The sequence below is a fragment of the Solanum dulcamara genome, chromosome 2, assembly GCF_947179165.1.
Source record: "Solanum dulcamara chromosome 2, daSolDulc1.2, whole genome shotgun sequence".
Classification (NCBI taxonomy): domain Eukaryota; kingdom Viridiplantae; phylum Streptophyta; class Magnoliopsida; order Solanales; family Solanaceae; genus Solanum; species Solanum dulcamara.
The window spans coordinates 530,373-674,551 of record NC_077238.1 but is presented as its reverse complement, the minus strand read 5'-3'; the positions used below and the strand labels follow the sequence as shown (position 1 = coordinate 674,551).

The 144,179-nt window shown below is 33.2% G+C and overlaps 11 protein-coding genes, 1 long non-coding RNA gene, 1 other non-coding gene and 2 pseudogenes across 16 annotated transcripts; 5 read left to right on the top strand and 10 right to left on the bottom strand.

The window, feature by feature from the left end:
* Window positions 1-16,400: 16,400 nt before the first annotated feature.
* Window positions 16,401-22,132, bottom strand: LOC129879865 (quinolinate phosphoribosyltransferase [decarboxylating] 1b). 2 transcript variants are annotated; one of them, XM_055953593.1, is made up of 10 exons: window positions 21,896-22,132; window positions 21,494-21,642; window positions 20,805-20,938; window positions 20,636-20,699; window positions 20,478-20,560; window positions 19,914-19,997; window positions 19,671-19,823; window positions 18,233-18,409; window positions 17,519-17,586; window positions 16,401-16,862 (listed from the first exon to the last, which is right to left on the bottom strand). In XM_055953593.1, exons 1-10 carry the CDS (start codon window positions 21,952-21,954, stop codon window positions 16,766-16,768), a joined length of 1,068 nt encoding a protein of 355 aa, XP_055809568.1. In that variant the 5' UTR covers window positions 21,955-22,132; the 3' UTR covers window positions 16,401-16,765. The 2 variants fall into 2 exon arrangements, with proteins under 2 accessions (XP_055809568.1, XP_055809569.1); XM_055953594.1 differs by having other exon boundaries at window positions 21,494-21,636.
* Window positions 22,133-37,697: 15,565 nt separating this feature from the next.
* LOC129873966 (uncharacterized) lies at window positions 37,698-38,237 on the top strand. The gene is made up of 2 exons (XR_008762815.1): window positions 37,698-37,776; window positions 38,095-38,237. It is a non-coding gene; the product is annotated as an uncharacterized LOC129873966 (long non-coding RNA).
* A 5,134-nt stretch (window positions 38,238-43,371) lies between these two features.
* LOC129873956 (uncharacterized) lies at window positions 43,372-44,240 on the top strand. The gene is made up of 2 exons (XM_055949159.1): window positions 43,372-43,500; window positions 43,793-44,240. The coding sequence occupies exons 1-2, from the start codon at window positions 43,437-43,439 to the stop codon at window positions 44,041-44,043; spliced, it is 315 nt and encodes a 104-aa protein (XP_055805134.1). The 5' UTR covers window positions 43,372-43,436; the 3' UTR covers window positions 44,044-44,240.
* Window positions 44,241-45,433: 1,193 nt separating this feature from the next.
* Window positions 45,434-48,576, top strand: LOC129879864 (uncharacterized). Its single transcript, XM_055953592.1, has 2 exons — window positions 45,434-45,702; window positions 47,977-48,576. The coding sequence occupies exons 1-2, from the start codon at window positions 45,571-45,573 to the stop codon at window positions 48,412-48,414; spliced, it is 570 nt and encodes a 189-aa protein (XP_055809567.1). The 5' UTR covers window positions 45,434-45,570; the 3' UTR covers window positions 48,415-48,576.
* A 414-nt stretch (window positions 48,577-48,990) lies between these two features.
* Window positions 48,991-50,348, bottom strand: LOC129873948 (uncharacterized). Its single transcript, XM_055949148.1, has one exon. The coding sequence runs from the start codon at window positions 50,213-50,215 to the stop codon at window positions 49,073-49,075; it is 1,143 nt and encodes a 380-aa protein (XP_055805123.1). The 5' UTR covers window positions 50,216-50,348; the 3' UTR covers window positions 48,991-49,072.
* A 1,654-nt stretch (window positions 50,349-52,002) lies between these two features.
* On the top strand, window positions 52,003-54,193 carry LOC129873937 (uncharacterized). The gene is made up of 5 exons (XM_055949137.1): window positions 52,003-52,469; window positions 52,558-52,645; window positions 52,741-52,811; window positions 52,911-52,967; window positions 53,657-54,193. The coding sequence occupies exons 1-5, from the start codon at window positions 52,362-52,364 to the stop codon at window positions 53,879-53,881; spliced, it is 549 nt and encodes a 182-aa protein (XP_055805112.1). The 5' UTR covers window positions 52,003-52,361; the 3' UTR covers window positions 53,882-54,193.
* Window positions 54,194-59,211: 5,018 nt separating this feature from the next.
* LOC129873929 (uncharacterized) lies at window positions 59,212-60,023 on the top strand. The gene has a single exon (XM_055949125.1). It carries the CDS (start codon window positions 59,417-59,419, stop codon window positions 59,846-59,848), a length of 432 nt encoding a protein of 143 aa, XP_055805100.1. The 5' UTR covers window positions 59,212-59,416; the 3' UTR covers window positions 59,849-60,023.
* A 9,302-nt stretch (window positions 60,024-69,325) lies between these two features.
* LOC129879863 (protein WVD2-like 7) lies at window positions 69,326-74,765 on the bottom strand. The gene is made up of 10 exons (XM_055953591.1): window positions 74,556-74,765; window positions 74,323-74,430; window positions 72,410-73,324; window positions 72,021-72,242; window positions 71,803-71,846; window positions 71,610-71,702; window positions 71,431-71,527; window positions 71,217-71,288; window positions 70,848-70,955; window positions 69,326-70,100 (listed from the first exon to the last, which is right to left on the bottom strand). The coding sequence occupies exons 2-10, from the start codon at window positions 74,362-74,364 to the stop codon at window positions 69,615-69,617; spliced, it is 2,079 nt and encodes a 692-aa protein (XP_055809566.1). The 5' UTR covers window positions 74,365-74,430; window positions 74,556-74,765; the 3' UTR covers window positions 69,326-69,614.
* A 6,157-nt stretch (window positions 74,766-80,922) lies between these two features.
* Window positions 80,923-82,808, bottom strand: LOC129879862 (probable aquaporin NIP-type). The gene is made up of 3 exons (XM_055953590.1): window positions 82,383-82,808; window positions 82,233-82,294; window positions 80,923-81,394 (listed from the first exon to the last, which is right to left on the bottom strand). The coding sequence occupies exons 1-3, from the start codon at window positions 82,563-82,565 to the stop codon at window positions 81,178-81,180; spliced, it is 462 nt and encodes a 153-aa protein (XP_055809565.1). The 5' UTR covers window positions 82,566-82,808; the 3' UTR covers window positions 80,923-81,177.
* A 25-nt stretch (window positions 82,809-82,833) lies between these two features.
* On the bottom strand, window positions 82,834-86,235 carry LOC129879860 (putative late blight resistance protein homolog R1B-8; annotated as a pseudogene).
* Window positions 86,236-86,539: 304 nt separating this feature from the next.
* Window positions 86,540-89,370, bottom strand: LOC129879861 (putative late blight resistance protein homolog R1A-4; annotated as a pseudogene).
* A 5,884-nt stretch (window positions 89,371-95,254) lies between these two features.
* LOC129881331 (U6 spliceosomal RNA) lies at window positions 95,255-95,356 on the bottom strand. Its single transcript, XR_008765556.1, has one exon. It is a non-coding gene; the product is annotated as a U6 spliceosomal RNA (small nuclear RNA).
* A 7,942-nt stretch (window positions 95,357-103,298) lies between these two features.
* LOC129879859 (auxin efflux carrier component 3-like) lies at window positions 103,299-107,084 on the bottom strand. 2 transcript variants are annotated; one of them, XM_055953587.1, is made up of 6 exons: window positions 105,633-107,084; window positions 105,181-105,490; window positions 104,983-105,068; window positions 104,330-104,487; window positions 104,060-104,136; window positions 103,299-103,937 (listed from the first exon to the last, which is right to left on the bottom strand). In XM_055953587.1, exons 1-6 carry the CDS (start codon window positions 106,894-106,896, stop codon window positions 103,871-103,873), a joined length of 1,962 nt encoding a protein of 653 aa, XP_055809562.1. In that variant the 5' UTR covers window positions 106,897-107,084; the 3' UTR covers window positions 103,299-103,870. The 2 variants fall into 2 exon arrangements, with proteins under 2 accessions (XP_055809562.1, XP_055809563.1); XM_055953588.1 differs by having other exon boundaries at window positions 105,181-105,475.
* A 7,321-nt stretch (window positions 107,085-114,405) lies between these two features.
* On the bottom strand, window positions 114,406-116,979 carry LOC129879858 (homeobox-leucine zipper protein HOX3). Its single transcript, XM_055953586.1, has 4 exons — window positions 116,889-116,979; window positions 116,232-116,464; window positions 116,007-116,086; window positions 114,406-114,667 (listed from the first exon to the last, which is right to left on the bottom strand). Exons 1-4 carry the CDS (start codon window positions 116,977-116,979, stop codon window positions 114,430-114,432), a joined length of 642 nt encoding a protein of 213 aa, XP_055809561.1. The 3' UTR covers window positions 114,406-114,429.
* A 4,756-nt stretch (window positions 116,980-121,735) lies between these two features.
* LOC129879857 (ATP-dependent DNA helicase homolog RECG, chloroplastic) lies at window positions 121,736-138,678 on the bottom strand. 2 transcript variants are annotated; one of them, XM_055953584.1, is made up of 17 exons: window positions 138,527-138,676; window positions 137,779-137,861; window positions 137,627-137,684; window positions 135,299-135,826; window positions 135,108-135,220; window positions 133,856-134,111; window positions 133,121-133,284; window positions 132,025-132,106; window positions 130,779-130,868; window positions 128,844-129,077; window positions 128,073-128,144; window positions 127,637-127,789; window positions 126,823-126,966; window positions 125,886-126,044; window positions 125,330-125,413; window positions 124,350-124,922; window positions 121,736-122,217 (listed from the first exon to the last, which is right to left on the bottom strand). In XM_055953584.1, exons 1-17 carry the CDS (start codon window positions 138,566-138,568, stop codon window positions 122,125-122,127), a joined length of 2,928 nt encoding a protein of 975 aa, XP_055809559.1. In that variant the 5' UTR covers window positions 138,569-138,676; the 3' UTR covers window positions 121,736-122,124. The 2 variants fall into 2 exon arrangements, with proteins under 2 accessions (XP_055809559.1, XP_055809560.1); XM_055953585.1 differs by lacking the exon at window positions 125,330-125,413 and having other exon boundaries at window positions 138,527-138,678.
* Between the last annotated feature and the right edge of the window lie 5,501 nt (window positions 138,679-144,179).

Sequence of the window (144,179 nt, the reverse complement as noted above, 5' to 3'; positions counted from 1 at the left end):
ACCCCCGGCACCTAAAATATCTGTGGGCTAACACACACGAAAAACTGACAAAATTGCCTAATTTCTATTGCATCGCCAATAAAATTCTCCTAAACCTTCTAAAGCACCGTAAGGGTTACTGTAGTCATTCCCTAGGTCGTTACAGATGCTACTATGGAAGAATCCAAAAACATTCGACCCGGACCCCCGACACCTATAAAATCTGCTGGCTAACACACATGAAAAACTGGCAAAATCGCCTAATTTCTATTGCGTCGCCAACAAAATGCTCCTAAACCCCTCTAAAGCGTCGCCGGTGCTACTAGAGTTGTTCCCTATGTCGTTAAGGATGCTACTATGGAAAAGGCCAAGAAATTTATACCCGGACCCCCGGCACCTAAAAAATCGGTGGCATAACACACACGAAAACTAGAAAAAATCACCTAATTCTTCTTGCGTCGCCAATAAAATGCTCCTAAATCTTCTAAAGCACCGTGGGGGTTACTGTAGTCATTCTCTAGTTCGTTACAGACGCTACTATGGAAGAATCCAAAAAAAATTCGACCCAGACCCTCGACACCTAAAAAATCTGCGGGCTAACACACACGAAAAACTGGCAAAATCGCCTAATTCCTATTGCGTCGCCAATAAAATGCTCCTAAACCCCTCTAAAGCGTTGTCGGGGCTACTGGAGTCATTCTCTAGGTCGTTACGGATTCTAGAATGGAAGAATCCAAGAAAATTCAACACGAACCCCCGGCACCTAAAAATTTTGTGGGCTAACACACACGAAAAACTGACAAAATTGCCTAATTTCTATTGCGTCGCCAATAAAATTTTCCTAAACCCTGCTAAAGCACCGTCAGGGCTACTAGAGTCGTTCCCTAGGTCGTTACGGATGCTACAATGGAAGAATCCAAAAAAATTTGACCCGGACCCCCGGCACCTAAAAAATCAGTAGGCTAACACACACGAAAAACTGGCAAAATTGCCTAATTCCTATTCGTCGCCAATAAAATGCTCCTAAACCCTTCTAAAGTGCCACCGAGGCTACTGGAGCCGTTCCCTAGGTCGTTACGGATGCTACTATGTAGGAATCTAAGAAATTTCGACCCGGACCCCCGGCACCTAAAAAATCCGTAGGCGAACACATATGAAAAACTGGCAAAATTCCCTAATTCAAATTTCATTGCCAATAAAATACAACTAGACCCTCTAAAGTGCCTCCGGGGCTACTAGAGTCGTTCCCCAGATCGTTACGGATCCTACTATGGAAGAAGCCAAGAAAATTCTACCCGAACCCTCGGCACCTAAAAAATCTGTGGGCTAACACACACGAAAAACTAGCAAAATCGCCTAATTCTTATTGCGTCGCCAATAAAATGCTCCTAAACCCTTCTAAAGAACCGTGGGGCTACTAGAGTCGTTCCCCAGGTCGTTACGGATGTTACTATGGAACAATCCAAAAAAATTCGATCCGGACCCCCGGCATCTAAAATATTTGCGGGCTAACACACACGAAAAACTGGCAAAATCACCTAATTCCTATTGCGTCGCCAGTAAAATGCTCCTAAACCCCTCTAAAGTGTCACCGGGGCTATTGGAGTCATTCCCTAGGTCATTACGGATGCTACAATGGAAGAATCCAAGAAAGTTCAACCCGGACCCCAGGATCCTAAAAAATCTGTTGGCTAAGACACACGAAAAACTGACAAAATTGCCTAATTCCTATTGCGTCGCCAATAAAATTCTCCTAAACCCTGCTAAAGCACCGCTGGGGCTACTGAAGTCGTTCCCTAGGTCGTTACGGATGCTAAAATGGAAGAATCCAAGAAAAGTAGACCCAGACCCCCAATATCTGAAAAATCTGTGGGCTAACACACACGAAAAACTGGCAAAATCGCCTAATTCCTATTTCATTGACAATAAAATGCTCCTTAACCCCTCTAAAGCGCCTCCGGGGCTACTAGAGTCATTCCCAGGTCATTACGTATGCTAATATAGAAGAATCCAAGAAAATTTGACCCGGACCCCCGGCACCTTAAAAATCAGTGGGCTAACACACACGAAAAACTCATAAAATTGCCTAATTCATATTCGCCGCCGATAAAATACTCCTAAACCCTTCTAAAGTACCACCGAGGCTACTGGAGTCGTTCCCTAGGTCGTTACGATGCTACTATGTAGGAACCTAAGAAAATTTGACCCGGACCCCCGTCACCTAAAAAATCCATAGGCTAACACACACGAAAAACTGGCAAAATTGCCTAATTCAAATTTCATTGCCAATAAAATACTCCTAGGCCCCTCTAAAGTGCCTCCGGGGCTATTAGAGTCGTTCCCCAGGTCATTACGGACGCTACTATGGAAGAATCAAAGAAAATTCGACTCAGACCCCCGGCACCTAAAAAATCTGCGGGCTAACACACACAAAAAACTGACAAAATCGCCTAATTCTTATTGCGTCGCCAATAAAATGCTCCTAAACCCCTCTAAAGCGACACCGGGGCTACTGGAGTCGTTCCCTAGTTCGTTACAGATGCTACAATGGAAGAATCCAAGAAAATTCAACCCTGACCCCCGGCAACTAAAATATTCGTGAACTAACACACGAAAAACTGGCAAAATTTCCTAATTCCTATTGCATCGCCAGTAAAATGCTCCTAAACCCTTCTAAAGCACCGTCGGGGCTACTGGAGTCGTTCCCTAGGTCTTTACGGATGCTAAAATGGAAGAATCCAAGAAAATTCTACCCTAACCCCCGACACCTAAAAAATTTGTGGGCTAACATACACGAAAAACTAGCAAAATCGCCTAATTCTTATTGCGTTGCCAATAAAATGCTCCTAAACCCTTCTAAAGCACCGCCGGAGCAACTAGAGTCGTTCCCCAGGTCGTTACGGATGCTTCCATAGAAGAATCCAATAAAATTTGACCCGTACCCCCGACACCTAAAAAATTTGTGAGTTAACACACACGAAAAACAGGCAAAGTCGCATAATCCTCTTGCGTTGCCAATAAAATGCTCTTAAACCTCTCTAAAGCACCGCCGGGGCTACTGAAGTCATTTCCTAGGTTGTTACAGATGCTACTATGGAAAAATCCAAGAACATTCAACCCGGACCCCCTGCACCTAAAAATTTTGTGTGCTAACACACACGAAAAACTAGCAAAATCGCCAAATACCTATTGCGTCGTCAATAAAATGCTCCTAAACCCTTCTAAAGCACCGTCGGGCCTACTGGAGTCGTTCCCTAGGTCGTTACGGACTCTCTTACGGAATAATCCTAAAAAATTCAATCCAAACCCCCGACACCTAAAAACTGTGTGGGCTAACACATACGAAAAACTGGCAAAATCGGTTAATTCCTATTGCGTCGCCAATAAAATGGTCCTAAACCCTTCTAAAGCCTCGATGGGGCTACTAAAGTCGTTCCATAGGTCGTTACGGATGCTACAATGGAACAATCAAAGAAAATTTAACCCAGACCCCTGGCACCTAAAACATCTGTGGGTTAACACACACGAAAAACTGGCAAAATCGCCTAATTCCTATTGCGTTGCCAATAAAATGCTTCTAAACCACTCTAAAGCGCCTCCGGGGCTACTGAAATCGTTCCCTAGGTCATTATGGATGCTACCATGGAAGAATCCAAGAAATTTAAACCCGAAGCCCCGACATCTAAAATATTTATGGGCTAACAAACATGAAAAACTGGCAAAATTGCCTAATATCTATTGCATCACCAATAAAATGTTCTTAACCCCTCTAAAGTGCCGCCAGGGCTACTGAAGTCGTTACCTAGGTCGTTACAAATGCTAATATGGAAGAATCTAAGAACATTTCGACCCGAACCCCCGGCACCTAAAAAATCTGTGGGTTACCACACACGAAAAACTAGCAAAATTGCCTAATTTTTATTGCGTCCCCAATAAAATGCTCTTAAGCCCCTCTAAAGTGCCGCCGGGGCTACTGGAGTTGTTTCCTAGGTTGTTACGGATGATACTATAGAAGAATCCAAGAAAATTCAACCCGGACCCTCGAAACCTAAAAATTCTGTGGGGTAACATACACAAAAACGTGACAAAATTGCCTAATTCTTATTGCGTCACCAATAAAATGCTCCTAAACCCTTCTAAAGAGCCATCGGGGCTACTGGAGTCATTCCCTAAGTCATTACGGACACTACTACGGAAGAATCTAAGAAAATTCGACTTGGACCCCTGGCACCGAAAAAGTCTGTGGGCTAACACACATGAAAAACTGGCAAAATCGCCTAATTCCTATTTCATTGCCAATAAAATGCTCTTAGACCTCTCTATAGTGCCTCCGGGGCTACTAAAGTCATTCCTCGGGTCGTTATTAATGCTATTATGGAAGAATACAAGAAAATTCGACCCGGTCCCCAGCACCTAAAAAATCTGTGGGCTAACACACATGAAAAACTGGCAAAATTGCCTAATTTGTATTGCGTCGCCAATAAAATGCTCCTAAACCCTTCTAAGGCACCACCGGGGCTACTAAGGTCGTTTCCTAGGTCATTACGGATGCTACTATGGAAGAATCCAAGAAAATTCAATCCGCACCCCCGGCACCTTAAAAATCTTTGGGCTAACACACACAAAAAACTGGCAAAATTGTCTAATTCCTATTGCGTCGCAAATAAAATGCTTATAAACCCCTCTAAAGCGCCGCTAGGGCTACTGAAGTCATTTCCTAGGTCGTTACGGATGTTAGTATGGAAGAATCCAAGAAAATTCGATCTAGACCCCCCGGCACCTAAAACATCCATGGGTTAACACATATGAAAAATTGGCAAAATCGACTTATTTCTATTGCTTCGCCAATAAAATGCTCGTAAACCCTTCTAAAGCACTGCCAGGGCTACTAAAGTCGTTCCCTAGGTCGTTACAGACGCTACTATGGAAGAATCCAAGAAACATCGACCCGTACCCCCAGCACCTAAAAAATCTATGGGCTAACACACACAAAAAACTAGCAAAATCGCCTAATTCCAATTTTATTGCCAATAAAATGCTCCTAAACTCCTCTAAAGCTTCTCCGGGGCTACTAGATTCGTTCTATAGGTCGTTACGGATGCTACTAAGGAAGAATTCAAGAAAATTCGGCTCGTACCCCCCGCACCTAAAAAATTCAGTGGGCTAATACATACGAAAAATTTTCAAAATCGCCTAATTCCTATTGCGTCGCCAATAAAATGCTCCTAAGCCATTCTAAAGCGCCACCGGGGCTACTAGAGTCATTTCCTAGGTCGTTACAGATGCTACTATGGAAGAATACAAGAAGATTTGAACCGTACCCCCAGCACCAAAAAAATTCGTGGGCGAACACACACAAAACCCTAGCAAAATTGCCTATTTCCTATTGCGTCGCCAATAAAATGCTCTAAACTCCTTTAAAGCACCGCTGGGGCTACTGAAGTCGTTCCCTAGGTCATTACAGACGTTACTATGGAAGAATCCAAGAAAATTCAACCCGGACCTCCGAGACCTAAAAAATCTGAGGGTTAACACACACGAAAAACTAAAAAACCCCGCCTAATTCCTATTGCATTACCAATAAATCCCTCTAAACCACCGCCGGGGCTACTGGAGTTGTTCCCTAGGTAGTTATGGATGCTACTATGAAAGAATCCAAGAAACTTCAACCTGGACCCCCAGCACCTAAAAATTCTGTGGGCTAAAACACATGAAAAACTGGCAAAATCGCCTAATTCCTTTTGCGTTGCTAATAAAATGCTCCCAAACCCTTCTAAAGTGCCGTTGGGGATACTTTAGTCATTTCCTAGGTTGTTATGGATGCTACTATGGAAGAATCCAAGAAAATTCGACCCGGACCTCCGGCACCTAAAAAATATGTGGGCTAACACCCACGAAAAACTGGCAAAATCATATAATTCCTATTTTATTGCCAATAAAATGCTCCTAAACCCGTCTAAAGCGCCTCCAGGGCTACTAGATTCATTCTCTAGGTCATTACGGATGCTACTAAGGAAGAATCCAAGAAAATTCGGCTCGAACCCCCCGCACCTAAAAAATTAGTGGGCTAATACACACGAAAAATTTGCAAAATTGCCTAATTTCTATTGCATCGCCAATAAAATGCTCCTAAGCCCTTCTAAAGCGCTGTCGGGGCTACTGGAGTCGTTTCTCTAGGTCGTTACGGATGCTACTATAGAAGAATACAAGAAAATTCGAACCGTACCCCCGGCACCAAAAATATTCGTGGGCTAACACACATAAAACCCTGGCAAAATTGCCTATTTCTTATTGCGTCGCCAATAAAATACTCTAAACTCCTCTAAAGCACCGCTGGTACTATTGAAGTCGTTCCCTAGGTCATTACGGACGTTACTATGGAAGAATCCAAGAAAATTCAACCCGGACCTCTGGGACCTAAAAAATCTATGGGTTAACACACACGAAAAACTAAAAAAAACCACTTAATTCCTATTGCGTTGCCAATAAAATACTCCTAAACCTCTCTAAAGCACCGTCAGGGCTACTGGAGTTGTTCCCTAGGTCGTTACGGATGCTACTATGGAATAATCCAAGAAAATTCAACCCGGACCCCCGGCACCTAAAAAATATGTGGGCTAAAACACACGAAAAACTGGCAAAATCGCCTAATTCCTATTGCGTTGCTAACAAAATGCTCCCAAACCCTTCTAAAGTACCGTCGGGGCTACTGTAGTCGTTTCCTAGGATGTTATGGATGATACTATAGAAGAATCTAAAAAAATTCAACCCGAACCTCCGGCACCTAAAAATCAGAGGGCTAATACCCACGAAAAACTTGCAAAATCGTATAATTCCTATTTTATTGCCAATAAAATGCTCCTAAACCCGTCTAAAGCACCTCCGGGGCTACTAGATTCGTTCTCCAGGTCGTTACAGATGCTACTATGGAATAATCCAAGAAACTTTGGCCCGGACCCCCGGCACCCAAAAAATTTGTGGGCTAACAGACACCAAAAACTGGCAAAATCACCTAATTCCTATTGCGTCGCCAATAAAATGTTTCTAAACCCTTCTAAAGCGCTTCCGCGGCTACTGGAGTCGTTCCCTAGGTCGTTACGGATGCTACTATGGAAGAATCTAAGAAAATTCGACCCGGACCCCCAGCACCTTAAAAATCTTTGGGCTAACACACACAAAAAACTGGCAAAATTGCCTAATTCCTATTGCGTCGCCAATAAAAAGCTCCTAAACCTCTCTAAAGCGCCGCTGGGGCTATTGAAGTCATTTCCTAGGTCATTACGGATGTTACTAAAGAAGAATCTAAGAACGTTCGACCCAGACCCCCGACACCTAAAAAATCCATGGGTTAATACACATGAAAAACTGGCAAAATCGACTAATTTCTATTGCTTCACCAATAAAATGCTCGTAAACCCTTCTAAAGCACCACCGGGGTTACTGGAGTCATTCCCTAGGTCGTTACAGATGCTACTATGGAAGAATCCAAGAAAAATCGACCCAGACCCTCGGCACCTAAAATATCTATGGGCTAACACACACAAAAAACTAGGATAATCGCCTAATTCTAATTTTATTGCCAATAAAATGCTCCTAAACTCCTCTAAAGCGCCTCTGGGGCTACTAGATTCGTTCTATAGATCGTTACGGATGCTACTATGGAAGAATCTAAGAAAATTCGGCTTGGACCCCCAGCACCTAAAAAATCAGTGGGCTAATACACACGAAAAATTGGCAAAATTGCCTAATTCCTATTGCGTCGCCAATAAAATGCTCCTAAGCCCTTCTAAAGCATCGTCGGGGCTACTGGAGTCATTCCCTAAGTCGTTACGGATGCTACTATGGAAGAATCTAAGAAAATTCAAACCTTACCCCTGGCACCAAAAAAATTCGTGGGCTAACACACACGAAACCCTAGCAAAATTGCCTATTTCCTATTGCGTCGCCAATAAAATGCTCTAAACTCCTCTAAAGCGTCGTCGGGGCTACTAAAGTCGTTCCCTAGGTCGTTATGGACGTTAATATTGAAGAATCCAAGAAACTTCAACCCGTACCTCCGGGACCTAAAATATCTGTGGGTTAACACACACGAAAAACTAAAAATAATTGCCTAATTCCTATTGCGTTGCCAATAAAATGCTCTTAAACCCCTTTAAAACACCGCAGGGGCTACTGGAGTCATTCCCTAGGTCATTACGGATGCTACTATGGAAGAATCCAAGAAAATTCAACCCGGACCCCCGGCACCTAAACAATCCGTGGGATAAACACACAAAAAACTAGCAAAATCGCCTAATTTCTATTGCGTCGCTAATAAAATGCTCCCAAACCCTTCTAAAGTGTCGTCGGGGCTACTGTAGTCGTTTCCTAGGTTGTTATGGACACTACTATGAAAGTATCCAAGAAACTTCGACCCGGACCCCCGGCACCTAAAACATCCGGGGGCTAACACACACGAAAAACTGGCAAAATCGTATAATTCCTATTTTATTGCCAATAAAATGCTCATAAACCCTTCTAAAGCGCCACTGGGGCTACTAAGGTCGTTCTCTAGGTCGTTACGAATGCTACTATGGAAGAATCCAAGAAAATTTGACCTGGACCCCCGGAACCTAAAACATCAGGTGGGCTAACACACACGAAAAACTGGCAAAATTGCCTAATTCTTATTGCGTCGCCAATTAAATCCTCTTAAACCCATCTAAAGCACCGTCGGGGCTACTGAAGTCGTTCCCTAGGTCATTACGGATGTTACTATGGAAGAATCCAAGAAACTTTGACCCGGACCTCCGACACCTAAAACATCTGTGGGCTAACACACACGAAAAACTCGCAAAATCGCCTAATTTCTATTGCGTCGCAAATAAAATGCTCTTAAACCCTTCTAAATCATTGCCGGTGCTGCTGGAGTCGTTCCCTAGATCGTTACGGATGCTACTATGGAAGAATCCAAGAAAATTTGACCCGGACCCCCGGCACCTAAAAAATCTGTGGGCTAACACACACGAAAAATCGGAAAAATTGCATAATTCCTATTGCATCGCTAATAAAATGCTCCTAAACCCCTCTAAAGCACCACCGAGGCTACTAAAGTCATTCCCTAGGTCGTTACGGACGTTAGTACGAAAGAATCTAACAAAGTTCGACCCAGACCCCCGGCACCTAAAAATTCTGTGGGCTAACACACACGAAAAATCGGAAAAATTGCCTAATTCCTATTGCATTGCTAATAAAATGCTCCTAAACCCCTCTAAAGCACCACCGGGGCTACTAAAGTCATTCCCTATTGCGTCGCCAATGAAATGCTCCTAAACCCTTCTAAAGTGCTGCCAAGGCTACTTTAGTCGTTCTCTAGGTTGTTACGGATGCTACCATGGAAGAATCCAAGAAAGTTTGACCCGAACCCCCGACACCTAAAACATCTGTGGGCTAACACATATGAAAAACTGGCAAAATCGCCTAATTCATATTTCATTGCCAATAAAATGCCTCTAGACCCCTCTAAAGCGCCTTCGAGGCTAATAGTGTCGTTCCCCACGTCGTTACGGATGCTACTATGGAAGAATCCAAGAAATTCAACCCAGATCCCCGGCACCAAAAAAATCTGTGGGTTAACACACACGAAAAATTGGCAAAATCGCCTAATTTCTATTGCGTCGCCAATAAAATGCTCCTAAACCCCTCTAAAGCGTCATCGGGGCTACTAGAGTCGTTCCCTAGGTCATTACGGAGGCTACTATGGAAGAATCCAAGAAAATTTGACCCGGACCTCCGGCACATAAAACATCTGTGGGCGTACACACAAAAAACTGGCAAAATCGCCTAATTCATATTTCGTTGCCAATAAAATGCCCCTAGACCCCTCTAAAATGCCTCGGGTGCTAATTGTGTCGTTTCCCAGGTCGTTACGGATGCTACTATGGAAGAATCTAAGAAATTCGACCCGGACCCCCGGCACCTAAAAAAATTGTAGGTTAACACATGAAAAACTGGCAAAATCGCCTAATTTCTATTGCATCGCTAATAAAATACTCCTAAACCCCTCTAAAGCGCCGGCGGTGCTACTAGAGTGGTTCCCTAGGTCGTTACAGATTCTACTATAGAAGAAGCCAAAAGAATTCTATCCGGACCCCCGGCACCTAAAATATCTGTGGGCTAACACACACGAAAAACTGGCAAAATCGCCTATTTCTTATTGCGTCGCCAATAAAATGCTCCTAAACCCTTCTAAAGCACCATGGGGGCTACTGTAGTAATTTCCTAGGTCGTTACAGACGCTACTAAGGAATAATCCAAGAAACTTTGGCCTGGACCCCCACACCTAAAAAATTTGTGGGCTAACAGACACAAAAACTGGAAAAATTGCCTAATTCCTATTGCGTCAACAATAAAATATTTCTAAACCCTTCTAAAGCACTGTCGGGGCTACTCGAGTCGTTCCCTAGGTCGTTACGGATGCTACTATGGAAAAATCTAAGAAAATTTGATCCGGACCCCCGGAACCTAAAAAATATGTGGGCTAACACACGAAAAACTGGCAAAATTGTCTAATTCCTAATGCGTTGCCAACAAAATGCTCCTAAACCCCTCTAAAGCGCCACCGGGACTACTGAAGTCATTCCCTAGGTCGTTATGGACGCTACTATGGAAGAATTCAAGAAAATTTTGACCCGGCACCCCGGCACCTAAAACATCTATGGGTTACCACATACTAAAAATTGGAAAAATCGCCTAATTTCTATTGCATCGCCTATAAAATGCTCTTAAGTCCCTCTAAAGCACCGTCGGGGATACTAGAGTTGTTCCCTAGGTTGTTACGGATGTTACTATGGAAGAATCTAATAAAATTCAACCCAGACCCCCGGCACCTAAAAGATTTGTGGGCTAACATACATGAAAAACTGACAAAATCGCTTAATTCTTATTGCGTCGCCAATAAAATGCACCTAAACCCTTCTAAAGCGCTGTCGGGGCTAGTGGAGTCATTCCCTAAGTCGTTAAAGACGCTACTATGGAAGAATCCAAGAAAATTTGACCCGGACCCCCGGCACCTAAAAACTCTAAGGGCTAACACAAATGAAAAACTGGTAAAATCGCCTAATTCCTATTTCATTACCAATAAAATGCTCTTAGACCCCTCTAAAGTGCCTTTGGGGCTACTAGAGTCATTCCCTAGGTCGTTACGGATGCTACTATGGAATAATATAAGAAAATTTGACCCGAACCCCCGGCACCTAAAAAATCTAAGGGCTAACATAAATGAAAAACTGGTAAAATCGCTTAATTCCGATTTCATTACCAATAAAATGCTCTTAGACCCCTCTAAAGTGCCTCTGGAGCTACTAGAGTCGTTCCCTAGGTCGTTACGGATGCTACTATGGAAGAATACAAGAAACTTTGACTCGAACCCCTGGCACCTAAAAAATAAGTGGGCTAACACACATGAAAAACTGGCAAAATTACCTAGTTCCTATTGCGTCGCCATAAAATGCTCCTAAACCCTTCTAAAGCGCCGCCGGGGCTATTGAGGTCGTTCCCTAGGTCATTACGGATGCTACTATTAAAGAATCCAAGAAAATTCGACCTAGACCCCCAGCACCTAAAAAATCAGGTGGGCTAACACACACGAAAAACTGGCAAAATTGCCTAATTCTTATTGCGTCGCCAATTAAATCCTCCTAAACCCCTCTAAAGTGCTGCTGGGGAAACTAAAGTCATTCCCTAGGTCGTTACGGATGTTACTCTGGAAGAATCTAAGAATTTACGACCCGGACTGCTGGCACCTCAAAAATCCGTGGGCTAACACACATGAAAAACTGGAAAAATTGCCTAATTCCTATTGCGTCGCCAATAAAATGCTCTTACACCTCTCTAAAGCACCGTCGGGGCTACTGAAGTAGTTTCCTAGGTCTTTACGGATGCTACTATGGAATATTCCAAGAAAATTCAACCCGTACCCCCGACACCTAAAAAATCTGTGGGTTAACACTCACGAAAAACTGGCAAAATCGCCTAATTCCTATTGCGTTCCTAATAAAATGCTTCTAAACCCTTCTAAACTGCCGCCGAGGCTACTAGAGTCGTTCCCCAGGTCGTTACGGACGCTTCTATTGAAGAATCCAAGAAACTTTGACCTGGACCCCCGATACCTAAAAAATCTGTGGTCTAACACACACGAAAAACTGGCAAAATCGCCTAATTCCTATTGCATCGCAAACAAAATGCTCCTAAACCCCTCTAAATCATTGTCGGGGCTAGTGGAGTCGTTTTCTAGGTCGTTATGGATGCTACTATGAAAGAATACAAGAAAATTCAACCCGGACCCCCGGCACCTAAAAAATTCGTGGGCTAGCATACACGAAAAACGGATAAAATTGCCTAATTTCTATTGCATCGCCAATAAAATGCTCCTAAACTCCTCTAAAGCACCGCCGGAATTACTGAAGTAATTCCCTAGGTCATTAAGAACTCTACTATAGAAGAATCTAAGAAAATTCGACTCAGACCCCGGCACCTAAAAAATCTGTGGGCTAACACAAATGAAAAACTGGCAAAATCGCCTAATTCCTATTTTATTACCAATAAAAGGCTCTTAGACCCCTCTAAAGTGCCTCCGGGGCTACTAGAGTCATTCCCTAGGTCGTTACGGATGCTACTATGGAATAATCCAAGAAAATTCAACCTGGAACCCTGGCACCTAAAAAATTTGTAGGCTAACACATACGAAAAACTGGAAAATCACCTAATTCCTATTGTGTCACCAATAAAATGCTTCTAAACCCTTCTAAATCACTGTCGGGTCTACTGGAGTCGTTCCCTGGATCGTTACGGATGCTACTATGGAAGAATCCAAGAAAATTCTACCCGAACCCCCGGCACATAAAAAATCTGTGGGCTAACACATACGAAAAATAGGAAAAATTGCCTAATTCCTGTTGCGTCGCCAATAAAATGCTCTTAAACCCCTCTAAAGCACCGTCGGGGCTACTAAATTCAATCCCTAGGTCGTTACGGACGTTAGTATGGAAGAATCTAAGAAAATTCGACCCAGACCCCCGCCACCTAAAATATCTGTGGGCTAACAAACACGAAAAACTGGTAAAATCGCCTAATACCTATTGCGTCGCCAATGAAATGCTCTTAAACCCTTCTAAAGTGACGCCGGGGCTACTGGAGTCGTTTCCTAGGTCGTTACGGATGCTACTATGAAAGAATCCAAGAAAATTTGACCCGGACCCCCGGCACCTTAAAAATCCATTGGCTAACACACACGAAAAACTGGCAAAATTGCCTAATTCATATTTCATTGCCAATAAAATTCCCCTAGACCCCTCTAAAGCGCCTTCGAGGCTAATAGTGTCGTTCCCCACGTCGTTACGGACGCTACTATGGAAGAATCCAAGAAATTCGACTCGGACCCCCGGCACCTAAACTATCTGTGGGTTAACACACACGAAACACTGGCAAAATTGCATAATTTCTATTGCGTCACCAATAAAATGTTCCTAAATCCCTCTAAAGCACCGTCGGGGCTACTAGAGTCGTTCCCTAGGTCGTTACGGATGCTACTATGGAAGAATTCAAGAATATTTGACCCGGACCGCCGGCACCTAAAATATTTGTGGGCGTACACACGAAAAACTAGCAAAATCGCCTAATTCATATTTCATTGCCAATAAAATGTCCGTAGACCCCTCTAAAACGCCTCCGGGGCTAATAGTGTCATTCCCCAGGTCGTTACGGACGATACTATGGAAGAATCCAAGAAATTTAACTGGACCCCCGGCACCTAAAAAATCTGTGGGTTAACACACAAAAACAACTTTCAAAATCGCCTAATTCCTATTTCAATACCAATAAAATGCGCCTAGACCCCTCTAAAGTGTCGTCAGGGCAACTAACGTCGTTCCCTAAGTCGTTACGGATTCTACTATGGAAGATTCCATGAAAATTCGACCCGGACCCCCGGCACCTAAAAAATCTGTGGGCTAACACACACGAAAAACTTGCAAAATCACCTAATTCCTATTGCGTCATTAATAAAATGCTCCTAAACCCTGCTGGAGTCGTTTCCTAGGTTGTTACATACGCTACTATGGAAGAATCCAAGAATATTCGACCCGGACCCCCAACACCTAAAAAATCCATGGGCTAACACACACGAAAAACTAGCAAAATCGTTTAATTCCTATTTCATTGCACATAAAATGGTCCTAGACCCCTCTAAAGCACCGTCGGGGCTACTGGAGTCGTTCCCTAGGTCGTTATGAATGCTACAATGGAAGAATCCAAGAAAATTTGACCCGGACCCCTGGCACCTAAACAATCTGTGGGCTAACACACACTAAAACCTGGCAAAATCACCTAAATCCTATTCCGTCGCTAATAAAATTCTCCTAAACCCTTCTAAAGCGCCGCCGGGGCTACTGAAGTCGTTTTCTAGGTCGTTACGGATGCTACTATGGAAGAATCCAAGAAAATTCGACCCGAACCCCCAGCACCTAAAACATCTGTGGGCTAACACACACGAAAAACTGGAAAAATCGCCAAATTCCTATTTTATTGCCAATAAAATGCTCCTAAACCCCTCTAAAGCGCCTCCGGGGCTACTTGATTCGTTCTCAAGGTCGTTACGGATGCTACTATGAAAGAATACAAGAAAATTCAGCTAGGACCCTCGGCACCTAAAAACTCAGTGGGCTAACACACATGAAAAACTGACAAAATCGCCTAATTCCTATTGCTTCGCCAATAAAATGTTCCTTAACCCTTCTAAAGCACGGCGGAGCTATTGGAGTCGTTTCCTAGGTCGTTGCGGATGCTACTATAGAAGATTCCAAGAAAATTCGACCAGGACCCCCGGTAGCTAAAAAATCTGTGAGCTAACACACACGAAAAACTGGTAAAATTGCCTTATCCTATTGTGTCGGCAATAAAATGCAATTAAACCCCTCTAAAGCACCACCGGGGCTACTGAAGTCGTTCTCTAGGTCGTTACGGATGTTACTATGGAAGAATCCAAGAATATTCGACCTGGACCCCCGGCACCTAAAAAATCTGTGGATTAACACACACGAAAAACTGGTAAAATCGCTTAATTCCTATTTTATTGCCAATAAAATGCTCCTAAATTCTCTAAAACGCCTCCGGGGCTACTAGATTCGTTCTCCAGATCATTGCGGATGCTACTATGGAAGAATCCAAGAAATTCAGCCCGGACCCCCGGCATCTAAAAATTCTGTGGGCTAACACACATAAAAAACTGGCAAAATCTCCTAATTCCTATTGCGTCGCTAATAAAATGCTCCTAAACACTTCTAATGCGCCACTGGGGCTACTGGAGTCGTTTCCTAGGTCGTTACAGATGCTACTATGGAAGAATCCAAGAAAATTTGACCCGAACCCCCGGCACCTAAAAAATCTGTGGGCTAACACATACGAAAAACTGGCAAAATCGCCTAATTCCTACTTTATTAGCAATAAAATGTTCCTAAACCCCTCTAAAGCGCCTCCGGGGCTACTAGATTCGTTCTCCAGGTCATTACGGACTCTATTATAGAAGAATCCAAGAAAATTCGGCCCGAACCCCTGGCACCTAAAAATATTGTGGGCTAATACACACGAAAAACTGGCAAAATCGCATAATTCCTCTTTCATCTCCAATAAAATATTTCTAAACCCTTCTAAAGCGCTGTCGGGGCTACTAGAGTCGTTCCCTAGGTCGTTACTGATGCTACTAAGGAAGATTCCAAAAAATTCGAGTCGGACTGTGGGCTAACACACACGAAAAACTGACAAAATTGCCTAATTCCTATTGCGTTCGTTCAATTTTTTCGCCGTCCATTTCTCCTTCATTTTGAGCTTATAATTTGTCACTTTACTACAGCAACCAAGATCAACCTGTTAGTAAGAGGAAAGCAGAAGAAAGGACCAAAGAGGGTGTACGTAGCTGAATGCAAAACTGGTTTTGTACCTCAATATCTGAGGGTTATTTAGCTTCAAAACATGGTTTCTTCGTAAAGGGATTAAAAATACATATTTTTGGTTAATTGAAGGTTAAGTGTACTTCGTTAGATACTATTTTCTTTTGGAGAAAGGTGCTTAGTTAGACAACACAAGGACCAAAATAAGAATTTATAAATAAGCAATAACATATCCAATGTAGTTCCACATGTAGAGTGACTAGAGTCTGGAAAGGTTAGAGTGTACGCAAACTTTAACCCGGTGCTCTTATTTTACAATGATAGGGACGCCTGCTTCCATTACCGACCAGAAAGACACCAAATTCTCCTTTAGGTGCTTCAAGAGCTTGTTGTTTCCGATAGTTCAAGAAAATCATTTTATAGAACAAGTTTGAGTGAAATGCAAGAGTAAAAAACTATCACAAAAAAATGAAAGGAAAATCCTGACTCTAAAAATAGTAAAGTTAACCAGATAATTTACTAATAACCGAGGGACCAAAAGTATTGGTATCCCAAGCTCTTGTTTCTTCTTGACAAACAGAAGCAAGTTGTAAAAGAACAAGCAACACAACTTTACATACATCAAGCTTTTAAATCAAGTTTCTTCCTTGTATCAAAATCATGAAATATGAAAGTAAGTTGTAATAAGATACCAACTCAGGCAGTTACATTGGACGAAAGCCATCAAGATACTCCAGAAACTTTCATATTTTTGTCTGATTAAACAGTGGTTACTTTGACATGAGTATAATGAATCTTATTTGTACTTTGTGCTATACTGCTGCTTCTACTCTTTTGAGTCTACATCAAAGTATAAATGTTGGTCATGCTCGTTTTGTACGTCGTCCAACTTCAAGGGCGAGCTCTGTGTCGATTTTCAGAGAAATGTCAAGTGCTTTCACAGAATGCGTTAGGGCACCGCTGCAATCATTCAAAAATGAGTTCTCTAAGTGTCATAACAAACCTTCATCTGACTAATATAAATGCAACTAAAACAAAAGACAGATACTTTTATCAAAATATCATTACTGGACGAAACAAATAGTAGACTTTCTCCAGTATGAAATCAAAACAAACTATGCCTCACCCCCGAATGAGTTGAGGTCAGCTATATGAATCCTCATTGCCCATGTTTCCCTTTTTAATACTAGAATGAAATCCACACCTTGAGAAAGATCATAACATCCTAACATTCCAATAGATTTTAGGATTCAATTCGAGGAAATTGTAGTACCTCACGGTGAATCATGTGCTTATAAGTTATAAATGAAGATTTTGTTAATCATATAAATAATTGAGAGGTCCACAACCTAATTCCCTCAAGTATTCTAGTGATCCATGAAAGTTCTCCTGTTATCAATTTTGCCTATCAGGAGAATTACACATATCATATATCTCTACTGATATATTTTTCGTCTGATGTAAGCAAGTAACCTGACCGTCTTATTATATTTTAAAAAGGAAAAGGAAGACTTCCCGGTTGTATAAATAACATACACCGAGAAGTCTCTTTTGTTTTAATTATCTTCCACTCCTTTTTTGAATATCTTCTGAAATAGGAAGAGTGAAATGCATACCTAGAAATGTAGGTAACACCAGTTTGTCCAATTATGTGCACTGTTTCAAGGGTAACATTTCCTGAAGCCTGCCACCATTATAGCCAAAACATCATGTCATCAAAAGATATACTTGACCAAAATAATAAACGGGAAAGCTAAACAGTGCTTTCTCGTGAGTTGTGAATGGAGTTTTCATCGTAAAATCAACCTTCCATGTGACTTCTATGTTTCTTACATGTTAAAATTGATAAAAAGGATCTGGCAAAATGATATGAAGACTTGCACCTCTTTGGTCCATTAAGGAACAATAGGGGCAAATAACAATCTATACTTTCAGAACTAGGATATGTTGGGCTTAAATGTCTTCATTTATAGCAAAGAACTGTAACATGATATGTCTTGCTTCCCTTTCAACTCTCCTTTTGGTAAAAACTTCCCAGCCTTTTAATTTAAAGGTTTGTTTCATCCATGCGTCTACAAAGACATGACAATACTATAGGCCCAAGTGACAATAAGGAAAAAAATACCTCGCAGGGCAAATTCATATGTTTGTCATTACGTTTGACAATTTCAATAATCGTAAAGTGGAACCTGTTAGTATGTGTTGTGAGTCTAGTGACCAATAATGAATATCTTACAACTGAGAAAAGTCAAGGCATTGCATCACGTTAATCTTCTATATGCTGACAATTGTGTGAAGCAGTAAAAAATGAAAATGAAATATGGAGTTACCTCGGTCTCAAACCTCCCATTGATCAAATCTACAGCCTCCTTAAGCATGGATACCTCAACATCCCCATTAGATAATGGAATAACCATATTGTCCAGCATTATCCTAGTCAATGAAGTCTTTGTTTGAGATGCATATTCTAGAACCTCATGTACTTCTGCAAGCGTCCTGGTTTCAACCTGTTGAATAGGAAAACAGGTTTAGACCTCTGCTAAGAATTACCACAAATTGAACATATTTTCAAGGACTGTGGCACTACATCCAATTACTATAATGTGATTTTGTCATAAATCAGACAATTTGCATGATGCAACCTACTTGAGAATCTGGTTTTTGTGGGGAAGGAAAGTGGGGAGGAGCCTCATCCCAAACTAGTTGGAGTCGTCTCTATGAATCCTCTGAATCGATTTCTCTCTAATTCCAGCCAATTTCATTTCAAAAATACAAAAATAATTGTCTCTCTCTCATTTTAATGACTTATTTATAATTGCACAAGTTATTAAAATTAAATGTTTTTCTCAAATATCAATATCTACATAACTAGTCTTCTTAACTATCCAAAGTAAGCACATATTACCAACTTAATGAAAGACAACACTATTGAGAATTATGCAAATACAGATTTACTATACAGTTTCTCTCAGACTTCTTAGGTTATATTAGGGTGGATGATTAGCATTGAGTGATTTCAGAAACCAGAAAATTACCCAGCTTTTTCAGCAATATTACTGATATCTTTTTACTTTTTCCGTTACTTTTGGTACAAAGAGCAGAACAATAACAAGAGTGAATATCCAAGGGGAGTGGAAACCATTTATATTATTGTGTACCTGAATCCAAAAAGTAAGAACTTGAAAACTACTGCAAATTGTAAAAAGGCAAACTATTTTGTCTGCTAGCCGCTTTACTTGGTCAAAATGACATCATTTTCCTCTCTTGTTTCAGCTATCCAAAAGCATGAATTATTCTGGTTCTTTACAAGTCTATCTAGACATAAATATGCAAAATAAAAGTCTTTGAGTTTTAGGGCAAACATCTTTTACTTGGACTAACATTTGATTTCAACATATAGGAGTTCAGTTCTTCAGTGAAAGGATTCCAGAAGTAGCATCTATCATGAAGTCTATATCTTCAAACGTATAAATAGTTATGACTGAATGTCTCTAGAAAGATGTTTATCTGACCATATTCCAGCAGAATAGGTAACTGCTCGTACACTTCAAAAATGTTGCCGGGTGTGTGTTGGATCCTCCAAAAGTAGTGCATTTTTGGAGGATCCAACACAGGTGTGCCGACAATTTTTGGGGAGTCCAAACAACATGGAATTCAACTGTCAGGTCAAAATGAACATATCAAATGTTCAAACGATAAATTTACAAGGTAACGACTCAGATCAAGAAACATATAGAAGAATTTAATCCAGAGGTACGTGGAACCAACCTCAACCCCCATTTGCAGTTTATTTTGTTCCAAATACTGATCCACAGATTCTAGAGCTTTGCCAACACCTCCAGCAGCAGATATGTGATTGTCTTTTATCATTACCATATCAAATAATCCCATTCTGTGATTCTTACCCCCACCGATCAATACCTTTAGTTAAAGCCAGGTAAAAAGTTAGCCAAGATAAAACATACATGTTAGCCTCTGACAAGTGGATGATTTTAGTGAGTAGATCTTTACCGCCCATTTATCCACCAAACGCAATCCTGGAGCCGTCTTTCTAGTCTCCAAGATGTAAGCAGGGTGTGCAGCATCCGCCATTGCCTGCAAATATAAAACAGATAGCCTCTTCTAATCACTACTACAGAGGAAAGAAATTAAACTCCATGACATTTTGGAATAGCATCCTTTAGTTGAACCTCACATGAGTTAGTTTATTTTCGTCTTATAACGAACACATGGGATCTGTTTCCAAGACTTGAAATCTTGACTTTCTGGTGAGGTGGAGAAAGATTACCATAGGCCGAGGCTGATTCTCATAGAAAAATGAAAACAATGAATTTAGCAAGTTGTTTTGCTATGATGGTAGCATATATATCATAGAGGGGAGGAATGTCTTAATATGGATCAACACATGTTCTGTACTGAAACTCAGTAATTTCGGACATAGAGCAATTGATCAGTCTCAGACTTACACTTGGAATACTGATACCAACTCACCAATGACAATAACCATTTCCATTCATGGCAATATATTTCCAGATCTTCATTAATGATGAGCTACTTACACGAGGATAAACACACCTTAGTTAGTGTAGCTATTCCACTCATTCTTTGCATAAAATTGAGAACAACCCTCTCAGCTATAACAATGTTGTGAGCCTTCCCTACAAAAGTCGGGCGATGTTTATTAACATGTCAAAAATTCATTAGCAATTCAGCATTTCTCACATTTCGTTTACCTTGTACTTTGCCAAATTTCAAGCCTCTATGAACTTTACCACCATCCTTTATAAACCACTCCACCTGATAATGAGAACATGAAGAAATTTAAAAAATACCCTTTATAATAAAATTCTTCAAGAGTAGAAGTACCAGTTACAAGAACAACCTAATTGAAAAAATCAATACCTTTAGTGAAGGATCAACTTCCGCGAATATCATCTCAGCAAGTGCAATTCCTGCTACAATCCCATCTTCCTTTGCTAGAAAATGAGCTTCGGATTCCAAGTCAACAGGAATTGTTGCCTTACAAGACACATCTCCTGCATTTCGTACAAGAATACATCTAATAAACACATTTTTAAAAAAATTGGGTACACAAATTCACTAGCGTAGCTGAAAAAAATGCTATTTCCAAGAGCATGAATTTAACAAACTTTCACGCACAGACTTATAAGAGTACATGACAATATCCTCAGGTCTTGATCTTAAAAGAAGAAACCTTTACCACTAAAAGTTGTGGTGCGTTTAGTAAGTACCGGTTCATCCTTAACCAGAGGGACTCGGGTTTAAACCTGAGAATACAATCCCCTTTACCTCTAAAGTGGGACTTCCCAACATGAATTACTTCCCCCCCCCCCCCCCACATGATTAATGCTTACTAAGAACACAAAACCTATAAATTAATTCAGGATACACATAAAGATTGAAACTTGAAATTCACAAAAAAAAAAAAAAACTATAACCAAACTACATAAGCAACTCTCAATTAAATAAAAAGTTCACAATTAGAATATCATTTCCTCAAATATAAAATCTAAGCACAACCCATTTGACAACATAAGATAAAAAAAAAAGATATGGGGCTAAAACCAAACCTAAATCTCCAGCATCTTCAGAGAGGGCTAGTTGAATAACACCCTTTAAATCATAAGTGGGGTGTGCTGGAGGCTTCACTACTAATGAATCCACTACTCTTCCTGCATTCTTGGTGGCTATTGCAGACATTTTCACAACCAACCTACAACTTTCCAACAAAAATTTCAATCAAAACTCATAAAAGAACAAGTTTTATCAGTATTTAACAAAAACAAAAAACATAATTTTCAAGAATCTTATTTCTCATCCTTCTTATGGGAGGAATTGAGTGTTTTTTCCACACAGAATTTGATCAAAACTCATAATAAAGCAATCTTTATCAGTATTTAACAAAAACATGATTTAATTTCAAGAATCTTTTTTTTATTCTTCTAGGTTGAATTGAGTGGTTTCAAAGAAACCTTGGAGCTGTAATTGCATAAGGGTGCACAGTTGTAGTGAAGGGAAGAACTCTAAACATTGAGATTTTGGGGTTTTGTAGGGAATTTTTTGGTAAATCGGTATTTGCTAAACTATTTCTGTGTTGTGTTCTTGCAAGTGCAGAGCCTTTGTTTTTTCCTTTTCTTTTGAGCAAATTGGTCCTCCAACTATAGAAATTTGTTGTTTTTGATCCACATGGTTTAACAGGTGACCACAAAAGGTCCTTTTCACATCCCTTTTCCTGATTTGATGAACATTAGGATATGTCTTTCAGATAAATAAATAACCAAATCATTACATTTGTAACCACTTTAGTTGTGTGTGTATATATATAAGTCGAGTGAGAGTTGCTCTTAATAATATCTGAAATTATAAAATAAGGAATTTGGTATAGAGTAAAAATTAAATACTAAAATTGAATTAGTATCACAAAAGAAAATCAAGAAAGAGGAGAAATAGTAGAGAGAAAAGAGAAAGAAAACTTTGTATTCCTTAATTTTTATGTCTGTTTTTTTCATCTAAATAACAATGCCTTTTATAGGCATAAAAAGAATATAATGGGCATTCATAAAATTGTTTACAACCTTCCCCCTTGAATGTCCATATAAAATAAAAGTTCTAGTGAAAGTACAAATATATATAATTATTCTAATACGCATTGATTACTGCCTTATTAAAAATCTTTCAAGGAAAATCCAGTGGGACAAAACCTCGTAAGGGAAAAAGAGTATAGTGCGTATTAACTCCCCCCTAACGAGAACATCAATCCAAAGACTTGAATCTTCACATTCCACGCTTGTGCACCATCTTTTTGAAAGTTACAGTTGGTAGAGACTTGGTGAATAAATCAACCACATTTTCACTCGAACGAATCTGTTGCACGTTGATATCACCATTTTTCTGGAGCTCATGTGTGTAAAAAAAATTTGGCGAAATGTGCTTCATTCTATCTCTTTTTTATGAATCTTCTTTTTAGTTGTGTTATGCATGCTGCATTATCTTCATATATAATTGTGGCTGCTTTGTCACATTTCAAACTATATTTTTCTCGAATGAGATGTGTCATGGACCTCAACCACACACATTCTCGATTTGCTTCATTAATAGTTATTACCTCAGCATGATGTGATAAAGTGGCCACGATAGACTGCTTTGTAGATCTCCAAGATATGGCAGCACCCCCACATATGAACACGTAGCTTGTTTGAGATCGAACCCTACATCAGCATAACCAACAAGATTGAGACTGCAAATGTAAGGATAAAATAAGCCCATATCGGTAGTCCCTTTTAGATACCGCAATATGTGTTTGATCCTATTCCAATGCCTCCTAGTAGGAGCAGAACTATATCTTGCTAACAAATTAACCGAAAAGGATATATCGGGCCTTGTAGTGTTAGCAAGATGCATTAGTGCACCAATTGCACTAAGATATAGTACTTCAGGATCAAGAATTTTCTTATTCTTTTCTTGAGGTCGAAATGGATCCTTATTCATATCAAGTGATCGAACAACCATTAGAGTGCTTAATGGATGTTCTTTATTCATATAAAAAAATCAACATTTTTTCTATGTAGGCAGATTGATAGACAAAAATATCATTTGTCAAATGCTCAATTTGCAAATCAAGACATAATTTTGTCTTTTCAAGATCTTTCATCTCAAATTCTTTCTTTAAATAAGCAACTGCCTTTTGAAGCTCTATTGGAGTTCTAATGAAATTTATGTCATTAACATAAACAACAAGTATAACAAACTTCGATGTTGTTTTCTTAATAAAAACACATGGGCAAATCGTATCATTTATATAACCTTCCTTATATAAATACTCACTAAGACGATTATACCACATGCGTCCAGATTGCTTTAAGCCATACAATGATCTTTGCAATCTAATTGAATATATTTCCCGAGACTTTGAACTATATGCTTTTGGCATCTTAAAATCCTTCGAGAATTTTCATGTATATCTCATTATCAAGTGATCTATAAAGATAGGCTATAACCACATCTATCAGATGCATATCAAGTGTCTCGTGAATCGTGAAACTAATGAGATAACACAATGTTATTGCATCCATAACTGGTGAGTATGTCTCGTCATAATCTAAACCAGGTCTTTGTGAAACTTTTTGTGCAACAATACGTGCTTTGTATCTTTGTATTTTATTTTTCTCATTTCTTTTTCGTACAAAGACTCATTTATAACCAATAGGTTTAACACCATCAGGTGTTTGAACTATAAGTCTAAAATTCACGCTTGTCAAGTGAATTCAATTCTGATTGAATTGATTCTTGCCATTTTGGTCAATCATTTGTTTGTCGACATTCTACAACAAATAAGTTTCAAGATCCTCACTATCTTACATGATTCTTGTCGCAACATTATATGCAAAAACATAATCGACTATTATTTCTAATCGATTCAGATTTTCTTCAGTATCAATTGAATTTATGGATAGTTTCTTATTTCTTTGAATCTCAAGCTCATTGATCCCTTCAAGGATATCAGAATTATTCACCTCTTGAATTTTCATAGGAGATTCTTTCATAGTGTTATCTTGATTTTTTCTTTTTTCTTTTCTAGGATTTTGATCCTTAGAACCTAATGGTCTACCACGCTTCAAACGTGCTTTTAACTCATTAGTTATGACACTAATAGATGGTCCTACAGGAATATCAATCCGAATTGAGACATTCTCTACATGAATATGTGATTTAGTAATCCTTTTCAAATCTGTAAATACGTCTAGCATTTGATTTGCAATTTTCTGCAAGTGAATAATCTTTTGCACTTCTTTCTCACAAATAGAAATATGTGGATCAAGATGAGACAATGATGGATTTTTCCACAAAATTTCTCTTTTGCTTTCACTATTTTCTCCCCCTAATTTTGAAAAACGTGTCTCATCAAACCGACAATCTGCAAATCGAGCAGTAAACATATCTCCATTTAATGGTTCAAGGTAGCGAATAATGGAGAGCGATTCAAACCCAATATATATTCATAGCCTTCTTTGGGGGCCCATTTTAGTGCAATTTGGTGGTGCTATAGACACATATACACCACTACCAAAAATTCTTAAATGATATATATTAGGTTCTTGACCCAAAATCAATTGCAATGGAGAAAACTTATGATAATTAATCGGCTTGAGACGAATATGTGTTGCAGCATGCAAAATTGCATGACCCTACACAGAAGTGGGCAACCTAGTTTTTATAAGCAATGGTCTTGCTATCAACTGCATCCATTTAATTAATGACTCAGCAAGACCATTTTGAGTGTGAACACGAGCTACAGGATGTTCTACTCTTATTCCAATCGATAAGCAATAATTATTAAATGCTTGGGATGAAAACTCTGTAGCGTTATCAAGACGAATTGTTCTAATCTGATTATCGGGAAAATATGCCCGTAATTGTATAATTTGTGTCAATAATTTTGTAAATGCCAAGTTACGAGATGACAATAAACACACATGAGATCATCTAGAAGAAGCATCTATAGGACCATAAAGTATCTAAGCGACCCACTAGGTGGGTGAATAGGTCCAACTATATCCTCATGTATATGTTCCAAGAACACAAGGGATTCAATCGCAACTTTTGTTGGTGATGGTCTCACAATTAACTTGCCTTGATAACAAGTAGTACAAGAAAATTCACCATTTGAAAGAATCTTTATGTTCTTTAATGGGTGCCTATTAAATTTTCTATAATTCGTCTCATCATCATAGATCCAGGATGTCCCAAACGATCGTGCCAAAGTACAAAAATATTGAAATTAGTAAACTTCTGATTTACTATAAAATGTGTCTAAATTGCACTAATCTTTGTAAAATACAATCCAGAAGATAAGGCCGGGGACTTTTTTATAACACATGTCTGCCCGAAGACATTTTTTATTATACCCAGATATTCAAGATCCATTTCATTAATTGTCTTGATATGATAACCATTTTCACGGATATCTTTAAAAGTCAACAAGTTTCTCCGAGATTGAGGAGAAAACATAACATTGAGTTTAGTTCTCCTGGACAAAATTATAATGACTTTTTCGAAGTCCTTAATCAAATTAGCAATACCAGAAATCGTAGTGATATTTATATTGCCCATATTTAAATGAGAAAAATATTTCTCATTTTTGAATATCGTATGCGTTGTACCAGAATCAATCAAGCAAATGTCTTCACAATTGCTTTGAAAATTATCCATATCTTCAAAAAAAATGAAATAAATCTTTATTAATATTTTATTTATATAATTTATTTCAAAGTAAAAGCTAGATAATATAATTATATATAAAAATGATGATAATTATTTATATGGATATAATTTTTTTAAGTCATCATAACAAACTTAAAGTCTTGATTAATTTTTCATCGCAATAGTATATATAAAATCATTACTCCCTTTTATTGTAATAAAGAGAATTAAATAAATCAAATAATAGACAAATTAGTAGCAACAAATCAATACCACACTTTGCTAAATCATGTATAAAGAAAAGTGAGGGAAGTAAGTCTTACCAAAAAAAATAATAAATAAAGTGGAGGGGAGATAAAATTTATCAATAGAGTGATAAATAAAATGAGTGGACAAATCTTATCAAAAGATTTTAATAAAGTTGAGGGGAAATTTTTTTTATCAAAAAAAAAATTTCATTATAAAAAAAAAATTATTCCATTATTATAAAGAAATTTTCATTATCGTAAAGAAATTTCCATTATCATAAAGAAATTATCATTATCATAAAAAAATATTTCCATTATCATAAAGAAATTTTCATTATCATAAAAAAAATATTTCCATTATCATAAAGAAATTTTCATTATCGAAAAAAATAATATATTATTATTAATGGAAATTTATAGATTGCTATCTTTAGCATTATTTTATGTCTATTAATAAAAGGTAAGTTTGTAGTAATGTATGAGCAAACATTTATTTAATATATATATATATATATATATATATATATATATATATATGTAAATTTTAATATATGTGGACAAGAACAAACATTTATATAATTTCTTTCTCAACAGTATAAATACAACAAACATTAATAATATTATCATTAACAAATATTAAACATGATCATTAAGTTCTTCATATTCACAGAACCATCACCAATCAAATGATCTATCTTTCCTTCAGGGTGGACAAATAAATCTGTCACATCCAAGTGTGTGAATGCATCATGATTTTCTGCCATAAAATTAGCTTCAGGATTTTTATCCTTCTTTGTTAGTGATGTCTAGTAAAGTTCAACTAAATGTTTGGTAGTACGACAATTACGTTCATAGTGACTCCTTCCGCCACATCGAAAGTAGTTTATTCTAACTGCTTCATATTTCTCATCTTTTTCTTTCCCCTTTTTCTATTGATTTTTCTTTGGTGCATGATTAACACTAGGAAAAGAATTTCGTTCTTGATCATAATTACGGCCATGACCACGTCCACGACTAGGACCACGACCTCTTCCACGTCTAGCGTGGTGGGAGTACACCTCATTCACTTCAGGAAGTGGTGTAGATCCAGTAGGTCGATTCTCGTGATTTTTCAATAACAAATCATTATTTTGTTCAGCCATGAGAAGATGAGAAATCAGTTCAGAATACTTTTTGAAACCTTTCTCTCAATACTGCTGCTGTAGGAGCACATTCGAGGCATGAAATGTGGAGAACATTTTTCCATCATATCAATATCACTAACCGTATCTCTACAAAGTTTCAATTGAGAAGTAATTCTGAACATGACAGAATTGTATTCATGAATAGACTTAAAGTCTTGTAGCCTTAAATGCATCCACATATCGTGTCTTTGAATGTATGACCATTTTTTAGTGGTCATATCTTTTTTTCAAGTTATTCCACAGAATGAGTGGATCCTTGACTGTGAGATATTCAATTTTTAAAATTTCGTCAATATGATGACGTAAGAATATCATTGCTTTAGCACAGTCTTGTTTTGATGCTTCATTTTCAAGTTTAATGGTGTCTCCGAAACCCATTGCATTCAAATAGATTTTAGCATTATCTAGTACCCACGGAAGATAGTTCTTGCCCGAGCTATGAAGGACAACGAACTCAAGTTTAGTCAGATTAGCCATAATAAATAGAATGAAAATTATAATACCTTAGCCTTCAATTTTAACCTTTAAACTTTGAGACGATAGAGTCTCGTGCTGATAACGTATTATAAAGTAAAAACTAAATACCAAAATCGAATTAGTATCACAAGAGAAAATCAAAAAAGAGGAGAAATAGTAGAGAGAAAACAGAGAAGAAACTTTGTATTTCTTAGTTTTTGTGTCTGTTTTTTCCATCTAAATAACAATGCTTTTTATAGACATAAAAAAGAATATAATGGGCATTCATAAAATTATTTACAATAGAATTTAAATTATTAAGTGAAGTAAAATGATAGAAATATATTAATCGTGGTTAATCCTCATCGGGATAGTGATGGAGTGGGGGAACTAGACCACAATTGCACATGTTACCTAATAGATAATTGATTTTTTTTTATTTTTTTTTACGGGAAGGGACCCTACACGAGGCTCCCACCTCTCGTGCACAGTCAGGGGTTGAGCAGCACCCCCAAGCCTTATCATACATGAAATATAAAGATACAAGGAGGGGGATATAACCTTACCTCCGAATTAAGGTGGTTCATAAGTCTGCAAACCTACTAAGGTCGGCTAACTCATCCCCGATACTAGAAAGTGCTTCCTAAATACTAGAAAAGCATTAAATCTATGAGAGGACTCCTCTCGATACAATGCAACTAGGAAAAATCATAAATGAGGGAGACTCTCCCCTTCCATGTGAATATAAGAAAGACACCTACACTAGTCCTATTCAAATAAGCTACATTTTATACATAGCTAAATGAAGAAGGTCAAGTATACGAAGCTACATCTTTCTCTTCCCAATTTTGTCATACCGATTTTGTCCGAGTTAGGAACATTAGAGATAAAAAATGTTCAAGGAGGTTGTTTGATCCTTTTTAGTCTTCTTCTTCTGAAGCTTGCCATTCCTATCTTGTCTAGCTTTATGTAGCCCTTGGTTTCTTGTGGAAGTTGTTGAAGGTTGTAGAAGTGTTGTGTATTATCAAGTGTATGGCTGTGCTTAGATAATGTATCAGCTGGAAAATTTGCTTCCCGAAAAACATGTTTGCATTGGAAGAATTCTAGCAGTTGGACCAGTTGTTGGAGTTCATTAACGTAGTTTTGAATGTTCCAGGGTGGTTTGATGTCCAGATTCAGCCACTTGATCACAAGTTCAGAATCTACTTCCAATATTACTCTAGTATAACCATGTTGAATGCACCAATCGATGCCAAAACTGGTTGCCTGCACTTCCGCTTGATTATTGGTTCCTACTCCCAAAGGAGAGGCAAAAGCATATATTAGATTACCCTTATGATCCCTTACTATGCCTCCTGCTCCTATCTTTCCTGGATTGCCTATGGCACTCCCATCAGTGTTAAGTTTAACTATGTTAGGGGGGAGGGGTTTGAGCCATTTAACCTGGATTACTTTTATGTCATGCTTACAGTTTTATATCCAAATAATTAGATCCTTCCAAGCTGGTGGCCAAGGGATATATGGAAAAGCTGTAGTAATAAGCATGTATGTTTCCTTGATTATATTGAATTTCACTCTAGTAGTACTAGATTTCTTTCCTCCATATTTACTTGCACACCTGTTCTTCCAGACATTCCAGCAAATAAATATAGGGAGGGCTTGCAACATGAGTTTATGTACATCATTGTTTGGTTTGTAGGTCCACCATCTCATCAAGATGCCTCTAATGGAGTTTTGGTCCTGCATGATTCCCCCCCAGTTGGAGAAATATGTCCAGATGTGTTTAGCAAAGCTTCCCGAGACAAAAATGTGATCTATGTTGTCCAAACCAGGCCTATAGCAGTATGAGCACTCTGCAGTTTCTCTCCCAAATGAAATCAGTTTATCATTGGTTGGCAGTTTGTGTCTCAATGCTCTCCAAAGCAAGAATGAAGCCTTGAAAGGGATATTAGTATGCCATGTCATCCTATCTGTCAATGTCTTGTTTTTTTTCTTTCTCACATTTTCCCAAGCTGATTTACAAGTGAAATTTCCATGTGATTGCAGCTTCCATTGAGCTTGATCTAATGTGTTTTGTTGGTACATGATTTTAGTATTAAGAATTGTGTGTATCATGTGTTGAGGAGCCTGTTGCCTGATTTTCTCTTCATTCCATTTTCCATTTGTCAAGAACATGGAGACAGTGGAGTTGTTGAATCTTGGAATATATTCATAGTGATTGGCTAGAGGGCCAATACCCAGCCAATCATCCCACCAGAAACTGCAGTTCCCTGAACATAAGGTCCACTTAATGTGAGGTTCTATGTCACCTTTGTTCTTCATCATGTTCTTCCATATGAGAGATTGGCCTGTGTGCCACTTTTTTGTGACAGGGTGAGCTCTTTGACAGTATTTAGCTCTCAAGAAATCCCCCCATAAAGATCTCTTAGTTCTGAACAACCACCAATGTTTATTCATCACTAGTTAAATACAATCAAATGGTAGTAAGCTATAGACCAATTAGTCTAAGAACTATAAATTGAGGATGAATAAATCTTCCCATAAAGTTTCATACCCTTGTTACTTCAAGTCCTCAAGTTCTTGAAACTCATGAACTTCCACTCATGAACTTCCCCTAAAGCTACATGGTAGGTTCAATAAAAGGTTCAACTAAATCTCCTCCTTATGCAGATTATACCATCAAAATGACCCAACTATCCTATGAAACACGAAAAATGAGAATGCATCATGAAGGTAAATAGTTTTGATTGCCATATAATGTTAATTGAAGGAGGGAGTTAAAAAAATTAGTTTATAAAAAAATTGAATTTTGTCAAATCTGTAATCACCGCTAATTTGGCATGTTAAAAGGTGAACTTGCCAGCTAACAAATTCCACTTGATTTGTAATCATATCAAAAAATAACATTTTCCTAATTTTATGACCGACGGGGTTTTGATGCAAATCTAGTTATAATCATATCGAAAGTAAGAATTGTACTTGTTTGTCAAATCCACTGTTGAATTTGTTAGCCAGATACTGTTTAAACTTGGGATTTTCACATTTCATGTCAATTATTAGACACAATATCAATTATGTAACTGTTGACTGCAACCATATATAGATGTTTTAGTCAATTATCCAAAATTATTTTTATTGTTCTAAAATTGACAAAAGAATTATCCACTTAATTCTTTCCACTTTTCCTCATTGCCTTTTGATTAATTGGTTTACTTCTAGAGAAAGGGGTTAATCGGGGGTGGCTGAGGAAGAGTAGTAAAAATATTTCTTTTATTCGATGTTCGATATTTATTTCGGGACTCAGGTTGATTTTGATTTACAAAATTCCACTTGGAGGTTAAGCACGCTCACTACGAAAGACCACTTCATTCCAAATCTCAAATTAAAAATCTTTAATTAAAAATGAAATATTATTTATTATTCCACCACAATCTTTAGTAGTATTTCTACAAGGGTGATAACTATTATATGATATGACTTGATAAATTTTTCCATTTGATACTAAGAGTACTACGGCTGAGTAGATTATGAAGTGGAATGATAATCACGAGGTCACAAGTTTATATTTTAGCTGAAACAAAAAATACAATGTGATTTCTTTTTGTCTTAGTGTTGACAGACAAAATTACCTGATACATATTGTTGGTGCGAGATATCCCATGAAATAATTGAGGTATGCACAAATTAACCTGAAAACTACAATTATAAAAAAGAAATCACATTAAATAATATCGTAATAGCCTAAATAAGAAAATGATCATGATGTTATAACTAATACATCATTTGATTGGTGGTATAAATAAAACCTACAACATTATTTAGTTTTTAGGGAATCTATTGATTATTTCATGCGAATAAAATGCGAAATAAAAAATATTGTATTAACAATGCAAGAATATAATTATGCAAAATCGACTGATCAATTTAAATGGTCAGCCGTTCAGTCAACCAAGGCATTCAAGATTCGGAGGCTACAAATGCCACATTTTTATTTTTTAAACATTCAAACAGTACTTTACAAAAAAAAAAAAATTAATAAAAATGAGAAAAATATAACTATATCAAAGACATTTGTTGGTAAGTGTGAATTCATTTTATATTATATATTATACTTGAAAGAAAATGACATCTCCATTTTCCTCCCTATTTCTAAAATGTCTGCAAACACTTCATCATTCAACTTATGACTTTCTAAAAACCAAATTCAAAGTCTTCCAATAATAATAAAAAGTAGCCCTCTAACTTCTTTTACTACTACTACAACTAATAATAATTATTATCATATTTTAGTCATGGAGAAATTGTATATATTTTCATTCCCACGTTCCTAATCAACTCATTTGATCCATTCTATTCCTCTTTGTTAGCAAACTCTTTCATCTTTTTTTGTCAATTTCCTCAAGTTTTCACTATTTTTTTTATATATCGAATTGTTCATAAGTCTATTAAAAACGACCTCAACAGAAACTCACTTTTTTAGAGTCTCGTCCATCGACGATTTTTTGATAGCCATTTAGAAAAGAAAAATGTCAGTTTGTGATCAAAGGATTAATATTATTCTTATGATGAGGGGTTTGGTAATTTTTCTTCTACTTAGTATTACAAGAATGGATCATCCAATTAGAGTTGTTGAAAGCATAAGAGTTATGAAGGAGAAATTAGATTATGAGAACTTGTTACAAAATCAACTTCCAAGAGGACCAGTGCCACCTTCTGGTCCATCTCCATGTCATAACAGGCTTGATCCTAATTTTAGAAAATTTACTTTTCCTCAAAATTATATTTTATGTCCTTAATTAATTAATGCTATGATTAGTGAATATATAGTACATTTTGTTATTTGTGTTTTCATTTTGATCTCTATATTATAGTTTGGTTATAATAGAATTTAATAGAGAGGCACATCTCCTTTCATTGAATATGATTTGTTTCTTCTATGAGCTTGTGTTTGGTTACTAGTTATGAACCAATAGCTGTTTAATTAATTTCCTCTTGTATTAGGTTGATTTATGCAAATGTTTCTATGCCAATGCTAATGTTATGTTCTAAAAATAACATCATGATCAAAGCGCATTGCTATCATTGAAATTGCAAAAACAATCCCATCTTTCATCTTTACCCTAAAAATTAGTTAGTCTTTAGTTTTTATCCTTCAACAACTGAACTTATGCTAGTGGACATAACTTCTTTAGAAACTGAAGTTATGTGGAACGTAATTCGGAGGATAATATAATATGAAAACATATACTTATGAACCAATAGCTATTTAATTAGTTTCCTCTTGATATTAGGTTGATTTATGCAAATGTTTCTATGCCAATGGTAATATTATGGTTAAAAAATAACATCATGATCAAAGCACGTGGCTATCGTTGAAATTGCATGAATAATTGCCTTTAAAATGATCCAATCTTTCATTTTTGCCCTTAGAATTTAATTTTTACCCTTCAGCAACTGAACTTATGTTACTTATGCTAGTGGAACATAAATTCTTTAGAAACTGAAGTCATGTGTAACATAACCGGGAGGATATTATAATATGAAAACATATACTTATGACCCGTGATTTTTTTAGATAAAGGTGCTTTTTGTATTTAATATTTTGTAAGTGAACTTTTGGGATCTAATTTTAGGACAATGCATTAACACAAGGTCACAATCCTTGACAAAGATAGTATAAGTTTCTCTACATAAGAGGTTTTTGGATCGAGACGTGAGGGTAGAAAACTTCTTGGTGATGAAGTCTTTTTTCTCCATTAATGGCCCTATACTCCGCAAATTTAAATTAGTCTTGTTAGTATTTTTCGATGAAACTCATAATTATAATCATTTTTAAGCTCTTGTAAATAAAAAATAAACACTGTCATGGGCTCATAGAATTTCAAATTTCATATGTGAAACTTCAAAAATTGCCATAAATTTTTACTTGTAAAATATGAAACTTCGTGATAATGATCATTTTTTTAAAGACAGAGCTGAAGCATGACCGGTGCTTATGAAGTTAATTCAGTGAAACTTTCTAAGATCAAATGTCTAAATTAATATAAACATTAACATCTTGATCAAAATTTATAAATACCAAATAAGGGATCTCAGGTTCAAAAGCTCTTGCATATTTTCTTGCTTGGTCAAATTTATCGCACGAAATTTGTATAATGTGATTTATCTTTTTTTATGATTTACGGAATATTATATTAAAATGAAGTTTATTTTGTGCACGTCCGAAAAGTAGCAAGTGCATGTTACTTGTCAACAAAAAGCTATGAATAGCTCTAATTTTTGTACACGGACATTTACACTTGCATACAAATTCATGTTGGTAGGTGGTATATTTGGCTGTGAATTTTCCTTGAATCACCTCAAAAAAAAAGGAAAGTTTTCTAAAATTTGGAAGTGGACCATTAAAATAAAACACACTATAAATAGAATTAAGTGTTTTGATTGAAATCTAAGAAATTCAGTTGATTAACTATTTAATTTTCTTCTATTATGATGAGGGTTTAATTCCCTACTCTATAATCTTTCTCCATTTCCACTTCCCTACACCAATTTGAAGGGGAAAAAAATATTTCGTTTTTCTTCTTTTCACAAAAAATTGTCAGTAGAATATAATGGGATAAGCGTAAAACCATAAGCATTTTATTTTTTATTTGAGATTGATGTATATTTATAATTAAATGATTGAAATGACATAGTTTATATAATTAACTTAACTATCTAATAGATGAATAAAAATACGGACAAAAGTTTTTTCTAAATTTAAACCGGTGTCTAATTGAAATACTTTATTAACAGTTAAGGTGTTTAATAGAAATAAGACTTAATTTCAATATCTAAATAAAATATCTTGATAAATTTAAAAGTTTGACTATGTATTCAGCCAAAAAGAAATTGCATTATGTACTATATAATATGTGGTAGTTCCCATTAGTGGCTCATAGTTGCCCAACTTTCATGAGAAACCAACAAAACATTTTAAAGCTTGTCATTTTATGCTATCTTTCCCATGATATAGAGTATATGATCATACTATGTCTTCTTGTAAAAGTAAATATTGTTTCAAGATGGTTTTAAAGCATACTACTAGAGAATCTTTTTTTTTATTTTGACAAGAAGAGAAAATAAGATTTTATATAAGAAAAGAACAAATAAGTAGGCCACACCTCAACATATAGCCATGAAAAAAGAAAGGTTGTTGGTGAGGGATGTGTAGGAGGAAGATAAAGAAGAATGGATGGGGCCAATGAGGACGGGTCATAAAGAAGAATTAATAGACTTTTAGGTCATGAGTTTCTATAGAAAAGAGTAGACATGATATATATTAAGTGAATATATTTCAGAAATAGATAAAGAAAGTGAAGAGAGTTTAATTATTCACAAATTTACATAAAAGATATGCTTTTTTTAACTCGATGATAACATAGTCCAAAGAAAAAATGTGATTAGGTAGTGAGGATAGTTAAAAATGTAATGCCAAATATTGCCAATTTAAAAGTTATTATATTGACCAATATGTTTGAATGTTATAATATCTTTTTTTTTTGAATTTTATATTCGTATCTAGAGCTTATATTAAAATATTAATTAAATTTAAATTACTCATTACATAATTCATTCGAATATAATGCTTTCAACAAAAAAAATTCAATATCCAAAGCTTGAACCGATTGAAGTTATAAATTATAATATCGAGGGGCAGCTAACTCTACTTAATATCTCTCTCCTCTTGTTTAATTTATTGCTATTCAAAGTTTTTGATTATACAAAGTTTTTTTTTATTATTATTATACAAAGTTTTCACTTACTACCAAAAAAAGGGGTAGGTAGGGATTTTTCTCAAAAGAAGTAAGAAAAACAGTTGGTTGGAATCTTAAACCATATCTTAATACACTCACTACATGTGTAGTTGATAGAATTTGGCTCGAGCTTCGATAATAGTAAATGTCTTGATGAGCAGTATTCCCTCGTTGTAATTTATGAGACTTTTTCGAATTTTGAAATTTAAAATAAATGTATTTTTTTATTGTAATTTTTTTTATATTTTTTAAATATTTTAAATTATTAATTATTATAATTTATAGTATTTTTTATATTAGTTTATGAATATATAAATTTTATTTTAAAAAAATTAAAGATTTCAAACTCAAATTCCTTATCAAATTTCAATAGTTTGACTCTCAAAAAACGAAAACGCCATATAAATTTAAACAAAAAATTACTCATATTTTAAGGAGTTTTTTTTTGTGAATCTTGTTCGACGTGAATTTAAATTAATTTCAAATATCAAACACTTAAAGTAAAAGATGGCCCTCATTAATCTTTTATCTTTTATTATTAGAGTTTAATTAATTATATTCATCAATTTTGTATTAAATAAAATGAATTGACACTATCAAGTTATCTTATTTGTTACAACATAGAATTTATTTTGTGTTGAAGATTACAATCTCCTTTTTTGTGGAAGAATACTTGTAATAATATCTTTAGATTGACGTGATAATGTAATATTTTTTCTCCTAAAATAAATTTTAAGTTGAAGTCTTATAACTATGGAGTTGGTGGTTAATAAGGGTCAGACATGCAGCATTTTATTTTTATTTCGTGGCTTATACTTATATTAATATTCAATTAAATTTTGATTTAAGATCGCCGTGAGTTCTTCGGAACTCTCCCAACCCTGATGAACCCACATCATCTCTCTAGAGACAATATTGTCAATAAACTTTTTTTTATTATTATTTTCAAAAACTCAAATCAAAATCTTTCATTAAAATGAGGAATCTACCATGCATCAGTGGTTCTTAGCATCACGGGGGGCAGCTAATTAACTCTACTTGCCAATTGTCATCTCTCTCCTGTTGTTTATTGCTATTCAAATAAAATAATGGCTACTCTTTCAATCTCCCCATCAAAATTTTGAAATTCAAATTTTTAAAGTTTGATTGTGAATCCGGATATAAAAACGTTAATTTTTTTTAAAAAAAGAAATTATATATTTAAAAACTACATACAATAATTAATAATTTAAAAAGCATATTAAAAATATAGATAAAAAAATAAAATTTGATTAACTTTTAAAATTTTAATTGTGTCACGTAAATTGCGTTTATATTTTTTAAAATTTTATAATCTTAAAGCTTACACTTACTACTACCTAAAAAGGGTGGTAGGTAGGGATATTTTTCCAAATAGGGAAAAAAATGGTTAGTTGGATCTTAACCATATCTCAATTATCAAGTATACAAGTTCATGTGTAGTACAAGACCGAAACACTATTTGTATAGTTTACTTGGTGAGATCTTTCTTTCGTTTTATGGATCTTATTGTAAGTGTGAATACGGATTAATTGGATAAGTACATTTTGAACAATTATTCTTTGTAATAAAATTGATTTCATATTAGGGTTATATTAAGTGTCATAAGCTAATTAAGCACGAATTTTTTATTTTTAAAAAAAAAATTTATAATCTTAAAATTAAATATATGTATAGTATTTTAAATTTGCCTTGAAAAATACGTTTCATCTAATGACATTTTACTATATAATTAAAAAATATATGGTAAAAAACAATGTCGTTATTTACCCGTGAGTCAAGGTTGTTGCAGGGTTCGACGTGTTTAGGTCCAGACACTTGAGACTATATAGGATGGACCTCTACATTTAGTTTTCTCTATAAATAAAGCCCCTCAAGAAGCACTTAAAGAACAACAAGTCCAATGGATCCATTAGTTATTCTTCAAAGTTCAAACACTATTTGAAACAAGGTAACTTTTCTTCTTATTCCTCATTATATTGTTTAGATTAAATATTTTAATTTCAAGTTTTCAAAAATTAGCTCAGATTAATTCTTGATATTTAGAACTTTCATCTCACAAAATCTCCAAAAGAAAATAAAGATCCATGTTCAAATACAACTTTAAGCAAACTCAAATTTTCAGATTTTAAATTTCTGCTTTAAAATCTAAGACCAAACTGGAGCTAAAGGAAAAAAAAGGGAGAGAGGTTTGAATTCTTATTAGTACTACATATTGATGAGTTTCTTGTTTACTGATAAATTTTCTTTGATTGTTTTTGTTTTGAAGAATTGAAGAATATGGAAGTTATGTGGTGAGTGATTTCCATGCTATGCTTGTCAAGTGAGCAGTCCTTTTTGCTGTTAACCTTGGTCTCATTGTCTGTTCGACCTTAAAAAAGAAATAAACACACGAAGAACTTAAATTTACTATATATCTACATAGAAATATGTGATTTTTTTTATATATATACATATATGATAGCTCTACCTTGTATGCAAATCCTAGCTACTAGATAACATAGGTGTAAGTAATAGTGCTAAACCTACTAATTATTTGCTCAAATATTATATGACCAAACATATAAAGAACTAATACATATATTATATGACCAAACATATAAAGAACTAATACATACGCTAATTTACTACCATAAATATTATTAAACTGAATTATTCAGTGATTAAATCTTCAAGTTTGAAGGGAAGAGGGTTGGGAAAAATAAGAAAAATTCAATTTCTTGAGTTATCCCCTTGTCAATGTTCATAGGATGGCTTATTTCATGAACACATATTAATCCTAATAAGTTTAAGTTAAAATTATTGAGTTTTGCTCAACTCGTAATTTTAGTGGCAAATTTATATAGTAAAAAATGGAGTCTGTGAATTCGTGCATGATTTCTCCGTAAAATTAGATATTTTATGTGTATATTTTTTTAATTGATATGATATTATCTGACACACCCATGTTACAAAAAGACTAAATGATGCACTAAATTGGATTATTTGAGTTATTTATTAGAGGACTATGGATTAATTTCCACTTAATACAATTTTTTTCCTTCCACATAACCTGCTTTATTATACAAATTATTAATATTAGTTTTTGTTGATAGTTACCTATAATTATTACCAGTTTAAGTAACTTGATAGTATAAAGTTTTCATTTGCATCGTTAGTATACATTAAAGTTAAAGCCATATTTTTTTTTTAAAAAATTAAACAGAGTAGATTAAAGAGAAAATTGTTGTACTTGATGATTAATTTCTTCTAAGGTCGAATAAACAATGAATCTAAGGTAAATAAGAAGCAAAGAGACTGCTAATTTGTCAAGGTTTGCACTGAAATCAACACCAATGCAAGGACAATTTATCCCTCTCCATCAATATTTTCTTACGCGTTGTAACAGGTAACATATATTAATTAGTTGGATTTTCAAGTTACTAACCTTTTTATTTTTATTTGTTCTTATGAATAATTATTTGTAGTTATATATCTTCTTTTATGTGACATGACAGGTCTAAAAATTCAGTATATATAGTAATTGTTGTCATATCGTGTGAAAAAAGTGGCCTTCAATTATCATTTAGGTCTTGATGATGACGTCTTTGGAATGTGTATTGCGACTTTTTTGATATTATTTTAATAATTGAAAGAAAACGAATGAGTGAATAATTAAGAATTAATCAACTCCAGGACCTATGGATCATATATTCTTCTTTTTATTCTTCCGTATTTTTCCGCATCAAACATTTGGCATTAGTAAATGATCTTCAAATAAGTGAACAATTACCTTTTAATTTAAAATAACAGAGGTAGTTTTCAAAAACAAAAAAACAAAAAAAATTGTGATATATAATATCATTTTTATTATTAAAAGACAAACGTAAATCGTTTCGAGTTAATAATATATTAAAAGATTTGAAATATCGAAAGAAGTTCATATTCAAATTTTGGGATTGCTAAGAGGAGATTTGAGTTGGTAAGGATTGAATTTTTTTTTGACTTGTTGGAGAAGATGAACTGTTGAAATGTATAAATATTGTATAAAAAGTGTTTTTGAATGTAAATATACACCACTGATATATAGTTATACATCATATATTAATAGATTAACAATTAATCGTGACATTGGCGTGTTCCGATCATTCCGAATAGCGAAAGGTTGTTAAACTTCGAGTTAATTAATTGCAAAATTAGAAAAGTACCAAACTAACATGCTTAATTACTTCATAAGCATTTTTGGTAATAGAACTTTTTTTCAAAAGAATGTACTTTAAGGAGGCTTATTCCAAGTTGTTAATATCGGTAGGAATTGGAGTATAACGATCATTTTTTATAATAATATTTTATTATGATAGTCAAGTGTTTTTTATGGAACGTTATTCTATTATATATAATGATCAGCTTAACTCTATTAGCAGTTGAGTTCTCATAAGGAATTGTCCTACGAGGGAAGATGTTAGCATATACAAAAATTCCTTTGAAGAGTTTATACAAATGTTATGGGACATCAAAAAGACTAGAAAGGCTCGTTCGGATGAAATCATAATTTGAAATTAGATATTCTTAACGTATGTACGGTGCTATATTCTTAATGTATGATACGTCAAGCTAGCTAGCTTATTTTTGTTAAAGGAGACAAGAATACAAATACAACACTTAGAGTCTGGTTGATATTGTTGTTGGGAGGCCAAATTTTTTTTTTTCTTTTAAATTTAATATTTTTAACATAAAATATTGTATTTATGCACTTAGAAGCGAGTATAATCACACATTTTTTCAATTCAGCAACATTCATGCTACATAGGTTTGGCCAATGATCGAAGGAGTTTCAAATATTGTGTTCTAATGGATTTAGGGGTTTGATTGACAAAGTGATGAGAGGGTACATAATACAAATTTATATAATTATAAGAATTCATTAGATCATTTCGCTTGCTATTAATATTAACATTAAGAACTTGCAAAGAAGGGGGGGGGGGGAGGGACCTCATGTATTTTATATAGGATGAAGATCATTTTCACCCCTCAACTTTGCTGTAAAAATCAAACTCTTCTCTCAACTTTGAACATTAATCAAACTCCTCTTTTATCCCATGTATTGTCTATTTTATCCTTGTTGTATCACATCTATTTAATATTTATATTATATATAATTTACTTTTTAACATAGATATTTATAACTTTTTCTTTAAGTTCTAAACATTATAACTTCCATTTTTGTGTTTTTTTTTTCCGCCCAATGTTTGGTGCTCCAATCAAATAGCCTTATTAATTATTGTAATTTTAATTTTAATAAATATGTAACCAATTTTAATTTTAATAAATACGTAACCAAATACCCTCCAATCAATTACCTAATTAATTAAGCATAAAAAAACAAGAGTCTGCAGTGTCATGGCGGACCTAAGAAAAGCAGTGTCAAATTGTACACCTAAAATACGTACTATTACTACAAATCAGAATATAAATTATTTTTATAAAAGTAATTGCTAACAATCTGTCGTAACGAAATTTCATTGCATCACCAAAGAATATGATGCAGTAGATGAAGCTGCTCCTTTTCTATCGAGCGTGAATTCAGATTAATTGCGGATATAAAGAAAAAAATTCATGGCCAACAGGATAAAAAACTGACCCATAGATTAATATGGATACAGTTGGCTAAACCTCTTTAAATTATAATAACCTTCATTTAAAATAATATTTTATTATAATAATCGAGTTTTCTTTGAAATCAACTATACATGTAATTTTATATAATCAAATCTCTTTTTAACGATGTTATTTATTTAAATATTCTTTTAGCTACTATGATGAAATGTTCTTATATATAAACAACATATAATATATTACCGAAGAAATTTATGCCGTTAGAATGAAATATTGTTATATAACTAAAATAATAATTGTTATAAAAAGATCTGATTGTATTATATGTTCTCTATAACGATATTTTATTATAGCAATTAAAAATATATATAAATAAATAACATTATTATAAAAAGATTATATTTGAATTTGGTCAAACACATGTTTCATGACCATTTTATTTATATATTACCGAAGAAATTTATGCCGTTAGAATGAAATATTGTTATATAACTAAAATAATAATTGCTATAAAAAGATCTGATTGTATTATATGTTCTCTATAACGATATTTTATTATAGCAATTAAAAATATATATAAATAAATAACATTATTATAAAAAGATTATATTTGAATTTGGTCAAACACATGTTTCATGACCATTTTATTTAAAATTAATTGTTTTCTAATAATCTCTGTTCACTGATCGTAATTAAGAGCCATGAAGCTGCTAGATGGATTGTTGGTATAGAAAGATAATATAAATTAATACTGAAAATAAATGTTCCAGTAAAGAATTGAGTATTTTATATATATACATACACCTAATATCGCTATATCTTACAATTTAGAATTCATAAAAATTTAAATTGTGATTTCACTTCTAATCAAGATCGTGATGGCAAGAGAAAGGCCCGGGATGGCGAGAGAGGGCCATCATACCACAATTATTGCTAGCGGTAGGGGTGTACATGAACCGGGTTGATTCAGATTTTTTACAAACCAAACTAAATTATTTGTGCCGGGTTATTAAATCTATAAACCAAACCAAACCAATAAAAGTTGGGTTTTTCGATATCAATTTTTCTCGGGTTTTTCGAATTTTTTTCGGGTTTCTTGGATTTTTCATAGTATCTAATAAAAAGCACAGAGCAGTGCTTCTTAAAAAGAGTTCAAAATATCAACATATAAGATGAAGGCAGAACACTATTTGAAGTTTTAACTTTATAATATAACTTTATAAGATGAACTTTTTTTTGTATATTATTTAGATGGCTTCTCAAGTCCAAATCTAAATGTAAGAAAGAAAATAAAAATTATGAAATTTTAATAAATATTTTTATGTATAACATAATTTAAAAGTAGTCTATAATCGGGTCGGTTTGAGTTCGGTCTGACTTTTTTTAGTTAAAACCAAACCAACCCTATAATGATTGAGTTTTTTTTCCAAACACCAAATCAAGTCAAACCAAACCACTAGTCGGGTTTTTTTCCGGTTTGGTTCCATTTGTCGATTTGATGCGGTTTATCGATTTGTGCTGTACAGCCCTAGCTAGCGGCCTTGCCTTCGCAATATATAATGGAGTTACCAAGCTCATCGAGCTGGATCCGTAAGGACTAGAATTGGTGAAGGAGATTGATTCAGTTGAAATTATTGAATCGAATAAAATGCTGGAAATTTTTTATTTTGGATCCAAACTCAATAAGCAACCGATTAAAAAGGATGTGCATTTGAACTCATCAATCTCTATAAACAAATAGTGTAGTACTATTGCATGAAGTTGAAATAATTAATGTCGAAGATCAAATAGATCCTACTAGTGAACGTTTATATTTATTTACATAGTAAACAAATAATGGAGAAGGCCCTACATAAATGAATTTTAAATAAAAATAGTGAATTATTTCCTCCTAATGAAGAACTATAAATTGTGAAGAATGGGCACAACATTTTCAATATACTCATTCTATTCACTCTTCATATTATATCTATCCACAACAATTAATATATCCAAAGTTTTTATAAGCAATATAATATGGCTCGTTCTTCAATTTCAGTGTTTACTTTGTTTCTCATTGCTTTCATTGTTACAACTACTGGTGAATTCACGATCTTTCCTCTTCTTAATTAATTTACATTCCAATTGAAAATATTGTTTAATTATATACCATTATGTGTGTACTAGTTGGGTAGCGAAATCAGAAATTTCATTAAAGTTAATTCAAGATATATTTAATTAATAAAAATCATTGATATTTAATCTATATATACAATATATATAGTTTTTTTTACATAAGGATGTTGTGATAGCAACCAATCTTAGTAATTTAGATGTGTATTCAAATTCAGACGTCTTAATTAATCTTTATTACATATGATATTCGTATTCAGTTGAGGTGAAGGCATCGCGAGATTTACCGGTGGAAATGGCAGCCATGGAGCAAAGGTTGGGTCTTGTTGGTGATTTGATGACTTGCCTGAGAACATGCAACGTTCAAAGTGATTGTAATGATGGATGGGTGTGTTCAGATTGTGCACCAAATGCTTTTCCGGGTGGATACCATTGTGATGTGTTCACAGCTAATGGTCAAGGTTATTATGCAACTATCTTACAAGCCCGTTACAACAAGCAAACTGTCTAAGAAAAAAGAGATTGCAAATTCCTATAAGTCATGTTTGTGTGTTGCTTCAAGAGTTTGTGTGTGTCTTGTAATAAGTTAGTGATCCAATTTCTTTCTAAGAAAAAGAGATTTGGTTACATCTCTAAATGGAGCTTGTTATCATGATGTTCTACCACCACTATATATTATATTAAGTGTGATTATTCTAACTACTACTACTTCCTTCGTCTGAATCCTATATTATATTAAGTGTGGTTATTCTAGCTAGGTACTATTTCCTTCGTCTGAATTTATGTTTTTAATATATAAATTAAATGTGTATATGTTCAAATATGTATTTATATTTATCTTCTAATTATATTAGGATGTTAAATTCTGTTTGAAATAAGAACATATTTGGATCAAATTATTAATTGATAAAAATATTTTTTGGACCAAACTATTAATGAGTGATATTCTCATACTTTATAGACATATTCAACCCTATTCCGAACCAATAACATCAAGGAATGATGCGATCAAATAAATTAGCAAAAAAACTGTTAAATTATGTTTAAGACCTAACTTACACTCCACCTCACGCCCAGTGCTTAACATCTAGTACATTGACAATTTTTAATTTCGAGGGCCCAAGTGAGACGGATCCTACTCTAATACTATGTGAGTTAGGCATAAGACTTAATTTAACATAGTATTATTAATCGCGCGTAACAGTGAGAACTTGTAAAGAAGGTATTAACTCATGTATTTTCTATACTTTTGAAGGGGTCTTAATTGGTTATATTTTACATACAAATTACAATATTCAATTACACTACAATAGTACAATCCTTTACATAGCGAGCTAACCAATATTATTAAATACTCCATTCATTTCATATTAAGTGAATTTGTAAGGTAGTGCACACATATTAAGAGAAATATTCAAACACATAATTTGAATCATACTTTTCACTATTGTCCTTTGTAAAATCATAAATATAACTTTGCAAGTAATGTGATTTATCTCCTAGAAAATATAAAACTTCAATAAATGAAAGGGTAAATATGAAAAAATCTTCAAACATTTATCTTGAACTTTGAACAATTCAATTATTTTAAACAATAAAAAATCCCTCAAAAATTCACTTGATAAGTAATGAAGAGAATATAAATTTATATTTTGCATAAAAACAATGAATTAAGTTGAATTCAATAATATTATATTCGTCTTTCATAATTAAATGAATGAATTTTTTTCACCTAAATCAAATGCTGCGAATTAAACCCCCTAGTAAAGATGATTTTTTTGTTAGAAATACTCGATTTCATTAGGCTTTATGTAACGCGAATTTAAATTGATGAAAATGTTTGGAATGTTAGGAAAAACGTTTTATTTTCTATTTCTGCGATAAAATTAAAATATTAAACAAAGGTAGCTACCTACCCATTTGTCTGCAATGATTTAATTTTCATGTTTTCCCCCAATTCTAACTACTCTAAGAACAATTTTTTGTCTACGAAATCGGTGACTGTGATCTCGCCGGAAAAATCTATCGCCGGCTAAATATGTTGTCATCTACATTGAAACCAGTAGTGGGTTCACTTCCCACAGCGCCAGAACAAAATGGGTCTCAACCAAGATCGGCACCTTCACTATCTATGCTGAAGTTGAACAAAACTATTCTTCCTCCTCTTCAGGTTTTGTTTTCTGAACTTTTTATGCCATGAAACTGTTAAAATGTCACATTTTGTTTGATGGGTATTGTTCTTTTTTTTGTTAGTTTAGTAAGTATTTGGCTTATATTGAAGGTGACAGACTCTTCAGGTTTTGTTTTTCTGAATTTTATGCTGTGGAACTGTTAAAAGATCATATTTGTTAGATGGGTATTGTTCTTTTTGTTAGTTTAATACTTTAATATGTATTTGGCTTATTTTGAAGTTGAACAAACTCTTCAGGGGTTGTTTTCGGATTTTTATGCTGTGGAACTCTTTAAAGATCAAAGTGTTGTTCTTAATAGTTAGTTTAGTAAGTATTTGGCTTATATTGAAGTTGAACAAACTCTTCAGGTTTTGTTTTCTGATTTTTATGCTATGAAACTGTTTAAAGATCACATTTTGTAAGATGGGTATTGTTCTTTTTGTTAATTTAGTAAGTATTTGGCTTATATTGAAGGCGAACAAAACTCTTCAAGATTTATTTTTTGTTCTTTTTATGCTATGAAACTGTTTAAAGATCGTAAGATGGGTATCATTCTTTTATTGTTAGTTTAGTATTTGGCTTATTTGAAGTTGAACAAAACTCTGTGTTCCTTTCTTCAGGTTTTGTTTTCTGATCTTTTATGCTATGAAGCTGTTTAAAGTTCACAAATTGTTAGATGGGTGTTGAACTTTGATTGTTGGTTTAATGTGTATATGGTTTATATTGGAGTTGAACAGAACTCTTGTTCCTCCTATTCAGGTTTTGTTTTCTGATCTTTTATGCTATGAAACTGTTTAAAGTTCACATTTTGTTGGATGAATGTTGTACTTTTATCGTTGGTTTATACATATTTGGCTTATTTTGAAGTTTATATTTGGCTGGTAGAAGTAGTATTTGCTAGGGCTAAGTGGAGTTTGACTTTTAGTGTGAAAGAATCTGGCGTCCTACCCAAAACTTTAATGTAATGAGTGGGTTACCCTATTCATGCTACTACTGTTATTAGGTATGATATGCATAACATTTATAACTACGTTATGTTATTCATTGAGCCTAAATAACTTGTGTGTTCGAGCATTTGCTCTTGTTCTATAGCAAGAACAATCCAAGATTCCAAGCTAGTTTTATCCCATCCACAAGGCTTGGACCCCTGATCCTAAAGGATAAACCTTGCTGTAGAGGAGATGTTGTTTAAGGCTAAACTGGATCCTTAGAGCCGAGTGCCGACAGGCATCCTAGCAAATGAAAACACTTGAGCATTTTATGAAGAGATTATATAGAGAGAAGTAAATTTGACCTTTCCTATTATGTGAGCTATTTTATTCATCAAACAAAATCAAGGATGGTATGTACAGTCACAATAATAGAGCTTCTTATTAGTTGTGGAAGGAGCTGAGGAAATCTATAACATCCAAGTCATATAAATTCATCAATTTACACCAAGAAGCCCAAAGTACAAGCATTTGTATGTGTGTTGGTGTATGTACTTGTTAAGCCTTGTCTTCATAGCATCTCTGACTTCTTCCATGCAGAAAACCCCAAAAATACATGCTGGAATATAGTCTTTTTTCTAATCTCTTTACTCATCCTCCTTCCAGACAAAAACTGCTTTCGATCTACACTTTTAACACTTGTGTGTATTTGATGTTATATGAACTGAAGGACATTTAATGAATCTAGTTGAATGTAAAGGAAAAATGTATCTTTCAATTCCTTATTTAAGCCCGGTAGCAAACTTGCACATTCTCTCTAGCAGAGTGGAAATCGTTCTCTCAACAACAGGCTTTTCGTTCGAAGAAAGAGAATCTATTTCCATCACTAAGTCTGTGTTAACTTGGATTTAAATTTGGGCAGCTTGAGGCATTTTCCACTTCTTTAGTCACTTCTATTCCTTGTACAAAATTTTAAATGGGGAGACTATTGAGTTATCCAAAGAACATACTATTTGATTCTGTAGCTAGTAGACACCAAACGTTGGTACCTTCTTTTGAGGCCTTCCCCTGCTCTGTGTTGCAAACAAAATGCAAACAGAATATTTCTACGAAACGTATTTCCTTCCACTGACCTATTGACATGCATACAACCAAAATTAAAGATTATAAGTTCCAGTATGGATATGCTATTTGCAAAGTTTGACCTCTACTTCTCCATTCTTGATGTTATTTGCTGAGCAAGTGCAAGCATAAGTTAGTTTTAAGAAGTAGATGATTGTCGTTGGCTCCGCTAGAGATTTTGGATGCTCTCTTTTGTATCTTAGCATGTTCTTTCCCTTCCAGTTGACAGGCAATGGAAAGGAGTTACCTCGGCAGGAGACAACCGCAACTGCTGTTTCAAGAAGAGAATTGATAGGTTTGGCAGCTACAACATTAGGTGGACTTGCCCTTTTTGCTGCGGAACCTGCAGAGGCACTTGAAGTAGCTGATATCGGGAGTTCAATCAAGGACCTGTTTGAATTTTTCAAGGGCAAACCAAAATCTGGAGCTGACAACGAAAAGAAACCAAATAGCGAAACTGATGATAAGAAGCCAAAAATGGAGAAGTCCAAAGTGGAAAGCCATGGAAATAAACCAAAGGCTGAAGTTGATGAAAAGAAGCCAAAAAATGGAGATGATAAGAAGGCATCAACCCCTCATCAATCAGACAAGGAAAAAGTGCTAGCTTCTTCTGCTGCTGCACCAACCCTTCCCAACATTTTGAATAACACAGTTCCCTAAGTTCTCATTTAGAAATACTGTTGTGCTCAGATACATTTTCTTCAAACTCTTCTAATGCTACAATTCATTGTTGCTAAACTCATGTCTAAATGAAACCTTAGACAAGGTTTGTATGGATCAATGAGTTCAATGTCGAGACTATTGAAGTATTTTCAGTTCAAATATTCTCATTTTTATCTCTTCATTAAATTACAATGGATAGTCTGGTGCACAAAACATCCTGTGTTCATATAGGCTCCAGGGAAGGCATGCACGCCAAGGGGTGTAACACAGGTAGCCTACACTAACACAAGTATCAATGACTGATTTTATAGCTCGAACTCGTGATTAATAGGTCATTATGGAAGAAAAAAGTTCAATCTTGTAAAAGCAGCAACAAATGTACATAAACTTTTTTTTTATATATAATATATAAGTCATATAGCTTGAACGTTATATGACTCATATAACATATAATATGATTGACATCGAGTGACTTGAACGTTAGAATTCATATAGCTTACCTCAACTTTGTCGAGATTGAATTAGAGCATGTTCTAAGATCAAGTATTGTTGTCTAATGTAGAGAAAAGTGCATATAACAAGAAAACAACCATAAGATCTTTATATTATAGTGGAAGACTTAAACAACTATGAAAACCAAAAAAAAAAAATAGAATCAAACTGTTTTTTTGTTCAAGCTTTCCACTAACCTATGCATTTGAAATCTCCAAAAAAAGAATATAGTTAATCCTAATCCAATTAATATATATAACCAAACAGGTTCTTCTTCAGTCTCTTTCTCAGATACTACTTCAGCTATACCAAATTCTTCTCTTTCTGCATTTCCATTTATGCCCTCCATTACATGCCCATATAACACATATACCCTCTTCTGATGTCCTACTGTCACAGCTGTTGCAAACCTCTCCCTCTCAAGGGCAGTTTCGTCAAACACTACTCCTTCTCCCCACCCATCATTGCTATTTAAAAAAAATAGTTTCTCTTGACTCACAACCAAAACAACGCCGTCTTCTCTAACGGCGATTCCGTCAGCTGCCGTTAAGTCTCTGTTTAATGTAACGGTCCTCGCCGTTCCGTCGTCAACATTGACTCTGAACAGTTTCCCTGTATTTGATTGGACGACGAGTAAGTAGCCTCTAGAGCTGTAAGCGATGCCGTTTAAGCCACATTTGTGATAATCCGTCGTCGTATCGACGGGATGGGATTTGTACGCTTTTGATTTAGATATGATCGAAACGCCGCCGTTTACGTCAACTTTCCAGATGAAGTTGCCGCCGGAATTGGTGACGTAAGCATTGCCGTGGTAATCGACGGCGACATCGTTAGCGACATCGTTAGCGACGGGGAGCTGAACGTCGTCTTCAGTGACCATTTCGATGTTTTTATCATCGAGGAGAGGGGCGAGGTAAAGGCGGCGGTTAGATTGGAGGTCGTAAGCAGCTAGGGCGTTGAAAGGTGTGGGAGATTCCGGTGAAGGGACACGGTGGATGCAGGCGAGGAGGCGGTTTTTATAGCGGTCGACGGTGAGGCCGGCGAAGGAGGAGTTTGGAGGAAGAGAGGTGTCGGAGATTAGAGTTTCGACGACGCCTGCATCGGAAACGGCGATGAGTTTCTGGCGACGAGTACTTCCGAGGATGAAGTGTTGGGATTTAGGATCCCAGGTGAATGACTCCGGGAAGAGATTATATGATCGGAAATTGATGATGTGGGGTTTTTTTCTGGCGGCGGAAGGAAGTGATGATGCAATGAAGATGAAAAGGGTAGACAAGAAGAGGATTAAAGAAACATTGAATTTCATCGTTAGTAGTAGGATGAGAGATTGATATGAAGTTTGTTTTCTTGGAAAATTAGTTCTCTCTATTAAAAGCTTCACTATTCCTAATTGTGTCGAATAATTTTTTTAATAAAACTTTTACCATTCCTAATTTGTGTCAAATAAAGTTTCTTATTAAAAGGAAGAATCAGCTCATCCTTTGATTTAGGTAGATTGACAGATGAATCTTATTTTACCCTATTCTCGGCAATTTTTACGCAAAGATAGTTACTATTATACTTTCTCTATTTCATATTAATTAAATTTGAATTAGCTGGGAAGGAAAAATGAATTTATTTCATATTTTTTCGCGTACTATAATCTGAGCAGTGATTTCTGTTTTGGGACATGGGCGTTTACCATTACACTGGTCAATCTTACCACAAAATCACTCCACCACTTTGGGTTTAGTTTATTTTATGCTTTGTCTTTAATTCCTAGCTTTCATTAGATTTTACTAAATTGACAGCAGAGCACTTATCAGAGTTTTTGTGACTTTTTAGCTTCTTTGAGATGAGTGTGTTTTCATTGCTATATTGTTTTGTTGCAATTTTGTATTTTGCAAGTAACATTTTGTTACCTGTCCATTTGATGGGGGTATGATTCATGGCTCAAACTCACTAATCTAATTGAAGGAAAATCAATTATATTTATCTCATTTCACCACATGAGTCATGACCCATTGATGAATCTGGTCATTAGGTCAAAAGTGCACTGTACCATTCAAATATAGGATCTCTCTTATATACTTACTAAATACTAGTAAATAAATTACATATAAACTAAAGTGAAGAGGTAAAACTTAATAAAAAAATTAAAAGAAATAAAAGAGTAAAAGATAAGTACTAGAAAAGATGAGTATAGTGGTAAATTAATTTACTCCTACCTCCTAAGGTAGTTGAGAACTTGAGACTTAGTTCATTAGTTAGACTTTTGAGGATACAACATATTCAATGAAAATCCATGTAGAAATTTTTTAGACGGTAGAATATATGCAAACATTATTATTATTTTGTGAAGGTAGAGAGACTATTTTCGAAAGACTCTGGACTCAAGTAAATCAAACCCAAATAAAAGAAGGAAACAATGAGAAGAGTATAACAGTTAATAAGAAAAATAGTGTAAAGTTTACATAAAAGAACAATAACGATAATAATATAGTATGATTGAAATACAATAAACAACATATTGATATAACTATACGGATACAACTAGTTCTACGAAATGCACTAACAAGTCTAAACTTTTACAAGGCAAGATAACACTCACTAATTACCTTCTATCCTAATACATAATTTTTACTATTTTCTATATAAAGTCATATCCTCAATAATATGAAATCACATTATTTTTTGTCTAATCATCTCTACCTGATACTTTTTCGATTTATCTCTGCTCGCCTGCATACACCCCCTGCCGGAGCTACTAACATCATCACTTTTATGATCAATTCTTATTTGCATCCGTTATTTATATCTCATTATTTTTAACTTATATATACATTGAATGAAAATATACACCATTGATTAGGTGTAATAAATATTATATGCAAATAATTTTTAATCAACTACGGCAAACACATATTATGTACCACACCTACGTCCGTGTACAAAATATCTGGTCCTGCCCAAAACAATCATTTTCCAATTTGGGACCAAAAGAATGATGTTACAAACTCAAGGTCACCAGAATTTTCCAAACAAAATATCTCACCTCACAAAACTAAAATATCTTCTCATATTTATCAAACCACGTGTACCATGTCCATAATTGAATTTTTTTCCTTCCGGAACCTTCTTGAAGCTTTATTCTTTCTTCCGTAGAAACCAATGGAAGCTTTCTCCCTTTTTCCACCTCAGAGATATTTCTATCTATCCATGTGGCTGCTGATTCTTTTGACAAGCAAAGTTCCATCCGACCCCACTTCATCATCGACTTTACAAATTATTCTTTATATAAATGTTTTCCTTTGACACCCTCTTCATGTCACATTTTCTTGATTTTGGGATTTGAAAAAGTGGAAAAAATCTTTTAAAAGGGTTTATTAAAGTTTTGATTTTTTTTTGAAAAAATATTGAAATTCGAGGATACCCTTTTGCTAATTTGTTATTATTTTGGGGGGAATTTGGTGATGGAGATGGAGTTTAAAGAAAGGTTGCCTCCATATTATAGTGTTCTTGGTGTTAATGTAGATTCTTCTGATGAAGAAATTAGACGTGCTTATAGAAAGCTAGCAATGGTATGGTGATGAAGAAAAGTTTATATTTTTGTTATTATTAGAGTAGTTTGATTTGGTAGCTGATGGAAAATGGTGATTTTGGTTGCAGCAATGGCACCCTGATAAATGGACTAGGACACCATCATTGTTAGGTGAAGCTAAGAGGAAGTTTCAGCAAATTCAAGAAGCATATTCAGGTAATAAAGTTGCTATCTTTTTGTGTCTTTTTTCTTATTTTTTCACTAAAACATTGATTACCAATTCTAATGTGTACTTTTTAATGTTTGAATAGTGTTGTCGGATCAAAAGAAGAGAATGATGTATGATGCTGGCATGTATGACCCTGAAGAAGATGAAGATGAGGTGTGTATGCTACTTCTTGTTCTGTTAATTTTTTATGGAACTGTCCATTGGATATGTTTCTGTCTTGGTATTCATTGCTAACTCACTGTTTTATTGTAGGAATTTTCTGATTTTCTACAAGAAATGGTATCTTTAATGGATGATGCAAGGAAAGAGGTATTGTCTTGATATACCTTTCTTCAAGGCACTCTTGTGTTGTTGTGACCTTCATATGATAGTAAATGTATGGTGTTTAACTTGTATGCATTGATAATGTAAATGAATTTTTATACTAGTATCATCATATTATCTGAAAGATAACTAAAAGTGATGGCAACCTGTGCATGCTAATTGAAATTATGTGTTTACTGTATCAAACACTGTATGAGATAGTGCTCAAGATAAACTTGCTCCAGCTCATTGTAACAATAATGTAGATTATTGAGCAATGACACCTATATAGATCACGGTTTTGCGTCGTGGACTTGGTCATTGACACTTCATGTCAGGATTTACTGCTTATATTACACCTTGGGTCATTGACACTTCGTGTCAGGATTTACTGCTTATATTACACCTTTCTGGGGTGCTTAATCCTGCTTCTGCTTGAACGTGGGATGCTTTGTCTACTAGGCCTCTCTGGTAATATATGTAATGAATTGCATTTATCTTGTAGAAGAAACGTATTTTAATTAAAAGCAATAAGTAGTTTGGTGTTTCTTGTGCTTAATTAAAATAAATTATCTTGCTTACTTTTCAGAGTCTTTTTAGTCCCAAGTTTTGGTCTTTTGTGGCTTTCTTGGCCTAAAATGATGTAAGATTTAAAATTTTGATTTGATTTTCTCATTGCAAATTCTTGAAAACAGGAGAAAAGTTACAGTATGGAGGAGTTGCAAAGCATGTTTTGGGAGATGGCTCAAGGCTCCAATACTTGTAATTGGTCTACCTTCTCTCAACAACAAAACTTTGATTCTCCACAATGGTTTTGTACTAGTTCTATGGCTTATGATGACTCTAGAGAACTCCCAAGGACAGCTCAGTTCGCAGACAGAAATCCCCTGTTCGGTTTCACAACCATGGAGATGTACTGAGCTAACCGTTTCTGCTGATAATAAATAAAGCTTCTGCTGATAATAAATAAAGCTTCTTCATGAAAGTACTTCAGCAAAGACAAATTGATGCAAAGGTTGCTGGAACCAGTTGAGTGTAGCAATGTCCAAAGGAGATGCTGGGAATTTCGTAATGACGCCAGAAATGGAAGGCACAAGGCATTTTTTGATTTTATCTTCAACAAGAAAATGTTTTTTCTGTAAATATTAGTGGAATGAAACATTTTGTAGTTACTTGTGGTGTCACTTTGTATTGAGATTGTGGAATGAAATATCTTGATTGTGTTTACATTATACTGTATTTATTCTGTCATTTTGTGATACAGAATAAATTTCGTTCGCTTCTTTATTTCCCTTATTCAAGTTCGTGGTGGGCGTAGGAGCAGTTATTTCCTGAATAAAAAGAAAAGTATAGTATCGGATTTTGAGCCGCTTCTTTCCTAATTTATCTTGTTTGCCTTGCTTGTTTCTTTTTCTATTTCAGTGTATGCTAGTATATATGGTTGTGCTGTATGTTTAATTGTGTAGTTTCTCCCTTATATTAAGATGATGGTGATATTGTTGGGTAGGCTGCTAGTAGAGCAAGGCCCAGTACTATTTTTCTGGTCCCAACACAAAGGAAAAATTCAGTGAAGGTAGGCCTGAACATAAAGCCCATGAAAGATTTTCCTTTCATGTATTATGTTGCCAATAGATTTGGCCCAAATAATCTTCGTGACAACTTCATGTGTTATTATCTTTATCTTTTGTGTATCGATGAGATTTGAATTCAGAATCGTTTTTGCTTAATCTAATACTATTATATAGTGAAAATTGCTTAAAATCGTATGGAAATTTATTAGTGTAACGGAAGTTGTGTAAGTTGGATGCTAGTACAATGCACAAAGCTTTACATATCCAATTCATACTTTTTCTTAGTCAAGACTATATTGTATTTTGGTTGGCTATATTACTTTCAAAGTAGTCTACAAAAGCAACACGTTTCTTCCATACTTGAATTTACTAGACCCAATTGATGGCCCAAACTTTTAACATTTGTCAACTCAACTTTCAAAACATGCATGTTCCTTACCGACTTATAGATTATTACGACGATCACAAGATAATATTATAATGTACTAAATTTTAATATATCTATATTATTTGGACAAAAACTATTATATTTTCATATACAAGTCTCTAGATCTGCCCCTATCAGTGCAATATACAATGAGAGTCTTTACTTTTCTCACCTTTTTTCCATCTTTATAAGAATTATGATTAATTTCTTGATTACAATAATACTTGTAAAAAGAGAAGAATAAATAATATTCCCTTCAAATTTCAAGAACTTCTACTTCTGAGTAGCATTGGAGAGAACGAAAGTCTCACATGCACACCCACGAAAAACTGACAAAATCGCCTAATTTCTATTATTTCGCTTTTAAATGCTCCTAAACGCAGTAGAAACCCCGCCGGGGCTACTGAAGTCGTTTTCCAGGTCGTTATGCTATTAAAGAAAAATCCAAGAAAATTTGACTCGAACCTTCGACACCCAAGAAATTCGTGGGCTAACACACACGAAAAACTAACAAAATCGCCTAATTCCTATTGTGTCGCCCCTAAAATGCTCCTAAACGCCATAGAAGCCCCGTCGGGTTACTGGAGTCGTTCCCCAGGTCGTTATGGACGCTGCTAAATACGAATCCAAGAAAATTCGACTTGAACCCCATACACCTAAAAAATTCGTAGGCTAATACACACGAAAAACTAGCAAAATCGTCTAATTCCTGTTGCGTCGCCCATAAAATACACCTAAATGCCGTAGAAGCTCTGTCGGGGCTACCAAGAAAATTCGATCTAGACCCTCGGCACCTAAAAAAATTATGGGCTAACACACATAAAAATTTGGCAAAATCGCTTAATTCCTGTTGCGTCGCCCCTAAAATGCTCCTAAATGTCATAGAAGCCCCGCTGGGGCTACTGGAGTCTTTACGGACTCTACTAAAGTAGAATTCAAAAAAAATTGACCCGAACTCCCGGCACCTAAAAAATTTGTAGGCTAACATATATGAAAAACTAGAAAAATCGTCTAGTTCATGTTGAGTCGCCCCTAAAATGCTCCTAGACGCCGTAGAAGCCCCGTCGGGGCTACTGGAGTCATTTCCAAGGTCGTACGGATGCTACTACAGAAGAATTAAAAAGTTCGACTCGAACCCTCGGCACCTAAAAATATTGTGGGCTAATATGTACGAAAAACTAGAAAAATCATCTAATTTATGTTGAGTCGCCCCTAATAAATGCCGTAGAATCCCCGCCGAGACTACTGGAGTCTCTCCCCATGTCGTTACGCTCCCATGTCGTTACGGATGCTACTAAAGATGAATCCAAGAAAATTCGACCCGTACCCTGACAAAATCGTCTCATTCCTGCTGCATCGCCACTAAAATGCTCTTAAACACCGTATAAGCCCCATCGGTGCTACTGGAGTCGTTTCCATGATCGTTATGGATGCTACTACAAAAAAATCTAAGAAAAATCGATATGAACCCCCGGCACCTAAAAAATTCGTCGGCTAACACACACGAAAAAAATGGTAGAATCGCCAAATTCCTATTGTGTCGTCCCTAAAATGCTCTAAAACATCATAGAAGCCCCGCCAGGACTACTAGAGTCTTTTGTCAGGTAATAACGGACTCTACTAAAAAAGAATCATTGAAAACTCGACCCGGACCACCAAAATCTAACAAATTCATGGGCTAACACACACGAAAAACTGACAAAAATTGTCTAATTTCTATTGCGTCGCCCCTAAAATGCTCCTAAACGTCGTAGAAGCCCCGTCGAGACATTTCTCAGGTTGTTTCAGATGCTAATAAAGAAGAATACAAGAAAATTCAATTCGGATCCCCAGCACATAAAAAATTCGTGGGCTAACACACACGAAAAACTGGCAAAATAGCCTAATTCCTGTTGTGTTGCCCCAAAAATATTTCTAAACGCTGTAGAAGCCCTGCGGGGGTACTTGAGTCGTTCCCTAGATCATTACGGATGCTACTAAAGAAGAATTTAAGAAAATTTGATCCGGACCTTCGACACCTAAAAAATTTGTGGGCTAACACACACGAAAAATTATCAAAATTGCCTAATTCATATTGCATCGCCCCAAAAATGATCTTAGACACCGTAAAAGCTCCACCGGGACTACTAGAGTCGTTCTCTAGGTCGTTACGAATGCTACTATAGAAAAATCCAAAAAACCTCGACTTGGACCCCCCAACACCTAAAAAATAAAGCTAACACACACGAAAAACGGGCAAAATATTTTAATTTCTGTTGTGTCACCTCTAAAATGCTCCTAAACGCCGTAGAAGCAAAGTCAGGGCTACTAGAGTCGCTTCCTAGGTTGTTACAGACGCTATTAAAGAAGAAACCAAGAAAACTTGACCCGTACCCCTGTATCTAAAAAATTCATCGGCTGACACACACGAAAAACTGGCAAAATCACTTAATTTCTATTGTGTTGCCCCTAAAATGCTCCTAAATGGGCTACTAGAGTCGTTCCTTAGATCGTTATTGATGCTACTAAAGAAGAATCCAAGATAATTCGATCTGAACCCTTGACACCCAAAAATATTTTGGTGTAACACACACGAAAAACTAGCAAAATTGCCCAATTCCTATTGCGTCGTCTCTAAAATGCTCTTAAATGCTGTAGAAGCCCCACCGGGGCTACTAGAGTCGTTTTCCAGGTTGTTATAGACGCTACTAAAGAAAAATATAAAAAGATTCAATCCAGACCCCCGACACCAAAAATATTCGTGAGCTGACACACACGAAAAACTGATAAAATTATCTAATTCTTGTTGTGTTACCCCTAAAATACTCCTAAATGCCGTGGAAGTTCCGCCGGGGCTACCGGAGTCATTCTCCAAGTCGATGGATGCTACTAAAGAAGAATCCAAAAAAAATTAACTCAGACCTCCAACACCTAAAAAATCTGTGGGCCTACATACACGAAAAACTGACAAAATAACATAATTTGCGTCTCCTCTAAAATGCCCCTAAACGCTATAGAAGCCCCGTCGGGGCTTCTGGAGTCGTTCCCCAGGTCGTTATTCGACCCGTACCCCCTGTATCTAAAAAATCCACGGGCTAACACACACAAAAAACTGACAAAATCGCTTAATTCCTATTGTGTTGCCCCTAAAATGCTCCTAAACGGGCTACTAGAGTCGTTCCCTAGGTCCTTACTGATGCTACTAAAGAAGAATCCAAGAAAATTCGATCAGGACCCCCGGCACCTAAAAATTTCGTGGGCTAACACACACAAAAAATGGCAAAATCGTCTAATTTCTGTGCGTCGCCCCTAAAATGCTTCTACACGCTGTAGAAGCTCCGCCGGGGCTATTAGAGTCATTTTCTAGGTCGTTATGGATACTACTTAAGAAGAATTCAAAAAAATCGCTCGGACCATCGACACCTAAAAATTCATTGGCTAACACATACGAAAAACTAGCAAAATCGCCTAAATCATTTTGCGTCGCTCCTAAACACTGTAAAAGCCCCACTGAAGCTACTGAATCTGTTTCCCATATCGTTGCGGACGCTTGAAAGCATACATGCTTCGTAGAGTACAAAGTATGTTGAATTATATAATTAAGCAAAACAAAATAATCGGTATTAAAATTAAATTAACTCCAATAAGATTTAAAAAAATAGAAAAGGAGTCCAATGGTGGGGACACAAATTGCACCACCCACATGCATATGTAATTGGCGTATTGATTAAGCCAATACAATAACAACAATCCAGTGAAATCTCACAACGTGGAGTCTGGGGAGGGTAAAGTATACGCAGACCTTACTCCACCAAGGTAGGACGGCTGTTTCCGAGAGATTCTTAGCTCAATAGATGCATAAAAAGAGGTCAAATAAGGTTAAGAAGTTCAAAGCGATATGGAAAAGCAAATAGATACCAGTAAATAAATAGCATACATAGAAGAAACCTTCATCAAACTCTTCTATTACTCTTAATAATACTTTTGTTTCCTTTATTAGTCATAATTTTCTTTTTAAGAGTTAAACTATAGATGTATTTTTTTATCGTATTACTATTAAAATAATTATAATTTATAATATTTTTTGTATAATTTTTTAATATCTAATTATTATTTTTAAATATCAAATTAACATAATCTAATTTAGTACAATGACAACTAAAAAGGAGAGAAGAAAATAATAATCTAAGACCCCCCACCCCCACCCCCCCAAAAAAAGCTCAAAACCAACAACTTAAATTCCTTTCTCTTAGCTTGCAACTTCCATGCAATATTCTTAAGAAGTGTACCAAAAACAAACACTCTCGTTTTTCCAAAACACTTTCCTTTCCTTTCCTTTCCTTTTCCTTTCTCACTGATTGACATAATATTGTTGTCATATACACTCATGAAAAAACAATTTTTCTTGTAAGGAAGAAGAAGAAATTCACACTTCTATTAAGAATTCAAGGGTTTTCACAGGAAATTTATCTCTAAACATGTCGCGACTTATAGTTTTTCTCTTATTTTTTGTGGTGGCTACACCGATAATCAATGGATTGAATCCACGAAAACTCGATGAGGGTGAGAACAAGTGTGGAGGTTGTCCTTGTGATAAACCTTGTAATCCACCAGCTTCTCTGTCGCCACCACCGCCGCCGCCGCCGCCGCCACCACCACCAACCCCAAAGAAACCACCAAGTGGCTATAAATGCCCTCCTCCTCCTTATTCCGGTGGTGGCGGAGATGGTGGTGGTGGAGGTGGTGAAAATGTTCCTTATCCTCCAAATTCACAATACATATATATGACTGGTCCACCAGGGGATTTGTACCCCGTTGACCATGATGTTGGTGGTGCAAAAAGGAGCTTTTCTAGTGGATTTCCACTTTTGATTGGTGGATTTTTCTTGGGATTGCTTTCTTTTTGGTGAAATTCATGATCAAATCAAATTTCATGAGTAAAGAATAAGAGGAAGAAGCAGCAAATTTCAGAGACCAATTATTTTGTGACTATGAATTTTCTATATATTAGGTTGGTCCTTATTAATTAGCTGTAATCTTTATGTTATTATTCATGTATTTCATAACCTTATAATTCTTCTTCCACTTTTTTTTTTTTTTTACCAATTCTTAATCAAGAGATATGTTATTATCTGTTCATATTTATTTTCCCATGCACTTTTTCTTTGTGAATATCGTCTCCTTATGTGAGAATTAATTAAAATAAAGAAAAAAAATGGATTTCAACTTTCAATTAGTAGTATTAAGTCCTCAAATTCAGTGTCTATGATTAGAAAAGTCTTTGATTGGGGTCCACTAATTGGTTAGGCTGTGATAAGCAATTGTCATGGCGTATGAGCGTGGCAACTGGCAACATTAACTTCATATATATCATATATTTTTGATCAATTTGTACGCATTTAACTATTTCTCTAAATATCAGTAACGTTATTAGCATGGTGACGGGTTGTATTATGTATGTTTACTATAATTTAGGATCGATGACACGTGACTTTTTAGTATTTTTTAATTAAATTATAGTAGCTTATGACTTTCACTTACTTTGTTTGATCGCTCTATTACACCCTTGACTGTTTAGTACTGATTCTTAGTAATTAGTCAAAACAATGTTATACTGAAAAGATTGTGAAAACAAATGTTTAATTAGCACTTTGGAGGTGGGGGTCTAAACCAAACAAAATATAATAATTATTTATTGCGATATGGACAGATCACTAATTCACTATATATTGGGTTTGACACGTTTAATTAATTTGTCGATTTTGATAGAAACTCTATTGGGGATTTTTGTATAAATTATTAATTAAGTGCAACTACAAGTGTATATCTTAATATTAATTTTTTTAAAACAAACAAGAAAATTTTCAGATCTCCCTCAACCCATAGTAAGATAAATTGCATCAAGAAGAAATCAATTTCTTTTGATATGCCTAAATTTTGATGTGGTACAAACTCCACGATAGCCGACTAATTAAATCATTGTGTTCGTTGCTGGACTTAAACCAATGATAATGGATATTTTCTCGTTCGCTGATCAAATATTTGATTGAACGTAATAATATCATCATAACTTATCAATCAAAAGTAATAAACGTCCAATAAAATAATTGTCCAATACTTTTACTGTATAAGAAACTCTTTTGTGGGGATTTTTTATTTTTTTTGGAGATAAAAAAAAGAATACTAAGGTCCTAAAAGTTGTTTTACCATGAAGATTTTATATGTCAGAGTTTGTTGTCAGAAATGAAAAGTATTAAGTGCGGGGAAATGAAATCAACTTTGGTTTCACAAACTCTAGAATCCACTTTATATCCCCATTAAATTCCATGGTCCCAAAAGCTACAATAAACTTTTTTGAAGTTTCAATTTTAGCATAATGTGTCAATTAGGTGGCTATCATTCATTGAATCTTGAGACTTGATAGAGTTGAATTTGTCCACTTGTATGACTATAATTTTCCAGTTTAGTAGCTTACTACCCCATGTGCTGTCTTTTACTTTTATTCTGGTTGGATTAATCAGTTCTTTAAATTTTTTTGAAAAAATGGATATCTTTAGTAATTTTTATTGTCAAATAGGCTTTTTCTTCATATACCTTACTTACAACAAAAAAAAATGAGCTTCTTTTCCTGTATTCAACCAAGAAAAACTTCTTCACCTGGATTCGAATTCCAATACTATTATTAAATAATAATAAAAGAAATATACTAACACAAAATCTTTTAAATTATTTATCTTTGATGTAAGAGGTATTTCCATGGGTTTACCTTGGTATCGTGTTTATGCTGTTGTATTGAATGATCCCGATTGGTTTCTTTCTGTTCATATATATAATGCATACAACTCTGGTTGTTGGTTGGGTCATTTCGATAGCTTTGTATGAATGAAATTGCTTTTCTAGCCATGAAATCATTGAAAAGTTATTTTATTACGATTGATATTTGTTTTGGAGTTCTAATTAATGTGAATACACATTAAAAAGGGTTATTAGAAAAGAAAGTGATTTTTAATTGTACATTTATTATTACTTTCGTTGAAATTAAATTCTTACCCCACGTTTAAATCAAGAAAAACGCAGCAAAAATTGTCCATATTCCAAGACAAATACTTTTCTATAACGGATTGTTTAAATGCTCTTCAAAAGTAAGTAAATAAATTTGCGAACATACATAAAATATGATTAATTCCGTTATGGCTCAAACTATTATTGCCTGGATATCTAATTAAAAATAAAGAAATCATATTATGTGTTTGATTAATATATTGATTATTAACAGCTGAATGGACGACAGAACAACATGGATAACTTTAAGTTTTGATTTGATGTGAAACAAATGGATGTATGTAACATGTTAACTCTCCTATGATGTGTCAATTTGTCCCACTTTAGAAGTTGTTTCAATTCTCTGATTTCTTAGAAAGAAAAAAAGGTCCTTCAAATTTATATTTGTAGATTTAAAATAATTTCTTAAATATATTTTTAAATAGTTATGGTATCTTAAATTTTTTCAAAGGTGAATATACATTCTACCTATTAAATTTAAAGGGGCAATTGTGAAAAAAATAATTAGTAATGAATATAGCAATCTGGCCCCAATATATATATATATATATATATATATATATACACACACTAAAAATAAAGGGAAAAGATACCTAAAGATAAAAGGATAAAAGATAGGGAAAGGGAATAAGTTCTTGAAGTTCCCAGGGAACTAAAAGCTTCTATATTATATATGCCAATCTTTTTCTCTTTTTTTCCATCTAATTTTTGGTTGGAAAGATCCACTTTTTATTCCCTTTTGCTGTTTTTCAAGAAGGAAATTTTTTTATAACTTATATTAATTAATAATATTATACTTTTTAGGAGAAATTTTTCAGCATATGTTGCATAAAGGCTAACACTTTATTATTTTTGAATGAGTTGTTGAAGTTGTTGGTTTGTCTACCACACACAAAACAATTAACCATTACCATGAAAAAGGTGTTATAACTTTCTTTGGAATGGTAATTAATAGTGTTTCCATATTTCTATTTATAATTAATAGCTTCTTTTTTTCCAATCATTTGATATTCGAAATTTATTAAGTTGTTTGATTAATTCTAGATTTATGCTAGTATCTACTAAGGATGAATCGTTTTTTATTTTATTTTTAAGTATTTCATAAGATTGTGTAAATCTCACTTTTTTATATGAAATAATATTTTTTTTTTTATCATTTTAGTATAAATATTAAAATAAAATAATTTCAAAATTAACTAACACCTTAAAAATCAAACATAAAATCACACTAATCCCAAATTTATTATCCTTATCGAACGTACTAACAACTCTTGTATCTATTATATCAACTTGTAATTGGTTAATTGGATAAGACAGATGAATCATCCTAGTGATAAGAGAATAAAAAAAGAAGATGAAAAGTCAAGTCATCAAAATAATATTGAACCTTAGGCTTGTAATGTGCTTTATGCTAATTGGTAGTTAATAAACTGATAAACTTGAAAGTTTTTGGACATATATATATATATTTTGAGTTTATATTCCTTTGAAGAACTTCATGGTGTCTTCCTCTTTCTTTTGGACCACACATCTCCATCATTAGGGCATCTCTCATCTCTCTCAATTTTCAAAATAAAATATATCAACCACTACTAGCACTAGTCTTACAATCAAACGATTCCGATAAAATAAATAAGATTTCTTCTATATTTTCAATTAAAATTTTTAAATTTGAATCTTAAAAAAAAAAAATGATAGATAGTTAACGTGACATGTTTGTGAATTTGTAGAGAATATTTTTTATTGATGAAAGATGAATGATGATTTTTGTCCAATTCTTAGATAGTTTAGGAAGTGATGAAAAAATACGAGTAAAATTCTAAACTTGAAATATTAAAAAGCACAAAATAATAAGAGCACGGAAAACTATAAATAACAAATTAATACTAGATGATTATAGAAGAAAAAACACTTGCCCCACCATTCCAATTTCACTTTGCGTGTGGAATAATTCAACTACTCTATTTAACTAGTCAACAAATATATGCTTCATGAAATAGTTATATATATTTTCTTTTCTTGCATTTATAACAATTGCTAGAAAATTTTCATCTATTATTTTCCCCGTCCACCTTCGTATATTGCTTTTAAAAAGTATGTATTTTAGATGACCTGATAATTAATATAAAAAATAATATTATCACGATTAATGTTTTAAATATTAAGTATAACTTCCAATATAAGGACATGATTTTTTTTCCTTTTTAATCTGCTTTGAATATCAACATGTAAGATAAATTGGAGTCATTTTTAATTGAAAGTTTCTACATTAAAATAAGATTTTCTGATATGAATTTGAATTAAATTAATCGAGTTCCCAAAGGATATCGAACACGCCAAAATTTCATTGAGTCCTCGTCCTCTATAGAAGATATGATGAATTGGGAAAGGGATAAGACTTTTAGGGCCTAACTTGACAATTGTATGGTGATTTTCAAGATATATGATGGAAGCAACCAAAGTAGGAGTACTTTACGATATTCAAAAGTCAAAAATTAAACAAGATCGAAGAAAATTATTTCAAATCTCGAGTACTAACCTTGAATTCTCAATTTGAATTATTGTTATTAGTAATGTAAAATGGAGTACATTATGATTTAGAGAGAATTCCCATTTTTTTAGAAATTTCCAACTTGAGTTGTGACCCCTCCCTACTTCCCTACCTTGTTGCTTTCTATCATTTGCAAAATAGGTTGGCAATTATGCAATGGTTTATTTAGGATAAAGGTGAGACAAAAAATGCCATTAATTTGATACAATAATATAGTTTTACAATATAGGTAGAATCAAAACAATGTCAAGTTTAGACGGTTTGGTAAATGTTGTGAATAATTGAGTAAGACGGGTAAAAATTATTTATTTGGTAAAACTTATAAATAATTTAACAAGATAAGTAGAACAAAAATAGTATTAAGTTTTGTCTTTTCAACAGAAAGTGTGAATAATAATACAAATAAAATTTTATTTATCTAATGAAATGTGTGGCCGATTCAAATTTTAGATGAAGAACTAGACAATCATAATTTTTATTTTTCAATTTTTCTGATTGTATGATGCCAAAATTATTGTTACAATTTTTCTTTAAAATGGGTACAAAATTTAAATAGTAATCTAAAGTAATCCTACTTTTGCACATCCCCATTTTGGAGGTCTTTTCAAGCTAAATTGAAGTGTTAAACTTATAGCGTGTGAAGATTAAAATACGATGAACTAAGCTAGTGTATTTGATGATAGTAACTAAGGTTTTATATGGATCGGGTTGGTTCAGATTTTTTACAAACTAAATCAAATCATTTGTGTCGGGTTATTAAATCTATAAACCAAACCAAACCAATAAAAGTCGGGTTTTTCGATATCAATTTTTCTCGGATTTTTCGGGTTTTTCGGTTTTTTCGGTTTTTTTTGGATTTCTCGGGTTTTTCATAGTATCTAATAAAAAGCATAGAGCAACACTTCTTAAAAAGAGTTCTAGTACAAAATATCAACATATAAGATGGAGGCAGAACAATGTTTGAAGTTTTAACTTTATAATATAACTTTATAAGATGAGTTTTTTTTGTATATTATTTAGATGAGCTTCTCAAATCCAAATTTAAATGTAAGAAAGAAAACAAAAATTATGAAAAAAATTTTAAAAATATTTATAAATTACATTTTAATAAATATTTTTATGTATAACATAATTTAAAAGTAGTATATCTATAATCGGGTTGGTTTGGGTTCGGTTTGACTTTTTTTAGTTAAAATCAAACCAACCCTATAATGGTCGGGGTTTTTTTTCCAAACACCAAACCAAGTCAAACCAAACCACTAGTCGGGTTTTTTTTCCGATTTGATTCAGTTTGATGCGGTTTATCGGTTTGCCCTGTACAGCCATAATAGTAACAACACGTGATTGCCATGTTCTCGTCATATAGTTAATTTTTTAAGCTATTATCATAAAATTTATTCTTGAATTTCGCTTTGAAATTTTAATTTTGATTGCAACAATTTATTTTTAATTACAGAAATCGAAAATGACGTATTTTATCATGTTTAAGGGCTCTAGAGAGTAGTCCTATTTAGACCACTAGGCAAAACATCCCCATCACCAATTTTTTTAATATTATTATTATTATCTATTTATTCACCAAAAAGATACTTTCTTAACAAATTCTTATTTTAAAATTACTTGAGCCACCTAATATTAAATGAATAACAAAAAAATGTATTAATGGTAGACAATACTCTTGATTCTCTCCACCTAAAATTATCAAAAGGAGTAGTATACAAAGTGGCCTAAAACCTCTTTGCTTTTGTTCCATACTTTTGCCTCTTTCCTTCATCTTAAGCAAACCCTTCAAAAGTCTATCAACTCAATTTCTACTCTCTTTTTCCATTCAATTTCGTAACCAGAAACTCAATTTCTACTTCATTCCTTAATAATACCCTTTTTACCTTTACCTTTACCTTTACTTTTCCTTCCCTTTCTTTCTAAGATGTTGAACCCACCCCCTATTTTGTCTAATGTTTCTCCCCATTAACATAAGCTCTACTTCATTTCCTTGATACCTTTTTTTCATTTCCTTGATACTTTTCTTTTTACAACACAAAACATGGTTTCGAAATTCACAACACTCTATTTTATTCCACTTGTCATACTATTACTCAACTTTACGGCAACAATCACAGCCCAAGAATGTGCTTACCCATGTTATCCACCGCCCACCGGCCCCACCGGAAACAACCCTCCTCCGGCAACCACAACCCCATCAACCCCACAAGGTGGATATGTCCCAAATCCTCCATCAACTACCTATCCACCACCATCTGGTTATAATAATATCCCATATTTGAATTCTCCACCTGATTATGTGAATGGTGAAGCACCACCACCACCAGAACCAATTGTGCCCTGGTTTCCATATTATTATAGAAAGCCGCCTCATTCTGATCAATCTTCATCATCATCATCAAGAACCAGTTGGAAGAATATGATGATTATTAGTTTATTACTAGTACTGTTTTTTCTTTGATTTTGGTTTTTTATTGAGTTTTAGTTATATCTATATGAGTGAATTTTGATGTAATTAGTAGTGGACAACATGTTGATTAAATTCTGTTTTGGAGTTGTTCTTAGGATTTTAATGTCTAATTAATCATCATCACTTCCAATTTTTCTATGTGTATATTGAATTTATGTGAACAGATGAGTTCCTCTGTTTCTTCATTTTAATGTGCACAATTTTTTTATTTTTTTTTGTGTGTGATGAACAAGAGGTGGAAGTGTTTGATGGAGGGATGGATGATCGTGTTTTCAATGGCATAAGTATTTGATCTTTGAACACTTTAATTTTGAATATCCAACTCTAGATATTTTAATTCAGTTTTGTTGTATTAATTAAACACTCTAACTTACAAAATAATTATCAAAATATCTTTAAAATTTATGTCATGACAATATTAAGTGTTCACGAAATATAGTAGAGACTTCGAGTGTTTGGTTTTCGATTGTCGATCAAAGTCTCTAGACTTGTATTTTCAAAATTGGAATAATTTTATGTCATTTAAAGTCAAATTTAAATGTATGTTTATATATTATGCTTTTTCAAATTAAGTAAAATTTATCTGGTAATAACAATTTTTTCATCCTTTCTTAAAAAGAATGAGTTTGATTTTTAAAAATATAATTGCTTTTGGGAAGGAGCTTGAACTCTAAAAATGCAGTGGTCTTTGATAAGAAATGCGAATTTTAAAAATATAATCCGTAAGGAGCAATTTACTATGAAGCATAAGTTTTTTTAAATTAATTAAATTTCAAGTAACTAGAGGGGCAAAAAATTATGTTTTCAAAGAGTTTTGGCTTTTACGTTTGGCAATTAGATTCTTCAATATCATTCTTCATTTATTGTATTTTTCTTAATAACTTGATTCTACATGATGATTTTGTATTACAAAAAGGAATATTCTAGATATAAATACATACACATACAAATGGGCATTTGGACCCTTCTAGTAATGATGAAGTCAATATACGTTGCTTCTCTGTCTTTTTTTTTTTGTTATAACTAGTATTATCTAAAATATGTAATACACTAACATGATTAATTTTGAATAAACTTTTTATCAAAAAATATTTTTTTAAAATTTAAAATTTTAACCAATAATAGAGGAATCTCATCAATTCCGCACTATCAACTTGTAACAAGGTCATAGCCACCACCTAATATTGATCTCTCTTTTGAACAAGTAAGCTTCTCCTTTCCTATCATCTTTTCATCATGACAATCAACTTTCCCCAAAAATTCATGCTAGTTGCATCACTTCCTTTGCTTTTTAATTTCTCCAATGACACCACTTTTTTGTTGTTTTCTTCCTCTCTTAAGTATCTTCTACAATATATACACCGACAATCGAACTATATGATAGCTTAAAAATACAATAATAACATATTCAATATTATCATATTAATAGTATTTGAAAAAAATGATGTGTATACAAACCTTACTCTTACGTTGTAAAGATTCAAATTGACCTCAACTCAAGTAAAACAATGCATGTATGATGGCCTTGAAACACGATAAAAGAAAAAAAAATACCAGATATAATTAACAGGCTGCGACATCTATTTGGCCATCAAAAGAGTGATATTTCGTTTGGTAGCTCAAGATGTTAAAAGGGTCACAATCTCATATAATATTCGTTTTTCCTCTATGGTTTGCAATTGATTAAGGACTTGACAGATGAGCAAATATATGATGTTAATTAATCTCAAATTATGGCGTGAATTGATTTGATGATTTGTTTGTGATGGTGACTCTTTAGTCATTAAGCAATAATATTATAAGTTAATAGTATATTATTAAGTACATGTATTTAATTAGAATAAATGAGCGGCTGTGCTTTAGTGACTAGTCTCTATGAGAGATACCAATCAACTACCAACAATGGTGGCCATTATTTTATGATTTAAGATAAAAGAAAAAAAAATTGGGGTTAGCCTTTTCCTTTTTCTATACCTCTCGCAAAAATGCCGAGGATAACTACGTCCAATAAACCCTCGTAGTCCAGCCCCTTTTAGAAGCCGGAATAACAAAAACTTAATGCATCAGAGACTCTTGTGGTCCAACTTTTTCCAAACCCCGCATATAATGGAAGCTTCGTGCACCAAAACTATTATTCAAGGTATATAAATCTTACCAAGTTGCATAACTTCTAATATTCTTCTGACTTTTGTGTTTAAGACCTGCTATCTAAATAATAATGCTATACAAATCTTTGAAACATTTGATCAAAGAGAGATTCAGTATTAAAACATTAGCAGGAACACTGCAAAGTACTGCAACTTCACATAATAGCACAGAATTTATGGGATTTCAAGAACTTGGCTTAAAGAAGTTCATAATTATTATCTATCCGAAATAGGCATAATTACATACAGCATATCTAAGAGAAATGCTATAACCTACACGCTAAGTATATCGTCTCAGATACGAGATCAATCGCCTTTTCTATGTTGAGAATATGAGAAAATTCAAACATTACAATCTAACTTAGCAAGCTCACCATGTTACCTTCATATTTGGTCCATCCTGCAGACATGACGTATCTTAAAAGATGTAGAAGCTGTTGAGTCTAGGAAGCAACACCAACAGCTAAACGACCCGCTCTTGTACTACGGTTCAAATCAATACTTCTAATATCTTCTCTCATTGCATTGTTTCCTATTCTTCGCGCAACCACTTTTGTTTTTTCTTCAGCTTTGAAGCCCTTGTTCCCCTTGTTTGTATTTGATGTTCTCGGTCTTGGAGAATTCGGGACCTGCCTTTTCTCTTGCTCTCTCTTTGGAGCTACTGTTCTATTCGATCGGGTCTGATGGGATGTTTTGCTTGTTGGAGCTGAAGATGGCACACTGCTGTCTGATAACTCTGCTGAACGATGATTGGTTACTTCTGAAACCTGTGGTGAATCAGCCACATTTAGATGTTCATTAGTGGAACATCTGTTATCAATTTCTGCCCTTGGACAAGAAATAGTGTTCTCTGTTACACTAGTAGCTCTAGCCACTGAAGTCGAAGGCCTGCTTTGTGATTTACTTGATTTAGTTTTACTTGCTAACTCCTGAAAAAACAACAAAGTTTATATGATTTGTTCTATCGAAGCCGGAGGGGAAAATAATCACTTATTAGGAGGATAAGGATGAAGACTAACTGATGAACAAGTGCACGCACTCATAAGTAAATAGCCTGACAGATAATTAGTAAGACATCTTTCTCTTATTACTCACATCCATATGAAAGGGTAGTATTCAGTAAGTGAAAAGTTTCCAACCATGCCATTCCCGAAACTAACGGATGGCACATCCAAAAGCCTTTCTAAGATAAGCAAGCTCACTTTGAACCAAACCTGTTCCTCGTATGCACCTTTATCACCCACACACAACGAGATTGAAACTAAAAAGTGCCCCAAGAAAGCATGCTGCTTATCACGGGCCCTAAAGGTAATCATAATAGAAGGACCAAGGTACAAGATGCTCTATTCCGTCCTTTAGTGTCAACGTTGCCCTTGATCAAGGATAGCGAGATAGAACTTCTCTATTCTTTTTTTTGTTTGTTTGTTTTAATTATTAGAAATGTAAAATTGCTTGTCTAAGAAACGGGATTTGAGTCATAGAATGACAGGGAAATGCTTCTACTATAACCAGTAAAACAGCCTGTAAACATGTTTTCTCAAGTGAGAAACGGTATACTGAAGTGTGAGGCTTTGGTGCATCCTAGTTTCAACATAGGAAAATAGAAAATAAGAGGAGAATACAGTTGAGAAACAGAAAGGGGAGTATTATTCTTATTATTTGTGACTTGTTAGTACCTTGTTTCTGTCGGACTGACGAGTAGGTTCATGGTAGAATGCAGGCATGGGAGTTGCTTTGAAATTGAGACTTCTCCGTAGCTGTTTTAACTCTGCTTCTTTCTTTACCTACAGATATCACCAAAGTAAATCAAAATGTCATTACTTGTAGCTACCGATCAACGAAAACTTTCATCCAACTCATAGCTGCAAATGACATATATTACAAGTCTAAACAGATAGAAGACAATAAAAGAAAAGACAAGAAAATCTAGCAGAATATATCCCAACGACCTTTTAGAGCTGGCATCGACAGAAAGCAGCCTAATGATTATCTATGTTCTAAACCTGTTTTCAACAGTCACAAGAATCATTGCCCGACTTTATTACCTCAGTTCTTGCTTGGAGCTGATGTTTTTCTGCCTCTACGGCATGCATTTTCTCCTCTAACTTCATAAGGAACTGAAATCAATATCAAAAACCTTATTTAGGTTATAAATGAGTTTTAAACTTCATCGAATTCCCAGACCCCACATGGTGGGACTATACTGGGTTCGTTGTTGTTGTAAACTTCATCGAATTGACACAAGAAATCGGTTCTTGCCTCTTTTCTTTTCTTGGCGCGCTCTTCACTTTTGAAAAGGAAACCAGATCCATTCTGTTTCATGCCTGGCTTACATGAATTTACACTCTGCTTATCCCTGTACAACAATAATATGTATAAGATAAAAGTTGAAGAACAGAATATGCAGTTAAAGCTTACAATTTTCCCACGATATATACCTGCTTTCTCTTTGGTGTACTTTAAGACTAACTTTCTCTGTACAGGGAGCACGAGAAGGGACGACCTTTCTTTCTCTTGGCTGTTGTTCAGTGCTACATCATTCAATAACAAACGAGATTGGGAAAATTAGTATGAATCAGTGCGACCAAAATATCCTAAATTTTCAACATGGAACATTATTAAGCAGCATACCTTTTCTGTTGATTAAGTACATTAGCTTTTGAACCTGAACAAACCTGTATAAAGCAAGGTATCTGTTACCATAAATTCGGTAATCAATATAAGAATTACTGAAGAACAATCTGACCAAAAAGGAAAGTTGAGCAATAGTTCCACAAGCATTGAAATAGCAAGTTTACTCATCTGCATTATAATTTGAAGATAACACTAAGCCTAAATCTGATACAAACCTCTGATTTAGGCTTTCTGGCAGTTGGACGCAAAAAAGCGCTAGGAGCGTCCAATCTGGGCTTTTCTCCCTTTTGTGTCAAAGAAACATCACTATGCCTTCTGTTTGGTTTTCTTGGCATGTCTTTATATGCTTGTTTTGAGATTGTCCCCTTGCCACCAGCAAAACTAACTTGGGACAACATCCTAGATTTCGTGACTCTAGATTGAGATGCAGCCGTCACCTGCATTTTGTCCACAAGAGAGACTACATAAAGGGGCGGAAATTTTCTGCTCTCGAATAAGACTCCAAATGGTATTATCTAAAATAGCTTACTACAGTCAGCAAGCAAGATGCACGAGTGCTGTAATAACAGAAAATTAATGGTCAAAAATGCTAAAAGAGGTGTACCTTCGAAGAGGAACTTCGTTGAGGTTCTGAACTAACACTACCATCTTTCTCAGTGGTGTGAGCATTAGAGGATAGATCAACAGAGTTTGATGAGAACTCCATACTGCTATATTGGCCCTCTAGTTTCTCTTTTACTTCAATCTCAGGTTTAGGATCATCATCAAAAGTTGAATTTCCAGCATTGAGATGAAAATTTACTTCAGCTTCCATATGTTCGGGAACACTTTGAAGAACATCAGAACTGTTGGTAGCTTGTTCAGTCTGGGGTCCAGAATGGAGAATTATACCATCTTCTCTGCAACATTCTGTGAAATCGATGTCTCCATTGTTTGATCCATCAAGACTCTCCTCAAAGCATGCAGAATGACCAACCTCATTCACTAGCTCAAAGTCACCATCATAACCTGTGTTCTCAGCTTGATACTTTCCATTCTTAAATAAATGGATTGATCCATCAATATTTTCATCAAAGCGTGCAGAATGGCCGACTTCATTAACACGGTGAAAGTTCCCCACATAGCCTTCATTTTCAGTGACATCATTTTCACTAGCTTGATACTTTTCATTCTCCAGTAAATTGGCTGATCTATCATGATTTTCAATAAAACATGCAGAATGGCCAATCTCATTAACATGCTCAAAGTCCTCCTCATAACTTGTATTCTCAGGGCCATCATTTTCACTAGCTTGAGACTCGGTCCCATTCTGCCACTCTGATGAGCTCTGGCGTAGAAGTGCCTTCCTTCTAAAACGCGCCTCAAAATATGCTTTCTTCTCAGTTACAGAACCTGGCTTGGAGTATTTCTCAACCTCTTCAAGATACCTGTTATGTGTGAAAGAAGACCTCCTCTCCCAACATAAAGCTTCATTTTCAAATCTACCGAATGAGATAGATCCAGATTGCCACGAATCTGCCTGCCAATTTTGGTAAGTAAATTAAGATCAGGAAAGCAAAACCAAGTAACGAGTAATCATATATCAAATAAAAAAGCCTTTAGATATCGTTCTCAGGGAAAATCTTCACTCTCCCCTAATGGTCTAATTAGTAATGTCTCAAATGGTATATCTTAACATGCTTATACAGGCAATTTTATGAGATAAAGAAACTCTCAAAATCTTTTGCACAAAATACGGTCTAAACTAGTTCATTGTAACAAAGCCTCAATCAATGAACAAGCACGCATTTGATATATGATCTCATGGAAGTGTTATGGATCCATTACTACGAAACCTACACATATTAACACAAGGCGGGGCGGAAAGAATATTTCCTGATCATTCTCTCAGACAGAGAGAGTGCTGTTATACAAGTGAGTAGGGCCGTATCTGTACTGGAATCCCACTAAATAATTATAATTATTTGATTGTGAATTCAGTTATTATCATGTCTTAATCAGAGAGCGTTGTATGAACCCATAAACTACAAATCCTGAATACGATATTTTCAAATTGACAGCGAGATCTTGCAACCACACCCGAAGAAGCACGCAACAAAGCTCATTTTCATTTCTCATTGAAATATGCAATGAGAATGAAGGGATGTGACAAGCAAGAGTTATCAAGCCAATAAAACAAAAAAGGAACTACTAGAAATTCAGTAACCGCTTCAACCGCTTAGAAAAGGGTCCAACTTTATTTTATAAAAACTGATTAGATGCATCTTCTATATGCATAATTAATCATATTCAACACCTACAACAGATAAATGGATACTGAAATACGATCTCCTGGATTACCAATCACATAAAGATTCCACCTTTTTTCTTCCGAATTAACTAAAACCACAAGAACACAGATTTTTCAACCAGTAGAATAGAAAATAATACTTTTGAAGAAAAAAAAACCAAAAAAATGCATCAACATGACAGTAACAAAGAGTAAGATCTAATAGGGATAAAATTTAGAAACTTTACCTGAAAACTAAGCCTAAAGGGTTCTTCAATATCACCTGCCATTTCAAAACTGATCCTTTATTAAAGCATCTCCATAGATATCATCTGCATTTCCCAAATCTTAAAATTCTGGCCAAAAAAAAAAAGATCAACACCCCATCACTTAAAGATGAAATCTTTTCACTATTCCATACATAAACATCATAAAACGGACCAAAATAATTTTTTACAGACAGAGAGAGCAAGAAATTTACAGTCTTTAATGGAGAAATTGATAGAATCTTGAAAAGGGGTTGTAGAAGAAGCAAAATTGAGAGGATTTCTTTGAGAAAAAGTGAGAAATAAATGTGAAAGAAAACGTATGTGAGTACAGAAGAATCGCTACTTTGCTTTGAAGAAGGGGAGTTTTTTTTTCTTCCAAAGATTTAAAAGAGTGAGAAGGACTGCTAAGTTAAATGGAGTGAACATGAATTGTTGAAAATTGTCCAAATGAATTGTTAATTAATGGAAATAATTAGTTTTGGGTTAAATAATTAATTAGATCTTAAACAAAACTGAATTGCAGCTACATCCTTCTAGTATAGCAATATTATTTTAAAAGTCCCAACTGATTTGTAAATCAGACCTACCTCTCTATAATAAATTTTGAAATTAAAATTTGAAAATTGAAAATTAAAATTTTTAAATTTATATTTGAACTTTAAAATATTTGAATATCTAAAAATCTAATAAAATATATGGTCAAACAATATTTAAAAAAAAAATTCAAAATCTAATTCTAAAATCTATAGTCAAACGTTTGTTTAGTTTTGTAATTTACAAATACCTTTGCACACTTCCTTCTTTTGTTTATTGTTGGAAAAATAATTGGATCAAGGAAGACAATTATACTCTTTCTTAATTTATTTTTCTATATTTTTCTTTTCCTTCTATTCTTAGTTCAACTTTAATGTAACTTAAAATTTTATATTATATCTTTGTTTATATGTAGTTTTTTCATAAATTGCACATATATTGTCGCTATTCTTAATCTTTCATAATAATTCTATATAATAACGACTAAGTTTTTCTAGAATATTATGCTATATATCTTTTACAATGACATTTCGTTTTAACATTTTTAAAAAATATTTTGGGGGAGGAAGATGTTGACACAAGTTACTAAAACAAAAGTAAAAATGTAATATTAGAAAAAGTTTAAGGAAGAATGTGCAATTTATGAAAAAACTTTATGATCCAGTGCTTGTGGGGGTACATCAGTAATCATGTGCTTGTGTTCCCCTTTTTGTCTACTTCTGCTTATTGGCCCACGTGTAACATGGTCCCACTTTAAACCTTCCCCACCTAATCGTTATTGTCTCGATCTACGGTCAGCAATTAGTTCAGACTGCTCTTCCACGTTTCTTTTCACCCTTACTCTTTTATAAAAATAAAGAATCAACCTAAATAACGCTCGTAAAATAGTTGTGGATTTTTCGAGTTTCATATTTGATTTATTAAGTGTGTGAGTTTTTATTTAAATTTTTACTAAATATTAATTGAAATACAACTAAACTATCAGTTGTTTGATTTTATATCTTAAATTTCAGATAGAAAAAATAAATAACCAATTTTCAGATGCATTTTGATAAATATTTTGTAATAATTCAAATAGAAACTGAAAAAAATTAAAATGCTTTAGGTATGCTTTTAATCGTTAACTAAAAAATAAACCATGAATTTGATCGGTTTTTTGGGTAAAGATTATAATAGGACCAAAAAGTTAAGCGACAACCATAGAAGGAAATCTAAAAAAAAAAAATTACTAAAAAAAAAAAGGGAGGATTATGATTGACTAATTAGATCTTCGAATATGTGGTGGAAATGATGAATCGTATGATTAATAGCTTTTGTAATGGTGGAGCCATTATGTGGATTATATAAATTTGCCTTTTTGAAAAATTTTGGTAAACGATTTATTTTTTTATATAGAAAATTAAATGCTACAAAGCAAGTATAAAGTAGGGTTGTGTTATGATCTTATTAAGATAAGAAAGATGTTGATTTGCATTATTGAAAAGGCATTATTAGGATAATATTTTGAGACATAAAGGTAGAATGTCATTTTTAGTAATGCATTTTCAAGTTTATTTTATGCCAAAAAAAGGTGCGGGCCAGTATATCCATTAATTTCCATAATTCCTTTTATTGTTACCTTTGTGATATATATATATATATATATATATATATATATATATATATATATATATATATATATATATGATTTTGGTGAATACCAAAGTGTGGAATTAGATTCTCAATTTTGAATTTCTTGGATAAAGAAAGGAATATATATATAGTCGTGTATATAATTTTTATTGTTTCTTTTAACGATTATTCAGAAATGAAAATTAAGATTTGAATATTATATGTTTGAATTCAAAAGTTACGATCGATAATAACTTATTTGAAGCTCTATTATTTATAATTTCTTTGGTGAATTTTTATATATTAGTCACGCTAAAGTTAATAAATTTGGATAAACTTATAATTGCGTTTCTATAAAAAGCTAATGTAAGTATATAACGCAAAGTTTACGTGTACTTATGTTCCTTTTCACTTGATTTATTACTTTCCCAAATGGCTATTTACTAATCAGACTTGCATGCGCAATAACTTTTTTATTGAATGACCATTTAATTTTTATGACGGTATGCAAATTATAGCAAGCACGCTTAATTAAATTACGATTGCCTAATATATTATATATATATATATATGTGTGTGTTAGGTTGATTCCTTTAAACAAGAGGACCCCTACTGATATAGACTTCATGACATGTTGATAGGCAATAAGCATTATTTATTAGTTATTGCATATATTGATGGGATTTAATTTATAACTCGTAGAGACAGCTCATAATAATGGGCTTTAGTTTGTTGGTGCGCTCATAGAAATAAAAATCACGTGAGGTTATCTTATCCAAACGATTTTTAGTGTTGGCCCATGGATATATATCCTAATTAATAAAATTAAATTCGCCCATAGATTAATGCTTGTAAATCATAAGAATAATTATATTATATGTTCGTATTTAGTGAGTGAAAGGCACTTGTGTCAAGAAACAAGACGGCGCTAATATGAAAAGTTTTAAATTCTATTTGAGATATAGAAATGATGTTTTTGATAGATCTTGAATTTAAAGAGAATTGTGTCTAAGAGTGGAGAGAAAATCTAGAAATGAAAATTGAACAGCACTAGCTAGATTAATTATACATGCATGAGATTTTTAAAAGAAAAGAAAAACCTCAATAATGTACACATTAGGATGGATAGTTTCAAATCATATCAAAGTAAGCTTAATTTTTGCAAACTCTAAAACAAACACTATGTTTTGGTTGTTTTATGTTAAGCATCATCATTTTGTTATACTTTAGCCCAAACATCATACTATTTAATTTTGTTATTGTGATCACACAAAGAACAAGAATAAAAGAAGACAAACAACTTGGAGTAGTATTACATTCATGATTCAAAGTTTTTCTTGAAAACACTGCATGTGCTTGTTTCAATATTGCCGACATGTTGAATTTCAGGTGCTTTTTATTATTATTATTAATCGTGAAAAAATGTGTACCACCAAGTACAGGCCGTTCTCCGCCGTGATCGGATCTTGCTTCACCTATTCCGGCCACCCGTTAAATGTTTAATGAGTTTTTTCATTTTATTCATTTGTGGTCTCAACTGAACTTTAATTTTCTTTTGGCACTTGAGGTCCAGGTACATTGATTTTCATATATTGGGTCAAAGATTTATGAATATTGACTAACATACTTAAATGGAAATCATATGAAATAAATATTCATGTAGTCAATTTTAACTTGTTTGTATTGAATTGATATTATTTCATTTAATCCTTCACCGTATTCGATACTAGGGCAGGGCTAAAGCGCTAGTTTTCTATTCAAAATTTGAATTCGGAACTCCTTCGGACTAAAAATAGAGTATTAAGTACTAACTATCACTTCATCACAATTTTTAATGGTGAATTGAGCATGTTGAAATAAAATATCTAGTGTACGTATGAAAATATTTCTTCAATTTTGTTATGTTTGATTGGTGAAATGATTTCGGAAATGCTTTTCTTCATACCAATCACACAGCTAATGTAACTCTCTCTCCTTTTTTTCTTTCCTTTTCCTTCTCAGATTCAGCAGAAATAATTTCTATACCATCTGTTTTTTATTTGTGTAAAAGTAGCAAAGTTTATTTTAAAAAATTTAAATCCTATATATATTTTAACTTTAGTTTTTTGGGGCTAGGGTGTGGTCCAGAAGCACTAAATGTGGCGCTGAATATTAAGTTAATTTTCGAAACCAAATAAACTAAAAGTCTTCCTCGTGCAAAATAATTTGGCCCATGGAATTATGTCTGGAAAAAACCTTTTTAAAAGCACAATTCTCCCTTTGTTTGTTAATGTCCCTAAGCTAAAAGGCTGAAAAAATGAATAGGAAAACACAAAGGGTCAATATAAATGGCTTATTCATTTTTTATGGATAAGAAATGAAACCCACGAGTGACATAATTATATTAGAGGGGTATGACAACTTTTTAGACAGTTGGAATTATGCAAAATAAAATTTCTTTTTCTACGAAATATAGAAGATATAATTTTGCTCTAATTTCTGTTTTCTTCTCTTTTTTTGTTTCTTCCTTTTGTAGTCTTATGTTGGGAAAAATAATGCAAAGGATATCGTCTAATACTCAATTGCAAAACTATCATTAAAAAAAGCTATCTTCTTGTGTCAAAAGCCGAGTTTTACTAAGAATGATAAATCATTTCAACCCTAACTAATTACATAAAAGATGAAAAATAATTTATAATGAATGGGATTTAATCAGGGCAAAGCTACTCATATACGAAGAAAGTCTTCGGTATGAAAATTTTGTTGAGAGCGCCACTCCCGAATGAACCCTGCATTGTGCGATTCAGATTTAATCGGGACTCTGTGGACTGCGAACACCGAATGAGAAACCAAAAAAATAAATAGAGAAAGTCAATTGATTCCCATTTCCAAATATTTTCTTGTGTAATAGGTCATATTTTTTGCTTATATTTTGACTTCTTTTTTACTAAAATAAAAATTTTACCCTCCCGACACACATACAATATTAAGTTTAACTATTTAAATTTATATTACGATTTAAACTTTTTAGTTTTTTTTAATATTCGAGCGGTATTTGATCCATTAAAATTACGATTAATTTGAATTCATATTGTATTTAAAAAAGAACACTTCTGTTAAAAGAATTCATATTCTCAATTCGAACTCGAAAGGTAGATTGAGTGATAATAAAATAAAACCTTAAAATAGGCCATAATTCCCAAGTGTTGTTTTTTTGCAACATATTGGACCTAACATACCATGCAAAAGGCATATAATAATCATCTTATTCTCTGCATTGGAACTCTACATTTAATTTGTTCTTCTGAACCAAAAGATAGGTTTTTGAAATGACTAAAATTGAAAAGATAATATTAGAAAAAATAAAAAGACGTTTCAAGAAGGAGAAGGGAAACCTCTACAAGAAAAAAACTTATATAAATGAAATATTTTAGGAAAAATAATTAGCCCCACCCCATGTGGCCTTGTGACCTGACTAATAACTAGAGTCCAAGAAAATTCCTCCACATTTTTTGGTGAAAGGACTACATCATTTTTTCTATGGAAAAATAAAAATAAAATGCAAAGATAATTCAAATAAGAATTAAATATAACTGGACTTTTCAGATCGGTGCATGAAAATTGCATGGATGGAGACATGAGTGCTTGCCTTGGTTAATAGTTTTTTTACTTAATTCATCGATGTTTTATTTCAATTGAACACATGATATATATTAATAAATATTTTTATCAGATACGTTCAATTTAAATTTACGATTAAAAATAATAGTTAGAATAAGTTGTTGTGGGGTTGGATCCATCTGAGAGTGCGATAGATGTCATTTTTAAAAAAAATTAAATTATAGGAAAGAGTAGATATAGAAAGTCGTTATAATTTTTAATTGACGGTGAGAAGATATATATGAAGGCCATACATGTGAAAGTTGCAAAAAATCATGTGACTCCATGTGTTTCACTTTTATTTATTTTATTACATAATTATTATATTACCTGAACTTCGTGGCACATGATCATTTTCAGAGACAAAAGCTACAAAACTGTTTACGTAATTATAGTATTTTTTTCTTTTTATGGCATGGGATTAAACGTATATTAATTCCTTTAATTTTTTATCAGTATAGTTTAGTTAATGACAGAGAAAGAAAGTAAATATAAAAATTACAGACAGCGGCCTAAAAATTCTTTCAATCAGCACAACATCCTGTGAGACTCATTAATTACACACACCTTTTTTAATAATGTCGAAAATTAATTATGTTATGCAATTCACAATTAGTATTGAAGTGAATGAATTCAAAAGGATGAATAAAGAATTAGTTTTTTTTTTCTGATCTTCATATTCAAAAAAATAAAATACTATATTATAAAAGAAGAAAGTAAATAAATGAATCAACAATAATCAATGATCACTATACAGAGGAAAATTCTATTTTAAAAACTATAGGTTTATACCCAAAAAAAAAACTAAAAGAAAAATCAACTACATAAATATAAGGTTTTCCTTGACTTGACAGATTCATTCAATCGCGTCATCATGGCAGCGATGGATGTCACCAAGACTTTAAAATTGTCACTACTTCACTTTACTGTAATTCTATTTATTTATTTTTTCTAATAAATTTTATTTCTCTTAATAAGCCACTAGTGGGTTTATTTATTTAAACCACAGGGCTCAGAGAAAAAAAAAGAATTAATTAAGAAAAATGGAAATTAAGCATGGCTTCTGGAGATGCTTTTGAGAAATGTTGAACTTTTTGTGAGTTCTCTGAGTGGTTTTTCTGTAAACCTAATTAGGTTATAAGTGAAAGCACCAGCTATGGTACCCAATATAGGCCCAACTATGTAAACCCAAAGCCCTTTGTACTGATGCATTACAATTGCTGGCCCAATACTCCTTGCTGGGTTCATTGATGCTCCTGATACTGGCCTGCAAAAATTTTAATTAAGCATGGGCTTTAGGAATGCTTAATGGGCTATAATTTGTAGCAAAGCCCAGTTGTATTTGTATTGGTTGGGTTGAAGGTTCGAGTCACGATAGAGAAAAAGTGGGAGTATTGTTGATCCTCCTGGGATTGGATGGGGGAAAAGTATTTGTATTGGTTTACTCTTACTTTTTTCTTTCTTTCGATTTATCCATTCGATATGTGAAATTCACTGATTTGATTAATTTAGATTCTCTGTTATATACGGCACGTAAGAAAAAACGTTTTTTATGAGAAATATCTCTAATTTCTAGGCTCAAATTCGACATCTTTGATTAAGGGGTAGGATCTCAACTATCTCACCACTCTCATGGGTGATTATTGCTGATTAACTTGCTCTTATATCATGCCTTGGTACAACTTATATATGATACATGAAATGTTTTTACTAGGTTGAATATAGATAGAAAAGGGTGGTCGGGTGAGTATCCTACATTCACGTATGGTAGGGGGAGGATCCCATCGGGAAGGAGTGTGATTTGGCTAGCTTATCTTAACACAAATATTAGTTGATTTCACAGTTTAAATCTATAACTTATACATAACACAAATATAATTTTATCGTTTCTCCAAAGTCTATATCCCCCTAGGCTAATAATGGATGATGCCTATACTTGTACAGAACTATAGTTGTACTTGAGATAATCTTTTCCTCAAGCTATAAGCTGAAAATGTTTATAAGTCAACTTTAAAAATAAATGTATATTCTATTACTATTCCTTGCTTGTTTTTTCCATAGGGAAAGAAAAATAAATTTTAGGAGAAATAAATAATTGAAATTACCCTGCAACCAGAACATTTAGGAGTATTGTCATTCCAATAGCAATTCCTGCTAGCTCTCCAATCTATTCAAAATTAAAATGTATTGTCAACCTCAAATTAATTGAGACAAATCATTTAAATTTCAGAAAGTAAAAAAAAAAAACTACTCACTGATCTATTGTCAGTGGCAACACCAGAAATGACAAACATCAATAGGTAAGAAATGATGAATTCAAGAATCAAAGATTGAACATTTGATCCCACTGGTGCTGTTCCAAAAAATGCCTGTGGTTTCAAATCCAGCAACAGATACAAAGTCCCACTTCCAAGAATTGCCCCAACCAATTGTGCCATTATATAAAATGGCACCTTCAATAGACACAACAAATCAGATTTGTGTTAGCTGATTAATTTAGGTCTCATTATATGAATCATTAGTATCCATTTAACATGCTACAAAATTGTAGCGTGTGATGAATTTTAAAAGGGAAGGCAAAGTTGAATGAATTAAACCTGTTTGAGGGGGAAATTCCTAAAGAGTGCAAAGGCAATAGTAACTGCAGGATTAAAATGTGCACCAGAAATATGGCCAACAGAATAAATCATGACCATAACAATCAAACCCCATGCCACACATATTCCTGGAAATGTTACTGAACCATATGTTTTGTTCACTGCTACTGAACCACATCCTATAAATATCACAAAGTACGTTCCGATCACCTCTGCTATCACCTATAAAAAATCCAAAGATATATAATTGTAATCAGAAAAAAGTTGTACATTTTTTTTTTGTTATTGTCTATATAGGAATTTGCAAACCTTTTGAATGATAATAACAACTTCAGGTGAAGTGCAGAGGCTTGAATCTTCTCCACTAGCATTTTTGGTATAACTTGAACAATTTCCTTCTTCTATTACTCTTATGTTTTTTGTTGACATTCTAATCAATTTTTTTTTTTGAAGTTTGTTAAGAAAAAAATTACACTAGGAAAATAAACTTTTACCCAAAAGGAAAAAATATATATATATATATATATATATGGTTAAAGATTAAGCCAAGGATTGATGGTTTAGCTTTTTTTCAGAGTGGTCTATGGATAGTTTGTTTTATTGGTGAAATCTGGCCTCTCAACATAAATAAAAAGTTATATACAGAACCAATAATTGTAATTCTATCTTAAATATTTTTGTTCAACCAAATTAATCTACATAAAAGGACAAATTGATATCACCAAAAAAAAAAAACGTGATAACAGTTGGATTGTAAAAGTTTGCAACTAAACATAAGGTTAAAAAAAGGCATAAACTACACAAAACCATATGAAAGAACTCTGTTAGAACTTAATATATAGGTTCGTGTGGAACAAAAACTATCAAAGATGGAATTTTATGTTACCTAATAATTCGAATTTGAAGCTCATAATTTCCGCAGCTTTCTTGCTCTTGTTGAATTTTCTTTGCACTAATCTCGACTGCAGAGCTGCAATACTCTATTTGGATTAATTTTAGTGTCATTATTTCTCCAATACTCTCAGTCTCAGGAATATCCTTCAACCTATATAACATATTCAGGACTAGTTGCTCAAGCATCGGAAAATTATCACTAGCTGCTTCCCATATTTCTACATCTTCCCAGTCGAGTCGTAAATATTTTAATCTATGAAATACAACATCTTCATTTAGTATCCAATCTGTTCCTATGAATCCACAATGCACTTTCAGCACCTCAAGATTGGGTAAATTTGCCAACACAAGCATATCTTCCCATGCCAAACTAGTGAAACGTAATCTCAACTGCTTGAGATTAGGCAAGAAAATATCCCGTGGGAGGATGCGCGGATCAAGTGATACTACTGCCCATATAGATAGTGTCTCAAGCCCTGGTAGAAGAAAGAGAGAATTTAGAAAATCAAACCAGTGAGTGCTATCTATGTTTGTAACCTTTAGCTTATTCAGATTGGGAGTTCTTCTTAGGATTTCCGCCTGAAAATGAGAGGAATAAAGAGAAAGTGTTTGCAAGTAATTGAGGAACAACGGTTGTTCTTCGATACCATCATGAATTTTTTCTGCATCAAGAGGATTAGGCATATGTATTGACCATCCAATATCCAAATGTCTTATATCTGACATTCTCCAAATCTCGAGTGGAAGGTCCAAGTCTTTCCTTTCTAAAGTACGAAGAATTATGGTCTGTAGATTCCTCAATTTGGCTAGTGAAGGAGTTTCCTCAATGTTTGCAGCAACATATCTCAAATGTACAAGTTTAGGTATTATACGACATAAATCGTAATCAATTGAAGAAAAGTCCAACACCTTAAGCAGCTTGAAATTGTAGAAAATGGAACAAGGATGTTCGCTGGAAAATTTATCAAAAAAGCTCATAAAAACTAAGCTGCGGGTTGTATTTGTAATACCACTCCCATGTTCTGGATGACTAACATGACACGAAAGCATCACTCACTCACCGTGGATAAATATCCATGCCTTCTGAGGAAGTGTAGTCAATATCATTCCGTACATGCATAAAATTCTCAAGTTGAGCTTCTCTTATGCACAACTGCCTAAGAAGATGATGAATTTTGCAAGTTTTCATCCTTCCATTAGGCCTTCGCGTACCAGCCAAAATTAGACTTCTATCAATTAAGTCTTGTAAATACTCCTCTGCCACCACTTCTAACCTTTTATTGCTTCTTGACTTTATGAATAGCTCAGCAATCCATAGCCTTATCAACTTGGAAACGCTAATCTCTATATCTTCAGGAAAACCTCCAATATAGAGAAAACAAGCCTTCAAATGTTGGGGCAAGTAACTGTAGCTCAAAGAAAGTATTACTTGACAATGTTCAGAAACAGTACCAAAGAATGAGTTCAAATTTTCCTCAACTTTCTTCCAACTATCACATGTCACGCCTATCTTGCCAAGAAGTCCAGCAATGACAATAATCGAGAGAGGTAATCCTTGACATTGTTGTATGATATGCTTCCCTATTGCTTCTAGTTGTGAAGGAAATGGGTCTTTTTTAAATAGTCTTTCGGTAAATAGATTCCAACTATCATCTGAAGTTAGAAAAGACATACTATGAGGAGGAAATTCAGGACAGCTTGCATAATCAGCAACATATTTGAGTCGAGTGGTTAAAAGAATCCGTCTTTTCTTGTTGTCATCTGGAAATATTCTTACCATTTTGTCCCAAGCCTCAGTACTCCAAAGATCATCTATGACAATTAGAAATCTCCTACCCTTCAGACCTCTATATGCAATCTCCATTAGCTGATCACTGTTTATATTTTTAATGCTTTCATCGGTTCTATTGATCCGGCTAATTGAAGAGACAACATCAAGAAGTACCTGTCTCTCATTGTAGTTTTCAGAAACAGTGACCCATGCACTTGTATCAAATCGATGTCGGATAGATGGATCATCATAAACTTTTCTAGCAAGAGTTGTCTTACCTATACCGCCCATACCAACAATTGATATGACAGTTAGCTCATCTGTTTGGGCAGTGAGGCAATTTACTATGGAGTTGAAGTCATCCTCCATTCCAACAACAGTGTTTTGCTCAGCTGCATACCTTCTTGACAAGGAAGAAAATCTTGCTAATTCTGTAGAATCACTTCCATGCTTTTTAAACTCGAACAGCATCACCTCTTTCCCTGAGGAAATAAACTTCTTTTTCCACTTTTAGCAATTCTTCATAGAAGGATCTACAAGCCCTTTCTCGTTTCTCTCCGCAATCTGCAAGAATGATTATGCTTCTTAGGCTTGAATCAATTCTATCTTCTGCTTTGTAAACTACATCTCTGATCCTCTTTTCCAAAACTTTCACAATTTCAGTATCTTTGATTTCCTTTGTAGTATCCTCAAGAAAAATTTGTAGAGCGTAAAGACTTTGATGAGCAGATTCAACATGTAGCTGTATGCAGCTTGCACAGACCAAACGTTGGTTAGGTTGCAAGAGTTGCTCCAGCGTATGCATAAGCAAAGAAAGAGCAGCATAAGCCATTTAATTTCTTTAAGCTTAGATTTCAGTGCTTCACTAGGCAAAATTTGACTAATTCAATTAGTGTACCATTTGCATAAATGAGTTGGTGCAACAACATAATGTAGTTATTAGAATTCAGGTGTGTAGTGAAGTGCACGTTCTATTACTTTTTCTTTAAAAACTTTATCATGTTGTAGTTGACATTTGACATTTGAATTAATAAAGAAAGAAATTGTCATTTTGAGGCTAATGAAGCAGTTTAGATGCTTGTGTTTCGTATTTAACTTTCAATTATATATGGGACTTCTCACCTTTAGAAAAGTATAGATAGATAGGTAGACAGATAAGAGTTCACAAACCTTTATTAGTAGGTGAAAAAAAGAAAACATCACATGAATTTATTAACTAACAATTGGATAATAATCAAAGATCGAACTTTAACGAAGGTGTAATTTCAATTTGAAGCTCATAATTTCCCCAGCTTTTTTGCTCTTGCTGAATTTCCCTTGCACTAGTGTCGACTGCAGGGTTGCAATCATCTACTTGGACTAATTTTAGTGTCATTATTTCTCCAAAACTTTGTGGAATCTCCTCCAGTTCATCGAGATGCTGAAGGACTAGTTGCTCAAGCATCGGAAAACTATCACTAGTTGCTTCCCACCTTTCCAGATCATCCGCGCTCACAATTCGTAGATATTTTAGTTTTTGAAACACAACATCTTCATTTAGTGTCCAACATGTTCCAATGAATGCACTATCTGATTTGAGCACCTCAAGATTGGGTAAATTAGCCAACACAGCCATATCTTCCCAAGGCAATGAAGTATAAGCTAATCTCAATTGCTTTAGATTAGGCGCGTAAAAAGCACTAGAGAGAATGCTTGGACTATTGTCGTCTGTTGCTGTTATACTTAGCTTTTCAAGCCTCTGTTGAAGAATGAGACAATCAAGAAAATCAGACCACTCATTATGTAGATTAGCATCTCTAATCTTTAGCTTATCTACATTGGGTGTTCTCTTCAGGATTTCTGCCAAAAAAGGAGACGAATCGAGAGCAAGTGTTTGCAAGTTATTCAGAAGCAAAGGTTGTTGCTCTCCAATACTAAGAGGATTAGGCATATCCACATGTTCAATATCCACATGTTTTATCTCTGACATTGTCCAAATTTCCACCGGGAGCTGCACATTTTTCCTTGAATAAATCATTATGGTCTGTAGATTGCGCAATTTGGCTAGTGAAGAAGGATCCTCAATTCTTGCATCAACATACCTCAAATGTACAAGTTGAGGTATTATATGAGAGAAATCGTAGCCAATTTCACGTGCATCCAACACCTTAAGCAGCTTGAAATCTGAAATACTATCAGGCCAGTGATTTATTTCAGTAACTATATAAGATCTACCAGCTCCCATAAAGATCAAACTTGGTTGTAATCTTCCCACTCCTATGACTTGGATGATCGCAAAAATAATCCTCAATCAAAAATGGAATCATCACTCGCCTACGATCATTTATGTCATCTGAGTAAGTGGAGACATGATCACTGTAAGGGAAATGCACAACATTTTCAATTTGAGCTTCTCTTATGCACAATTGCCTAAGAAGATCGTGAATTTTGCAAGTTTTGAATCTTCCATTAGGCTTTCGCGTATCACCCAAAATTAGACTCCTATCCATTAACTCTTGTACATACTCCTCTGCCACCATTTCCAACCTTTTATTGCTTGTTGCCTTTATGAATTGCTCAGCTATCCATGAGCTAATCAACTTTGAAACACGAATCTCCATATCTTCAGGAAAACCTCCTATATATAGAAAGCACGCCTTCAAGTACGGAGGCAAGTAATTGTAGCTCAATGAAAGAATTGCTTCACACTGTTCTGAAACCGAACCAAGGAATGAGTTCAAATTTTCCTCAATTTTCTTCCAATTATCATGTGTCACGCCTATCTTGCCAAGAAGTCCAGCAATGACAATAATCGAGAGAGGTAATCCTTGACATTGTTGTATGATATGCTTCCCTATTTTTCGTAGTTGTGGAGGGCAACGATCTTTTCTGAATAGCCTTTTGGTAAATAGTTTCCAACTATCTTTTAAACTTAGAAAAGACATATCATGAGGAGGAAAATCAGTGGAGCTAGCATAATCAGCAACATGTTTGAGACGAGTAGTTAGTATAATTCTGCTTTTGTTGTTATCATTTTGAAATATTCTTCGCATTTGGTCCCAAGCCTCAGTACTCCAAAGATCATCTATGACAATTAGAAATCTCCTACCTTTGAGACATTGGTATAATATCATCATTAGTTCATCATTGCTCATTTCTTGATTGTTTATTCCAGTAATTGAAGAGGCAACTTCAAGAAGCATTTTTCTCTTATTATATTGTTCAGAAATGGTAACCCATGCATGTTTATCAAATCGATCACGAATGGTTGAGTTATCAAAAACTTTTCTAGCAAGAGTTGTCTTACCAATACCTCCCATACCAACAAGTGATATGACTATTAGCTCTTTTGTTTGGGCATTGAGGCAATTAAGTATGGTTTTGTAGTCATTCTTCATCCCAACAAAAGTCGTTTCCTCGATTGATAAGGAGGAAGTTGTTGCTAATTCTTCTGTTGATTTGCTTCCAAGCTTGTTAAACTCGATCACCATCACCTCTTTCTTGAGAGAATCAAATTGTGTTTCAACTTGTAGCAATTCTTCATTGAAAAATTTACAAGCTTTTTCTCGATCGTCTTCATTATCTGCTAGAATCATGCTTCTTAAGCTTGAATCAACTCTGTCTTCTGCTTTGTAGACTACATCTCTGATCTTCTTTTCTAAAACCTTGACATTTTCAATATCATTGGCTTCATTTGTGGTATCCTCAAGAAAAACTTGAAGAGCACATAGACTTTGATAAGAAGATTCAACATGTTGTTGTATAGGACTTCCATAAATCAAAGGTGATTTAGACTGCAATAGTTTCTGTAGTGTATGCATAAGTGAAGAAATAGTAGCATAAGCCATTTTTTCCCCCCAGAGTTTTGTGTTTCTTTGCTTTCTTCTTCTTGGTTTTATTAGTCAAACAATGACTAAAGTACTATTTTCATGACCAAACATAACAAAACTCATCTAGGGTGTTTTTCGTACAAAGGAAAATGTTTTGGTAAGAAAGGAAATTGTTTTTCTGCAAAAAAAAAATATTATGAGAAATAAGTGAGTAAGCAAGAAAATATTATTTTTGTACCTAGTTAAAAAAAAAAACTATAAGAGTTGGATGGAGTGGGGTGTGAGGTTTCGGATGGTGGTGGGGTGAGAATGTGAAAGAAGACAATGAACTTAAAAAAAGACTTATGAAGCTATTATTAGGAAAATTATTTTTCGAAAATGTTTTTCAAACATATTTTGATCAGTTGAATATGGAAAAAATTAAAAATATTTACCGAACACACCCAAATGTAATGTTTATCTTTAATTAAGTAGGTGGATTGACAACTGGTTTGTTGACAAATGTATTCATTTCTTTTCAATCAAACTTTAGGTTCACACTCACAATAATGTTCAGAATAGTCTAAACAACAGAGACTTTGACTGATTCAAATTAATGGTACCATTTTGTGTAGTGCAGTGCACGTACTATTATTTTTTTCTCTTAAATGAACTTTACTGTCAACTCTATCAACTGGTAGTTGACATTTGAATTAATAAAGAAAGAAAACCCCTAAAGTAGTTGAAATCTTCAAGATGGAGATTACCAAGAAAGTTCAATCATAACAATATTCAACAAAATCCAAATGAAAGATGGCCTAATGCTCACTAATTATATTGAGGTCTAAATAATTATTTAACCCATTTCAATTTGTTTGTCTTACTTTTCTTTTTAATTGATTTTAAAAAGAATGTCTCTTTCCTTTTTAGACAACTCTTTAATTCGAATTTTCACGTGACATATTTTACACCACAAGATTAAAGAGTCTTGGACCACATATTTTTAATTAAGATTATAAGATTCAAAAGCTTTGAACCGAGATCAGATAAACAATTTGAAATGAAGGGAGTGCTTAGTAAATTGACCCATATAGGTGCTTGGGCTCTTCACTTGTAATTGTACTTGAATGCAATTGTAGACTCTATTTGCCTCTCCCAAAGATCATTAATCAAAGCTTCCCCCACTTCATCAAATGCATCCCAATATGATCTTGAAGGTCCTCGGCTAATCTACTTTGAAACAAGAAATTTGAGTCCTATGACTAATCCAAGTTTTGAGGCCCATTAAATAGAAGAGGGAAGCCTTTAGTTTGATATGTGAGTGGGCTTACATTTGTGATAATATTCTTGTCTCGTTTGTATATTTGGGCCGACCTGCATCTCGTTCAATTCTCACAAGATTTTGTCCCAGGTTCTTACACCCAAATCCCCCTTTTTCTATCTAATATACGAGATTGTGCATGTATTTGTATTATTATGTTCAAATATTTTTCAACGAGTATCTTGTAAGTTGTAAATTCTTGTAGGACTACACTGAGTATGTTGTTGTTGTTTCGTAAGTTCTCTTTAATCAAAAAAAAAATAATCACGCAGAAAGATATACATATCACAATCTCCATTTATCTCTTTATTTTAATAAAAAACGACTGCGAACAAAATAAATTATGTCTTGTACTTTTTCAGTGAATGTTAATTTTTTAGCCAATACCATCATGAAGCATTAAATATTTTGGTCATTGTAGTCAGTAATATGGGGACCAAAAATAGAACTCTCTTATGTTTAATTTCATTCTTTTTCTGTGACCACTTTTAGGTGTATTATTGTATTGTAGTTAAATATATATGACAGACTGAAGAATGAAGTGAAAGCACATGAACAGGTCCAGGTATACATTTATTTTTTAGCAAAATTGTCATCCAATACTTGTGGATAAGAGCCAAATGACCGATTCAATTATTACTGTATATATATCACTTCCATTTGTGGCCACAAATCAAAATTGGACCACTTAGAAACCACATCAATTTCACATTCAGTTTTATCATATACACCAAGTTTGCCATAAATGCACTGCGAAAACTTTTCTTTTCACTTAAACTGACTAATTTTACAGATTTTATGATGTATGCACAAGAAGCAAATTAATCAGAAGTAAATATCAGACATGAAATGAAAACCAAAAAAAAAAAACAAGTTTTTTCTCTCTAGCTTTATAGTTTAAAACTCACACATCATTCACTTAGAAACCCTAAAGGATAAGATGATTAACATGTATTAAATAATTGAATCATGATTCACATATATAGGATAGTTCAACGTGAGATTTTGTTGACACATTCAACAATATAATCTTCCTCGAATTAAGATCCACATGGGTCATTTCTAAGATTCAATGTGTGAATATCATTCAGTCATTTCTATACTTGTTTCGTCAAATCATTTGATAATGGTTGTTGAATTATATCAATTCAAAAATATTTTTAACATGATGTGATATGAATTAAGCCTATATAATTTATCCCAAAAAACTTCACACCATTAAAAATATCGATCATTATTCTACTATATATATAGTTTCCAATCTTTTCAACTATCAATATCGAATACATAACACCCCAACAATTATACCTCACAAAATTTGGAACTTTCTTGTACTCACATATGTAACCAAACTCAAACTAGTCAGACTTTTAAAAAAAGTAGCAATGAATGAATCACAACATACATACATACACTAGGACCTATCATACCATTCTTGGTCCTGCAAGTAAATACAATCTTACAAAAACAGTCCCACATGGCTGCACAAAATTGCCAGATACTCATTTCTGCTTTTTGGTCCAGCTCTTGATAGCTCTAACAAAATGCCCCAAAAATAAATAAAAAATGAGAGAAAGGAAAAACAAATTGAAGTCAATTTTCTACATATATACATACTATAGCCAAAAAAAAGTTCTATCACATGAAGATCGTTGTTGTTACATCATGTGCATGCAGTGCCAACTATATATTTTGGGACCAAAATAGACCAACCAGTAATAGTGAATATTTTAGATATGTATATATATTTTTGACATCTTTTGTGAAATTATAACGGGCATTCAAGAGTATGGTCTAACGGGCAATGAATTGAGTGGAAATCGTAGAGATTGGTATTCAAATTTAGGCACAGGCGAAAGGGTAAATTTCTTCCGTTCTTGATTTAAATTTTGAGGATAAAGTTGCTCAGTATTTGTGTTAGTGACCGTCATCGAAAGGTTTAGAATGTGTTGTGAAACGCTCTTTTTTAATTAAAAATAGGCATTTGATTTCTCTCTCAAGTTCTCAAATGGTCCCAAAAGGAGCTGAACCCATGTCTGCAGTTTAAGCTACACTGATTGTGACACTTCTTTCCTATCTCTTTCTCACAAAATTACTTACTCTATCACTATATATATCTCTATATCAAATCATTTCTTTAACTCTTATTTGTTTGCTTACATTTATTCTTATTTGAACTATATGCCTTAGATTTTCTATATATCTCCAACTCCCACTTGTATCTAACATCATTGATTTTCCCATTTTCAATCTTAATTTATTTATGAGAAACATTGAACTAGTTTTCTTTTATTAAAATGCATTTTATAGTGACGTGTCCTCATAAAAATATGACCTCAATTTGTCTTGAAATTCAGCGAGTCCATCTCAAACGACCTGGGCTTTGTCATGGTTGGCTTAAATTTTAATTTTTTAATATTTTAAATTAATCTCAAAACGCAAAATTATAATTATCAGGCAAATTTTTTTCTCAAGGTTCCCTCAAAGAGTATTCAATAGATAAACTATAGGGGCATGGAGGGGGTGATCCATGACCTCTACATTATAAAACTAGGAGTGAGGACATATCCTTACTCTCTAACTTATATCAAAAAAAAAGGAAAAAAAAAAAGAGATAGGTTGCAACTCCTCGTCACATAAGCTTATAAAAAATTCTAGAATTCATGGAATTAGAGGCAGCAAAACAAAATTTTAATTATCAGACAATTAAAGTTACGGATCCAATAGCTTTGAGGCCAACAACTAATAATTTTTGAATAAAGTAACTCAATTGATTAGTCGATTAAAATTTAAATTCTAAAAATCAGCATATGAGCATGTATGTATGGGTTATGAGTTATGACTTATGACTGGATTGGATAAAATTGGATGATATAGTTAAAAATAGAAATATATGAAAAAGGGTGATGAAGATTTTATGTGATTTTAAAACAAAATATTATTGAGATAATTATCAAAAAAAATAATAATATTATGTGTTCTTTTAAAGAAAATGTTTTTTTTTAAAAAATAAAATAAAAATTGTAGTCAAGATGGATGTAGTCATGTAGCCTTTCATTAGTCGTAAATTCATCACGAATCCATAATCTTTCAAACATAGCGTTATACATTTAATATTAGATCTGAATCTATAATTTTAACAAACAATAAGCTCAGTGCACATTAAATTTAAATTCCAGATCCGTTTTTAACTTCTCATAAAATGCATTTTACGGTAGAAGATATATGTAGTTATGTCAAATCGTTACAATTAGGAAAATGGGCTCCTTGAAGAGAATAAAGCCATGCACACGAGGACACAAGCATATGTTTGTTTTCTCTTGGAATAACATTAACCATTCATTAACTTCCAATGTTTTATAGCCATTGTTTTTTCTTTAATGATCGTATCAAAAATTAATTAACTTTGTCCATTTTCTTTCACGTGATGGGATTCCTTACAATAAATAACTAGATGTACAAGTTACAAATAAGCCAATTATGCAAGTTTAGTTAATTATTCTTGCTATTAAAATTGATGGATAAATTGCATGAGAAAAAATGCATTAATTAATTAAGAGACATAAAAGAAACAACGTGGACGTTTTTTTAATAGCCTAAAATTATGATTACTCAAGATTTAATTAATACTTCGATATCAACATCACATCTTTAGTTCTCTAATTAAACTTGTTGTAAAAAAAATGGAGGCTATTTTCTGCTTGATTAAAGAAAAAGAAGTGTTAGCTTGTACCTAAAAGCATAAACATTCTCCCCCAAATTAAAGAATCAAGAATTTGAAAGAGTTTTTTTTCTTTCTTTTTTTAAGGTATAAACTTTGAAAATAAGGAAAATATAATTAAATTTACTAATATATGTTGGAAGATATATAGGAATGAATCTAAAGCTTTTTCATGTAATTCTAAAAGAGGGTAGGGACATGTTTGGTATGCATCAAAATCTCCACCACACATTCTTTGCTAGGTAGCAAAATTAATTAGCTCTGCCAAAAAAATTTAAAAAAAAAGGTGGGACAGAGAAAAGAGGAAAATGAAAAGAGAGGCAATTAATCAAGGGTTCTATTATTCTATCCTCCAGTTCACATAAAAACAAGGAAAAAGCCATAAAATGAGTAACCACAAAAGTCTCTGCCAAATTTCATCTCACCCCATATATATATAGGTCCCTCCCTACCTTTAGTTGGCCTTTAATTATCTTCTCCAAAGCCTCCTTCCCTACCACCCGTGTCCCCACACAACCCACCACAACATCAAACCCAATGGATTTTATATTTTGAACTCAATATTTTGGACATGAACATACACTATTAGAAATCAGTTCGATAGACATTTTGTTAAAAAAAAACACTCGTCAAAAACGTTTTCAATAAATTTTCATCAAAAATCTAACATATGAATCGAAAATTAATTGATTTCTAATACATTTCAATAGATATATCGAATGCATGCATAATTTAAAAGATACTATATAGTTCATTTATTTTTTTAAGATTGAATTCGTCCAGTCTAAATCTTGAATCGACTTTTATACATCCTGCTCCACCCCACAAATTGCAATAATACATACATGCCAATATATGCATATTTGGCTTGAGTCACTTTTTCTCTCCCAAAACACTAATATATCCCATGCACATGTCCACGGCATGGGCAGACGACACATGACTTAATTATAACGTAAAATTTGCTTATATATAAGTTTATGTAATTGTTATCATGCTATCTTGCATTAACTCATGTAGAGGATGAAAAAGTTAAAAAAAAAACACCATTTTTCGATTTACGCATGTCATTTTTGCACTGGATCATGCTAATTTTCTCTGTATCGCGCTCGTTCAATGAAATATGTACGATTACATCAATTTGGATCATATATTAAAAGAACAAAAATGAGACAGCAAAAAGGGCAGAAGAACATGATATAGTAGCTGGCCAAGAACATAATAATTTTGTCCAGAGAACAAAGTATTATGGAGAGAGGGCCACGAGTGTCTCCAACTCTAAGAAAAACACTACAAATAGCAGTTTCCTTAATAATCAAAATGTACTAATATTTTTTTAGAATATTTTATTATTTCTAAAGGAAAAAAAATATTCAAAGTTTGAGACAAACAATAGTGGAAAAAAGGGATACAACAAATGGAGGTGTTCGAATTTTCTGGCTTTCTTGCTGGCTATCATGTCTTTAAACTTAGATTGATCAGTTCCCTCAGTGTTGACACTTGACAAGCAAACCAAACTAACACTATGTTTGGTTTTTTCATGCATGTAGCTAGGTACGGATAGAAACACACATGTATCATGTATGTTGCTTTTTACAATTGATTATTATAACCCTGATATTTTTTTTAAAAGGTTCTTCAAAGGGGATTCAATAGATAAGTGGAGCATGAAGGGTGTGAAACCTGTCCTCCGCATTATAAAACTAGGAGTGAAGGCACATTTTTTTATCTCTAACTTAATTACTAGGCTGGTGATTACTATCCTAATAATTACACTAATTTCAATTACCAGGTGATTTTCCAAATAGACCCTAAGTGTCACTAAATAAAAATATATAATATGAGTAATTAACTAACTTCTTGTAATATATGTTTCAACTATTAATTATACACTATCGATATATATAACTTAAAACCTATCTTTTTTTATTCACTTCGAAAGGATTGGACTTTATATTTATAGTTGTGGAACAAAGAATTGTATCACGATACATTTCTTCGATTTGATCATTTGAATAGTGGACTTGAATCATGTATTATTTTTATTTTAAAAAAAATTGGGGGCAAGGAGGGGGATTATGAATTGAACCCTTACCAACAGAGTGAAAATTCAAATAGTCAATCAACTAATAAACTATTAAGATTCTCCAACCATTTGTCAGTCATACTAAGATAGAAGATAAAAATATATTTGATTAGCCAGAACATATCAAGGTTATAATCTAACCTCCTCTATTTGATTATTAATTCTCAGTTTCCAGAGCTTCCACTTTCACCTTCTATTATCAGCATCTCTCATCTCATAGATCACATCACACCAAAGCTAGAAATCAAATTGGTGAAATGGATGAGACCAAATTAAACCATAATGGTCTAAAACTGAATATGGATGGTTGTAGTAAAGGAAATTCTGGAAGTGCCGGAGGTGGAGGAGTTCTTAGAGACCATGCTGGACAAATGATTATGGCTTTTAGTGCCTATTTTGGTTTTTGCTCAAATAATTAGCTAAGGATCTAGCTTTAAAAACTGGCCTTAGATGATGTCTAGATCATGGTTTTCACAAAGTTACTGTTGTGTCCGACTCTCTCTTGATTATTCAAATGGTTAAAGGCAATATAAACCCATTTTGGCAGGTCAAAGATGATATTCAACATATTGAATCCATGAGTTCACTTGGTCATTTCTCTTTCAGTCACACATTCAAAGAAGGTAACACTATGGCTAATTTGCTTGCAAATATGATTGAACAGTGCAAAACAACTACCTTCTTCATCGAGGCTATAAATATTCCATCTAAGATTACATCCCCCTTGAATAATGATGTAGTTGGCAAGCCCAACATTAGAATTCGAGTGATGAAGGGCAACTTCATATTCGACCCTGGTTAAATTTTGTTTGGTTGCTTTTAGTTTTATGGATTCCAGAATTTTGTAAGCTTATGTGACGAGGAGCAACCCTCTTCCTTTTTCTTTCTTTTATTTTGAATTGCGATGACCTGTTTGTTTGCCACAGTGTAATTACAATTGTACTGTTTGGTTACACAAGTGTAATTACAACGTTATATTAAATTTTAAAAATAAAATCTAATTATCTAAACTTATAATTTATATTAGACAAATAAGAACCTTTATAAATGATATTAAAGTAAATATTTAATATATAAATTGTCTTTTGAAAATATATTAATTAATAAACATACATTCTTACTAATATTATAAAAATAATTGATTTATATTTTTTTAAATTAGTATACTTTAATTAATTAATCATAAAAACTAAAAATACAAGATTTCTTTAAACATCATGAAATGCATGCTTGAAAAAAATATTAATATTATAAACATAATGTCATAAAATTATTAAAACATTTGACAAAAAGATGATCTATCTAGTATAACTAAAAATTAAATGGTTTGCAATACAAAATATCAAGTCAATACTATAAAATAAATGAAACTGAAAATATAACATAGGTTCTAAATTCAAAATAAAATTTTAAACATAATACTACTCTTATGTCAATTTCAACATAACATAAATGAATATGATTCAAAAGAAAAGAAAAAACGTAAATTTGCAACTTTATTCAATAATGACTTCTACTTTAATTTAAAAACTCAAATACTAGAAAAATTATGCTAATAAAAATGATAAACATAGAATAATACGAAAAATTGCATTGAATCACATGAAGTAAAGGTTGAGAATAAAAAGAAAATAAAATTTAAATAATAAAAATATATTCTTAGAAAATATTAAAATAATAAAAATAATAAGAATTTAAAAAATATTAATAAAAAATAAATCAAAACAAAAAAATAAAAATAAAAATAAAAGGAAGAAATTAAAATGTAATCAGCTTGTAATTACACCAATTCATAGTCACTCCTTGGAATTGTAAAGTGTAATTACCCCTTACCAATTACACCCAATTATTTGTCGATCAAGTAATTACATGGTTAACCAAACATGCCAGACAATGTAATTACACCAAATCCAATTACTAGGGTGACTTAAAAATAGACCCTTAATGTTTATCATGACATTTTGGGATGTAAAAGACTGATGTGGAATCAATTAAACGTGTTATCACGTTTGAAGGGAACTTAAAAAGGAAGATCGTTACATCCAAAAAGGATTCCACATAAGCCCATTAAAATTCTTTTCACGCACTCTTCAAACGTGATAAAACATTTTATGTAATGTCAACAATGAATATTTAAAATATAAAAATTATGTATAATTCAGAAGTTCAATAAAAAGACGGCATAATTGAGGTGCCTAAAAAAAATCAACTAAATTCAAGGATCTATCTACGTGTTCAGCCAAAACTTAATAAGCAAAGTTATATCCCTCGTCAATATAAAGAAACTTTTTATCCAATCAGGTCACCCAAGGGTGGACATAGTCACCTAGCCTATAATTAATATATATATATATATATATATATATATATATGAGTTATAAATTTTATAGATAAGCATCCACAAATTAAATGAGATTAGTATGTGAACTTAAAAATAAGACAAGTTACTTATTATAATAAATAAAGATAATCAAATAGAGTAGTATAATATTTTTACACTGACAATACATATAATTACAACTCAAATAACTTTATACATGCATGGACCTACACATAGACATATATACGAGCTTGCGTTTGCAGCCAATGCGTTAACTATAGTACATATATAGTACGTAATTTTTGACGGCTATCCAAAACTTATTAATTTACATAGATGGTCTTTATGGAATACTTTATAATATAGGTTAATAACGTCTATTTCTTTGTAAAATATTTGCACATCGAAATGAATGGTATAATATATAGTTTGACCACATGACAATAATTGAAGTAAGTCATATTTTTTTTTTGGTATGTGGTAACATAAGCTTAAAATTAAAATGTATTGCAAAGTTTTTTATCTTCAAATTGTTTTTAAGCCTTGGACAAGGAAAAAGAAGCCTAACAAATTATATAGAGTAGTCACTTTAATTGGAACTATTTTGGTCAATGGTGATGATAAAATCTTGTATTTTCAAACTTTTCTTTCATTTTCAAAGAAGCTAGGTGTAATAATATTGACACAAAGTTAAATTGCTACAATAAAATACCCCCTCCGTTTCGTTTTACTTTTTAAATTTTAATTTAACACACATATTAAAAAAACAATGATTAGTATAATGAATTTACCATTTTACTCCTATTAATCGATAGCGTTTAAACATATCTATTCATTATATTTTTCAAAAACATTAACTCAATATTAACAAAAATTGAGAATATAATAGGAAGAAAAAAAATTATCATTTCTTAATTTGTTAAAATTGACAAATAAAAAAATAATCAAATTAAGAAATATTTGATAAGTAAATAAAATGAAGGGAGTATGTCGTTTTATTAGCATTTACTGTTGAAAAATCTTTGAAATTGTTCTTTGACTAGAAGATTATATATAAAGCCAAATTGAACTGCCTAAATTCATAGATTTTAGTAATTTTGACGACCATTTGAAAATGTTGGTAATATAGGGTCCCATTTCTCAAATTTATCCAATGATGTGTAATTAAACCTTCTAGATTTCGTAATAAGAATTACTTCTTTAGTCCATCTTTATTTTTCACTGTATTATTTTAAAATATTCAATAATATTTATTCATTTTGTAAAATCAATGAATAGTTTGTTATTTTTGTCTATTTTATCTTTATTATTTATTTTTTAATGTTTAGATGACTTAAATTTAATAAGAGTGATTTGATAAAATTACTTCTATTATTATTTATTGCTTTTTAATTTCTGTGTCAAGTTAATAGTGGACATCTATTATTGGACAGAGGGAGTAAAGGGAGTAAGATCGATGATAAAAAAAATGATTACATTAACTTCTTTTGATTCTTTCAATAATATGTTCTCATTTTAAGATGAGATCGACTGTAGAAAATATTGTAAGAGTATCATACGCAAACAGTTTGATTTCGACACCCTGACCAAACAGACTTAGATACTTTGTATCGTTATCTTTTTTAAGATATAAGTAAGAAGAAAAATTATTACAATGTGATTCTCTCGATCTTTTATTTTAAAATAAATAAATTATATGATTAAATATAGGTTGTCTACATACTCAATGTAACTGATATTAATATGTATGAATGTGGTGAACGTGCTTTTTCATTCTTAACTAAAAATCTCAGATTTTAGTTCTTGGTCTAGCATTTTTTCTCAATATAAAATTTTAGGCGTGAATCCAAATTCAACAAGAACCTTTATGCGGATATCAGACGGATGGAATACCGAATATCAAAGAAAAAAGGTTACTAAACTATTTACTATTTTATCAATTATGAAAAAAGAATGAATGTTTCATTCCACTTGTTGAAGTCACATTGAATGTTATGTCTCCTACCTTTTTTTATTATTATTTTTATTTGAGTCAAAAACAGTCATCTTGGTGGCTAATTTTAAAGAGATTTTTAAAAAACAAAAAGAAAAAAGAAATAATCATAGAGAAAAAAGGACAAATGCTCAATGGCTAGAAAATTGAAGACAGTGCTTCTGCATTTGGGGAAAGAGCATTTGGTTTCACCAAAATATTACTACTAACTAGGAAAAAAAGAAGAAAAGCTTAATATTAATTAGTTATTTAGGGTATCACTTATCGAGACCATGATATCTTTATTTTTGATGTCAAGACAATCCTGTTTTGATCTAATCTTGATAACATCAACAAAGTAAGAAGTCATTTAAAAAAAAGGTAATATTAATGTGAGTATACTTTTTAAAATGTATTTTAAACAGAATTTAGATCATTCTTATTCAAATTTACCCTTGGACAAAAGGGGTTGCTCAAATATCCTACTCTAAGATTGTGAGTTTTGAATTTGAGTCTAGAGAAAGAAAAAAAAACAGGACCTCTTAAAGAATATTAAAAAACTAACAAAAGAATAATATAAATAAATTCAGATAGGAAGAGTAGGTTTTTAAATAATTAGTAATGATATATTATTTCAAGTTTATATATAATAACGTTCAAAATCATTATTTTTTTTGTAACGTCTATCATCATAAATTTGCATTAATCGAAGTCAAACGTGTGCTCGTACATGCTAATAAACATTTCACGATATCATCATCTCAAAAAAAAAATGATATATAAAAACGGTATGCCAAATATAAGAGAATTTAATTAAGAACCAAAGGATTTCATCCTAAAAGTTTTGTGAGGTATAGGAAACCGAACCAGTCAACTGCGTGAGTGTGATAAAGAGACGTTTTTGTTACGCTCTCCCTACAACCCACGTTGTCTATCTTTTTCAAGCCACGTCACTCACTTTTTAGTTTTTTTACCGCCGTATTCCATGGTAAAAAAGAATAAATTGTGGAGTAAATCGAAGTTCTTGGGGGCGGGGAAAAAATGCAAAGAAAGTAGTGCATGTGCTCCCTTATAATACGACAGCGTAAAATCAACGTCTTTTAGATTGAGAAGAATGTTGTGCTACGTGACATTTCTTTCTTGGAATTTATATAAATCTAAGTAGTGTAGTACATGGTATTTCATAACAAAAATCAAGAATTGATTTTTTCTGTCAATGTATTTTCAGTCAAATTCATTGCAACGGGCTTATCTCATGCGGCATAAATTTCTGATGTGATATACAAGTTACTGCATAAGAGTAAATTATCCAATATACACCCAAAGAATAATAATTACGGATTTTCAAAATAAAAAATAAAAATTGAGAAGGAGTTAGGGGGTGGACTAATAGTCTCGTGTTAGAGATTAAAAAAATTTACTCGTATCCGATGTTGATGTATATATTCATCGTTTAGTTATGACCAAGTGGAAGGTATCTTATAAGTTTGTTGTGGTATAGATATCGAATACATACAAATATTTATAAGATATGATGAAGTTGGATGATTCAATATTATGCCTCAAGCCTTCTTTAATTTGTTTATGCATTTTTCTGTTTATTTCTTTCTCTATCAACTTTCTGTAAAGATATTAGAGCGTCACAATGTAATTAGCATGCTAGTTTACACCTAGCTAATGACATAATTAAAGACACCATAGCTTAGAGCTCATGAACTATTTTTAGTTGAATATGCTGAGTATGACTTTTTCAACATTTCAACATAATGAAAATGAAAAAAGTAAGACAGCTTTTGAGGTGATATGTTCATTGTATTACAACCCATGCTTGGGTTAGGAGTAGGGTAGGATTATGGGCACATCAGTATCATCATCCTGTTCATTATCTATCATTTTTTTTCCTTTTTATTTATCATTTGATGTTTGATATATATTCTATGATCCGGATCTCTATTGCATGCGAAAGGTCCTAAAAAAGAAAACACTCTCTACTACTATTTTTATTTTATTTTCAAAGGACTTAAACTCGAGATTTCAGTATGAATCAGTTAAAATTTCAACTATATGTTATTTGAATGTTAGAAGAACAATGATTTTAAATGTTAAGAACTGATCAATTCGAGTGAGCCTGTATATGTACTTCTACTTTCACCGCTATCTCTAATTAAACATACAGGAATCGTATTCATCCTATCGTAACTTTTCGTGTTCAAAATCATTATCTCGACAATATAGAGATCAAAAGCCAAAAGTAAGTAGCACTTTTGACTCGTGCAGCTTTCTGCTCTTTCTTTTTTCTCTTTTGTATATGAGTGTTATCTCATGTTGCTCTCAATGAAAGCCCCCACATCTAAAGTGCTTTGTTACCAAATTAAAAAAAGTTGCAAAATGCAAAGATCCATTGTAGCCTTAGCAGAAAAATAAAATAAATTTTGCTTTCAAAGATCCACCCACTGTTTCCTCTTCCTTTTTTTTTTTTTTTTTATAAATAACTCTTTTGACATATATTGCTGCTTTTTTCTTTTGAGGTGAAAAATCCAACTTCGAATGTGAAATGTCTGGCTTTTTTATGAACACATCATTTTCACATTACAATGTGAAGAAGACATGAAATTAATTTTTTTTTGGACATAAAACGACGACAAATAATGCACACGCGTTCATACATAATTCGAAGAAATGCCACAACCCAAAAGGATGATATCGACAATCTATTTTAACATTGTAAATAGATTTCACGACTCGAATTCGTACCGACATGAAATCTTTTGTACCATAAGTAATTACAATAGAAGTAAACAACTAGCAAACCAAACTATTACAATAATAACCTGAGTAAATAAATACACACGACAGGAGTGGTTAATTTAACCCAAAAAAAAAAAGTTGAACTAAAAAGTAGAACTACAATCTAACATTCAAAAGTCAAAATCAATTTGAATTTCTACTAATTGACAATTTTGTATTTATTTTTTCTTCAAATTGATACTTCACACGCGTAATGATTATGGGGAAGAAAATAGACTATAAATTATAATCATCCCTTTTGCTTCCGTGTTTTGCTCCATCTTGTCTCCTCTTTTTCTAAATTTGCAACATTTTGAATGTGTGTTCTTCAAATGGAGGACTCAAAAACTAATTTTGAGTCAAATTTCTTGTCCTATGCTCCAAATATCTGGGAATTTTCATGGGTAATTTTAATTAATTCTCATCCCCATGAATTAAGCCATTGCTTCCCATATCTTTTCCTTTCTCTTCACTTGATATATATTCTTATAATCCAAGGATGATGTAGTACACTAATGTGATTGGCAGCGCTATCAACATCCCGAAAATAACCCTGGAATGTAGAAAAAAATGGACCAAATTATCGCATGAGTAACGATCTTTTAAAAAAGATTTAAATTATATAAGTTGTAGTGTAATTTAATCGGATATAATAAGTTGTGAAATTTTACTTACGCAGTGCTAAGAATGGCTGGATGAACGTTGTACTCCTTAGCAAACACAAATGGGACAATCCCTTGTGGCAATGCAGCCTAAAATGGAAAATTACAATAATATATTCTTAAAAAGTCAATATATCAAGATATAAAAGAATATACGATTTTTTATTATTATTAATATTGAACTATTTTTGAACCAGCAATTTTAATGCAACATTAAATAGAGATAAGAAATTTGTCATTTCATGGCCACCAAAAACAATATATGTGTATATGGATAATTTACCTGTACAATGGCTACATGAAGAAGGGTACCACGAAGGCCAACGGCAATTGAAGCAGCAGCCATAACTGCTGGGCCAGTCAGAAACCTCACAGCCATTGCAAATGTAGCCACTGTGTTACCACATGCAATGATCTTTGGTTGAAGAGCCATAAACAAACCTACACAACAATAACAAATTCGGATTTCGTGAGTTTAATTGAACTCGTTACTTTCAAATGTATAAGTCGTGTGTTATTTGAGTCCACAAACTGATCATCAAGATTCTAGATCCGTCTCTAAATTTAGATATCTATTGAAACTTCTCACATCAAATTTCAACTACTAGTAACCAAACCAATGATTTAAGTCAAGTAAGGACATTTTCTTCTTGACCCCACGAAGACTATGATTTTGATAATATAACTACCCTATTAATACTACCTTTGGATGGTCAAAATTGTAAAACTTAACGTACTAGAACTAGTTAGCATATGATAGAGAAAGCAGGGTACAACATATAGTTGAAAAATATAAATGCTTTAAATGTTTGATAATGCTAGCGTCAAGAATTCATACAACGTAACTATAGTTCTATTTACGAGTTCAGCAAACTATAATAATTTTGATCGGACACTACTTATATTTAAAAATTCAATTAATATATATGAACTTACCCAAGCTAAACATAGCCATTCCAAGGCCAGCGTCAGAGAGAATGGAGATTGACTTCTCTATAATTTTGGGCATATGCACATGCCACCTACAAAAATAAAACAACCTAATTAATTAATGGACAAATTTTAAACTTTTTTCCACTAATCAACTGAAAATGTTAAGAAAGCAATTAATTTTTTAATCCATAATTAGCTTACCTAAACGAGATTAGAGACCAAATCAGACCAATGAGGCTCGAATAGGTGTTTGGATTACGTATAAGCTTACGCCAAACCATGATTAAGATCAAACGGGTCATAACACTCGCCGGAGGCATCTGTTTACCAATACCAGCATCTTGTCCTTCAGTAGGTTTGGGGTGTAGCTCCGATGTGAAGCTAGACCCCAATTTAGTCAGTCCAGCAGGACCCTCTTTTTCGCCTTTTTCTTCGTCTCCATCTTTTCCACCACCATTCGCACCTCCAAAGGTGAAATCCTCCCCACCAAATTCCCCTGTTTGAGAAATGGCTTCAAATATAAAATTATCAAAGCATATTAAAATAATATTTAGGCATCCGGAGTCACTTAAAATAATAATTTATATTCTATCTTCTAAATATTTTAATTTCAATGGATGGGTTAATTAGTAAACAGTATAGAAAAATTGTACCTTTAGTATCTCCATTTTGAGGATGATCAGAAACCAACATACGAATTTCTTTAGCTCCATCGGATCGACCCGATTGTTCGTTAGCACTGAAATCATTGCCGCCGAACACATGGAGGCCGCCGGTTTCCGACACCGGAGAATTACTTGAGCTCCATACAAACATGTGAAGTTCCTTAGCATCATGATTATTGCCTTTAGCATTTGGCGGCTGCTGCTGCTGCTGCTGTTGTTGTACTTCCTGCTTCTGTGCTTGTACATTTGGTTGCTGAGGTTTTGTATTTTTAGGCACTGTAGAAGTAATTTCGGGGTTCGGGGCAGGATAAGATCCCGGCGCTGGCTGTTGCGTCGCGAAATACCCAAACCTCGGGGAGCTCTGAACTAGACCTCCCGGAGCACAGTTTTCTTCGAAATTAGATGGTCTCGGAGTCGGACCCCGAGATGATTGTACAGAGTACATATCTGCAGGACCGAAATTAGATAATCTTCCTCCCGGAAAACCCATCATAGAGTAAAAATCATTGTGGTTAAAATTAGATCCTCTCGGAGTCGGATTCCTCGACGAACTGAGACTGTAAATCTCAGCTCCGGTGAGATTCGATGGTCGATGGTCCATAGCAAACGACCTCCGAGACGCATTTGATTTCCTTACAGTAACATGAAGTTTACCATCTTGGCCAATTTCAGCATCAGTTTCAAGAAAATCATGTCCATCAAGAGAAACAACATCAGATTCCACTTTAAACGAAACAATAGAAGCAGCCGTTTCTGGGAATTGTTCCATTATAAGCATTTTCGCCCCGCGATACTCGAACAAGAAAAGCAAAAGGGTGTACCAAATTATACATTGCAAGACGACTACTTGTACCATGAGACTGCCAGAGTACTCACCGTACATAGCAATTAACAAAGGAATACCCATAACCAATGTATTGGGTAGTGTTGAAAGTGAAAAAATTGTAATACTCCATTCAAGGCTACCATTTTTAGTTAAATTAGCCCATAGTGAAAGAACCACCAACATAATTACTTTCTGCAACGAATCAGCTGCGATGAAACGGAAATTCATTTCATATGGATTGTTCATGGCTATGAAGTGAAAAGACAACAAAGGAACTGCAAAAATAGCCACAAATCTGTTAATCCCAGAACATTGATCAGGGGAAAAGATTTTCCACCAACGAACAGAGCCATAAGCTAAAATCATAGCAACGTAAAGAGGAACAACTGCTGTTAACACAACATACAGATCGTGCCAAGTGATCATTTTTGCAAAACTTGAGAAAAAATGGCTAAATGGGGAAAAAAACCGTTATTTAACTACTGCAGTGTGTATTGCAGTTAATTCTGACGAATCTCTGATATATCAGAGAGATTAAAAAGGACTGATGAGAAATTAAAGTGTGTTTTTTTTTTCTTTTTGTTTGGAGAAAGAGGAAAGAAGAAAAAGGAGTGAAATTGTATGAAGGTATAAAATGTGGAAGATTTATATATAGGGAAGTGAGGTGAGTGACTTGAATCTTGGCAACTTATTTTAAGAGGAAAAAAATAGTTTTTTTTTTGGGACCAGTTGAATTTTTTGAGATTAGATATTGATAAAGAAAGGAGTTAAGGAAAAAGCTCAAGTTTTTTTTTGCGCCTTTTTATTTTCATTGAGCATATAAAATCTGTATTGAAGTCTTGATTAATTAAAATTTTCACATATTATATTAAATTTATTCTACAAAATTTTATTTTTATAATTAGAGCTCGAACATCACATATTTGATTAAAAATAAATAAATCATACTTATTCCGAGCAGCTAGAAAGTTTGCATGTAACATAGTAACGTGGCTATTGATGGGCCTGGTTTGTGTAAGGACGTGGACAACTTTTCTACTCACTATTTTGTTTTCTTTTTTCAATTTTTTTGTTGTTGTTGTATAAGCGAATTTTAATTTAAATTAACTCCTAGTAAAAAGTAGAAAATCGAACCTTATACCATGGCCAAATGAATTTCAAACTTTCCGTCAGAACATAATTATTACATTTTATTCGTTTATTTTTGTCAAAAGTTTGCTATGTTTAAAGATTAAAAAATGTTGCCAAAGTGAAAAAAGAAGCAGGTTCAAGCTGCAATTTTTTATTGGTTAAAGTATAAGATGAAAATGACATTGGTTCTTGTTCATGATTCATGAACATGTTATACTGCTTTTTCTTCTTTCAATATTTGTTCGATATCGAATATTTATATTTAGAGACAATTAAATTTATATTTGTATAGTACATAACTTAATTTTGGAAGATAATGCTTTTAACAAATTTTTTAGCTTAAATTTAAAATTTTTGATCAAGGATGGATAGATTTTGAAAATCATTCCGCCCTAAGTAATTACATGTTACTACTTATTAACTAATTAGAATCTGTATCCATACTGATGCTAAAAACAGATTCTCAAGTATTAATTAATTTAATTTCTTCACCTTCATAAAATGTAACTTATTCATATTTACCCTCCTTAATTAACTTTCTTATTCTCATTTCCGCAAAAACTATTAATCCCATTGTGTGTTGAACCTCTTTAATTTAATTTAATCAAGCCTTTATTTAGAAAAAACAATAGCCAATAATATTCAAGCATTTAGTCAAAATCTAGAATTGAAAGGTGTATTTTAATTAATTTCTTGTTTATATACTTTTGGGATTAATTATAATATTTCACGTGCTATAGTTTTGGTGAATCTTGGTCTGTGTCCGTGACCTTTCTTAGGTCCAATAATATCTTATATACAGTATTTCAACTAAGACAGATTTTGGAATTTGGTTTTGACCCACATTTAAAAAAGAGATTTCAATTTAAGCCCAATATTTTCTTGAAGATAAAGAGCTAACATCAATAATCTTGTCCATATATATTCCTATATCTTTAGAATTATATTCAAATAAGAGCATAACTTGCCTAAAATGCAACTGTGTATGAACAGTTTCTTGATATAATATTCCAATATTCTCGGTTTATGTTGTTTTCTCATAAGATTGACATAATTTTAGACATCAATATTATGCCCCAAAAGCATATGTTGCACATTCAATGCTTGAGTACAAAAAAAAAGTTCTTTAATATATATGTATGTGTGTTGACTAGACAGAAAATTTAGACGTGGTAAATGAACATGAACTGGATCCTATTAAATTGATTACACGTAATACTCAGGAATATGTTCGATAAATAGAGTGAGTCACATAACTTAGTGAAAAACATCTTGTGACAAATAGTTTCGAAATCATAATATAAGTTTACCCCATTACAAATCCATACACCAGAACACATAATAACCATCATTGCATTGTAATAGTATATACATTATACTATGGTACATTATTGTTTGATAGAATTTGGTTAATGTTACAACTATCTGTTTGTCTCTTAAGAAGAGTAAAGAATGACTTGACATGTGAAAGGAGACAGGGTATATAATTATACAATTCAAGCATCAAATTTGGTGAAAATTGTAATAAAAATCAATATTATGCAAGTTTCTTTACAAATAAATCACTTGCATATTAACAAACTATTGAAAGAAAGTTATTCTTTTTTTTTGTTTTGTTTTTTTGGGTGGGAAAACTAGCATATGTCACACTCATGTACCTAAAAGATCAATCAACTTTTGTGCCTACATGATTGAGTAACATTATCATGTTCATTCATTCAAAAAAAAAAAGGTGACAATCTTTTCTTGAATTCAATTTCACTCACCACTATATAGGCAACTCTTCTCAAAGTCCCAATTAAAATAAAGTTTGTTTTGGACAATGATTTGACCATAAGAGGACCACCCCTTCTATAAGCACCCAATCACCAAACTTCTAATTGAACTACAAGTCAAAAAAGAAAAATATAAGGTTCTTCTACCTAAAGGGGGATATTGGTTTGTTAGAACCATCAAGAATCATATATAATTGTAGTAATATTACTACTACTACTACAATAATATTCAAAAAAATGTCTAGACTATCATGAAATTTTAACATGTAAATAAAGCTTAGTTAGCATTTTTATTAGGTTTACCAAGTGATGCTGATCAAAACTTGAAAAGTTCTCAATATTCACGAACCAACCCCTAAACTTGACCTTAACTAGCGACGTATAATAATTTACCACTTAACATTAATTGAAATGGGAGTAAGTAAGAATAGACATCAATTGGCAAGTGATAAAAGAGGTACATACCAAATTAAACAAGAATATTCTCATCCATATATGAAATGCCAAATTAATAAATCTTTCTTGATAAAGCTCCCCCCCACCCCCAACCCCCCCCCCCCCCCACCCGTCCTTTTTTTTTTCTTTCCTATCTTGTCACAAAGTAACTAAACTTCCTAGCTAGCTACTTGTACATATCTATTTTTGCAATATGTAATGTCTTTGAAGATCCTTTCTTTTTTTTTTTGGATCCAAAATGAAGAAGAGATAATGAAGAAAGACAATGAGATGCAAGTGAGGGTATAGTACATAAAGGAAAAAATGTGACAAAGGTATGGTCCAAGTGAAGTGGTTTGAAGTCACTCTCTTGAATGTGCAAGTCAAAAGAAGTGGGCTTATTTGGCCCATTGGACTTGGCCCACCACCCACATTCTCATGCTCTTTCTTTCACTCACCATCTACTAGACCTACCCGTCCCCACCAGTACAAGTCCTTCTAGATGATGCACACTTTTAGGTACTCAAATGGTATTGAATCATGGATCAATTGGTTTTTTAACTCTTCATAATTTGCTTGTAAGTTTATAAAAAATAAAATTACAAGCATTCTTCACTTTTATGCGTTAGAGATCTAACGGGTGCATCTCTATGAACTAACAGGCAATATCTGTAGATCTTTTTCTTTCAATGTATCTTACATTTCGCCAAGTGTACATGAATTTCTAGAGATGGTATGCATGTCAAAAATTGTGAAAATGTAAAATGCACCCCAGAGTCAAAGATTATGTCTTTGCATTAATGTCAGTTTACTAGAAAAATAGGATACTTGTTTTTACCATTAAATTGCTACATTATTATATGCATACATCTATGAGATTTATAACATGGCATAGAAAGTGATTATTAGCCTTTCCATTGGAAATGGATTGGGCCTTAGCAAGATTTATATCCAGCTTGCTAGTTGAGGCCTGTAGCAAAAATGAAAAGCCCAGCTCACTTTTTCTCGGGAAATATTTATAAAAATAGCCATTTTCTAATGTCTATAATTGAAAAATTATCACTACCGTTTTCTTTCCTTTTTGATCTATTCCTTCTTTTCCCAACTTTCCCTCTCTCATGAAATTAATTAATCAGTCTCAAAATACATGGATTTTTTTTGCTAGTACCATGTGTAGAAGATGAATATGAAAGAGGAAAGTGAGAAAAGAAGGAAAAAGAGCAAAAAGGAAGATAGAATGTTGATCATATTATAATCATAAAGGAAAGGAAGTGCTTTAAGTTCAAATTTATGTGTTTTCTTGAGGTGATTTGAATAAAACAATTTTACACTCCACCCTCCACAGATTCCACTTAATTATGAAATTACACTAAATTTGTTGTTATAGTTAAAAGACCAAGAAAATTATGCAACAAAGTCTAACGTATCTACAAAAATGAGTAACTATAGAAATCGGAAACTAAATATGATTGCATTTAACAGAAGGTGCAAGTAACCATATATTATAAAAATAAGACAAACACGACAGACTATTGGTTTTGATGGTTTGGCTCATGTACTCCTTTGTTTATATTATCACGATTCTGACGTAGTTAATTAGTTCATATCGATATGGCACAACTTCATATTATCGAAGACATGATTTTAGATATATAGAAATGAGTGAAATCGCGTATTAGGGTAAAATACTAGTAAGGGAAGAGAGTTGTATTGTTTTGTGACGGTTTAGGGTATATAATAGGACTAGTCGTACTACTATAGTTGTATTGTTATTGTTTTTCGATTATCACATTATTTTGCTATTGGATTATTTTTTCTTGCAGACTTTACATTACTTTTCTTTTTAGCCGATATGGTTTCTCTATTGTTTTCTTCTTCTCTTACTTGAGTTTGATAAACTTGAGTCGAGAGTCTTTCGAAAAAAGTCTCTCTACCTTTACGAAGTAGTGGTAAGCTCTGCGTACACTCTACCTTCTCCAGACTCCACTTCGTGGAATTCCACTGAATATGTTATTGAAATAAATCATCCTATTAAAAATAAAATGTGCCACATAAAAAGGAGATAGGGAAGTAGTAAATAAAACAAAGGAAAAGGCTCAAATATGTCATTGAACTTTGCAAAAAGACTTATTTATGTCATCCGTTAAAAGTTTGGCTCATCTATGCCATTGCTTTTTGAGAAAAGGCTCATCTATGCCATTATTTTTTAATTCCGATTTTACAAAACCACACAAACAACTTTTAACACTTTTCTATTGGAGTTTTGAATCAAATGTACTATTTTTGCTTCTCCTTCTTCAAAACACCAAAAACTCCAAATTTCCAACTTTTTCAATTTTTCACGAAATCACCTCAAATTTTAATAATAGCATTCCTCTGAACTAGATATCAAAACTCGATATCTTTTAAGTTTGAATTCAACGTAACCCAACAAGACGCATTTAAAATTTCTTCAAAGTTTCAAAACTTTAACCTCCTTTTATGATAGAATTTTTCCACAATTCCAAATCACTTGAAAATTTAAACATAGGCATACTAAACTTTAACATAGTGTTATTTGAGTCTATGTTTAAAATTTCAAGTAATTTGGATTTGTGGTGAAAATTCCACCATTAAAAAGGGTTAAAGTTTTGAAACTTTGAAGAAATTTTAAATGTCTTGTCGGGTTAAGTTGAATTCGAGCTCAAAAGATATTGAGTTTTGATATCTAGCTCGGAGGAATGCTACTATTAAAATTTGAGGTGATTTCGTGAAAAATTGAAAAAGTTGAAAATTTGGAGTTTTTGGTGTTCTTCATGTGTTCTTGGTGTTTTGAAGAAGGATAAGCAAAAAGAGTACATTTGATTCAAAATTCCAATAAAAAAGTGTTAAAAGTTGTTTGGGTGGTTTTGCAAAATCGGAGTTAAAAAATAATGACATAGATGAGTCTTTTCTCAAACGGCAATGACATAGATGAACCAAACTTTTAACGAATGACATAAATGAGTCTTTTCTCAAAGTTCGATAACATATTTGAGCCTTTTCACAAAACCAAAATCCTCTCGTACTTATTGATTATTCGAGGAGTATAAAAGCTTTTCATACTAGAATATCTTATTACTTTCTGTTCATTTTTCGTCACCATAAAAATGAGATTTTCACCAAGTTCATCACATGTGCGTCTGGGCTTGGCCCAAGTTGAGGAACTTTGGGCCCAACTTGGGCCACAAAAACCTTCCTAAACTTGGCAGTTGGCTCCATTATATTTGCAAATTGCAACTGTATATAACACATAAAGACTAAATCAGTATGGACGGTTTGTATTATCTCTATAATGATTATCTTCTATAATATTTCACTATAACAATTATATTTTTTTTATAACAAAATTCATATTATGTTATATTATATATTTTCTATAATAATATTTCGATATAATAACTAAAAAGTATCCAGGCAAACAACAATGTTACATTACGCATAATGCGAAAGTTGGCTCTTTGATAACCCAAAAAAATTGCATGTACTGACAATTTGTTTATACTCTATATGACTTTTCCAATTCACAAACAAATTAAATACCAATGGATTTGTTTACGATTTTCTGTATGCGTTTAAGAAAAGTTAATTGACGGAAGAAAACATAATACATGCAAAATAATCTAAGACGTACATGCATATAAATATGAGAAAACAACAAAATCTAAAACCATCATTAGGCTCTTAATTATATATATTGATCCAAGTCAAATCCTTAGCATTTTCTAGTTGTACATTCGATAATCAATCTGTGTGGTACACCAAATTTAGTTAAACATATTCAGTACCATGTATAAAGCTACAGCAACTTTGCCACCACATATATCAACATGGTTAATTATTGTTCGACCTGTTATTATTACTATTTGTCTTGATCATCATTAGTCATTAGTGCAACATAATTATGAAGGAGGCTGACTAACAATTGCTGCGGAAGGGTGTCCCCTGTCGGGCTGAAAATATTGCCATGCCACTTTATTAGACAAGTTTGGGTTATTGGTGCCATTTGTAGGGCCATCCTTGTCTCCAATTAGGGGCAGTAGGATTATAATTTTAACTTCAAAATCATATGCAGATTTATTCAAATTTAATAACTTACTTAGCAAATAGAAGCAGATTACATGAACTGATCATGAACGTACAATTTAATTTAACCTAGATCATATATATGCGTCACCAAATAAGTACAAATAATTAATTTTTGAAGATGTGGTCATAGAATTATGAATTTGAATTCATTATGTTCAAATTCTGAATCCATATTCTCTATCTACAATTATGGTGGATATATGATTTTCTTTGCGATACGTATTGAATACAAAAAAAAAATTAACAAAAGCATGTTGTAATTCTCAATAATCACTTAGTGGCATCGGATGAGACTGAATCATCTACGATGGAAAAGCCAATGCATGGAAAAAAGCTTAGATAAAAGGCAACACTAGCTAGCTAATAGAACTAACGAAATAAGAAGAAATCCCCAAAGATATATTTAATTGAAATCACTAAAACTATTGTTTTTGAATACATATGGAAAAGAAAAAAAACTTAATAAATATATATGTACAACATATTTCCACTTCGAACCTACAAATTAATCTTAAATTTTAGATTCGTCTCTGACATTAGTCGCGGTGATGCGTTCACATTGAGGGCACATGGTGAGGGTGGATGCCGGTAGGGGCTGGCACGTGTGGGGTGATAACACCGTTGGTGGACCTACTTTCATGGCTCTTAGTTCCTCAACTTCTTTTTTAAGTCTTCGATTTTGTTCAGTCAATGAACCAAACCATCTCTTTAAGTACTCACATTCCATCTCTGTTTGCTTCAGCTTGCTCCTGTTTTAACACAAATATAATTAATGAGTTTAATTTATGCTCAACTAATTAAAATTCTTATAGTAAATATGCACTTTTTGCACGTCTGAAACAGAAGGAATTAATTATGCATTGAACCTTTCGTCTAACGTAACTTTAAATAAATGCACGTGCATTATGGCTAACACCTGAAAAAGTTGCTCTAATTTAAATGCTCAAATTGACCCATAGACTATTCTAAGTACTGCAGAGGCGTATCCAGAATTTCGAGAATATGAATTCACTATTACAAAAGAATCTAAGATATACTATTTTGTTAAGAAATACTCTTCAGATATAAATAATCTATTCAAAATTGAGTAACTTCCGCTCATCTGACCCCAATAAACCTCTGCAACAATAATCTGCAACAATAATACGTGCATTGTGACTTTGAAACCATATTCTACTCTTTTAACATTAAAAAAAAAGTCGCAAATTCTACTCATGGACTAGAACCTTCGTTTCTGCCCCGTATTTACCTACATTATTTTAGTTGTATTTAATTTACCCTTTGAACTTTATTATCGCCTTATCAACTAAAGTTGTGGTGAGTGATAAATATTTTTCTATCGTTAATTAGAAATGTCATATTTAAACTTTGAATAAATATTTTATCATTATTCGTGAATTCAAATTTAGTCGAATCTCAATAGAAAACAATAATAATAAAAAGGACAAGAACTTTATAGCCTCCCCAACCCCCAACCCCAGAAGTACACCAAAAAGTAAAACCACATGGCTTTTAGGGTGTGGGGCTTAATTTAATTTTGGTTGTTAAAAGTTTATTCAGATATTTGCATTATAGAGAATGAAATATCGCTTTCTATTCTCAGATCAACAAGAAGAACAATATGATAGAATCTGATCCTTGTTATTTATACCACCCACTTTTTCTTACTGTATTATTCTTTCTACCTCTCATTACTAATTAATTAGTAATTTACTATATTTATAATAAATTTAATTTTAGTTATAAATTTAAAGAAAAATAAATTAGTGCAATTTCTCCCTATCCTCACCATTAATTATTTCTTCTCAATTACCAACACATGCATTTGCGATTAGGTTGTTCAAAGCTTTGACGCATTTATACTGTTTGTTGATTTTAATTTTAATGAGTATTATATTTGACTACTAATGTCTTCTTGGAAGACTAGTAACGTATAAAGAACTGGAAAACTAAGATTAATGTCTTTTCATTTGGTTTTTAAAGTGTCAAAATTTTGACTTTAACTGATAAAAAGGACAAGAGATCAGAGTAATACGTACTAATTAAATAATCATAATATAGAAAAAATGTATATATATGTAAAGGTACCTTGCTCTACGGTTTTGAAACCAAACCTCCACTTGCCTTGCCTTTAAATTTAATTGCATGGCTAAAGCTTCCTTTTGTTTCTGCATTTATTAATTAACATTATAATAGAGATAAAAGAATGGTCAAATGAAAGAAAAAAAACAATAAATAATGTGATGCCGTTTGACTGGACAAAATAGAAAATACTAGTAATATAAATGAAGAAGGTGATGTGTTAATACTTACTGGATTCAAAGTGTGATTTTGTCTGAAGCTTTCTTCAAGAAGAAAAGATTGTTGTTTTGTTAAACGGAGTTTTTTCCTTGGAGCTGCCCCACTAATATTAATATTAATATTAGAGCTTTCTTCTTCCTCTTTTTCCTTCCCCATGCTAACGTCTTCTTCATTTATATTTCCACTTGAAGGTACTTGATTTATATCCAACTCTCTCATCATATTATAACCACCACCACCTTCACCTTCATCAATTAAAACAAAAATAATCAACACATGAACACAATTCCAAATAGGGAAAGATCAATAAAATTAAAAGTAACTCATCACAAAGAGAGTATACACCATGCAAGAAACCCTAACCTTTATACCAAGACAAAGCTACGATCGATGATGAAACGGTGGTCAATGGGACTCAAAATTTAAATTTAAAATTAATTGCATCTGCGTGCCCACGCTAATAGTGAAATGTCAGGTTTTGTCACTTTTTTTTTTGTTGAAGAAAAGGGGATGGAAATTGAAAATGTCATGTACGTAACGAAATTAAATCCTCTATCATAAAAGGGGCCAAAAAAAAATTATATATACAATTTAGCTTTTGGAAAATTAAAGAAATTCTCTAGTGATATAGATAAACTCAAAAACTGATAAATAATTAATTAAACTTACCAGAAGAAGGGAAAGACGAAGAATTAGAGGAAGAACCAGGAATAGATATGGTTAACTCTAAACAAGTTGAACTTTCTGGCATACTCTCCATTTTATTAATTTAATAAGCTGAAAAAAATCTAAGAAGAAGGCAAAGAGTTTGTATTTTTTTTTTCTTTCTTTTCAGACAAGAGAATAAAGTATAAAAGGGGGCAAAGGAGAGAGAAATGAAAGAAGGGCAAGGTAGAAAATGATGAAAGGGACGAACCAATAAATAGAAGGAAGAAAAATAATTACTGTTATAAATTTCCTGTTTTGGTGTTACTATTATATTATTAGTTGGGATATTGACTAATGACCACTGTCGTCAAGTCAAATAGTCATTCATGTCTTAATAAATCACACGTTATCAATAATTGCTAGACACTTTGTTTAGTGATATATATCTGGAAAAAAATAACAAGTATTGTGCGGCAAATAATTTTGAGAGAGCAACTTGTGTTTTTTTGTCGGTTCATAAGTTAGCTGCTGATATGATTGGAATTTGGCAAAATGGAAAATGTTCTCTTTTTATGCTTTATTTCTTGAGCCTCAAACTTAAAATTCTATACGTATATTCATCTTTAATTTTATTTATGAATGTGATAGAATGTATACAATTTTGATCTTTAAATTTTTAATGACAAATTTCAAATTCGGATATTTGAAAATGAAGAGATTCTTAGTAGGATAATACTTTCCCTTTTAATGGATTTTATGAGATGAATTTGAATTAAAAGGGTCAGACTATGGCGAATTATTATATCATATAATTATACCAAATATTTTTTGTGATTTTTTATGTTTTAATTACTAATTTCTATCTATTATATCTTTATATATAAAGTTCTTAAACACCTTTCAAATGAGATATCTAATAACCTTAATCATTAAGAAAATACAAATAATGTGTGTGCAATAGATATATGTAGAGTGGTGTCTACTTTAGTTAAGTAGAGAATTTCAATAAATTCAAAATGCTATTCTATATTTCGACATATATTATAATCACATATGTCTATCTAAGATTAAACAATTTTTATACATCAAACAGTATATATATATATATATATATATATATATATATATATATATATATATATATATATATATATACTTTAATTTAAACTCTTTTAATAAACATGACAAGTCAGAAATTTCCAGTAGTTTCATATCATCAAACTTTGATGATCAAATAATATATATATTTCTACTACAGAAGTGACATTTCCACGAATAAACTGACATATACATACGTTATTTATTTTTTATTTTTTCTTGTCTATGAATAGTGAAGCTGTTTCATATAATGTGGCATTTATGGCGATTTACTTCATTTGCAGATGCGGAAAATTTCTTTAACGTTTCATTTGCATTTTATGGCAACAAGAAAAAGATGCACAAAACAGCTTCTTTTTTTTGGGTAAGTCCCATTAGTGTGTCCAACATCGATTAAATTCGGATTCACATCGAAAAGTTTTCCTAATAAAGACGACTCCATAAGAAGGATTCGAACTCGAGAGTTGTGATTAAAGATGAAGAAGTATTTATTATCCACCACAACTTTTTGGTGATGCACAAAACAGCTTCATTTAATTAGGGAACTTTGTCTCTGTCTTTTGTTTCTAAAGAAGAAAAAACTTAAAAGAAACATAGTATAAATAATCTCTTCTATTTGCCTTATTTTTTGGTGCCAATGAGTAACTTTTTTGTGCACGAAAACATTATATATAATAGTAAAAGTTAATTATCACTTTTACTGCAACTTGGTGTACATGTAAATAATCCCTGTCGGAAAAAAGTCTTTAATTACTGAAATTTCCAATATGATAATTAATTTTTTCTATTAAGATAATACTTAATATCTCTGCCACCTCTTATGTTACACTATATTACTATACATGTGTTAAATGAAATATTTGACCTCTATCTTTCACATTAAACTATTTTAATTATGACATATTGATTGGTAGTAATGTTTTCTGTATATATTCTCTACATATCTACCTATTTGTTTTAAAAATAAAATGAAAAATATATTGAACTCACTTAGCAGATTGGAGTCTTTGAAGATCATGCCCTATAAATTACTCTCTTCTAATTCTTCTTTCTTTACTTAATTAATAAATACAAAGGCGGATTCAAGATTTTTAAATAGGACTTATATTTATCATTCATATTTACTTATTGAGTTTCGAATATATTATTTAATTTGTAATATTTTAAATAATTTTTTATTATAAATATAAAATTCACGTTAAAAATATTAAATTTTGTCAAACTCGTAACAGTAATGGTGGTTCCGCTGCTTTGTAACTTGTTGAAGACTTTTAATTAGCTTGACTTCAGCTCTCATAACCAAGAATTTATTTAGTAAAACACTTATATTTACTTTTTTTTTCTTTTTTCATAAAAACACTTATATTTACTCACTGCCGTTGAAACTTGACCCATTAGTCAAAATAAAAATACGTAGGAGTACTATAATTATATCAAAATAATCAGTGAAAACATTATTATGATTAATTGTAGAATTGTAATCAGATATTCTTCTTACTGCTATATCATAAATTGACATGTATATTAATACTCGCAAAATTAATTATACGTTTTAAATTCTCAAATTATAAGTTATAAGTACATGAGAAATCCTATAAATAAATTTAGATTTAGTAGCAAGTCCTTTTGGAAAAATGACAGAAGAATATTAATTTATATCAACTTTGACCTTTAAATTTCTTGTCGACATATTTTATCACAATTGTCAAGGATTTCCTATTAGTATTCCAATTGCATACTGAGTCATCTTCCTCTTTCTAGACTTTTTTTGTGGTTTCATTTGAATTTTTGTATTTATACTATTAATAATTTTTTTTAAGAAACTCTAATTTGATGATAATTCTTGCCTATATGTGGACTATAAGTATTAGATAAACTAGGTAGTACCCTATAAAAATTTTGTATCTTTGACGTTGTGGAATTCATTAATTCTAATAGAAAGTTCTATGACATAGTTGAGGAATAGAACACATGAGGAGCTACTATATATATACGAATAAAGAAAATGAAAATGATTGATATGTATATGTTAATGGGAAATATCTATGTCAAGTTCCACTAAAATCACCGCGTTTATACTATAGTACATTTCGATAAATTATTTTAGACTCGTTCAACTACCAAAATTGTTTTCTACACACTGTGATTTCTCTTAACTTTCATCATCAAGACATTGCTTTGTCATTTGAATGAATTGAATTATTATCGATCTTATTATTTTCATCAAGAAGGAAATCAATTTGGACTTAGAAGTAAAAGCATATATAATTTCATGCTATATATGAATTACGTAATATATAAAATCAAAAGAAGTTACGTATCATATTAAAAGCCTTAAGTTTATCATATAATTTATGGCCAACTAAATGTAAACCAACTTAATTAGGTGACAAATATAGTATGTCGGGTCAATATTACGTGCAAAAGGGGCAATTGGCAATAATCCGTGTCTTGGAAATGGTCAAATGTTTAATAAATTGTAAATAATCAGAATCTAAAAATAATACGTATAATAGATAAATTTATGAGATTCAATATATGTTATGGATATACTATGATAACAGTCAATATACCATTATTAAACTCAAAAAGCATATTATGTTTTATAAAGTTTTTTAATATTTTTTTTCTCATTCTGATATAAGATTCGTCTAAAATATCATCTCATGGAGCCGGCAAACGGAATGCAAAAATTGTTAGTTTCTCTCTTCGGCCCATCATTCATCATTGGATGTCACATATATCTAGTAAAAACATAATTTTTTCTTGCTATTACTATATGATTTTTTGTATAAATACATTAATTTATCATTAAAAAAAGAGAGAGTGATTATGATGTGGACTTTTAAGTATGAAAAGAATTGGTAAAAGTAAAGAGAATGGAAGCCCACGCACACGGATGGACACAAAAACCTAATCTGCATGGAAAAGTAGAGTTGAAACCCAACTCAAAAGACAATGTTGAGCCAATGGTTTGATGATTAGGTTGGAAAATTGGACTATTGTGGGACCTATATTGATCATTGGGGAGGGGACATTTGGCCCCACATGTCTGCTTGTTTTATACTCACATTCCATTTGCTTAATCATACTTTAAACTTCAAATTCCCTCCGTTTCGATTTATTTGTCATATTTTAACTTAATATAGAATTTAAGAAAGTAAAAATAAAATAAAAAATAAATCTTATGGTCTTAAATTAAAGATGTAGAAATTTTATGGCCTTAAACATGATATGTAAAATATATTTTTTTTTAAAAAAAATTCTTTTTAAAACGAACTAGGACAGCCCGGTGCACTAAAGCTCCCGAAACGAACTATAAAGAAAAACATGATAAATAAATTAAAACAAATGAAGTATTATGGTTATAGTGGTATATAAACTTAAAGAGTCTTTTTTTTTTTCAAAATATGCTTTTTTGGCTGATAGATTTTACTTTGAAAACAAAATATTTATGCAAAATGTGGTTTATATGTGTCTTGATTTAACCGAAATAATGATCGATCAGTATATTCTACCAAAATCACTCCCATATAACACTATTCATCTTATACATATTTTATAGAATTAACCTTTCATTTCTATAGGTTTCTTGATCCATCACATAACACACATAGCACTTTGATTTCAACATCCTAGTTTGATCATAGGTAACATATTCATCTGTTATACCATTCTCTTCAAACTTCGAGTCTATCGACTTCATGTGTTATTTAAATAAAGTTGACATTTTCAACGGTTGCAATAAAGTTATTATGACTGAGTCACCATTCAAATATGAGTTCATGTAGCTTCGAATTACAACTTAATCAACAACATATATGTACATCAGATTTGCAGTAATAGGTCTTCTGTATCAAGAAACATAAATGAACTTCTAAAGACTTAGCTGTAGCAGCTTGCAAGAGGTCTTACAAAATTGGATATACACAATGAACAACATCCCTCTAACAATATGTACAAAAATGAAGGTTTTCATTGATTGATGTACATCAAGATCTTGAAATCATATACAATGTTGGTTTTGCACAAGATTGGCAAAGACTAGGCGACCTATATAGTTTAGTGTACATGACCTGCATAATTGGAACCTCTGTGCATTCCTAGAAACAGAGAAGCGCGGTAGCAAGCTTCACGGCTTATCAGTCATAACTGGAGATTAGTCACCTAAAAGACACAGTGGTTGCCTCATGCTAAGTTCAGCCTTGATGTTTGGATATTTCTCCAGATCGAGAGAATCACCCAAAATTTTCTGGAAGCATGATTAATAATATCTTAGTTTTGTTTGGCAGAATAACTATACAATGAGGAGATCAACAGAATATACAGAGATGTCAAGCAAACAACATAGTGTTACAGACCAGAAGCTCAGAAGAAAAGTATCAGACACAGGATTGTAATAAAAAGACAGCAAATAACAAGATATGCAAAACAAGTGCAGCAACAGATGGTAATACACATTGAAGAAAAAGAAACTACGGGATGACTAAATAATACTACTAAAACAGAGAAGTGGAGAGGAGGAGGCTATCACACAGCTATAGTCCATGAAGGAAACAGTTTCACTTGCACCCACTTATAGAAGCTATGAAGCAAATTTCGAGAAAAATTCACAAATACATCCTCATTCAATTTAAGGATCATGTGCATGATCTCATTGTCTGAAATATTATTATAGTTGACTAAGTTGCTGAAGCAAAACAGTATGCCAATGAGTTTGTTTACTCTCATGCATAATAAAGAGAAATAGAAGAATAAAAGACAAAACAGACGAGTTACCACCAAATGCTAGAAATTTTAACAGGCATAGTGGCATACAATACCTTATAACATGTAATCCAGAGAAAAAGTACAAATGGTTAAAAAAGGAATAAAAAGGCAAAATATGAGAATGTTGCATAAAATATGGAACCAGAGAGTAGATTAGAGGATGTGTCGTGAATATGACATGTTTTTGAGATCTAGGTAAAACATGACACACCCTGCCCGTCCAACTGACCTGCCTATTTATTAATCAGTCCATGTAAAAGTTAGACTGAAATGTAGTCCAAATGGATCCCTGAGAAACCTTGACAAAATATTTTAATGGATCCATGTTATATAAAGTCATAATAAAGAAAATAAAAGTTTTACTAGGTAATTCAATAAATTATAAAAAAAAATTAAAAATTAAAACTTGGTAAGCATTACGGGGTCGAGACATGACCCATTGTTTAGCCCCTTTGACCCAACCTGTATCAACCCAAGTAACTTGGGTGGATCAAATCTAGCTCAATTCGCCCATTTATTAACCCGGCCCATTTTGTCCCTCCTAAATTCAGCCAACCGCCCATTTGACACCCCTAGTGTCAGACATTTGTTGGAAACAAACACACCACAGATGTGTTGGACGCTATTTTCAATTTTTCTTCTCTATTTATTTTTTGGGACATTCTTGGCCTCTATTCACACTTAAACATCAACTAATAAAAGGGTGTATGGCACGATGAAGCTTGCTTGTGTTGTGGTTTTCGTAGTTGCAAGAATTAATTTTTTTTTCCGAGAAAAGGTCCAGAGAGTGAGTTTCTGATCATAATGACCACCTAAAGTTGGATTTCCAGTTGTAGTTTTTAGTTTGGGGTGCCAATAGTAGCATAGTTGCTTAATCGTCCTTCCTCTTATGTATTACAATATAGGTGCTTTGAATGCTTCCTTTAGCGGAAAATGGACTTATGGGTTAGTACACTAAGATTTAAGGTCATTTTTCAAATTGCTCTCCATTTCTATGTTCATAGCCTTCGCGGTAGCTTCATCGATATTACCTACCAAATAAAAGGCCTGTTCAGGAAGACCATCTAATTCTCATGTCTTCTTTTTCTTGTTTCAATCGAAGTAAAAGAAGAAGAAAAAGCACTTGATTCCAACTTTATTGCCCTCTTGATTTGCAGTAGTCCTCCTCTCCTCTTCTTTTGTGGCTACTTTTCTCCTTAATTGTTCTAGTATGTTTGGTTTCTCTATCGGCTAGCATATTCTTTCGCTATATTTTGTTGTATTTATTTTGTGTTCTTCAATGCTATTCAATGTTCTATTAAGATGTATAGACTACAGAATTAAAAATTAGCATAGAGGGTGGGGGGTGGTATGTAATGTGGTTTTTTTTAAAAAAAAAATAACTTTATGGCTATAATTCATGCTTCTTATATACAAAGAATATGATTTTGTGTCCAACTCACATTGTTTCCCTGTGATTTCTAGAATTTTGTATTGTAACACCAAGTTGATTAACAGAAAATAAGATATATTGCATATAAAAAAATGCGTAAACTCATCCAACCTGATTTACTTGTAAAGATCCAGAAACTTAAGGATTAGATATTGAAGTCATTGGCAGGAATTGATACTCACCAAAGCAGCAAGATGTGCATCTTGTATGATATTTCCATCTATCTCTAACCGAGCAATAGGAAACTCTGGAAGATGTCCAGATTGCTTCCTCCCAAGCAAATCTCCAGGTCCTCTCATTACAAGATCCATATTTGCGAGGTAAAAACCATCAGATGATTTCTCAAGAACCTGCAAGCGACTTAGACTGCTGTCGGTTGATGCCACCAATATACACTTGGACTTCTTTTCTCCACGTCCAACTCGTCCTCTAAGTTGATGCAACTGAGCAATTCCAAATCTCTCAGCATTCATAACAACCATCATAGATGCATCTGGAATATCAACCCCAATCTCAATAACTTGTGTTGAGAGCAAGATGTTGGTTTCTCCGGATCTAAACAGGTTTAATGTTTCACTTTTATCATCACCCTTCATTTTTCCATGTAAGAGACCACAGTTGTACCCTGAAAACTTTTGAGATATAGTCTCAAGATCAGCCGAAGCTGCACGTAGCTGAGGCAATTGCTCGGATTGTTCAATGATCGGATAAACAAGATATATTTTACCCCCTGACTCTAACTCATCAAACATCATCTGTACCACACATAGTGCTAAAGGAAGTTAGACAAAAAAAAATATGTCGAAAACAAGATCCTATGGCTATAAATGAAAGAGAAGAATGCAAGAGGTTTAGAACTAGCCTCTTGAAAGATACACAGTTACAGCAAAAGGAAAAAGGTTTTAAGAGAAGGTTGTGACTGACAAGTACAAATTGACTGAATGCTTATTTCGTATAGTAACAAATAACATTTTGGACTTCAAAAGTCGTATTTCTCTGGGTTAATGACTACAAACAGCAAAGCTAATTATTCTGTCAAGATGGAAAAGAAAGTTGTAGATGTCACTATTACCAACATGAACTACCTAAATATCATGCTTCAAACTTCAAAGAAATATATAGTGTAATTGTTCCCAAGACCAAGGAAAAAAAAAGATACGACCTGATAGACCTTCTCAAATCCAGGTTCATTTCCTTCAATCACAAATGTTTCAACAGGAATTCTTCCAGGAGGCAAATCAGTGATCTGTTGTTAAAAGAAATCCAGCAAAGAAAAATAGTACATAGAAAAAGGTGATTATTCTGAAGTTACAGCAACAAACTAAAACTTATAGCAACCAAGCCACACAGTTGAACTGCCAATAAAATCAAGAAAACCAGGTAAAGAAGACTCAAAGAGCAAAAGACCTTCCTTCCCCCAAATTTTTCCCAGTATGCCTAACTAAATCTTGTTATGCCACCCCTTGAATTACTCGCTAGAAGCTCAAATGTAGGAGTAACAAATCTTTGCATGCAACATGATTCACAAAAAGAATACTGCAACTACACAAAAGGTATATAAGTGAGCGGAAAATGAGAGTTCAAAGTCAAATTGAATATATGGAGATGCGGCTTTGGGCAAAAAACAACTTAAAATTTACTCAACTCTAATCAGAAATGATCTCAGTTAACAGGCAGTAGCATATTGACATAATAAAGGATACAAACTCTTAACACACCTGTGTCAAAGACATGTCTCCATACAAAGCCAGAGCCAGTGACCTTGGAATTGGAGTGGCCGACATAGCTAGGATATGAGGAGCCATAATTACACTGTCCTTGGAGGAATCGTCTGAGATTTTTGAAGAGATCTTGGAACTTATTGAGTTATAATATAACTGCAAGACCATAGGCTTCAATCAATTCCCGGATAAAAAAAGAAACCAAGTTAAACCAAACATTTGCATTAGTTCACAGGCTTCCTACCCTTTTAATAAAGAGGGTTCATCAAATTAAATTATTGCATTGACAACGATGCATGGAGATTGTTACAGATCTTTGAAATTACAGACAATCTTGTATCTGAGTGTTATGGTATATTGACATTAAAAAAGATCACCATTCACCAGTTTGGAGCTTATGCATTATAGCATAACTGTAAAATGACCATGTTAACCACAATATGATTTTTTTCTTTAAAAAAAAAAAGGGAAACGCCAAAGCTGGACACTTAACTACAAAAATCTGGATAGTTGTAGTCAAAAGCATTTTCAACACTAAACTGCTTTTGATAAGTACAAGATATCATATTGATTTATGAAACTCACAATCAAGCATCCCCACATAGAAGCAGTGTAAGGTTTCATCAGTAAATCAAGTTATCATCAAATAAAATTTAACCAATCATCTAAGCAACATATAGCTTCAGTACTCTACAAATAAAGTATACTATTATATCATGTTCTGCACTAGTGCAAAGTATTGATCTCCACTTCATTACACGCAAAAAGAGAAAACTAATAACCTGACATTCACAACTAAAACAGTCAGATGAAGAACGAGTGAACGATCTGTTATTATTCCTAGTTTGGTTTTATCTTGATTGCATAGTGGGAAATCCTCAGAAACTTTTAGCAGCACACTCATCACAAGGCGAGGCACGTCCAAGCACATTACCTTGCTGTTAAATCGTCCTCTCTGGATTACTCCAAAGCGATGCTGCTCATCCACAACAGCGATGCGTAAAGCCGAAAATTCCACTTTGTCAGCGATTAAGCTGTGAGTCCCAATGACCAAAGAGATATCGCCAGTTTGGAGACCCTGCCAACAGATGGCAAACAGTAAAATAAACTGAAAGGGGAAACGTAACATCATTGATAAAAAAAAAGCATGTCAGTTATAGGTGATTTTGTGATAATAAGGAGAATTCTCCAGCTTAGTCCTTCACTTAAGCTTTTAGGTAGGGGATTCATACAACTTAACATGATACCAGAGTAAGGAAAGGTCTTAAGTTTGAGTGACTTCATTATTGATCAACAAAATATCTTTGGTGGGTGCCTGACTCAAGAAAAAGAATCAGGCTTACACATGATGTCACAAACCTAAGAAAAATAAAAGTATCTCCCTTCTAACAACTTAAATGTTGAGACGAGACGGTTCACACAATTCAACAATAATAAATAAATAAATAGATGAAATTGGCATCTTCTTTTTTGACAGGTCCGATAGCAAGATATTTTTCGAGATTGATGTATCTATCAACCACCGAAGGTTACAATATACTCATGAAAAAGCAGAATAGAAGTTAGAATTTAGTGCTTCATGTTTTCTAAGCCATACTGTGTTAATGGGTACCTTTTCACTCAATTTGACGCCTAAATTTCTCAGTCAGCAAAGCAGCTTTTGCTTAGAGATAACCCAATTCCCACATCAATGGCAATGCAAACCACATAATAAGGAAAAGTTGAAGTGCTGCCTAAAGATTTCTTACCTGGCGAATCAACCGTGATTCCTTTGTAGATGTTGAGCCAGTCAATAAAGCAACTGATAGTTTGCATTCTGCCGCTTCCATGTTTGCTAATAAGTTTTGAATTTGCTCATAATGCTGAATAGCAAGCAACTCGGTTGGGACCATAAAAGCTGCCTAAAGATGAGAACATAGCAATTATTACATGTGGCACTGGGTAGTTAGAAGGCCGAAAGAGTTTATAGTTCCAAGCTTGTATTCTAGAAAGGATGTATGAAAACCAAATTCTTTTTTCGGATACTTGTAATAACAATCATCCAGACCCCACTTGTGGGATTTCACTGTGTATGTTGTTGTTGTTGCTGTACTAACAATCATAACATAGCTAATAAAACAAAGCAAAATATAGCCACAAAGAAATTACATGCTAATGCAGAAAGAAATATTGATGCTGACTAACCTGGTAACCCAAACTGATAACCTCCAAACATGCTAAAAATGCAACCACAGTTTTCCCGCATCCAACATCACCCTGAAAAGGTGAGCAAATTTGAAACACCCATTCAAATCCACAAAAAAACCTCTCATCTTCCAAAAGAAAGTCAAGTAATTCTATTTTAGAAGCAAGATTATCATTTCTCAGTTGATATCTGAGAAAAAAAGTTAAAGAAAAATCATTTATTGAGAGAAGGCAAGTAAAATATCCAACTCGACCACAAATTTTAATTTGTCAAAGTAAACTTGAAATTAAAAAAGAAGACGAACTAGGAAAATGTTGTTTTTAACTTATGCAGATGACATGTTAACCTTCTGTTAAAATCATTTGTCTTTTTATAATTAGGTAAACAATTTCATTTCAAAAAATCAAAAGGCCAAAGTCGTCCTTATACGAGAAGTAAGCCAAAAAGTAAGAAAATCTACAAAAGATATGGTTCCCTACAAAAGACGCCCAAATCTCTATACATCCCCGAACTACATGGGCGCACCAAAAATAAATAAGGGATCGGAGACAACTTCTCAAAACTCATTTCTACACCTTCAAAACCCCTCATATTTCTCTCTTCCAGTCTCCAGATGATCCACATCAAAATGAATAAATACCATAAATAACGAAAAGTGAAATAAGAATGAGAAGTGTGATGTTAGAAGAAATGAATGAATACCAGAAATAGTTTCCCCTCCCCCACCCGAAAAACAACTTGCAAGTAAACAGTAAAGCAGATCTCACAACCTGTAGTAGACGATTCATTGGGACAGGTTGCTTAAGATCCCAAATAATTTCTGAAGCAGCTCGCAATTGACTGGGTGTAAGAGAATATGGAAGAGCATCCAGAAATTTCCTAGTCAGCATGGACCATCCATCTGTGTTTATCAAATTGAATTCAGATTTCCGATACTTATCCAGCAATCCATCTTTCTCTACTTTAGTACAAAGACCTTCTAGCATTTGGAATAACCGCCCAAGCTGAAAGATAATAAAAACAGTGAGTGATACTAATCTCAAACCACGAGGATCATGAAAAAGCATCCATGTCTCTCTTTTTGTAAGAACACAAGCATCTGTGACTTTTATTGTGCGTCAAAATCTGAAAGTCTGTTATTGTGCCTCTCTTTTCATGTACATATTTTCAAATTTCCATGAAGCTAATTGACCATGGTAAAGTCAAAATTGTTATAATCAACATACATGTTCAAGCTGATCCTCTTCGAATTACAGGGTATAATCGGAAGAATGACGCCTAGACTAATCAGAAGGCTAGATGATTTGAACTTCTATCCTTAATGAAATATGCACTTGATATTTGTACCAAGGATTAAGTGACGCTGTTAGGAGAGAGGAAATATGGAAATTTGATGAATTAATTCTGCGAGATGGGGTAGAAATAGGAATGGTTAATACAAGACTGGGGCTGCATGTTCAATCTTGGAACAATTTTGTTTTCTTTCTTGAGTTGCAATCTCAATTAGGTCCAACAGCACCTTGACAGATTTGATTATCTTATAACCATACAGAAAGTGGGAACAGGGATACTACTGGTCCCCCAATATAGGTGTTTGATGGAATCAGAGACTTGTGCTGCATGTTTCCTATAGACATCTGGTACAAAGACAATGTTCTTTCCATGTTACCCAAGAAAGGAACGTCTTTTACCGACTGAGGTTTACTTTTCTAACATCAATGTTTGGGGAAAATATCTACTACTCAATCAAAATAGAGTAAGGGTTTAAAAACCGAAGCTCTTTATTGCAAAGAGATGTAATCTACCTCCATGCCCATCCCTCTGTCTTAATAAGTTAAATAAGATTTATATTCCATGGTCATGATGGAGGAGTAGCTGCTAGCAAATAAAGTCTTATACGAGAAATCATTATCAAACATGGCGAAGAAGTTCTGGTGTAAAATATAGCTCCACCTTCCTCTCTATGATAAACTGAGGGAGACCAACACCTTGTCATGACAAAGGCATAGCTACCTCTGAAAAGGGTAAAACCAAATTAAAACTTTCAGTTAGACTGCAGGTATTAACGATGACAGGAAGGATGAGAGGGAAAGATGATGCAGCTTAAGAGAGCATGATTCTTCCTAGTAATGTTTGTGAAAGGAAGTGATGTCTCTTTTTCTACAGTCATTGGTGGAAGGATGGTGCAGAAAACAAAAGCATTTTTCTTTTAAATAACACAACAGAGTGAAATCCTAAAGAGCAATGATCTCATTTCTTCAGTCATTGGGTGCCAGGGTGGTCCAGAAAACAAAAGCATTTGTTTTTAGAAACTTAGAACAGAATGATATTCTAAAAAAATGAACAAAGAAAGAACTGGAATCTCTTGGAGCTTTGCAAGGTATGATTTTGGAGAAAAGAGTTAAAACCTCCCATCACCACGATAAAATAAAGGCCCAAGAACGATACTTCTTAATACAAGAGTGTGACTGTTCCAGCATCAGGTGCATATGATTAAAGAATCGAAGTGGGAAAAAAAGAAAGGGGGGGGGGGGGGGGGAGTTCAGCCTAAAATTCAGTTCACAAGAACGGAGAAACTAAAATCGGACGTTCTTTATGCTATTTTAGTTCTTCCTTTTTGTAGAAATTGAAAAAGGAAATGGAAAGCAGGGAATTCAACAATTAAGCAACTATTTAGCTCCTTTAATATCCAAAACTATGATTACCTGAAGATAAAAGAATTCATCAAATACAAGCCTTTTGCGTGCTAACTCAGCCTCTTTTACACTTTTTGGCTGGTGAATTCCTGCATATGCCTGGTTATTGTAAAGCCGCAAGACGAAAAAGAAACAATCAGTCTCAACAAAAAGGAAGATTGGGAGTAAAAAGAGTTGTCGTTGACATAGAATGACTAAATAAAAGTCTCTCTTCTTTAACAATCAAGCTTTTGAATAAGGTGGTTAACAAAGATCAACATCATACCAGAGCAAACAAAATTTCTCAGTTTGAGTCCCTCCATCACCCATTAACAGAACATTTTTCATGTGCTTGGCCCAAGAAACAAATCGTGCCCAAGAAAAAAGATTTTCAGCAGTCTCATTATTTTCATGCACAATATACAAGCATCAGAAAAGGGAGACTGGAGAATCTCCAACTATTAGGAGTGGGGTACTAAAGGAGAAGTGGAGAATATGCCAGAAAAATCCATTGAGCCTGAACAAAGAGAGCTAAATCCTGAATTTGGTAAGTCAATAGCTAAACTAAAGGAGAAAGTCTCAGCTCTAATTATCTAACACCACAAGCATGGGACGATGATTTAAGTGTGCAAAATACTCAACCATGAATAAGATCATCCTTCATCAATGGGAGAGGAAATGTGAGCTGCAAGAAGTAGAAAGTCTATTATAGAGATTGGACAGTGAGAACTTGAGGTGTCAGTAAGTATACTTCATCAGCTTCTTCATAGTAATTCAAGATTTCTCGTTTATTTCTCGGGAAAAGATTGATTGTACCACTATACCCTTAACCAATTAACCTAACTTTCTCTCAGAAAAGAAAGGTCAATTTTGTTCTAAAATAAAGTAACTGGAAAAAGCAATAAGAAGTACATCATATGTTCTATTTCTTAGTCTGTTGTGCAGAAAATAACAAGAAACCTTGTGTTCTTTTTTTCCTTATCCCCCTCAGCTTTTATTATTGTTTCACTCAAAAGAATGTTACACATCATGTTGCATGTTTTCAGAAACAGAAAATAGGACAAGCAATAAACATATATTCCTGAAAGATCTCATTTCAACTGTTAGTCTCAGGGCCATCGAATTCCATTGAAATGATACAAGCAACACTTTCCAGCAAAAAAGACGTAAAATCTCAACACCATACACATCATTTCATTTTCAAGTATACATGATGCAGTATAAAATGATAGAAGACAACGTAAATCTGACGAGGAATATGAGAGCAATAACTTACGTCATGAAGGCATAGGAGTCCAAAATCATGAGCAAGATCTTCAGGTATAGGATCGATATTGGATGGAAGAACCTTTAAGGCTCTATTCAAATATTAAAAGAAGGCATATAATACTTGAGAAGAATGATAGAAAGTTTAATCAAAATTACAAAAAGCAATAAGCAAATAAACCATGCAAGATGAAAAAACACATTTACAACTTACAGCTAGAAACTATGTCCATATTCAATTAAGAAAACAATCAAAACTCAAGACAACATAAAGAGATCAGCTGGAATAGCTGCTACAGGCAGACACTACAAGGAAGCGGGTCAGAAAACAGATGCTGACAATGACAAATTTGGAACAATAGAACCTAGTTAAAAGAAGCCCCACTCCACATCTGATACATGATTATTGTTCAGCTATGTACTTTCATTACTCTTATATCATCAACTTATGTCATGTTTACCTTCAAAAGAAAATGAAAGTTGTCAGACCACCACAAAGAGTAGAGTGCTAATACTGGTGGTATTACAGGCATTATTTAGTTACATTTCATCATATAGAATAGTTCAGTTACACCATTTGACAGAGGAATAAGTAGCAATGGTAAATCTCAATTCACAATATTCTTCAAGATTTCCTTAGCACTTGCCTGCTCTAAGCTTGTTTTTAACCCTCCTGCCCATGCAGTCAATGAAAATTTTAGAGTTCTTTTATTCCAATAAATGCTTGTGCCACTTCAAAAAACTAAAGTGGGTTAATGAGATCATCACAATACATGCATATGCTTTTCATCCTGTTATGTCATGCAATCTATGAAAATTTTAACGTCATTTGACACAAAATTGAGTGCTTCTTGAGGAATTTCAAGAAACCAAAGGCAAGTTCAATGGAATCAACAACATACATCATGTGCTTAAACAAAGTAGTCGTCCTTATTTAGGCAATGTCTTACTGAAACATACTACATAAATACATGTAAAACTAGAACAAAATAAACAAATGTGAACATAAACACATAAGCTTCTCATGACAACTTGGCAAGAAACAGCTTTTTAAAGATACAGTTTTGCACATACTACTACCAAGCAGCTCAGATTTGAGATCTAACCTTGAAATCACATCCCTAAGGAAGTTAGAGCTTAAACCTCCTTTTGAAGGATATATAGGATACGGCCTCCCTTGTGCACAAAATGATGGATCCTTTTCATCTTGTAGCACATCCATATTGTATTCCCTCATCTCGTAATGATTTTTTGACCTCATAATCCGCACCTTTCAAATAGTAACATATAGATTACAATATGTGAGAAATTAGAAAAACAAAATAAGATGCAGTGCTTCAATGATAACTGACATGCATTCATATTTTTTTCTTTTGAAATAGAATAACTGATATGTATTCATAACAGCCATAAACAACCGATTGATCCACACAACGGCCTACAATTATGTCATTATGTGCAACCTTTATAGAACCCCATGTCTGAAAACGAATGCCTGAATGTCCAAAGCTGCTATTTGACACTTGAGATTCAACTTGCAACCATAATATGGAGTTCCCCATGAGAAAGTTCATCAGATCGCACAAGACATAATAAACAAATTCTTAGCTTTGGTAACTCTCAGAAACTGCTATATCATATATATGACATAAGTAAAACAAGTAACCAACTGTTTCCAGATGACGCTACAGACCATAACAGCTTCAGTGTAGCTTAAGAGGTGACTTGTGCAATAAGTAGTAAAAGTTTGTCATCATTAACACTAAAGTTAAAAATTGATAGAAGATAAAACGAGATTCGTCAAATTCTTTCACTGATGGATTAAATATTGGTCAACTCACCTTACCACTGACACATACAATGTCTCCCACCTTTTGCTTCTCCTCTAGGCTCTTGAGAAAAGGTAGATACGTGAAGCGAGTGCCTCGGAAAAACTTTTTCAAGTGTAAAAAGACTGTTTTCTTCCTTCCATTACCAGTTTTATCACTCATTAAATCAGCACCGTCATCCCTAGAAGTTGATGGTGATTCATTATCTACAACATCACAAGCAACAACCACCTCAAGGAATGACAAAGAATAACTAGCTTTTATTCCCCTGCATGGAAAAATACAAAAGAAACTTATTCAATTTAACAAAGATTGTTTTGTCTATTTGAAGTTTGAAGTATTGGCAGATATACACTGTTGTGAAAGCATATAGACCAGTGAAAGCAAGAGAATCTAACTTATCCAGTAGATTCTCGTTTGCTAAAACCATATTACTGTTGCATCGGGTACCAATCAATTAATACTTCACTCAAAATACAGGAACAACAGATTCCAAGAGAACTTGATATTGTTCAGTAAGCACCTATTAGAAACAGCAAATAGATCCTAAACTTCCTCTCAAAAAAAGGAAGACGACAACAACAACAGTAACGTCTCAGTCCAAATAAGCCCCGGGCTATATGAATCCTCACTTCTTAATTTAAGCTCAACTCATATCGTCATCATATCAAATTAAATAAAAGTGAAAAATTAAGTTAAATATTTAGAAATAATAGTAATGATAATAATAACAATAATAGTATTATTATTGATAATAATCTCTAACAATTCTAAAACACCTATACAGATCTTTTTCTCCATTGTGCCTTATCTTTAGCTACCCCATTCCTTTTAACAGCGTCACTCACCAAAGTTTCACCCCTACGGGCTGGTGCATTTGTAGGTTGACGCAGGACATGATCAAACCATCTCAAGAGACCTTATTTCATTTAATCCTCAACATGTGCCACTTGCACGGTTGCAACTTCGGGTGAATGTAGTCATTGTTAATCATAGGGGATATGTGAAAGGTGCATGTTACAAGTCCAAAATATGGTTATCGAACCAAATCTGTGTCGAGAGGTAGAGGAGCGGTCCCATTATCCCCAAGTTTTGAAGCTGAAAAACAGATTTCCCAATCCAATATAAAATAGTGCTAACCATTCCATATTCCAAAAGGAAATAGAAATATCTTACATTCACAACAATTAGAATCAATCACAAACAGTTAGTCCTCTTTCAAAGCATAAAAGGTAAGGTAAGAACATCTGTAACGGTAATTCACCTTGAGGACTTGATTTTTCCAATAAAAATCAAGTATTGCCCATCCTCAATTCCAACCTGTGCATTTTGCAGATCAACATATGTCCGAGGAAAATGCTGCAGCAATTTGCGCAACTACACATATACCAGATGATTATTAGAATTGCGACTTTGCGAGCAAAATTAAGTAGGCTAAATAGTTCCAAGTCTCACTGTGTGAAAGCCACAGTTTTCCAGCTGATGAGAGTGCCGTTTGCTGAGCCCAGGAATAAAGCTAACAGATTGATCAAGCATTATTTCAACCAATCCATCATTCTGTTTGACCCCATGCTGAGGCAAGTTAGACGGTTTATCTACAGTGAACTGCAAATCTTGTCTTGTTTCTGTCTCCAAAGTATCAGGAATATAAGTGGTGGAAACCATATTAGCAGCCCCCGAATACAAAATATGCCATGTTTCATACAGTGAATCGGGACTGATCAATTGTTCACCCACAGAGCTAGACAGAAACTCTCTACAAAATTTAGTAGCCCACAGCCCACTGTCTCCATGGTTGGATGTTGTCCCATGGTATAATTCAATAGGTGGAGAAGAACCCAACCTGATTGAAGAGAATTGTTTACACATTAAGGAGAAATCATAGTCAACTTCTCCTCCATCAGGATGAATATCAGATTGTTTTTCAGTTCCTTCACCATCAATTAGGTCATCTAAACCATCATAACCCATCACCACAGAAGCCTGGGAGAAATTCAAATAACTATCACACGATGAGGGGAAATTTCTGGGGAAGGAAGATGCATCAAAAACAATTTTAAAAACTGCCAAGTTGGGGCACATCTTCTCTTCTACATTTCTATTCAAGAAAACCACCACAATTTCCCAAAGGAAAGACAATAAGTGCAAACAAGTAACCAGACCAGTTCATACAATTGGGTCAAACGAAACTGAGGTAGCTCAAGCATGAGATAAGCAAATAGAAGGAAACACATGTAATCATTTGAGGCACCTTTTGAATAAAGAAGACTTGCGGCATGTCGATGGCCAGAGTAAAAATAGTAAGATTCTGACAACTCCTCTAACTACGGATACAGAGGTGCATTAAATTGATGATACTAATTGACTAGGATTTAGGCACTTTGTCCATATACCCAAACAAACTCATAATATGTTCATTACACCATTCGTAGTGAATCATCAATAAGAGAAAAGGTATTTGCAAGCATTAAGCATACCACTCCCTTAAGCTCACCCGAGATTCCAAGATATACAACAAAAGGAAAAAGGGATGAACATAAATGCATCTACAATCCATCAATGATCACAATTATAGAACATCTACCATCCATCATCTAGTTTAGCTAATTTAAATGGACAACAACCAGTCAAATAGAACAAATAATTATAGAAACTTCACAAGCACATTTCTTAGTAATTCAAAGTAACCAAAGAAGTATCCATTGCTTATGGGCCTAAATGATATGCTTGACATCTGTACTAGAGCTACCATTTTCCAGCCCTCTAGTAAATATATATATATATATATATATATATATGTACATAAATTTCTTTCTTTTTTCTTCTTTTTTTAATCCTCTAGTATATGTACTGATGTAGATATATGTACCACTCTTTATTCTTATTAAAATTTGGAGAAAGTTTATCCCTCGTGCAAGAAACTATATGCTCATATTTTCCCAAGATCGTATTATGTAGTATTTCACCGGGAAAGGGAATTTAATTGTAAAGGTATAAATTTTATATCCAAACCACACAATATGGTTCAAGGATCAAAAAGAACACCAGGATGAGGGAACCATTGATTCAGTACCCTGTATGGAAGGTTTATCTCTAGCCCCAAGTTTCTTATGTGACTTCATTAGGGAAATGCAAGTTATCTACCTCCTATTTGTGATGACTTTCATAGGGTTGCATATATCGTCTCCTGCTATCCCTTCCCTTTCACCCAACTAACATTGAAAAAGATGGTTGGTACGCATTTAATAAGACTTCCCAATGGATACAGTATCTTGGAATATATTGCATCTATTGTGATGGAAAATTCCAATACTGAATGCCAAAGACTATTCGTTTATGTAATTTCAAGAGACATGGTTTGAACATGCTTGCCCAAGTCTTTAGATACATTATGATGAGTGATAACAGGTCATCAAACATGAGACTTGATATTTCAAGTTCTTATATTTGCCTTGTCTTCTACACTTGGTTTTCTCATCCTACTGATTGTTTTCATTTTATGAAGTCCTAACTGTTTCCTCTTTACGGAAAGCTTGCCCCAAATTCGATCATGGGGAGGAGGAGGCTGGGGGAGGGGGGGGGGGGTAACCAAAAAAAAAAACATTACATATTTCCCATTCATCAAGAATTTGGACAGATTTACTGAAGCAGCAAGATACATATCGGTGATGCTAGCTGAGTCTGATAAAAAATATATATATATATGTAACCTTATTAAGAAATTTAGACCTATCTTTGACACTAGCGTGGCCATAAACATCTACTTCCTTCAACAGCTTTTACCTTATGCTTCGACCTAGAAAACACTGTCCACATCTTGGATGAAAGAAAATTGTTAAACCTGCACGACATTGGAGGGGTTAAAAATAGTATTCAAGTAAAAAAAAAATTGACTCAATCAGGAAGAATTCATACAACTCTAAAAATATCAGTACCTCATATTTTTACTCATAAAGTTCCAATATCCTTTCTGAGCTTCAAATATCAGTGCACTTCTCAAGCACTTATCACTTGAACACTGGAAAAGGTAAAAGAGATCACAAGGAGAGGAGCAGATGATCGAAAACTTCAGAGATTGACAGGTTCCACATAAGGAATTGAGAAGAAGCGAATGGTAAAGTAAAAGAAGCTAACACCTCAAGGCAGTTTTGAGTTATCATACTCATACCATTAAGATGTTTCCTCACTAGAGAAGAGTCTAACGCCATGTAACTGGGGTTCATGGGTTCTAGCCACGAAAACAGCCTCTCTTGCAAGATAAGGCTGTGCCATAAACCCCAATGTGATCCTTTCCTGGGGCCTTCCCCATGCATTAACAGAAGCTTAGTGCCCCAGGCTTCCCTTTACTCAGTGTTACTTCTTAGCAATTAAATTTATGTATGTTTGCAGGGGCGGAAAGTAGTGTTTGTATAGTTGAAAACCCATAAAGTTGAAATCTTGGTTCTGTCTCTATATATTTTTCACAATTACATCGCATTTACAGGAAAGCAACTAACTTACAAAATGAGGAACACTCGAAATCAAGATAGCAGCTTTGCTTTAAAAAAAGGAATTTCCAGTTCTACTGACTTGTGTTTAACATTAATCCAGCTACATGGTTGTCCGTTTAGTGTAATTAAAGCAGAAATGCAAGAATTGAGAAAAGCATAGTGATAGAAAAAGGGGAAAAGAGAAAGGGCGTACCATAGTTGTACGTGATTGCACAACGAAGGTTGAAACTGCCATGGATCAAATTCAAAATGGATTAAACTACTCGAGTGGGAGACCCACTTTCCAATTCATAAAAAACAATCCAATTTACTATGATATTTCAAAATAATTAAGAAAAACACTTTTAAGTTGTAATTAACGTATTAAAAACTAGAGGGGGCTATTTATTTGTTTACAAATAAACTTGAAGTAATGTGAAAATATATGAGTAATTCATAGTATTTTTTAATTTTTTTTCCTAGAGAGGCAAAAAAAAAAAAAGGACGCGGGAATAAAGGAGGAAAGTAACGCATATTTTTACTTTATTTACATACTACAATTCCACGGAGGAAAAGGGAAAAGAAAGAGGAAAAAGGAAAAGACATAATTACTCCTAGTTACTAAGTATCAAATTAATTCGGTGTAGCGGTACGTAACTGCTCCTAATTAGTACCAAATTAGGATTTCTCAGGCCGTGTGGGATTATATTTGTTGCTTATAAATGCTAGGCTGAATTTTTCAACTAGACCTTATAAGCTTCCAATTCTAATTTTACTAAAAATGCCTCTTAATTCTCATCCCCAATACTAATTAATGGCCCTTAGAAGCAGCACATTCTCACAAATATCATAAAGATGATACTGAAAAAAGTAAGCATCGGTGACTATGTAAGGATGATTGCCGTTTGCAAGTCATGGAGATTAATGTTTGCTCATCTCAAGCCATCACATCATTTTAGCGCCCCTTGACTTTTGTAGATCAAAGATTGTGCAATTCAATCCTTATTCCTATACTAAGAAAGGTGCTTGTTGAGATTGTGCATATACACATCATACAGAATTCAACTTCTATAGCTTATCTGATCAGAGTCTTTTTTATTCTTTTAAACTACCTACTCATATGTTGAATAAATACCCTAAGGTAGCTCACGGTGCAACGTTTTGTTGTGCAACTTCTAATGGTTGATTGGTTATGATTGCTGGGCCAAATCATAACCCTGACATGTTCCTTTTTGATCCTATTTCAGAAATCGATGTCAAGCTTACTTCTTTGACCACAATACCATGCTCCTCATCATATTTTGAGGAGCATTGTACAATAGCATATGTACATGGTCGATATAGTTTATGTGTTTTCAATCTCGGACGATCCGACTAGAAATCTCATAGTTGTGATTTTTATGGATCTGCTGAATGGTGAAAAAACTTTGGCATTCTGTAATTGTGACATTGGAGTCACCGAAGAAGAGAGATCATGAAAAATATTTGATGCAGATGGAACAATTAGCGGCTATAATACTGAGAATATATTATTTCACAATGGTGTGTTATACACCCTTATTTCAAATAAGGATGATGATTTTAACACTTTTAAGTCAAGTCAGGATAACGAGAGAATCAGTAAAGAAACTAGTCATGTCATTGTTCTCAATAGTAAGACTGATTGTTGCGAGTTGAAGATGAAAATAATCAATATAGTAAAACACAATATCGCTCCTCATATTCGGCCTCGTGATAATAAGCTTCGTTTTATTGCTTATTCTAGCCTAAAATATATGTTTTTGGCTAAGTCAATTACGGGGGAGTTACTTATAATTTGGAACAAGACAGATCCGTTGTCTGAAGATGATGGTGATTCTGATCTCGATATCTATCATACTAGTAAATTAACAATCGAGCGATATGAAGGTATCGAGAAAAAAAGTGAAGACTTTGAATCTATCAATAGTTTGGGTGATCAAGCACTATTTGTGTCACCAAATAGTAATTCCTTCTCAATTCCTACAACAAGTGGCAATGGATGCCAAGCAAATGGCATCTATTTTACTGTGGATGTACTTGATACTCTCTACAAGAAATCTCTAGCCCTCTATCGCCAATCGGGTATATTTACTGTATGCAAGAAGGAAGGATCAAACGATCTTTCCCTAATCCACCATTGTGGTTTCAACCACGACTTCGCAATTAAACTACCACTTTTTTTCCTCTTAATTTGTACGATCATGAGTTACTCAGTCGTATTGATTCCTTTTCAAATTTTGAATGTTTAAATTATACTTTAAGAACTGTTAAGTTAGATCCAAGTTAATACTCATGTCTTATAATGTGCTTTGTGGTCTTACATAGATATGAAAATCTCTTGTTGTGAAATTAGGGGCGAATTTATGTATATGATGGGGTGCCACGCCACCCGGAGGCCTCGATTGAAACTCATATGTCTAATTATATGTAAATATTTTAAAGATATTATACCAAAGCAGTCCTCAAGAACCATTATAATGACTCATACTAACACAGTAAATTTGATATATTAAGTAAAGTTCTTTATCAATGATTATTATTTATGGTTCACAAAAATTCCCATCAGCCAATTCTAACTTGCTTTTTTCCTTGATCTTGGACCGCTTAAAGCATTTCTTAACTTAATATATTTAGGAAGTTGTCCACAATATCAATGTTAATCAAGTCCTCAGGACAGTGTCAATGGGAGAAGCTGTAATGAAAGATAAATGTCCTTTCAAAATTTTGACATTCTAGCCATTTGCATAAAATGATTTTTTTTCTTGGGTTAGGGTGAAGTAAAAGAGCTTGGAAGTTTATATAGTTGTAGAAGTTTATTTTGGAGGTTATACCGATATCACATAATATTTTATTATAAAGAAAAACTATTTAAAAGTAAACTTTAATAAGGGCAATTTGGTAAACATAACAGAGTCTTCTTTTATTTTTTAAAGGACAAATTAAATAAAATATCCATGGATTTAATTTTCTTACACAGAAAATAGTCTACTTAAAAAAATAAGCTCTTTATTACCAAATATGGTCATTCGGCCTTTTTATTCCTAAAAAAATGATCGACACAACCATGACCGACATCCGCTTCTTCTTTATCCTCCCTTCTGCTTCCTCCTCCTCCATTCTTCTTCTCATCCTTCTTTTTTTTAAAAAAAAAATGACATATCACAAATGTGATCGTTTCGAGCAAATTATATATCCAAAGATTCAAATCATCGAAAAAAATTCATATCTAAGATTTTAGATTGTTTAGAGGTGATTTTGAGTTCATCGAAATTGAATAGTCAGTGTATATTTCATGTATAGTTAATCCATATTTAGCTTTTTGAGTGTATCATAATGTATAATCAAGTATAACTCATATATAGATAAGCTATATTGTATACTTAGTGTATACTAATTATGACTTTTGAATATTTTTATGTAAATAAAACATGATTATATTTATTGTACATATTTGAAATTAGCCATTTTTTAAACTTAGAGGTGTTTGGTAGTTGGTAAGAGTTATTTAGTATTGTAGGGGTTAATTACGAGATAATTTATGAATAATTTTATGCAGGTAAGAGTGTACATGATCGGGTTAGTTTTGATTTTTCAAATATTAAATCAAACCATTTGTATCGGGTTTGTAAATCTATAAATCAAACAAAACTAATTAAACTTGGATTTTTCAACCTCTGATTTTTTTTGGATTTTCAAATTTTTTCGGGTTTTTCTATTAAGTATGACCAACATATAATTAATTTGTGTTTCAAATAATTTTTTAGTTCTATTAGAATACAACTATCTAAGGTGTTTCTAAAGAAAATAACACAAAATATGAGATGAATAATTACACTAAAATATTCAACAAAAGAAAATAATGCAATTGCATAAAATAAATAATACAAATTAATATGTCATAATGAAAATAATTCATAATTTAAAAGTACCAAATCATGTCAAAATAAGTCTAATTAGTATTAATTACATGACTAAACATTAAAGAAAAACTAAAATTAGGTTATATATTTTAATTGTCTAAATCAATGTAAACTAAAGAACAAACATTCAGCATTATTGTCATTCTTAGTGTTGAATAATTTTATTTTGTTATCATTAGTATTGATTTGATTTTGATTCGAGCTTTATTAGAATTAGTAATATCTATCCAATCAACATTCTAAGTTTCAAACTTGAAATAATATATTAAAAGATAAAAACTATGAAAAAGTTCAAGAAATATTTATAAATTATATCGAAGTAAATACTTTTATGTATAAAATAAATTTTAAAAATTATATATATAATGTCGGATTGATTTGTTTTCTGGTTGACTTTTTTAGTTTAAACCAAACCAATCCAAGTATAGTTGGATTTTTTCTTCCAATGTCAAATCAAAACCAAACCACTAATCAATTTTTTTTTCGATTTGCGGTTTGGTTCAGTTTTGTACGCCCATATATGCAAGTATTAGTTATGCAAAATTTAGTTAGTTATACATATATTAGTTATTTTATCTTCTATCCTGCATAAAATAATACAGATTCCATCATGACTTATATATGTATTAGTAATGTGGGTATCTAAATAGATAACCGAACACAATATCAACTCATTTTTTATGAATTGAAATGAGTTAAGCTAATAAATTGGTAAGTTATTTATGGGTGACAGGTTATATTCTTAGTAAATTTTGACACCTCTAAATTCTAATCGTACCTAAAAAATGAAAAACATAAAGGTTCATGTCTAGGGTATTACATACATATTGTATATAGTTGGATTTATTTTTTTTAACCCAATGTTTGATGCATATATTAGAGTCTCGACTAATTCGGATTATGCATTACAGAGCCTATTACAGAGGTGACGCTCTCAATTAAATTTTCTCCATAATTCGTACTCCAAACTTGAACTCGAGACCTCTGAATAAGTTGAATAATTTCACTATTGCACCACAACCATGTTGATTACTTAATCCTTTTTGCTTTTCGTTGATCACCATATTATGTACATTAAACTCCATATTCACCAAAGAAATAATCAAGGTATCTAATATACAAAAGTGTGAAAATATCTTTAAAATGGAGTGATATGGATAGATTCCATTTGTATCTTACACCAAGAAAATCCATCTTTGACATCCAAATGATTTCTCAAGTATACGGCACACTTTATGAAATTAGACTAATCATATACTACTATTTATGCAGAGACAAAATTAAAATTTTCAAACATAATGAGTTTTAAATTTTATAATGATAATATTTAGATTTTAAATTTAATTTTTTCATATTTAATAAATTTATTAATATAAATATACCAGCAAAATCTACTCAGTTCGAGACTAGTAGCTCCAACCCTAACTTTATGATTCCATGGATCAAAGTATGCAACTTCTGCGTCTTGAATTACTAAATACAATAAAATTTTGAAATGTGAAAATTTAAAAAGGTTCGGTGTAAATTAAACATGTCTTGTCAAACTAGAAAGTACTAAATACATTTTTTTGTTATTAAAGTAACAAATGATACTTTATATTAGCCAATAATAATTAACTTGTTGAGGTCAAGAATTTATTTGTATTGTTATATTTTTAAGAGAGTGACTAAAATAGAAATTATGGTCTACTAAAATGGGAGAAGTATACATTAATTTAATTAATTGGCTCGAACAATAAGACAAATTATAGTAGGAGTACAAATTATAGAATCCCTTACAAGTTAATGTAATAGTCCCTCCATTTCCATTTTATATTAAGTCAATTTTTGAAAGTTTTTTCATTATTCAAAAATAATTTAATTGTTTGAAATTTAAGATAGATATTTGAATTTTTTTTATATTTATTTATTAAAGTCTTATATTTG

Excerpts from the sequence above, each read along its gene's own strand:
- LOC129879865 (XM_055953593.1), bottom strand. The coding sequence starts at position 21,954 with ATGTTTAGAGTTCTTCCCTTCACTACAACTGTGCACCCTTATGCAATT. Across the intron at positions 19,824-19,913 it reads GTTTGGTGGATAAATGGGCG|GTATTGATCGGTGGGGGTAA; the intron begins GTAAAGATCTAC and ends CTTTAACTAAAG. Across the intron at positions 17,587-18,232 it reads ATGGGAGGTTTGAGACCGAG|GCTTCAGGAAATGTTACCCT; the intron begins GTAACTCCATAT and ends TAATGGTGGCAG.
- LOC129873956 (XM_055949159.1), top strand. The coding sequence starts at position 43,437 with ATGGCTCGTTCTTCAATTTCAGTGTTTACTTTGTTTCTCATTGCTTTC. Across the intron at positions 43,501-43,792 it reads TTTCATTGTTACAACTACTG|TTGAGGTGAAGGCATCGCGA; the intron begins GTGAATTCACGA and ends ATTCGTATTCAG.
- LOC129879864 (XM_055953592.1), top strand. The coding sequence starts at position 45,571 with ATGTTGTCATCTACATTGAAACCAGTAGTGGGTTCACTTCCCACAGCG. Across the intron at positions 45,703-47,976 it reads CTATTCTTCCTCCTCTTCAG|TTGACAGGCAATGGAAAGGA; the intron begins GTTTTGTTTTCT and ends TTTCCCTTCCAG.
- LOC129873948 (XM_055949148.1), bottom strand. The coding sequence starts at position 50,215 with ATGAAATTCAATGTTTCTTTAATCCTCTTCTTGTCTACCCTTTTCATC.
- LOC129873937 (XM_055949137.1), top strand. The coding sequence starts at position 52,362 with ATGGAGATGGAGTTTAAAGAAAGGTTGCCTCCATATTATAGTGTTCTT. Across the intron at positions 52,646-52,740 it reads AATTCAAGAAGCATATTCAG|TGTTGTCGGATCAAAAGAAG; the intron begins GTAATAAAGTTG and ends ATGTTTGAATAG. Across the intron at positions 52,812-52,910 it reads CTGAAGAAGATGAAGATGAG|GAATTTTCTGATTTTCTACA; the intron begins GTGTGTATGCTA and ends GTTTTATTGTAG.
- LOC129873929 (XM_055949125.1), top strand. The coding sequence starts at position 59,417 with ATGTCGCGACTTATAGTTTTTCTCTTATTTTTTGTGGTGGCTACACCG.
- LOC129879863 (XM_055953591.1), bottom strand. The coding sequence starts at position 74,364 with ATGGCAGGTGATATTGAAGAACCCTTTAGGCTTAGTTTTCAG. Across the intron at positions 71,703-71,802 it reads GTACTTAATCAACAGAAAAG|CACTGAACAACAGCCAAGAG; the intron begins GTATGCTGCTTA and ends TGAATGATGTAG. Across the intron at positions 71,289-71,430 it reads GCGCCAAGAAAAGAAAAGAG|TTCCTTATGAAGTTAGAGGA; the intron begins GCAAGAACCGAT and ends TATTGATTTCAG.
- LOC129879862 (XM_055953590.1), bottom strand. The coding sequence starts at position 82,565 with ATGGCACAATTGGTTGGGGCAATTCTTGGAAGTGGGACTTTGTATCTG. Across the intron at positions 82,295-82,382 it reads TTGCCACTGACAATAGATCA|ATTGGAGAGCTAGCAGGAAT; the intron begins GTGAGTAGTTTT and ends AATTTTGAATAG. Across the intron at positions 81,395-82,232 it reads CTAAATGTTCTGGTTGCAGG|GCCAGTATCAGGAGCATCAA; the intron begins GTAATTTCAATT and ends AAATTTTTGCAG.
- LOC129879859 (XM_055953587.1), bottom strand. The coding sequence starts at position 106,896 with ATGATCACTTGGCACGATCTGTATGTTGTGTTAACAGCAGTTGTTCCT. Across the intron at positions 105,491-105,632 it reads TCAAAATGGAGATACTAAAG|CCATTTCTCAAACAGGGGAA; the intron begins GTACAATTTTTC and ends TTATATTTGAAG. Across the intron at positions 105,069-105,180 it reads TGGTCTCTAATCTCGTTTAG|GTGGCATGTGCATATGCCCA; the intron begins GTAAGCTAATTA and ends TTATTTTTGTAG.
- LOC129879858 (XM_055953586.1), bottom strand. The coding sequence starts at position 116,979 with ATGGAGAGTATGCCAGAAAGTTCAACTTGTTTAGAGTTAACCATATCT. Across the intron at positions 116,465-116,888 it reads TTCGTCTTTCCCTTCTTCTG|GTGAAGGTGGTGGTGGTTAT; the intron begins GTAAGTTTAATT and ends TAATTGATGAAG. Across the intron at positions 114,668-116,006 it reads TTTCAAAACCGTAGAGCAAG|GAGCAAGCTGAAGCAAACAG; the intron begins GTACCTTTACAT and ends GTGTTAAAACAG.
- LOC129879857 (XM_055953584.1), bottom strand. The coding sequence starts at position 138,568 with ATGGCAGTTTCAACCTTCGTTGTGCAATCACGTACAACTATG. Across the intron at positions 135,827-137,626 it reads TTTCTAGGTCGAAGCATAAG|GCTTCTGTGGTGATGGGTTA; the intron begins GTAAAAGCTGTT and ends AATTTCTCCCAG. Across the intron at positions 135,221-135,298 it reads AAAACTGTGGCTTTCACACA|TTGCGCAAATTGCTGCAGCA; the intron begins GTGAGACTTGGA and ends GTATATGTGTAG.